Genomic DNA, 114,440 nt, shown 5'->3' with positions numbered 1-114,440 from the left:
GATATAAGGGCTCTCTAGGGACTTTTTTGCCCAATTGCGTATAGTTTATATAGTGTTTTTTGCGTGTTTGCAAAATTAAAGTGGGCCGGTCTGTATGAAGTCCAGGGCCAAATTTTTGTCCCAGTCCAGCCCTAATATCATACATAAATCGAACGACTTATGATCACCATATAGGTACTTTTAAAATACTTCTGACTTGCACAAACTTCAAATCTTTTCCACCATGTGTTGGGATGGACTTTGAACAGTTTCAATAGATGTTTATAGATGGATTGGCTATTCACACAGTTCCTAATTCTAACACAATGGGTTATGTTAGCCAAGGTGTTAGCTGTATGATAACAATCCGAATAACCTTTTTGTCTCTATGACTGTGTTTGTCGTTTGTGTTTATCCACTAAAACCAGGTAAATATCTCCTTGTTTTGTGGCGAGATACACTATTGTTCCATCGAGTTTCTGTCTCAATGCATGCTCGTAAAACTTTAAAAGATGGTTGATGCATTAAGCTTTGTAAAGCGTATGAGTTCAACTATTTTGCATTAAAAGGTTCCAAGAGGTGAACAGTTCAACTATTACAAACCACAGTTCATCTACTTTTTGAGCCCTAAGCAACTCTCACATCTCTGCCAGTAAATATTAAATGTATTATTATTATTTTTTTCTTAATGAATTCACAATAAACTCAAGGACAGAGATCTCACTTACAGAATGAAATACAATAAACCATAGTTTTTTTACTCAGCATCTACCAACCGTTGAAATATCAATTTTAGTTGGGCTGAGGCATTAGTAGATGCCCCAGTTTGGTGAGGATGGCACGAGTTCTCCAGACAGTAATATAGGTCACTTTTGTGTTCAGTAGACAATCCAGCTCAACCATTGGGGGGGGGGGGGGGAACAAGGTGATTCCCATCTGCAACTATGGAACGGCTTATACCTTGAACAGGAAATAATTATCTTTTATCAGACAGTGGCTTATTTCACGTAAAGGAGCACCTGTGGCCATTTTGTGGCTGGAGCCAGTTAGAAGCCTGTGAGCCGATGATTCCACAAAATTCTGTCTTTCTATAAAGCAAAAGCAAAAGTTATTTGGATAAAGAGGAACTAAGCTTAGCACGAAAAAAAAAAAATAGCAGGTGGAGTTTAATGGTAGAAGAGACTTTTGTCTGTCTCTCTCTTCTGCCAAAAACACTTACCCTTCAAGCTTTCCTGTACATTACATAGTTACATAGTAGGTAAGGTTGAATAAAGACAATAGTCCATCCAGTTCAACCTGTGTAGGTACACATGTGTCAGTATCTATAGTTATTTCGTATGTTGTGTTCTTTAAGATGCACATCCAAGAGTCTTTTAGAAAATATCCCTTCTCCCCACTGACACCACCAATTGTGGAAGAGAGTTCCACATTCTTATTGCCCTGACAGTGAAAGAATCCCTGCACAGTTTAAAGGGGTGTTTTTCCGGCCGCTATTCTTTTTTTTTAAAAGTCAGCAGCTACAAACACTGTAGCTGCTGACTTTTAATAAGCATACTTACCTGTCCAACGATCCCGCGATGTCATCCGCCCCGAGGCCGATCCTTCCATCGGATCGGCTGCTGGCGCCTCCATCCTAACCAAGGGAAACAGGCATTGGAGCCTTGCGCCTTCACTGTCTGTTTCCTACTGCATATACACGAGTCACGCAGCACTTTGTGAATGGCCCCATTGTTTTCTGGGACACACACATGTCCCAGAAGGCAACGAGGTCGCTCACTGAAGAGGAGGAAGCGCCGTGGAATAGGAAGAGGCAGTTTAGGAAGACTGCCTAGCAACAGCGTTTCAGGTAAGTAAATATATATATATATATATATATATATATATATATATATATATATATATATATATATATATATATACAGTGCCTTGCGAAAGTATTCGGCCCCCTTGAACTTTTCAACCTTTTGCCACATTTCAGGCTTCAAACATAAAGATATAACATTTTTATTTTTTGTGAAGAATCACCAACAAGTGGGACACGATTGTGAAGTGGAACGAAATCTATTGGATTTTTGAAACTTTTTTAACTAATAAAAAAATGAAAAGTGGGGCGTGCAAAATTATTCGGCCCCCTTGCGTTAATACTTTGTAGAGCCACCTTTTGCTGCGATTACAGCTGCAAGTCGCTTGGGGTATGTCTCTATCAGTTTTGCACATGAGAGACTGAAATTCTTGCCCATTCTTCCTTGCAAAACAGCTCGAGCTCAGTGAGGTTGGATGGAGAGCGTTTGTGAACAGCAGTTTTCAGCTCTTTCCACAGATTCTCCATTGGATTCAGGTCTAGACTTTGACTTGGCCATTCTAACACCTGGATACGTTTATTTGTGAACCATTCCTTTGTAGATTTTGCTGTATGTTTGGGATCATTGTCTTGTTGGAAGATAAATCTCCGTCCCAGTTTCAGGTCTTTTGCAGACTCCAACAGGTTTTCATCCAGAATGGTCCTGTATTTGGCTGCATCCATCTTCCCCTCAATTTTAACCATCTTCCCTGTCCCTGCTGAAGAAAAGCAGGCCCAAACCATGATGCTGCCACCACCATGTTTGACAGTGGGGATGGTGTGTTGAGGGTGATGAGCTGTGTTGCTTTTACGCCAAACATATCCTTTTGCGTTGTGGGCAAAAAGTTTGATTTTGGTTTCATCTGACCAGAGCACCTTCTTCCACATGTTTGGTGTGTCTCCCAGGTGGCTTGTGGCAAACTTTAGACAAGACTTTTTATGGATATCTTTGAGAAATGGCTTTCTTCTTGCCACTCTTCCATAAAGGCCAGATTTGTGCAGTGTACAACTGATTGTTGTCCTATGGACAGACTCTCCCACCTCAGCTGTAGTTCTCTGCAGTTCATCCAGAGTGATCATGGGCCTCTTGGCTGCATCTCTGATCAGTCTTCTCCTTGTCTGAGCTGAAAGTTTAAAGGGACGGCCAGGTCTTGGTAGATTTGCAGTGGTCTGATACTCCTTCCATTTCAAAATGATCGCTTGCACAGTGCTCCTTGGGATGTTTAAAGCTTGGGAAATCTTTTTGTATCCAAATCCGGCTTTAAACTTCTCCACAACAGTATTACGGACCTGCCTGGTGTGTTCCTTGGTCTTCATGATGCTCTCTGCACTTTCAACAGAACCCTGAGACTATCACAGAGCAGGTGCATTTATACAGAGACTTGATTACACACAGGTGGATTCTATTTATCACCATCAGTCATTTAGGACAACATTGGATCATTCAGAGATCCTCGCTGAACTTCTGGAGTGAGTTTGCTGCACTGAAAGTAAAGGGGCCGAATAATTTTGCACGCACCACTTTTCAGTTTTTTATTTGCTAAAAAAGTTTAAATTATCCAATAGATTTCGTTCCACTTCACAATTGTGTCCCACTTGTTGGTGATTCTTCACAAAAAAATAAAATTTTATATCTTTATGTTTGAAGCCTGAAATGTGGCAAAAGGTTGAAAAGTTCAAGGGGGCCGAATACTTTCGCAAGGCACTGTGTATATATATATATATATATTTTTTTTTTTTTTTTTTTACTTTTATTAATGCATTTTTTTGGGTGGCCCTCCACTTTTTTTACACTGTTTACACTGTTTAAACTGCTTCTCCTCTAATCTCATTGTGTGGCCCCATGTTCTCTTACACTCTTTGAGACCGAATCGTTTTTTTCCTATGCTGACATCACCATTGACGTATTTGTATATCGCTATCATATCTCCTCTCAAGTGTTGTTTCTCCAGCAAGAATAAATTTAGTGCTTGCAGGCGTTCCTCATATTTGATGTCCTCCAGTCCCCTCTTAGTTTTGTTCCCCTTCCTTGGACTCTCTCCAGTTCCAGCACATCCCTTCTGAGGACTGGTGACCAGAACTCAACAGAGTACTCCAGATGTGGTCTCGCACGACAGGCTTGCAGATGGCGGGTGTAAGAGTCGGCTGCTGGGATGATGCTACTCTCGTGTGCATGAGCAGGAGTTACATCAGCGATGACCAATAGCTGAAAGTAGAAAGTTTCCAGACCTGAAACAAGACCAGACCAAGATGGCAATGATGGTAATGAGGGGTCCTGGGTGATTCCGAAACGTTGCACCTTTCTTGTGTTCTGATAATACAATAAACTACCCATTTGTACGCCACTTTTTGACGATCCTTGGTGTGCTGGCAAATATCTACGTTGTTCCAAGGGTGCACAAGACACCAATTCTAGGTATGAAGGCAACGTCTCTTTTAAACTTGCAAAGGGCAGTAAAGAATCGGGAGTTATACAATGGCTGGAGGTCCCCTTTAATGCTGCGTACACACGACCGGACTTTTTGACAGCAAAGGTCCGTCGGACAATTCGATCGTGTGTGGGCTCCATCGGACCTTTGCTTGCCAAAAATCTGGCGGAAATAGAACATGTTTTAAATTTTCCCACCAGAACTCCGCCGCACCGAGAAATCTGTTGGTGTGTATGCTAGTCCGGCTGACAAAAAACGACACTAGGGCAGCTATTGGCTACTGGCTATGAACTTCCTTATTCTAGTTCGGTCGTACTTCATCACATTCGACTCCGTCGGACTTTGGTGTGATTGTGTGTGTGGCCAAGTCGGTTCATTTGGAAAATCCGTCGGAAATCCGCCGAAAGTCCGTCGGAAAGACCGTCGGACCTAGTCCCTCGAAAATTCCAGTCCAGTGTGTACGCGGCATAAGAGTTCAATCAGAGTAGGGATAAATGACTTTTAGCAGAAAGTAGCCCAAAAAGGGTTAACTACTCTGGCCTCCTCCCATCCTGCCTGTCCTATCTTCTGGGCTCTCGGTAAGCCGGTTATTTGTGCGTATGTAGACAGAGATTAAACACCATCAGGAGCAGGCTGATATTGATGCAGGGAGAAAGGGGGGCTTGGGTGAGCTTGTACTGGCATGTGACATAAACATACACAGAAATATAGGAAAATATGAACGGCGTATAAACTGATATTATAACACACTCCACTTTTTTGGCTGATGTGCTTTTTCATTTATTTTTTATTTTTTGTTAATAATACATACCTTTTTAAACTAAAACAATAGCATAAAAATGTTGTCTTTAGTATAAAATATTGCATTTAATCTTTGGTCATGGGTTGGACCTGAGTTACCAAAGATGTTGTTTGTATATAGATACAGAGGATACCACCATAAACAAGAAGGTGCCCATCCAGTATATGTAGATAAGAAGTCCAAAGTTTTATGATGGTGGGTAGAGGAAAGATAAGTTCATGACTGTAGTGTACCAGCTATACCCCCCTCAGTGGGATCTCAGTGGGTACTGTGATCCAGAGGAGGATTCTTGTTCAAAGGCTGTATACTGTATATGCATGTTGATTTCCTAGGCAAGGATCCGTACCTGTGTCGGATAGCCAGAATACGTACAGTGCCTGGAAAAAATATACCCCTTGACCTTTTCCACATCTTGTCATGTTACAACCAAAAACGCAAATGTAATTTATTGGGATTTTATGTGATAGACCAACACAAAGAGACATGTAATTGTGAAGTGGAAGGAAAATGATAAATGGTTTTCAAGTTTTTTTTTATCAATAAATATCTGAAAAGTATGGCGTGCATTTGTATTCAGCCCGCTTTATGTAGATAAAGAAAGGTCCAAGGGGGTACCACATCCATATAAAATTGCTAGTGAGAAAAAGGGAACGTTGGAGCAGACTTTATAGGTACCAGAAAAGGAATACAAAATATTATTTGAAAAATAATTTATTAAACATAAATATAAAAAAATGACACTATAACATCAAAAACGGATAGTATTGGCTTCCAATAGAATAAGCCACATATGGTATGTATATTGATCCCTGTTACTGCTTGAATATGGCAGGTTGACATTTCGCTTTCACTTCCTTAGAACCTATGTGCCTGACAACAAGTAAGCGGATTCTGCGTAAGAAAGGGGGAATAATCATATTTCAAATATGGACAGTGGGCACAGATATACATATCAAAGTTGAAATGTCTCTAGGCAGACATATGTAGGTGATGCATAGAGGAAACCACTCACATAGAACAGCAAAGCTCTCATATTAATGACATACCCCACGCCATCCCAGGGTGCCTGGATCACACCAAGAATCACAAAGATACCCAGAAGGATCAATGAAAAAATGTACATATATAAAAAATATGCATACTGTAGATTAGGGATGAGCCGAACACCCCCGGGGTTCCGTTCACGGCAGAACATACGAACAGACAAAAGATTTGTGCGAACACCGCTAAAGTCTATGGGACTCGAACGTGAAAAATCAAAAGTGCTAGTTTTAAAGGCTAATATGAAAGTTATTGTCATAAAACGTGTTTGGAGACTCGGGCCCTGCCCCAGGGGACATGTATCAATGCAAAAAAAACTGCCGTTTTTTTTCCCAGGAGCAGTGATTTTAAGAATGCTTAAGTGAAACAATAAAAGTGTAAAATTCCTTTAAATAGTGTGCTTGGGGGGTGTCTATAGTGGCGCATTTTTCCCGTGTTTAGAACAGTCCCTGCACAAAATGACATTTCTAAAGAAAAAAAAGTAATTTAAAACTGCTTGCGGCTGTAATGTAATGTTGCCCCTCCAAACCCAGCCCATTACCTTTGGGTCTGGTATGGATATTAAGAGGAACCCCGCACCTAAATAAAAAAAAAAGCGTGGGGCCCCCAGGCCCTATATACTCTGAACAGCATTATACAGGCGGTCCCCGGGTTACAAACCAGATAGGGACTGTAGGTTTGTTGTTAAGTTGAATCTGTTTGTAATTTGGAACAGGTACATCTTTTAAGTGCCTGGCAGAAGTATATTAGAAAAAGTACACCAGGAAGAACGGCCTGCAGTCAGATATATATATATTAAATACACTGCAGCTAACTGAATACCCTGCCTGCATGCTCAATCTAAATTACACTCTCTCTCCATCCACACCAGCAACACACTACACGGGGCCGACGTGCAGGCAGCCTTATATAGTGTGGGGCCTGCCTTTCACCAATTATAGCTGAGGGTGCTGGGATTGGCCAAAGCATGCAGGTCATGGTGCATGCTTTGGCCAAACATCATACAGCAATGCACTGTGCTCCCACAGTGCATTATGGGCCATTACGTGCCACTCAAATTTTGGGGCGAACGGCCCATAATGTTTGGTTTTCGACGAATGGCGAACAGCCAATGTTTGAGTCTAACTCATGTTCGAGTCAAACTCATGTTCAATCCGAACAGAAAGCTCCCTACTATAGATAATCCAAAAACCTTGGCATGGAATTAAGCGAAAAAATATATATTAACCCTAAATTCAGCATACACTCACTTGGCTATAGAGATGTAAAGTTTCAATATCAAGCCTAGTGGGTGTCAGTATAACAGACTGGTGGACTCTAGATGGAAGGACAATGACTGTGGACTAGAATAAAGCAAAAAAGGCAGTCAAGCATGTAGACAGCTACAAAACCACTATAGGGTCTATCAACAAATAATGAACAGAGGTTACCTCAAAAGAGAGTGATGAGGCCTCAGAACATCTGCAGGAAAAATATCTCCATAGGGCACAATAGGTGACCATCTAAGGAACAATATGACACAATATTGAAAAGGAGAAAAGCAAAATATATTAATAAGAGTATGCCTAGATACAAACCCACCAAAGGTCTACTGATCACAGCTAGGCCGCACTAACACCAGCATCACCGCAATGAAAAGAGGGGATAAGAAGTGCAAACTCCCTCCAGAGGTAAATGGCCCAAGGCCGATGGAACGGACTATGGCGCTCGCACATGCGCAGTATATCCTCAGTGTCTGGGCTGAATTGAGGAAGTGTGCACCTGCGTACTAGCATATAATACACTTAGAAGGATAATCGTTTACTACATAGCCAGCCAATAGGAGACTAACTTACAGGAATGCACAGTAAAGATGATGAATGCACGTATTAGCCATTATAATGAGGATATCAGAAATATAGATAGGGACATTATTGAATTTAAGAGACAGAATTTGGCCCTATTTGCCCATCCTACATTCCAAGAAAAAGATAAATCCCTGAAAGAACATATTAAAAAATGTAATAAAGATCTAATATACAAAAAAGATATTACATTTATTAGGGACAAGATGGCATTCTATGGTAAATTTGCGTATAGATGGCCCCAGCAGGGAGGGAAAAAGAGTAGAAGCAATCAGAAAAGAGGCTCATACAAAAGTGAGATTGACACCATAGCGTGTACTGACTCCGATTCATCTCATGTCTCTAAAATGTCATATTTATCTTGGTTTTCGCAGCCATCAGGAAAAGGAAGAGGCAGATCCCGTGGATCCAGAAAAAGGCACAAAACTGGTGATGGTTATATTGGTGACGGTAAGGGAAAGAAAACGAAAGACCATGCTCATGATAAATATTCTGATTCAGATGTGGATTTTGAGACTAAAGCTGGTGATGGGTCACGTGGTGATACGCAGGCAACAGAAAGAGGGACCAGTGGGTCAGATGTTCTGACAGGTTCAAATTGTACCATTATGTCCCCCCAAACCTCTCTGCAGGCACATGCCTGGACACCTGGGAAATACAGGAACGATCTCAAAAATCATGAAAGATAAAGATTTTCAATTATTTCCTCTGGTGCAGGACCAACCCAACAAACAGCTGGCCCCGCACAGTCTGGACCGGTATGCATACAGAGGCAAATAGATATTGAACAGCTACAGATCATAAATCTATCTACTAAGATACTCTCCCAGGCTGTGACACGTGCCCTTGCTTTGGGGTTGAGTTTTTGATCATCTTCACGTGCAGACTATTTTGAACTGGTTAAAGATATGAATTTTTCTTAAAAAAACCTCTTCAATATCACTATACCTGCAGATAGTATACTTGTAGCCATTGATGTGGAGGCACTGTATTGTAGTATCCCTCATACCAGTGGAATTTCTGTAGTGAAAGAATTTCTTGACAATATGGATGGGGTGACACAACCTCACAATATCTTTATACTACAACTATTACAACACATACTTACCAGAAATGTCTTCACTTTTGATGGGTCCCACTACCTCCAGGTGCAGGGGGTTGCAATGGGGACTTGCTCCATGAAATGCCAATCTGTACCTGGGGGGGGGGGGGTGGAAGCGTACTCTGCTGATTGTTCTTTGTCTGTATATCTGTCCAGCATTCTATGCCGGTACAGATATATAGATGACATTTTCTTGATATGGAACTCTAGTAAAACTCACCTGGTGTTTTTGGACAAACTGTCAAAAATAACTACAACTTGAAGTTCAGTATGAATAGTGATCCTGTGTCAATATCTTTCCTTGATATTAATATTTTCAAACAAGAGAATGGATATCTAGGTACCTCACTTCACAGAAAACCTGTGGCGGGAAACACAATCCTCCATGCCTCCAGTGCCCATCCTCAATCTCTAATTAGGAGTATACCATACTCTCAATATTTGTGTATCAGACGGAACTGTTCAAACGAATATGACTTCTCCAGAGAAGCAAAGACACTGAGAATAAGATTATTGGATAGGGGATATTTGAAAACTACCCTAAAAAATCCTTTAATGAAGCCTGCCAGCTAAGCCAACAGGAATTATTATTTGGCACCAAAAGAAATAAACAGGAAGATAGAGTAAGAATAGTCACCATATTTTTTTATATTATGTAGATTTTTGATTGATCATTCTTGGTATCTTTGTGATTCTTGGTGCAATCCAGGCACCCTGGGATGGCGTGGGGCATGTCATACGTATGAGAGCTTTGCTGTTCTATGTGAGAGGTTTCCTCTATACATCACCTACATATGTCTGCCTAGCAGACATTTCACCTTTGATATGCTTATCTGTGCCTACTGTCAATATTTGAAATATGATTATTTCCCCTTTCTTACACAGGATCCCTTTGCTTGTTGTCAGGTCCATAGGTTCTGAGTAGGGATGAGCTTCGTGTTCGAGTCGAACGTACGTTCGACTCGAACATTGGCTGTTCGTCCGTTCGGCGAAATCCGAACACTTGGTCCGTTCGCGTCAAAATTCGCGTGGCGCTCACGGCCCACAATGCACTGCGATGGCGCAGTGCATTGCTGGCTCATGATTGGCCAAGCATGCACTGTGACCCCGCATGCTTGGCCAATTGCAGTGCCAGCAGCGAGGAGAGCCATGATTGGCCACAGGCAGGATGCCTGTGGCCAATCATAGCTCAGGCTGTGTAGTGCACGCCCCACACTATATAAGGCCGCCATTGCGGCGGCCTCGTGTAGTGTGTTGGTGTCTGAAGCAGTGGGTGTTCTGTGTACCTTCAACACAGTACACACCGATCGTTTTCGGCTGATTTTCTATCTTGCTGTTGTGTAGTGGTTATTGTCTGCGTGCCCTGACCGCAGTATACACCACTATATTCACCTCACCTATATAGCTAGTGATCTATCTTTAATAATAGAGCTTGCAGTCAGTAGTGTTAGGAGATAGTGCGTGTTGTCTGCGTGCTCTGTACCCAGTACATACCGCTATATCCACCTACATAGCTGTTCTCTATTTGAGCCCAATTGCCATCTGCAGGAGTTATTGGAAGTTGTGTGTGCCTCCAGCACAGCACAGTATACATCTGTATATACCCCTTTATCTCTGCTGTTTTCTGGTTATTGTCTGCGTGCCCTGACCGCAGTATACACCGCAATATTCACCTTGCCTATATAGCTAGTGATCTATCTTTAATAATAGAGCTTGCAGTCAGTAGAGTTAGGAGATAGTGCGTGCTGTCTGCGTGCTCTGTACCCAGTACATACCGCTATATCCACCTACATAGCTGTTCTCTATTTGAGCCCATCTGCAGGAGTTATTGGAAGTTGTGTGTGCCTCCAGCACAGCACAGTATACATCTGTATATACCCCTTTATCTCTGGTGTTCTATAAAAAAGGCATCTGCAGGAGTTAGTGGGTGTTGTGTGCCTCCAGCACAATATAAACTACCCAACTGCTGTTTTACCCAACTCCCTTCAGGCCATTACCATGTCTGGAAGGCCAGCAAGGAGAGGCAGACAGGCGCGAGCCGATAAAAGAGGGCAAGCAGGCTCTGTGTCTAGAGACAACAGTGCTGGTCGTGGACGCGGTGCATTGTCATCAGCACGTGGCCATGGGACATGCTTGTCCTTCTTTTCGGCAGCTGGACATGTTGAACCGCAACATGCCAACGACTTGGTAGAGTGGATGACCGAGCCCTCTTCATCCTCCTCATCCTCTCTCACCCAGTCTCAGGGTAGTAGCAAAGCAGCTGCCAACGCATCGTCTTCCCTCCTCTCAATGTCATCATCAGTGACTCCTTCCCTAGACCCACCACGTCCTCCTGAGGAGTCTCCTGAACTCTTTGAGCACAGTGTTGGGTACATGCTCCAGGAGGATGCCCAGTGTTTTGTGGGCTCTGATGATGACACTCAGCTAGAGGAAGGCAGTAGCGTGAGCGCAGAGAGAGGGGATGCTCAAGAAGGACAGCAATCTGGCAGTCATGTTCTACAAGCTGCAGCATACTGCCAGGTTTGCTACAGCGATGAAGAGGGAGGGGATGATGAGGGCACTGACTCCACGTGGGTGCCTGGAAGGAGGGAGGAGGAGGAGGAGGCACATGTCCAACAAGGCAGGATGCCCTCCGGGGGCCAGCTTAGGGGCAGCACACCGACTGAATCACACCGCAGAGCTCCGCCTGTGCAGAGCGCTGCCTCTGCGTATTATTCTAAAAGTTCTTTGGTGTGGGCCTTTTTTGAGACGAGTGCATCAGATCGCACCGCTGCTATTTGCAACATATGTCTCAAGCGTATCTCGCGTGGCCAAAACATCAGCCGCTTGGGCACCACATGCTTGACCAGACATATGTTGAACTGCCATGCAGCTTGTTGGCAAGTGTACCTCAAAGACCCACACCAAAGAACAAAGCGGACCTCTCCTTGCTCCTCATCAGCTGGCATCTCCAACCCCACTAGACCTTCAGTCCTCTCTGAAACCTGCTCTGAGAGGAATGAAGGTGTAGAATTAGGTGTGTCACAGCCAAGTGCTTCCGGGCACTCTGCTAGCAGTACACCCACGTCCGATTGTAGCAGGCAAATGTCCCTGCCCCAGCTGCTGGACTGGCGAAAGAAGTTCACTCCCAGCCATCCACATGCCCAGCGGTTGAATGCTAGCTTGGCTAAATTGCTAGCACTTCAACTGCTGCCTTTTCAGTTGGTAGACTCGGCCCTCTTCCGTGAGTTTGTGCAATGTGCGGTTCCTCAGTGGCAGGTCCCCAAACGCCACTTTTTCTCACAGAAGGTGATTTCGGCTCTCTACCGGCATGTGAAAGGCAAAGTCCTTGCCTCGCTGGACAGGGCAGTCAGCGGTAAGGTGCATATTACTGCTGACTCATGGTCCAGCAGGCATGGACAGGAACGTTACCTGTCTTTACGTTCAATAGTTTTTATTAAAAGTTGTAGTAGTACAAGAAACAAAGGAACAAAAGAAAAGATAAGCGAGATATCAATAGTACAGTCAGTAGTAAAGTAATACACCGTGTGTCCAGAAACTGTACAAAATAATACAGGGTTGTTTGTAATGTACAATTATGACAAAAAGGAGAATGAATATCAATACTCAGGGAATATCCTCCCACCAGACACCCCAAATGGGATCTTGCTGTGTACCGGAGCAAGGATCAGCTTCAGAGCATCTTAATAATGAAAACGCAATATGAAGGTTTTCCCCGAGAATGCAGACAAGCATTATGGGTCAAATGTGACCAACTTTAAAGAAAAAGACAAACAAAAACAAAAACATGTATAATGCTCAACTTAGTTGGGATGCAGCAAATGCAAGAGCAAACAATAGTTATCATATGAATACCTGGAACCGGGTAAGTGGTGGGCGTATTAGAGTATGAGTATGGTAGCAGGTGAGAAGTCCTAAAGCAGAAACAAAAACAAAAACAATTTGGGGGGGGAGAGGGGGGGAGAGGGTGGATGGAAAGGAGGAAGGGTTTGGGGAGGTGAAAGATGAAGTAGTAAGAGAGCAATTAAGTGAGCCCATACTGGAGTAGGAGTATTAGATGAGTAGGGGATGGGATTTGTCAAACCATTGTAACCAAGCTTCCCACCGTTTTATGGTTTTGGGCAGGTGGCCCTCAGCAGTGGCGTACATGCGTTCAACGTTACCTGTCTTTCACGGCCCATTGGGTCACTCTTCTGGCTGCTGGGAAGGATGCAGGACAAGGTGCAGTAGTGTTGGAGGTTGTTCTGCCACCACGCCTCCAAAATGCTACTATTGGTTGTGACACACCTCTCTCCTCCACCCCCTCCTCTTCTTCTTCCTCCATGGCCTCTTCCAGTGCTCTGTCCTCAGAACCAGCGGTGCTCCGTAGGCGTTCCAGGGGCTACGCAAGTACGCAGGCAAAACGATGCCATGCCGTGCTTGCGCTGGTTTGTTTGGGGGACAGGAGCCACACTGGGGCGGATGTTTTGTCAGCTCTGCAGGGGCAGGCCGAGAGGTGGTTGATGCCACGCCAGCTTAAGCCAGGAATGGTGGTTTGCGACAATGGCACCAACCTCCTCTCCGCCCTCCGACAGGGACAACTGACCCATGTGCCCTGTGTAGCTCACGTCCTTAACCTGGTGGTGCAGCGATTCTTGGGCAGGTACCCCGGCTTACAGGATGTCCTGAAGCAGGCCAGGAAAGTCTGTGTGCATTTCCGCCAATCATTTAATGCCTGTGCTCGGCTGGCTGAGCTCCAAAAGGAGTTGAACCTGCCCAAGAACCGCCTTATATGTGACATGCCCACCAGATGGAACTCAACATTGGCCATGCTGCAGCGGCTGCACACGCAGCAGAGGGCCATCAATGAGTACCTGTGCGACTACGGCACCAGGACAGGGTCAGGGGAGCTCGGTTTTTACTCACCACGCCAGTGGGGCATGATCAGGGATGCATGCACTGTCCTGTCACCGTTTGAGGAGGCCACAAGGATGGTGAGCAGTGACAGTGCATGCATCAGTGACACTGTACCTCTTGTCCACCTATTGGAGCATACGCTGCGTGGAATAATGGACAGGGCACTTGAGGCAGAACAGAGGCAGGAAGAGGAGGACTTCCTTGCCTCTCAAGGCCCCCTTTATCCAGACAGTGTTCCTGCTGTGCCACCCATCACACAGGAAGAGGATGAGGAGGAGGAAGAGGAGGAGGAGGAGGATGATTGTGTCAGCATGGAGGTGGAGGCTGGCACTCAGCATCAGCAGCAGCAGCAGTCTTGTAGGGATGATTTACAGTCCCAAGAAACACGTGGACTTGTACGTGGCTGGGAGGAGGTAGCTGCGGATCATGTTGTCCTTAGTGACCCAGAGGACTCCGGACCGAATGCCTCAGCTAACCTACGCTGCATGGCCTCCCTGATCCTGCAAAGCCTGCGGAAGGATCCTCGTATTCTTCGGATCAAGGAGAGGGACCATTACTGGCTGGCCACTCTCCTAGATCCACGGTACAAGGGTAAGGTTGCCGACTTTATCTTGCCATCGCAGAGGGAGCAGAGGATGAGACATCTCCGGGAGGCCTTGCAGAAAGGTCTGTGCAACGCGTTCCCAGAGACTGGGAGGTTACAAACTCCTGGTCCTGGACAACGTGTTGCTGAGGCATCAGTCAGAAGGAGCGGTGGAGAAGGTGGCCGTCTGACTGATGCTTTCAGACAATTTTTTAGTCCACAGCCCCAAGGTATGATCGGTTCCAGCACCCATCGCCAGCGTCTGATTTACATGGTGCAGGAATACCTAGGGGCAAAGTCAGACTTGGACACCTTTCTCACCGAAAATCCTCTGGCTTACTGGGTCTTGAGGATGGATCACTGGCCAGAGCTTGCACAGTATGCAATTGAGCTACTGGCCTGTCCTGCATCCAGCGTTCTTTCGGAACGCACCTTCAGTGCTGCTGGTGGCTTTGTTACCGATCACAGGGTGCGCCTGTCCACCGAATCAGTTGATCGACTGACCTTCATCAAGATGAATCAGTCTTGGATCACCCACAGCTACCAAGCACCTGAAGCTGATGTAACCGAATATTTTTTTTTGAAATACCACATCCCTTCAAGACTGCCTATGCTGATGCTGAGTGACTGTCCTGTTATGTTGATTGTCTATCCTCTTTCTCCTCCGCTGATATGTTGGAAGAACATTTCTGGTTCTGGTTGATGCCATCAGCCCAATTTTTCTGCCCCTGTTTAACAGGGGCGTTTAAGTACAATTTTTGATGCAATGCTTTGCAGCAGGGCTAATTCCTGCATTAAAACTAGAGTATATGGCAGAGGTTGCAGTGTGGTGGCACCAGCACCAGTGCCTAAGGCCCAATTTTTCTGCCCCTGTTTAACAGGGGCGTTTAAGTACAATTTTTGATGCAATGCTTTGCAGCAGGGCTAATTCCTGCATTAAAACTAGAGTATATGGCAGAGGTTGCAGTGTGGTGGCACCAGCACCAGTGCCTAAGGCCCAATTTTTCTGCCCCTGTTTAACAGGGGCGTTTAAGTACAATTTTTCATGCAATGCTTTGCAGCAGGGCTAATTCCTGCAATAAAACTAGAGTATATGGCAGAGGTTGCAGTGTGGTGGCACCAGCACCAGTGCCTAAGGCCCAATTTTTCTGCCCCTGTTTAACAGGGTCGTATAAGTACAATTTTTGATGCAATGCTTTGCAGCAGGGCTAATTCCTGCAATAAAACTAGAGTATATGGAAGAGGTTGCAGTGTGGTGGCACCAGCACCAGTGCCTAAGACCCAATTTTTCTGCCCCTGTTTAACAGGGACATGTAATTACAATTCTTGATATAATATTTCACAGGAGGGCCCCTTCCTGTGCCCACCCAGAGTAACGGTGAGGACTTATAGTGTTGTGGCACCAGCACCACAACCACCAAAGGTCAATTTTTCTACCACTGTTCAACAATGGCATGTAATTACAATTCTTGATATAATCATTCACAGCAGGGCGCTCCAGCGCCCACCAAGAGTCACTTTGAGGGCTTACAATGTTGTGGCAAAACCAACACCTTGTTCCGCCCTTTCTGCAAAGCATATAGGGCAGGCCCCTACTTTCAAACATCCAATTTACAAACATCTCCTACTTGCAAACGGAAGGAGACAACAGCAAGTGAGATGAAAAAAGATGGACGACAAAACAAATTATACAGGGGTGATAACCCTTCCCTATGTTTTCCAAAAAGCTTAAAAATAGTTTTTTTGACTGGAGCTACACTTTAAAAATGTACCAGTTGAAAATTACAAACAGATTCAACTTAAAGAGGAGCTGCACCTAAAAAAAATATATTAAAAGCCAGCAGCTACTAATATTGCAGCTGCTGACTTTTAATAATATCACACTTACCTGTCCCAGGTTCCAGTGATGTCGGCGGCAGATGACGAGCGATCGCTCGTCTCGCTGCAGCCACCGCCGCCATCCTCTGTCAGGGAATCGGGAAGTGAAGCATGAGGGCTTCACTGCCCGGTTCCCTACTGCGCATGCGCGAGTTGCGCTGCGCTTCTCTTATGGTCCCCCGCTGTGTCTCTGGGAACTGTGTGTTTCCCAGAACACAACGGGGGGGGGGGGGGGGGGGGGCGAAGCGATGCGGGGGTCTGCGGCGGTCTGGCCGGAAGTGGGTGCAGTTACCTGGATTATCCAGGTAACTGCACCCCCCTCCCCCCCCGAAAGGTGCCGATTGTGGCACCGGAGGGGGGGAGGGATAATACTAGCGGAACTTCCCCTTTAGGGTGAAGAACCGCTTTAACACAACAAACCTACACAGTCCCTGTCTTGTTTGCACCGCCTGTATACTGCTGTTCTGAGTATATAGAGCCTGGGGGCCACACGCATTTCCTTTTTTTAATATGGGTACGGGGTTCCCCTTAATATGCGTACAAGACCTAAAGGGGCTGGTAATGGGCAGGAAGGGCTACCCATGCCATTTTTCTCAATGATTTTCAACCATATTGCAGGAACCAGATATAACATTAAAACCGCAAGCAGTTTTAAATGGTGTTTTTTCCGTTTAATGTCATTTTGTGCAGGGACGGTTCTAAACACGGGAAACACGTGGCACTTCACAGGCATACTACAGACACCCCCCAGGCACCATATTTAAAGGAATATTTCACTTTTTTTTTTTCACTTTAATCGTCATTAAAATCAGTGCTCCCGCCAAAACGGCCGTTTTTAAAACTTTTTTTTGCATTGACCCATGTCCCCTGGGGCAGGAGTCAGGTCCCCAAACACTTTTTAGGACAGTATCTTGCATATTAGCCGTTAAAATTAGCACTTTTCATTTCGAACGTTCGAGTCCCATAGACTTCAATGGGGTTCTAACGTTCGTTCGAATTTGCGGTCCGTTCGAAAGTTCTGGTGCGAACCGAACCGGGGGGTGTTCGGCTCATCCCTAGTTCTGAGGAAGTGAAAGCGAAACGTCGACCTGCCATATTCAAGCAGTAGCGGGGATCAATACACATACCATGTGTGGCTTATTCTATTGGAAGCCAATACTATCTGTTTTTAATGTTATATTGTAAATTTTTTATATTTATGTTTAATAAATAATTTTTCTAATAATATTTTGTATTACTTTTCTGGTACCTATAATGTCCGCTCCAACGTTCCCTTTTTCTCACTAGCATTTTTATATGGATGTGGTACACCCTTGGCCCTTTGTTTAAATATCTACATAAAGCGGGCTGAATACAAATGCGCACCATACTTTTCAGATGTTTATTGGTAAAAAAACTTGAAAACTATTTAACATTTTCCTTCCACTTCACAATTACATGTCACTTGGTGTTGGTCTATGACATAAAATCCCAATAAAATACATTTACGTTATTAGTCTTAAAATTTGGAAAATTCCAAGAGGTATGAATACTTTTATTAAGGCACTGTATATAAACACTTTAAAGTGGTTGTAAACCCCCCTGAGACATTTTTACATATAGGTAAGCCTATAATAAGGCTTACCTATATGTACTGAAAATATCTACTAAACGTGCGTCGGTTAGGGGATATTTACCTTGTGGTGCGCTGATGATGTCATTGGCGCATGCGCAGTGATGAAATGGCCCTCTATGTGCTGTTTCTTCCCCAGTTCACAGTAGATCATCAGACCATAAAGGTCGTACACACGATAATAAGATCTGAAGTAAAATTTTACCTGACGAACGATCTGCCTGATTTTTGGATCGTTAGTATGGTACTTTCGACAGCCGACTATGAACAAAAACTGTATGTGCAAGCTATAAAAATGCTATTGTACGTGAACACAATGTCGGATTTTAAATTAATTAGCACAGTTTTCCTCTGGAAAAAAATTGTAAGAGCAAGACTACGCATGCTCAGAAACGAAAAAAATACATACAAAACAATTCAACACATGATGTTACTTCTGAAATTTTCATATGAAAGTAACCTCTTCACTCTCGACATGAGACTAGCATGCAACAAAAAAACGGACAATAATTTGTCCGATAATCTGATCATTTGTAGGAGGCTTTAGAGTGAAGAGGTGCACAATGGAAAGGTCTGACCAGTTTCAGCACACACAGGCCGGCTGCTTCAAAGGCAATTTTTGTGCTGATTTCCCCCTATTCAACCCCCCCCATATCCCTATATTTAAATATGATAAAATAAAATGTATGCATACACCAGTTAGGCCTATTTTCCCTAAATAAAACACCCTCCAACCTTATTTCCTCATTGTTTTAGTAAATTAGGGGCTATCCTTGCAATTTGAAGTTGTTCTTCTGCAGATCAGTTTTACATTGCAGTGTCATCAGCAGTCTCTTATATCTTGTAGTAAAACACCAGCCTGTACTCTTTTTCGCTAATACATTTTGGCAAGTTCTCCCTCATTACAAATATATCATATTTTACACTGCTGTAATATCTGTTCAGTGTTGCACTTGAAGCCTCATCAAAAGACCCTCTCCCCAATGTATAGTATCTACCATTTCCCCATGACAGTGCCAGCTTGTTATGCCTTTGGTAGACAGTACAGTAGTTTGCCCTTTAAACCCCATACACACTATCAGATTTTCTGCAGATTTTTTCCTTCAGATTTACCAAAGCCATATAATATGAGGTCAAACCTTAGAAGTTTCAATGTGTATGCAATCAGGCAGGCCTATGCACTACATGGTTTTGGTAAATCTGAAGAAAAAATCAGGAGAAAATCTGAAATCTGTATGGGGCTTAAGACTTAAAAATGGCCAGACTTTAACTAAATTCACGCTCTTTTAGACTTTAATGAGGTTTTCACCAAAGTTCAGGCTCGCCAAATTTTGTACATTTCCTGAACCCTCTGCAAATCGAACCTTGGCAGATTCACTCATCACTAGCTCTGGGTATACTCTGTTTTCATATTAGTAAAAATGATTTGACTCATGAGCTATGGCATGTTATTGCCATCATCCCGAAAATGATACATATAATTGGATAACACCTCAAATTTATTGGGATTTTTAAGGCAATATAAAAAAAAAAGAGAAAATATATACTAAAATATATATGAAAAAATATATACATTTCTATTACAACTATCAAAAGATATTACAAAACCACAATGATCCATAAAATAACAGTGTTGTGCTAACATATGTGTATGGCATAGAATGTTACTACATGCGTAGACTCTATCCAGCAAAACAGGCAGCTCTTTTCCTACGCGTTTCGAAAAATGTGCATTAACAGTTTCTTCTTCAGGGAAGCCACTGTCTGCAAGCACACAACAAGCAATGAATATTACAGAAATTACGTATGTACAAATGACATGATACATTAAAACCCAATACTTGAATACTCACATGCTATTTCTGTACCAAAAGTAGGCACTATCTCCTCTTTAGGCGACCGTTCCAGAAACGGAAAGACAGGCCAAGAGAGGAGGGGATTGAGCCACAAACGTGGAGATGGTAAGGATAGTATGGATCTGTTGCAAGGTCACCGCATTCAAAGCCCTGGAGTCCAAATGAACTCAACAAAGGATGGGAATAAAAGATTCCTTTGCACAAATGTCCAATGGCCCATCAAATAGGAAGATGTTATGTTGTATAAACCTCAATCTTGTCTAAAAGACCTACAACAAAAAGAACCAAGAAACATTTTAGTCTACTCCATAGCCTTACATCCAAACTAGGACAGGGATTCCCAAAGTGTAGCTTATCGCCATAACGAGGTTCAATCGTTTCCTAGTTCTATACGAATATCACCGAATCTGGGGCATCCAAAGGACATAGGAGAGATTCCCACCTACTTAGAGCTTCTGGCGTCTGCCTTAAATAGCCCTTATTGAGTGGATTGGCGCCAAAAACTTCCTCCAATCAACACAGAGGCTCCTCCCATCTCTCTAACCACTTCATTCTGATTGGAGGTTCTCCGAAGAGCTCCTCCTCTTTTCAACAATAACTTTTTTTCATTGAAGATCACCCAGGTGATTGCTCCAGGTATATAGATTCTTATTGGTCAAAATAGCGGCGTTTTTGTCGCCATTTACATCACTTCCGGTATGACCACTACCGCCGGAACCGGAAGTGACGTCACTTCCGCCCGGAACCGGAAATGACGTCATTTCCCGGAACCGGAAGTGGGGGGGGACTTTTTTGTACTTCCTGGAGAAAACATCTTACTGGGCAATGACTGTAAGCAATGACTGCATGTAATTATAAGAATGCATGGGAGGAAATAAACATTACACAATGAATCGCTAAATCTATTGCAATCCATTTGAAAGGGGGCTCATCCTAATAAACTCAAATTAATGGGCATGTGGAAATTAATTCACAAAAGTGACCATAACTATTACAGATACACCAATTAGATTTGTCACCTGCAATGTGTCACTAAGGCTAGAACTAAAACCACCGACACAGGAATAAACTGGATAAACCTCCAGATGCCACACACAGTGGCTATCGGGAACGAAAACCAATGCCCAAATTAGTGGCAAAGAAAAGGGGAGCGAAGAAAGGGGTAAGAATAACCCCAACCACAGCGCCCTCCCAACAGAACCACCCCGATGGGCTTACCTGTGCTGGGAACGCGTGACCACAGATCCCACCAAACCTATTATAAATCACTTAAAAACATGTTAAAGACATCAAGTATTGTTCATGGTTTGTATTGTTAATAAGAGAGAAAAAAAAAAAAGGGAACAGAATCACATCTGGGTAAGGAGCCCAATTGTCCACCAACCAGCTAATCATTCAGTTTTACCTGAGACATAGCCCTCCAGGAATGGCCTAAAGCTCTCTGTTTCATTAAGCCCTGGATAAATTGTAGCTTCCAAGAATTTAATCCAACGCATTTCACGTTGCAAGAGTGTCTTGTTCCAATCTCCCCCTCTGATAGGTATATGTACCCGGTCTATCACAGTAAAGTTTACAACCGGCATCCTATATGCATGAGCATCCGCAATATGTCTCCCCAAAGGGAGATAGAGGTTGCAGATCCTCATGGCAGAGGGTCCTGTGTCCTGTTCCTGTTGTGAATACATAAAACAACGGACTACTTTCAAGTTACCTAACGGTGAGAGTTTTCGATTAAAACACTTCGCTAATTGCAAAACTAAAGGCGTTGTTTACCTGTTTCAATGTGAGTGCGGGGCTTTCTACATTGGAAAGACCAAACAAGAATTAGGCCAACGTATTAGCAAACACTTGTCTGCCATGAGGATCTGCAACCTCTATCTCCCTTTGGGGAGACATATTGCGGACGCTCATGCATATAGGATGCCAGTTGTAAACTTTACTGTGATAGACCGGGTACATATACCTATCAGAGGGGGGGATTGGAACAAGACACTCTTGCAACGTGAAATGCGTTGGATTAAATTCTTGGAAGCTACAATTTATCCAGGGCTTAATGAAACAGAGAGCTTTAGGCCATTCCTGGAGGGCTATGTCTCAGGTAAAACTGAATGATTAGCTGGTTGGTGGACAATTGGGCTCCTTACCCAGATGTGATTCTGTTCCCTTTTTTTTTTTCTCTTATTAACAATACAAAAATAAAAATCAATATATTTGTATCTTTATACACAATTTTCTTTATGTGAACAATACTTGATGTCTTTAACATGTTTTTAAGTGATTTATAATAGGTTTGGTGGGATCTGTGGTCACCGCGTTCCCGGCACAGGTAAGCCCATCGGGGTGGTTCTGTTGGGAGGGCGCTGTGGTTGGGGTTATTCTTACCCCTTTCTTCGCTCCCCTTTTCTTTGCCACTAATTTGGGCATTGGTTTTCGTTCCCGATAGCCACTGTGTGTGGCATCTGGAGGTTTATCCAGTTTATTCCTGTGTCGGTGGTTTTAGTTCTAGCCTTAGTGACACATTGCAGGTGACAAATCTAATTGGTGTATCTGTAATAGTTATGGTCACTTTTGTGAATTAATTTCCACATGCCCATTAATTTGAGTTTATTAGGATGAGCCCCCTTTCAAATGGATTGCAATAGATTTAGCGATTCATTGTGTAATGTTTATTTCCTCCCATGCATTCTTATAATTACATGCAGTCATTGCTTACAGTCATTGCCCAGTAAGATGTTTTCTCCAGGAAGTACAAAAAAGTTCTCCCCCACCACGTCCGGTTCTGGGAAATGACGTCATTTCCGGTTCCGGGTGGAAGTGACGTCACTTCCGGTTCCGGCGGAAGTGGTCATACCGGAAGTGATGTAAATGGCGCCAAAAACGCCGCTATTTTGACCAATAAGAATCTATATACCTGGAGCAATCACCTGGGTGATCTCCAATGAAAAAAAGTTATTGTTGAAAAGAGGAGGAGCTCTTCGGAGAACCTCCAATCAGAATGAAGTGGTTAGAGAGATGGGAGGAGCCTCTGTGTTGATTGGAGGAAGTTTTTGGCGCCAATCCACTCAATAAGGGCTATTTAAGGCAGACGCCAGAAGCTCTAAGTAGATGGGAATCTCTCCTATGTCCTTTGGATGCCCCAGATTCGGTGATATTCGTATAGAACTAGGAAACGATTGAACCTCGTTATGGCGGTAAGCTACACTTTGGGAATCCCTGTCCTATGTTGGATGTAAGGCTAGGGAGTAGACAAAAATGTTTCTTGGTTATTTTTGTTGTAGGTCTTTTAGACAAGATTGAGGTTTATACAACATAACATCTTCCTATTTGATGGGCCATTGGACATTTGTGCAAAGGAATCTTTTATTCCCATCCTTTGTTGAGTTCATTTGGACTCCAGGGCTTTGAATGCGGTGACCTTGCAACAGATCCATACTATCCTTACCATCTCCACGTTTGTGGCCCAATCCCCTCCTCTCTTAGCCTGTCTTTCCGTTTCTGGAACGGTCGCCTGAAGAGGAGATAGTGCCTACTTTTGGTACAGAAATAGCATGTGAGTATTCAAGTATTGGGTTTTAATGTATCATGTCATTTGTACATACGTAATTTCTGTAATATTCATTGCTTGTTGTGTGCTTGCAGACAGTGGCTTCCCTGAAGAAGAAATTGTTAATGCACATTTTTCGAAACGCGTAGGAAAAGAGCTGCCTGTTTTGCTGGATAGAGTCTACGCATGTAGTAACATTCTATGCCATACACAACTGTTAGCACAACACTGTTATTTTATGGATCATTGTGGTTTTGTAATATCTTTTGATAGTTGTAATAAACATTTATATATTTTTTCATATATATTTTAGTATATATTTTCTCTTTTTTTTTTATATTGCCTTAAAAATCCCAATAAATTTGAGGTGTTATCCAATTATATGTACTCTGTTTTCATAAGGAGCTTCATGCTGCTTCCTCAGGACATCAAGTTAGATCTTGAGGAATAGAACAAGAGCACAGTGAAGGGCTGTATGAATAGGGGTGAGGCATTTTGGACCTGAACATGTTAATATGTGGTGAATTACAGTAGGGATGGATGAGGCTGTACTTGACTCTTCTCAGTTTAGAGGAGCCTCGGGGGAATGTTTGGTGTGACTCGGGGGGCTTCGTGGGCCTAAGCAGAAAGCTTGGTGAGTCTCAGGTGAAGGCATTATGAGCCTTAGGGTAGGGCTAGATAGGCCTCATCAAAGTCTTGGCAAACATTAGGGAAACTGTGTTTAGCCTCAGGGGAAGTATTTGGTGAGCTTCAGGGCAAGACTTGGTGAGCCTCAGGCTAGAGGTAGTGAAGCCTCCTGACATGTAACTTGTGCAGGAGGGGAGTTTGACTTTTGACTTTAGTGCTAATCAATTGATATTTCTGCTTAAAAAAATAATAATTTATTTCCTGGGGCTCAAAACTATTTTTAGGCCTAAGCACTGTGCCATCAGGTGCCTAATGAAAAACACAGCTCTGAACATGCTTATAATATTTTAAACTCAAAGGGCTTTAAAGTTAATTCTCACAATGTGTGTGAATAATGGATTTCATGTAGGGTTCCTTAAAGTGGAAGTAAACTCCCCTATCGTTTTCAGCCAAGGAAGCTGCCATCTCTGCCTCTGTTTAATCTTCAACTGCTATGGTGCTGCACATGTGATTCGTTATGACACCAGCCATTGGATGGTTTGATAGTTTGGCTGAGAGCACAGCCAATGTGCAGTTAGCATTCCCGCATGCCTTTTTTTTTTTTTTAACTGTTTAAATCCATGGGTTTACTTCCACTTTAAGGTCTATCATAAAACTAAAATTTTAGTCATGCATCCTGCAAGCTGCAATACGATACCTTAGAATATGATGTTGCAATAATTTGGTCACAGTTGTTTATTCATTTCCTCCTGTTTTCTCACATGTACCATCTCAGTAATTTATCCGATGTTCATCTGTGTGGGCGTTTTAATCATTTTGAATCATTTATTTTTTCTACAAAACTCAATAATAAAATTCTTTGGTAATAAAAAGGTGAGCTGTTACCCAACCAAGACCCAGCATTAAACAAATGCATGCCAATTTCCTTAGATCGCATGTCAACGGGCTTTGGTCTTGTGTCAAATTCATTGACAGGAGTGATTAACCTGCCGTTGACCTTCTTCTGACCATTATTTTATCTTACTTTAAGCAGGTTTTGTACTCATATAGACTTGTATAGAAATCCTGAGCCCTCCTGATACCAAATTCCTTTACTCAGAGTAACCAAAGCAACCCTTCATTTTAAAAATGACATTATATTTATTATTAATTGTAATATTTTAATTCTACCCTAATTATAAAAAATGGTTGCGCTACCAAATGATATTCAAAAAATATAAGCACCTTTATTAAATCAATAATATATACATAGTCGAGGAGCAATTACACAAACAAAAAGTGCAAAATAAAATTAATTAAATTCAGAATCCATTCCTATCCACCAGCAAAGATAAGCCTAGTAAACCAGTATCTCTGCACTCCATTAAAGTCCTGTGCTGGTGTGAATGCATCTAAAGAGACTAGTAAGCGGCTTAATGTTTAATGAGAAAAGGAATGAACAGTAGTAAAATACAATTATGTCTCTAATCCCTAAAGTCTCAACAATACCCAGTATATAAAACAGATGGTGCTCCGATTCCCATATATGAATGAAGCTATATGGTAGGATTGGGGAAGTGAAACGCCACACATTTCACGCGGGCCTACCAAATCTATCTATCTATCTATCTATCTATCTATCTATCTATCTATCTATCTATCTATCTTGATAAAAAAAAAAGAATTATTATATGCTTTACTAATGTTCAATGCATGTAATGTTTTAGGTGCTTATATGCTAATGTTAGGTTCGTAATATAACAGGTGTGCTTGCTGGGATGATTTTGCAGACAAGTTACTAGAACAGTGACCTTGGAATGTGTTATTGTGCAACCTGCAGACTGATAGTTAAAGTGGTGTTGCCACCAAAAAAAAAAAAAAAAAATAGTTTAAAATTCTTAAAAAAGAAATAAATAAATAATTGGAAAAAAAATGTTTTTTACTCACCTCTAAATGCCTGTTGCTAGGGGGTCCCTCGTAGTCTGCCTTCTTCATTGCCCGGGCTGAGGACATCACTTCCCCTCACGGTGCACAGTCGTTTGGGACCTGTCACGTGTCCCAGATGACTGTGCAGTGTATCACGGCGCTCTGCACCACTCGCGCATGCGCAGTGGGTGTCCGGCTGTGAAGCCACAGCTGGGTGCCCACAGTAAGAATGACGGCGCCGTGAGCGGAGCGGGGAACGAGGGGGGAGGCTTCGTTCCCCCGCATCACTGGACCCTGGGACAGGTAAGTGTCCGATTATTAAAAATCAGCAGCTGCAGTATTTGTAGCTGCTGACTTTTAATTTTTTTTTTTTTTTAGGGGGCACCGCACTTTAAGGTGGCCACCCACTAGTAGCACATGTTCGTACAAATATTTTTGTGAGCAGGCGTGTGAAAATTCTCCGTACATGAAATGACTTGATGCAGTGGCGGAATTATAGGGGTCACTGAGATCGCCATGTTGACCGGGCCCCTTGCTGCAGGGGGCCATTGAGGGCCCCTGTACTCTGCGATAGGAGGAGCGGCAGGGGCGGCTGAAATGTGATTGTCTATGAAAAACAAATGTGAACAAAAAATCTTAAACAAAAGTTTTAAATGTGATTGTCCAGGAAAAACAAATGTGAACAAAAAAACGTGATTGTCCATAGACAGGTGACGTAAATCTTCCACCAAGATTCAATGTGCATATATAAAGCACGCCACACCCACGTGCGCTCAATCTGCTTACCAGGATGAAAAGAAAACAGGCGTATAATCATACGATGCAGGCGGTAAATAATAAACTTGGATGGCACACTCCAAACTTAATAGATGGATCACAGGGTTAACCAGGTACATCAGTATCGGAGGGAACATCAGAACTCACACCAGGGTATGGATTTAAACAATCATCGCCAGAACGAAAGAAAAGGAGCAACAATAGTGAAGCCCGTAAGGGTAAAACACTTTAAAAATGTATTGTAGTCTATTTACAGGACAACAGCAACATCAGAACATATAAAGATCCGCGGTATATAACGCGCTTGCATCAGCCAGCCTGACATGTTTCATCCCATGTGGATATCATCACACCTCTGAAAAGGTCTGCAGTTTTTTATAAGACTCTATCTACTGTATGTGTGTTTATATGTGTGTGCATGTATGTGTGTGTGTTTGTGTGTGCATATGTATGTATGTGAGTGTGCATGTATGTCTATGTGCATGTGTTTATCAGTGACGGTGCGTCCATAAGGGCGCATGGGCATCGCCCCTCTCTCTCCAGCCACCCCCTCTATGACCAATGGATATCCATGGCCACCGCTGCCACCCCCATATTTAGGTGTCCGGCCCCCTTTTCGGGCGCCTGAATTACAGCGGCGGGGGGTGTTTTTGAAGCACCTGATTAGAGCCATAGGCTCTAATAGGCTTCAAAATAGGTGAACTGCACGTGCCATGCTTGACGCTCACAGTCCACCCAGGTGTGTTAGAAAAGCAAATTAATATTCACTTTATTCACAATATTCTCCCCCAATCAGGTGTGCGTGTCTTTTACCCATCAACTGATTGGCTGAAACAATAGGCGCAGCTATTGGATGTCTATCAGGAGGAGAGGACGAGAGATGAGGACGGCAGATGCATGGAGGGCCCCGCTCGTGGACGTCACTCGCTGCCCCACTGAGACAAGTAAGTGCCGGGCAGTACAAGGGGGAGGGAAGACGGCAAACGGGCGGGGGATTTTACAGTGGCGGCATTCGATGGCACAGTTTCAGCATTTGATGCCCCACCGGCAGCATTTAATGGGCACACACCGGTTTATGGGCAAAGTGGTGGCATTTGATGGCACAATGGTGGCATTTGATGGCACAGTGGCAGAGTTTGATGGGCACAGTGGCAGTATTTGATGGGCACAGTGGCGGCATTAGATGGCACAGTGGTGGCATTTGATGACACAGTGGCAGACTTCCAAAGGGGCACAGTGGCAATGTTTGATGGGCACAGTGGCAGCGTTTGATGGGCACAGTGGCAGCATTTAATGGGCACACTGGCAGCATTTGATTACACAGTGGTGGCATTTAATGGGCACAGTGGCGGTATTTGATGGCACAGTGGTGGAATTTGATGGCACAGTGGTGGCACTTGATGGTCACAGTGGTGGCGTGCCATTTGATGGCACAGTGTCGGCTTTTGATTGGCACAGTGGTAGCGTTTGATGGGCATGGTGGCTGCAATTGATGGGCACAGTGGCTGCAAATTATGTTTTTTTTCAGAATTTTGCAGTTTGCTTTTGCCCCCCTAAAAATTTTGAGCACCAGCTGCCACCGGTTTATATGTGCATTTACATATATGTGTGTGTGTGTATGTATATATGCAGTATATGTGTATGTAGTATGTGTGTGTGTGTTTACATGTATGTATGCACATTTTATATACGCGCTTTTAATTCTGACCCCCTATATCTGTACAATCAGAACCTATTTTTTTTTTTTTTTTACTTGTTCATAGTACCAGCAAAAAAATGCTGTTCCTCTGAAAAGTGATCCATGCTCAGATCGCTTTTCAGAGGCATATGACAGCCGGTAAAGATATGTTGCCTCCTGACCGCCTGTTTTAACCTCCTAAATGCATCATCACTATGCTGCAACTGCATGCAATGCACACAGTTGCAGAGTGGTTGCAGTGCAGCCCCATTCACCTAGGGGTATATTTGAAGGGTGCCCTGACTGGAAAAAGTTTGAGAAACACCGACATAGAGGAACCCATCTCTCCATTTTCCTCCTGCAGCCGCTGAACGCCTGTGGGAGGGAGAGGAGGAGAAGCGGGGAGAAATCGATTCCTTTATATGCAGCCACCCACTTGCGACCGGGCCCTGTTGTTCCGCCACCGGGCTCAGAGAAAAGAGCCCTGTCTGGGGGTCAGGGGGCCCTTCATGGTTTTTTGCATCGGGGCCCTGAAGGTTCTAGTTAGCCTCTGACTTGATGAATGTTGTTCCAAAGCACTTAAAAATGTAATTTGCTTTCAATATTTAATTTTGGAATGAATGAACTGTCCTCAAACAAAAGCCACATACACTATTAGAAATTCATTTGTTCATCTTGCTCCTTCCAATTTTCTCAAAACTGCAGTCCAAAATGATTGTCGATTTAACCCCCTAATGATTAGAAAATCAAAACCTTCTTAAAACCTAAAATTTAAAATTAAATTCTACTACAGTATGAGCAGCTTAAGTGTCCTAATATTCTACAGAAAAGCATTTCAGAGTCTAGGTCATGGTAAAGCTGATAAGGTGTTCCAAAATATAAGAAATGAATGTCTATTATAATGGTGTTAAAATGTAAAATGATACATTTTGGTAGGTTGTAAGTGACTGAAGAATAGAATCCTTCGTTTTTGGCAAAGACGATAAGTCTTGAAACATTAAAGTGGTTGTAAACCCTTACAGACCACTTTGACCTACAGGTAAGCCTGGATTAAGGCTTACCTGTATGTCCAAGAAATATCTCCTAAACCTATACGGTTTTGGAGATATTTGCAAAAAGACAGGCACCGCTGTCTACGGTGCATGCGCCGCAGACAGCAGCACGCAGGGGCACTGAGCATGCCGCTGCTAACGGTGACATGCCGTTAGTGGCGGCTCCCGTGTGCATGCGCGGGAGTGACGTCATCGCGGCTCCAGCCAATCACAGCGCCGGAGCCACGATACCCGGAAAGAAGATGGACGCTCTGTGGAAGAGGGGACAGCGGTGACTTCGCTGGCTCCTGTGTCAGGTAAGTGACACATAATGGGCTACTATGTGATGCACAGTAGTCCATTATGCTTTACCTTTGCAGGGAAACAAAGAGGAAGTAAAACCCATCAGGGTTTACTTCCTCTTTAACTATATTTGACCTCTACATGCGTCCTAATCTCTCTACTTTCTAATCGTCACTTTACTTTGCGTTCTTTTCTTTTAAATAAACCTTCCATACCATCCAAAGTGAACAGAAAGTTGTTCTCTATATCAGAATATATATATATATATATATATATATATATATGCACACTATATTATCATATTATCAAAAGTGTTGGGACGCCTGCCTTGCTTTGCGTACTGGTGTGCAGTCATGTTGGAACAGGAAGGGCCATCCTGAAACTGCCTTAGGAGTTCGATTCACTGGAACTAAGGGGCCAAGCCCAACCCCTGAAAAACAACCCAACACCATAATCCTCCCTCCACCAAATTATTTGGACCAGTGCACAAAGCAATGTCCATCACAACACGGATGAACAAGTTTGGGGTGGAAGAACTTGACCGTCCTGACCTCAACCCTATAGAACACCTTTGGGATAAATGGAGACTGTGAGCCAGGCCTTCTCCTCCAACATCAGTGCCTGACCTCACAGATGCGCTTCTGGAAGAATGGTCAAACATTCTCATACCCCACAATCCCAGACACACTCCTAAACCTTGTGGACAGCCTTACCAGAAGAGTTGAAGATGTTATAGGTGCAAATGGTGGACCAACTCAATATTGAACCCTACGGACTAAGACTGGGATGCCATTAATGTTCATGTGCGTGTAAAGGCAGGCATCCCAATACTTTTGGTAATATAGTGTATATATAGATATACCTATTTATACATATTAAAATAATCCACATACAGGCAAAAATCTACAAAAATCAACTTTATTGATACACAAAAGCTCTTCGATATCTATGAATGGATGTCATAGACGAGGGGGTGAATATTATATATAACACATTTACATGGGTTCCTATTTTGGCCTAGATCATGAGATGAGATGACTTGAGTTGAGACATTCTGTGTAACGTCCACCTTCTCAAGGACAGTCGGCAACATCGGTCACAGGCGGCATTCATATCAGGCATAAAAAGGTGAAAGGTCAACGTGACATCATCCGGACAAACTCTGTGAAGGCAAAGAACAGAGTCAAAAGGAGGCTGGAGAAGGTGTCGGGGGTTAGAGTCCCGGACAAAGAGATTACCTTCAAAGTCCACCGTGCCATCCCCGTTCAGATCAGCTTCTCTCACTACGTCAGCAATTTCATTATTGGTCAGCTTCTCTCCTAGAAGTCTTTGCATGGCTTGCTGTAGCTCCTCCAAGGTGATCTCTCCATCTCCATTAGCATCAAACTGGGAAGAGACAAGAAAATTTATTTATTCTATTTATTCTGACGAAAGCTGATCATACACGCTACAATCTGATTGTACAATCTCTGCAGCAACTATGTAATGAAAGGTTCTTTATATAAGGCATTAGGTCTTCAAGGACTTACAGTGTATATAAACCTTTAACAATAAATAGATACAGTAGGGGATTATTAAACCTCGTTAAGTATTTTTTCACTGAGTGTGACCATTGAGAAGATTGCCCTTTACTTCCTGTTCTGGAGACACAGCAGGAAGTGAGTGGGAATCTCTTCAAAGTGAGGGGAAATCCTCTAATGTACAGTTGCCACCAGAACAGGTATCCCCATCAGTGACAGCTTTAGGATTTTGGATTTTCAATAATTTTTTGAATCTTTTTGACAATGGTCACCAGGACAGATAGTCGGGGGAGACACATAGGAATAAAAACCTGAAGTAAATCTGAAATGTAAATGCCACTTCGTGATATTCAAGCCCAAATATGTTTATTTATTATTACTTGTTTAAATGTATTATTACTTTGATTTTTATTATTACTACTATTTTTTTAAATACAATAATGAAATTAATAATATCTGTTTTTAATTTAATTAAATTACATGTAATAAATTAAGTAAAAAAAAAAAACATTACAATAATTAAATGAATTAATAATTAACATAAAAAAAAAAATACGGCCTCACAGATGATCGGTGCGGTGGTGGGGGTTACAAGCACCGATCTCTCTGTGTGGCTTTCAATAAAGCAGCTGACAGCCGCTCCTCCTCTTCTCCCTCCCGCTGCTGTCAGCTGTTTTATTGAAAGTCACACAGAGAGATCGGTGCTTGTAACCCCCCCTGCACCGCCGCACCGATCATCCCCTGTGTACTCTTCCGGCTCCCCTCCATGTGCTTCTCGCTCTCTCCAGGTCCTCCTCTGGTCCCCCTTGTCCTGGCTCTGTCAGGATGTAGAGTGGAGGAAGGAGCCGGTAAATATGTAATTTACCGGCTCCTTCATTTTCTGAATGCACAGTCAGTGATTACTGACTCTGTCCATTCATAGCTGAGCATCGTAATCTGTGTTTCCGATGCTTCAGTTTATGAATGGAGAGGAGCCGCTGTCTCCTCTCCATTCATCTTCAGTGCAGCTGAGGACTGGGGAATCTGTGTGCTCAGTCCCTTTCCCTGTCTCAAAAGGGAGATGTCAGGGGTCTGTTTAGAACCCTGATATCTCACCAAAGCCACCACCCCAACAGGGCTGATAAAAAATAAAAATAAAGAATTGTAATAAATACATACAGTCTGCTCACATAATCTGTAATAAAAACATCTTTGCCTTTCTGAAGCTTCCCTCCAACCACTTTGCATATTATTTTATATACAATATACTGTGATTCAGTACTTGCCAAATATGCTGCAGAAATCTCCCTCCACTGAGTCTGGCTGTGTCCATTTTAACTGTGGGCAGTTGAAGCTGCTGCCTTTTCCACTTCCTGGATTTAAAGAGACACACAGAGGCACACCTCCAGCCCTGCAGCTCTCATTGGCTCTCTTATGACTTATCCCCCCTCCCTTCCTGGAAAACTCTCATGAGAGTGAGAGTAAAAGAGAGAGCCGTGCATGATGTCATAATAAGCCTAGACTAATGACCAGACAAGAAGCAGGAAGTGGGCTATATAAGGTATTTACTGGCAGAAAAAAATGTTTTACTATCCAAAGTTAAAACAACAACAAAGGCAGAAGAGACTAACCACTTTAAAGGTTAAATTGTAAAAATAATAAGAAATAAAATAAAACAAACACTGACACCGTCCACTCCCCCCCCCCAAAAAAAAGCATTGCAAAATTGCAAAAAAATAATAACAAAAAATATATAAATTGTAAAAAATAGTTAAAAAATTATTGTAAAAAAAAAATTGTAAAAAAAACAAAAAAAAATTGTAAAACCCCCCCACCAAAAAAAACGACTGACATTGTCCACACCTCATCGGTGCCCACCACTCGCAAACTCTCCCATTGAAGTCAATGGGGCCGCACAGCAACCGTGCGTACACACGATCGGAATTTCCGACAACAAATGTTTGATGTGAGCTTGTTGTCGTAAATTCCGATCGTGTGTACACAAGTCCGGCGCACAAAAGTCCACGCATGCTCGGAATCAAGCAGAAGAGCCGCACTGCCTATTGAACTTCATTTTTCTCGGCTCGTCGCACGTGTTGTTGACGTTCGGATTTTCTGACAACATTTGTGTAACCGTGTGTATGCAAGACAAGTTGGAGCCAACGTCCGTTGGAAAACAAATCCACGGTTTTTGTTGTCGGAAAATCTGATTGTGTGTACGCAGCAATATACTTCAAATATTAATATTTCTGCTGCCCTGTAAAAAGCATTCCACTACAGACCGCTTTTCAGAGGGCAGTCGAAAGTACCACCTGTGTGGAAAAGGCCCAACAAACCCAATAAATATGCAAATATTTTAATCACTTGAACCCATCTGGGCAGTAAACTAGCGATGTGTTCATATCAATAAAAAAAAAAAATACAAAAGTCTGCATTATTAGTCAGTATTTGCTGTACATATGGATCAAAACCTGCCTAAACCACACCCGTTTCAATTGTGAGAGCCAGAAGAAACATTCTGAAATGATTACACACATATATTCATAGGGATGCTTACACATGTAAACGTATGTGCCATGCAAACCATGCGTTTTTTTTTCTAACTTTCATATATCAGTGCCTTGTACAGAACCCTCTCATAGGTGCTCAACCTGTGGTCCTCCAGCTTCTCCAGAAATACGAAACCCATGAGGCATTGCAAGGCTGACAGTTACAAGCATGACTCCCAAAGGTAGAGGCATGATGGGACTTGTAGTTTTGCAACAGCTGGAGGGCCACAGCTTGAGCACCCATGCGGAAATCGCTCACACATTCATTTCTAAATGTTCCTTCTTACATCCACAACATACAGTATCTGCATTAGATGTTTCCGTACATTCCATGCCGGTTCATAAAACCTTCTCACCTCTTTGAAGGCATCTCTGAGTTCCTTCACGCCAATCATCCCTGCCGTCTCCTCCAGCAGCTTTGGAGTCATCAAATCCACAAAGTCTTGGAAGTCCACCCGACCACCAACTATGGAAGAAGAAGGTCACCATAAAGAAACAGGCAGAAACTTGCTCTCTGCGATCCTCAGGGGTGGGGCCTGTGCTCCCTGTCACATCATCTAACCACCAGCTCTCAATCCACAGGTGAAGAATGACCCTATGAGAATTTGAGAAAGACTTCACATGATCAACTTCTAACCCAAAAAATGGGATTAGTCCATCAATTAAAGTTTTAACATTTTACTGTGGCTTTTTTTACATTTATAGAATGGGGGGCGTGGTTATCGGTGATGTCCGCTTTTAGGATATTGCTGAAGATATTTTAAATCTGGTGAGATGACTTTGACGAGTGAGTATTGTTATTCTGTAACAAGCTTGGTCACAGTAGAGATGTAATAACTGAATGGGCTACTTTTATGTTTTTGTATTGAAATGACCCTGGCCGACTGATCAGAAATAAAGCTCAGCAATTTTGGCATTTGTTTAAAAAATAAAATAAAATAAAAACTATCACATTGAGCTAAAAACCTACAGCATATAAGCCCTTAGTGGGAAATCATGGGCCCATTTATCAACATTTTTACTCAAGATTCACACAGTTTATACCCACTTCAATACCGGGCACTTTCACCCCCTTCCTGCCCAGGCCAATTTTCAGCTTTCAGCGCTGTCACACTTTGAATGACAATTGAGCGGTCATGCACCGCTGTACCCAAATTAACTTTTTTTCACACAAATAGAGCTTTATTTTGGTATTTAATCACAACAGTTTTTTTTTCTAAACAAACAAAAACATTTTTTAGTAGGTAAGCATAATATTTTATAAATAGTTAATTTTTTACTGATAGGTTCCACTAATGGGCACTGATAGGCTGCACTGAAGGGTACTGATGAGGTGGCACTGATGGGCACTAATATGCGGCACTGACGGGCACTAATAGGCAGCATTAATGGGCACTGATAGGCCGCACTGATGGGCACTGATCAGGAGCAAGAACAAGTCTGTCTTTTTCTTTGATGTGGGTCTTTCAAGTGCTGTTGCCAAGGGACTGCATGGCAGGTCATCATATGTCTGGTCAAGCATGTGGTGCCCAAGCGGCTGCTGTTCTGGACACGCTTGATCCGCTTCAGACATAGGTTGCAAACAGCAATGGTGCGATCTGCTGCACAAGTATCGAAAAAGGCCCACACCAAGGAACTTTTAAAAGTGAGTGGGGAGTCAGCACCGCTCCGAAACCTGTGGAGCTCTGCAGTGTAATGCAATAGGGTGGCTGCCCTTAAGCTGCCCCCTAGAGGACATCCTGCCTCATTGGAGTTGTGCCTCCTCCTCTCAGGCACCCAAGTACAGTCAGTGACCTCATCATCCCCTCCCTCCTCGTCACTGGAGCAAACTTGACAGTATGCTGAAGCTGGGGGAACATGACTGCCCGATGCAATAAGCCGCTTTGGCAGCTGCGTTGGAAGACAAACTACTCTGAGCCTGGGTGACAGAGGATAATGAGGATGAGGACGGCTTTGTCATCCACTCCACCAACTCTTCTGCATGTTCAATAACACAGCCAGCAGCAGAAAAAAAGGACAAGTGTGCTCCAAGGCCCCTGCAGAGGATGCACCATGTCCACGACCATCACTGTTGACTGTAGACACAAAGGCTGCTTGCCCTCTTTTAGTGGCCTGTGAGCATCTGCATCTCCTTGGTGGCCTTGTGGACATGATGAATATTTTGTTTTGTAACACCACACTACACTGTATTAGACACTGTGTACACTGCCTGCACTGTATTAGAAACTGTACAATGGCTGCACTGTAGAAATAGAAATAGTACACCACGGAATGCACTGTAGATATAGTCTACACTGGATGTATATATATATATATATATATATATATATATATATATATATATATATATATATATATATATATATATATATATATATATATATATACAGTATATATATATACGTATATATTAGACTGACTGTATATATATATATATATATATATATATATATATATATATATATATATATATATCAAATACACTGCCACTAACTGAATAACCTGCCTGCTTAATCTAAATCAAGCTATCGCTCTGTCCACACCAACAACACTACACACGGCCGCCGTGTAAACAGCCTTATATAGTGTGGGGTGTGGACTCAGTCCCCATGAGCATTGATTGGCCAAAGGCACCCTGCCTTTGGCCAATTATGGTTCTCTTAGCAGAGGGCGCTGTGATTAGCCAAAGCATGCAGGTCAGGTGCATGCTTTGGCCAATCATCATACAGCAATGCACTGCAATCTCGCAGTGCATTATGGGGTGTTCCGCAGTGCTCTAATTTGCCACAAACGCCCCATAATGTTCACGCTTCGGCAAATGGGCGAACATCAAGCTCATCCCTAACGGGCACTGATGGGCAGTACTGATGAATGGCACTGATGGACACAAATAGGCGGTACTGATAGGGACTGATAAGCAGTACTGATGGGCACTGATGGGCATCATTGATAATCAGGGCACCGATGCCCGGAATATGCCCCCTGTCACACTTGCCGGTTACTGCCTCTCCTCTCCTCACACTGTGACAACGCGGCAAGTGTGTTTACATGTGATCAGCTGTGATTGGACATAGCTGATCACATGATAAAGGGCCGATTTGATTGGCCCTTTACCCCCCTTTCTGATGAGCTGTGTCCAGGCACACCGTGATCACAGATCCTTCCCAACAGAGGCGGCTCTCTAATTAGGCAAATTAGGCAACCGCCTCAGGCCTCGCAAATCCTAGGGGCCCCATAGCTGCCTAATTTACCTATACCTCACCCTTTCCAGCATGCGTGCGGGCTATTTTTGTTCCCGCACGCTGCCCGCAAGCTCTACTTTTTACCGCAAAGAGAGCTGAGTCAGCGGACATCTCTCCCCCAGTCCCCAGCTGCCTGACACACACAGAGTCCATGGAGTGAACTGAACCCGCCCCTCCTTTTCCTGCTGTGTGATGTTTCCTGTGTACACAGAGGAGGAGGGAGAGGCCACACTGCCAAGACAAAGCTGCTCGTCTGAGCCTGCTTGAACTAATGCAAGTGAGTTTCCAGAGGAGGGGGGGGCAAGCCTACAGTTCACTTTGAATGATTTGGGGGGAGAGGATCTATTTTAGGGGGCACTTTAGGACTTATGCTACAAGGAGGCTTGGATATGAAATCCACCCCCCTTAGCACATATCCTCTCCCCCCCTCAATCAAAGAGATAATGTCTGCCACCGAGGGGGCCCTTGGCACCCCACAAGTCATGTGCACAATTGCTCCAGGTGCCCAAACACAGGAACATGCTGTGCGTTCTGTGCAATGCACATGTGACCCCCGTGCAATTTCAGCCCAATTATGTCTGCACACTCTCTGACCATCTCCTGTATCATGTCTGCAGTCTCTGATCATCTCCTGTATCACATCTGCAGTCTCTGACCATCTCTTGTTTCATGTCTGCAGTCTCTGACCATCTCCCATATCATATCTGCAGTCTCTGACCATCTCCTGTATCATGTCCGCACACTCTCTGACCATCTCTTGTATCATGTATGCAGTCTCTAACCATCTCTTGTATCATGTATGCAGTCTCTGACCATTTCCTGTAGTATATCTGCAGTCTCTGACCATCTATTGTATCATGTATGCAGTCTCTGACCATTTCTTGTATCATTTCTGCAGTCTCTGACCATCTCTTGTATCATGTTTGCAGTCTCTGGCTGTCTACTCTAGTATCTCTGCATCTGACTGAGCCCTGCACGGTGCACCTGAGTGGTGGTCAGTAACAGTGTAGCAAGGCCAGTCTCAGGGGTAATTGCTGATATAGGGGGCAGTGAATACAGTAAGGTAAGGGGGTACTGATATAAAGGTTCCCCGTTATATATCAGTAAGCCCCCCCCTTTACCTTGTGCATTCACTCAGCGGATGGTGCTCTATGGTGACCAGAGTTCTCCCCACATTAGAGTTTCCATTTTAAATGCAAGTTGGAACTCTGTGGACAATGACATAAAGGGGAACTCTGATATAAGGTGATCTCGTCACCAGAGCCCCTCCTTACATCAGAGGTCCCCCTTACACCAAAGTCTGCAACATTCCCCCTTACATCAAATTTCCCCCTTGCACTGTAAGGGGGAAACTCTGATGTAAGGGGGAACTCTGTGTTGGGTTATATTAACCTGGCCTTCATGTAAAAGGAGAAATATGGTTTTGACTCTTGTTATACCTTAAACATATTGCTAGTAGCAGCTGCACAAATGTTATCTATATTTGTGTGCGTGTAATATATATATATATTTGTAATATAATATATATGCAGTGTATATATATATTTGATTAAAAAATAATTGGTTAGAGAAAGTTCTAGAAACTGTAAATTCATAATTCATAGGATTTAATGCTCTTAATATATGCAAGTTATACCGTTAATTTTTATCGCTTGAATTATTTTTCCCATTATGGGAGTTAGTGGGGCCTCATGTCTAAGGTTTGCCTAAGGCGGTGATGGCGAACCTTGGCGCCCCAGATGTTTTGGAACTACATTTCCCATGATGCTCCTGCACTCTGCAGTGTAGTTGAGCATCATGGGAAATGTAGTTCTAAAACATCTGGAGTGCCAAGGTTCGCCATCACTGGCCGAATGCCTCACAAAACCTAGAGCTGCCCACCAGGGGGCACACAGGAAGCTCATTCTCGGGAGGACGTCAGTAGATGCCCTCTTGGAATTGTGCGACTGCGCTGTAGCCATCATTTTCAGCTATAGCGCGGTGGGAAAGAGGATACTGGAAAAATCGGTGAATCCTGGGTGAACATTGAGTGAATATTGGGTGAAAATATTTATAAAATATATTTAGAAATAATATCATGATATTTCGAAATACATAATTTTGCAGTGCATTTTATGTTGGGCATAAGGCTTGATTCACACCTACAGGTGCAAGCAAGCTCAAATGTGTTTTTGTTTTTTTTTGCGCATTGAAAATGCAGAAAATATGTCTCTGACTCTAAAAACGTATGAACCACATGGCGCTGTAGGTGCATTGTAGATGCATGGGGGTGCACTTAAAATTTTTAATGAGTGGCCACGTGTCTTGTTAAATTCCCTTCTGCAAAAAAGTTTTATCCCTATGGTGGGGTCACCAGTATGGTATTTGTCAATTTAAATCATATCCCCTCTCTTCTCTTCTCTTCTCTTCTCTTCTCTTCTCCAGGGAGAGTAAGTTCAGTGGTTGCAACCTTTCCCCATAACTAATATCCTCCAGACCCTTTATCAGCTTTGTTGCCCTTCTTTGTGGTCGCTCCATTTCCAGTACATCCTTCCTGAGGACTGGTGCCCAGAACTGGACAGCATACTCCAGGTGCGGCCGGACCAGAGTCTTGTAGAGCGGGAGAATTATAATTTTATCTCTGGAGTTGATCCCCTTTTTAATGCCAATATTCTGTTTGCTTTGTTAGCAGCAGCTTGGTGAGCCTATCATCTACTAGGACCCCCAGGTCCTTTTCTATCCTAGATTCCCCCAGAGGTTCTCCCCCCAGTGTATAAATTGCATTTATAGTTTTGCCACCCAAATGCATTATTTTACATTTTTCTACATTAAACCTCATTTGCCATGTAGTTGCCCAACCCATTCATTTGTTCAGATCTTTTTGCAAGGTTTCCACATCCTGCAGAGAAGTTATTGCCCTGCTTAGCTTAGTATCATCCGCAAATACAGAGATTGAACTATTTACCCCATCCCCATCCTCCAGGTCGTTTATGAACAAATTAAATAGGATTAGTCCCAGCACAGAACCCTGAGGGACCCCACTACCCACCCCTGACCATTCCGAGTACTCCCCATTTATCACCACCCTCTGAACTCACCCTTGCAGCCAGTTTTCAATCCATGTACTTACCCTATGGTCCATGCCAATGGACCTTTCTTTGTACAGTAAACATTTATGGGGAACTGTGCCAAACGCTCTTGCAAAATCCAGATACACCACGTCTACGGGCCTTCCTTTATCCAGATGGCAACTCACTTCCTCATAGAAGGTTAATAGATTGGTTTGGCAAGAATGATTCTTCATGAATCCATGCTGATTACTGCTAATGATACCGTTCTCATTACTAAAATCTTGTATATAGTCCCTTATCATCCCGTCTAAGAGCTTGCATACTATTGATGTTAGGCAAACTGGTCTGTAATTCCCAGGGATATATTTTGGGCCCTTTTAAATATTGGTGCTACATTGGCTTTTCTCCAATCCCCTGGTACCATTCCAGTCAGTATACTGTCAGTAAAAATTAGGAACAATAGTCTGGCAATTACTTGACTGAGTTCCCTAAGTACCCTCGGGTGCAAGCCATCCGGTCCGGTGATTTATTAATGTTAAGTTTCCCAAGTCTATTCATAATTCTATCCTCTGTTAGCCATGAGTGTGCTTCCTGTGGTGTGTCATGAGGATAAGCACTGCAGTTTTCGTTAATAAAGCCCCGTAGATTCTCTTGTGAAGACTGAAGAGAAGAATAAATTCAATACCTTCGTCATCTCCCCATCCTTTGTAACCAGATATCCTTCCTCAATCTTTATGGGGCCAATATGGTCTGTCCTTCCCACTGTTTACATACTTTTTTTTTGCTCTCATCGGCTGTGTGTCTTACATGTTCTATCTTAGTCACCCTAATTGCACCCTTACATATCTTATTGCAATCTTTATAAAGTCTGAATGCTGATGATGATTCCTGAACCTTGTATTTTTGAAGGTCTTCTCCTTTGCTTTTATATGCATTTTTACATTGAAGTTAAGCCATCCTGGACTTTTGTTTGCTCTTTTAAATTTATTACCCAATGGGATGCATTGGCTAATGCCCTTATTTAATATGCTCTTAAAGCAAACCATCTCTCCTCCATGTTCTTTGTTCCTAAGATTTTAATCTCAATTTATGCCTTTTAACAAGGTTCGTAGTTTAGGGAAGTTGGCTCTTTTGAAATTTGGTGTCTTTGTATTCCGCTTACGTTTCCTATTGTGTGATTTTTACTGAAGCCAATTGACCTGTGATCGCTGTTTCCTAAATTGCCCTGTATTTCCACATCCGTGATAAGGTCTGTATTGTTGGTAATCAATAGATCTAGTAATGCTTTATTTCTAGTTGGGGCATTTACCATCTGACCCATGAAATTGTCCTGCAAGACATTTAGGAACTGGTGAGCCTTAGACAAACGTGTGGTTCCCTCTGCCCTGTCTATGTCTGAATAATTAAAATCCCCCATTATGATGACACGTCCTATCCTTGCTGCTAATCTAAATTGTGATAGGAGGTCCACCTCCGCCTCCTCCCTCAGGTTAGGTGGCCTATAGCATACTCCCAGTATTATTTTCCCCTTAGCTTCATCCCATTGGAGCTCTACCTCTACCTACCTCTACCTCCACCTCCTCCCTAGCTCCCTTAGTGATGTCATCTCTTACATTCACTTGTACATGTAACGTGCTTGGTTTTAAGGAAGCCTACTTAAAAAAATAGGCTGTCGAAGCACCACAACATCCAACAAAATGGATACACAGCATTTTTGACAACACATCACCAATGAAGAAGCACAACTCTTCTCAATGACACCAAGGGTGGGGCACAATTCCTCCCATTGCCAACAATTATAGGGCCCAATGACATTAATGATGGGGCACAATTCCTCCCAATGCCACCAATAATGGGGCACAATTCCTCCCAATGATAGCAACAATGGGGCATAGTTCCCCCCACTGACACTAATGAAGATGTACAATTCCTCCCAATGACACCAACTATGGGGCACAATTTCTCCCAATGATGGGGCACAATTCCTCCCAATGACACCAATGATGGGTCATTCGTTTTTTCCCACTGGCGTCAGGACCTTTTCTACTCAAAGAGGCCACAGTCTGGCCCCTCTAAAGTCTGAAGGACAGTAAACTGGCCCTTCATTTGGAAAGTTTGAATATCCCTGAGCTAGTCCTTGTCCCGGCTCTTTCATTCATAGGATTCCAGTTCTTTCAATCATGGAGGCTCACATGCTGGTGTTACCTAGGGTGATCTGCAGCCCACTTCTCCAGACTAACATCCACCGATGAAAGCATTTGATATTTGCATTACTGCTCCCAAGAGACAGCCCGCTGTTTGTATCAGGTCTGAGGGTTCTTGAGAGGAGTACTGAGGCCGGGTGCTGTGATGTTCTCAGAAAGCTCTGTACGGACCCCTGCCAGCCCCTCTCACCTACCAAGATCTGCATTGCAGAAGCAGAGAGACCCAGTAATGATATAACTGGGTCTATAATAAGATATGTAATGAAAACAGAATAGTTTTATGTAAAACCTTCCCCACCACATTTTAGCCAAAAGATGGCTACAGTGCTGTCATCCAATTCTGGGATGTTCTCCATGAACCCCTCCTCCTGTGCACCCCCTGGAGCAGCATGCTGTGTGACTGCTCTGTGACCCTATACCATGTGATGATCTGTGTCCAATCACAGCTGATCACATGCAACACAGACTAGCCGGTTATCAGAAGTCCTTCCTGCCATGCTGTGTCTGTGGGAGGAAAGGAGAATCTTTAACCGGCAAGCCTGGAAGAACATTGTTTACACTGATAATTAGGTCAGCCCTATCAGTGTCAATCAGTGCCGCCTATCAGTGCCATCAATGTAGCCTCATCAGTTGCCATCAGTGCAGTCTATCAGTGCTCATCAGTACCGCCTATCAGTGCCCATCAATGCAGTCTTATCAGTGCCCATCAGTGCAACCTATAAGTGCCCATCAGTGCCACCTATCAGTGCCCACCAGTGCAGCATATCAGTGCCCATCAATGCAGCCTTATCAATACCCATCAGTGCAGCCCATCGTGCCGCCTTATCAGTGCCCATCAGTGCAGCCTATCAGTGCCCACCAGTGCCGCCTATTAGTCCCCACCAGTGCTGCCTATTAGTGCCCACCAGTGTCGCCTATCAGTGCCCAACAGTGCCGCCTGTCAGTGCTCATCAATGCAGCCTTATCAATGTCCATCAGTGCAGCCTATCAGTGCCCATCAATGCAGCCTATCAGTGCCAATCAGTGCCGCCTATCATTGCCTGTCAGTGCAGCTTCATCAGCGCACATTAGTGAAGAAGAAAAATTACTTATGTAGCGCCTACCCCGATTTTCCAGGAGTCTGATGGTGACTACCGGGGGTAGGGATGGCTGACATACATTCTCAGGTTGCAGGTTTGTGGGCATGGTGGGTGATGAACAAGAAAGAAAGTTGGGTGGCAGTCACTTTTATGCTTTATACAAGAGAGCAGGTTTATTTCTCAAACAGGAAAAATGTGGAAGAGAGGGGATAGGGCACAGGACACCCTTAGTAACAATCAGCAACAGACAAATTGGCAGATTCCTTAGACAAAAATAGGTGAGATAAGACAGACAACAGTACAGGAAAAAAGAGTCTTTAGGCTGAACCAGCACAACTGTACTTTGTAGGACAGGCTGTCTCCTATAGTAACTGAACTTTACTCACAGCTTCATACTCAGATTTCCTTGGATGAATTCTCTCTGAATTCCTCCTAGCCAGTTCATAGCCTCCAGCTCATGAATGAGTCCCTTCTCGTGCTTCCTTAGAACTCCATTCCTCTCAGAATCATTTCCGGATCTTTGGCAGGCTTTTCTCTGCATAAACTTTAACACCCGCCCATGGACAGGCCTAGCAGCCAGCAGCCACCTGGATAGGCCTCAGTCTTCAGGCCTAGCAGCCAGGAACTGTACACACATCCACCCAGGCCGCAGCCCTGGGTGGGAACACTGACAATCACCTGACTTCTTTCCATTAAGTCGTTTTTTCCCAGCATTAATAGCAGCAACAATGATTGGCTGAGAATGTATGCTTATCCATAACTTGGGTATACTGTAGCTCATCATACTAATGTCAAAGGCAACAGTGCCACCTACTGACAAAAGGGAGAAGCCACAACTTAATAGAATTAGAACAGAAGTCATTTGACCACTAAAGACTACAAATTAGCCAAGCTAGCTACCACCCAGCATAACCAAAGTTACCTGCAGCCTTACTCTAGGACAAGGGTGCTACACTTACTTACAAAATTTTATAACAGAAACGAAGAAAACCTTTTTTTTTCCAAATTTGCGGTCTTTTTTCATTATTCATTGATAACTACCACCAAAAGAAAGCTCTGTCTGTCTCAAAAAAAATCATTAAAATGTAATGTGCAACAGCACTGAAAGCTAAAAATGGGCCTGGGCAAGAAGGGGGTGAAAGTGCCCAGTATTGAAGTGGTTAAAAATGTCATTATGATATTGATGAGGGGGAGGGGTAAAACCAGGGAAGGCAAAATAGAAGCAAACTAAACTACACCTTTAAAGCATGACCCCGGGTAGGTGTCTGTACATTGCGTGTCCCCCCACCAGCACTCACGGTTCATGTTGATCTGCTGCGATAACTCGATCAGCTCCATCTCTGTTGGCATGTATCCCATAATCCTCATCAGGTTGCCGAGGTCCTTGCAGGTGATGAAGCCATCTTTGTCTTTGTCAAACTCTACAAAGGCATCGCGGAGCTCTGCGGAGAGGAAGAGAGAGAGAGATGGTGTGCTTTGTGTATTCCTTACAGATCTGTGCAGGAGCTTCCTGCAATAAAGATCGCTCACTGCTGCTCTCTCTCCTTGTGCCGGGTGACTGGTCTTGTCTCCGCCCCCCTCCTGTAGTTCTCTCCAGGCAGCCTTTAGTGGGTGGAGCCTGCTGAGTCCCTCCCACAGCTCTGCTCTGGGGATAATATCACTGCTACTTTTTACAAGGTAATATCTGTTTTTTGCAAAAGGCATTTGGTGCACACAAAAGTTAATATGTATCCTTTGCGGATATTGAGTAATATATTTAAAGTTCAGCTTTACAGGAAAAAGGCAAGATCGGGTTGAAGTGGTTCTAAAGGCTGAAGGTTCAAGGCTGTCAATCAATGACAGCCAATGAGCCAATGAGGAGAGAGTGTGGGTTGGCCAAGTCATGGGAAATCATGAGAAGCAGGTCAGGAGCGAGCACACAGCGGTGCTCCTAGCCCCCCTTACACCAGGGCCCCTATTAGGGTGCCCCTTACATCAAGTGTCCCCATCAGAGTGCCCCTTACATCAAGGTCCTCATCAGAGTCCTCTCCTAAATTAGGGTCCCCATCAGTTCCATATTGCACCAAGGTCTCCATCAGAGTCCCCCTTACATCAACTGTCCCCATCAGAGTGCCTCCTACATCAGGTATCCCCATCAGAGTGCCTCCTACATCAGGTGTCCCCATCAGAGTGCCCCCTACATCAAGTGTCTCCATCAGAGTGCCCCCTACATCAGGTTTCCCCATCAGAGTGTCCCCTTACATCAGGTGTCCCCATCAGAGTGCCCCCTACATCAGGTTTCCTCATCAGAGTGCCCCTTTACATCAGATGTCCCAGTCAGAGTGCTCCCTACATCAGGTGTCCTCATTAGAGTGCCCCCTTACATCAGATGTCCCCATCAGAGTGCCCCCTACATCAGATGTCCCCATCAGAGTGCCCCCTACATCAGGTGTTCCCATCAGAGTGCCACCTACATCAGGTGTGCTCACCTGAGTGCCCCCTACATAAGGTGTCCTCATTAGAGTGCCCCCCTTACATCAGATGTCCTCATTAGAGTCCCACCCTTACATCAGATGTCCTAATTAGAGTACCCCCTTATATCAGATGTCCCCATCAGAGTACCCCCTTACCTCAGGTGTCCCCATCAGAGTGCCCTCTTACATCAGGTGTCCCCATCAGAGTGCCACCTACATCAGATGTCCCCATCAGAGTGCCCCCTACATCAGGTGTGCACATCAGAGTGCCACCTACATCAGGTGTTCCCATCAGAGTGCCCCCTTACATCAGGTGTTCCCATCAGAGTGCCCCCTACATCAGGTTTCCCCATCAGAGTGCCCCCTTACATCAGGTGTTCCCATCAGAGTGCCCCCTACATCAGGTGTCCCCATCAGAGTGCCCCCTACATCAGGTTTCCCCATCAGAGTGCCCCCTTACATCAGGTGTTCCCATCAGAGTGCCCCCTACATCAGGTTTCCCCATCAGAGTGCCCCTTTACATCAGATGGCCCAGTCAGAGTGCCCCCTACATCAGGTGTCCTCATCAGAGTGCCCCCTACATCAGGTGTCCTCATTAGAGTACCCCCTTACATCAGGTGTGCCCATCAGAGTGCCACCTACATCAGGTGTGCTCACCTGAGTGCCCCCTACATCAGGTGTCCTCATCTGAGTGCCCCCCTTACATCAGATGTCCTCATTAGAGTCCCACCCCTACATCAGGTTTCCCCATCAGAGTGCCCCCTTACATCAGGTGTTCCCATCAGAGTGCCCCCTACATCAAGTGTCTCCCTCAGAGTGCCCCCTACATCAGATGTCCCCATCAGAGTACCCCCTTACCTCAGGTGTCCCCATCAGAGTGCCCCCTTACATCAGGTGTCCCCATCAGAGTGCCCCCTACATTAGGTGTCCCCATCAGAGCGCTCCCTACATCAGGTGTCCCCATCACAGCGCTCTCTTACATCAATTGCCCCCATAAGCTTGGCTCATGGATCAGTGGATGCACCCTCTCAGAGACCCAGCACCCCCCTAGATCTGAGCCTCGTGTGATCGGATCCTAAAGGTAAACTTGGATTAGGATTTTTATTTTTCCTCAGTTGGAATTTATCAGGCTGGAGACACTTTAAAGGAGTAGTCAATAAGGGGCACAATGGGCAAGCTGCCATTCACCCACTACAGCCAATCAGAACCATTTTTTTATTGACCCAACAACGAGCTGCCATAGCTCACATTGTATCACGTGTGGCCTTGGCACATGCCAACCTATGGAGTACAGTATATGTGTGTGTTGCCAATTGCATAGCATGGCAACCCAATGCATACATTATACAGTAGATTTTAATGCATCTGCGCTAGAGCACGCCACAGTGCACGCTCCATGCCTTGCATTGCTAAGAATAGTGTGATGTTTCATACATTGAAGCATGTGGACGGCGCCCACATTGGCCTTTTGTAACGCAACACACCTTGAAAATGTAAGGGGAACATAAGCAGCAGAAATGATTTTTACCTTCAATCTCATCTGTTCCCAACTCCCGATACTGTGAAAAAAAAGAGAAGACTGTGAGAAAAGGAAAGCAGATCGCCACACACAGACATTCATCAATCTCAGAACCGGTTCACACTGGGACGACGTGTCAGGCGACTTATCCCCCTGACTAGTCGCGCCCCGTTCTGTACAATGGAACCATTCTAATAGGACTGACTCAAGTCTTAGAAAAGGTTCCTGTACTAATTTGGGGGCGACTTGAGGCGACTTGCATTGACTTCTATACAGAAGTCGTTTTGCAAGTCGCCGCTGATTGTGTACAGGTCGCCTGAGGCAGTCGCGCTGCAAGTCGTGCTGCTTCAGTGTGAACCGACCCTTAGGATATGAAGATTGCTACAAAGTTTACAGCTCCTCCCACCAGCCATGATTTGCCTGCATTGCACCGAGAAGCACAGAGACCCGGTGATGACATCACTGTGTATATAATAAGGTGTATAATGAAAACAGAAAGGTTTACATAAACATTGCATTAGCATGTTAATGTCAGGTTCTAGACATCTGCACCACCGGAAAATGTGTTTCATTTAGTTTTCATCTCATTCGTTTTTTTTTTTTTCTCTTTTATGGGATTATTCATTATGATCGGCATTCATAACTTTGCATATTTCTTAACTTTGGATGCATTCGTATTCGTTACCTTCACTAACAGTTACTTTAGCCAAATTGGAAAGGAAATTCCAATAAAAATGTAAATCTGATCTATTGCAAATTAGCTGCCATGGTGCAGAGACCTGAATAGAAGAATTACTGACTTTAGCTATTTTATCTAGAATTTAATCATTTATAATCATAAATAATAAATATTAATAATAATAAAAACAATAATAATAGTTAATAATTTAATTATAATAGAAAATCCGAAAAACTAAATTATCGGAAAATAATCAATTCGTTAAAATTGTAGGTTAAATCATTTATCGTTCATTTGGATTTTCGTTTTTTCGGGTTTTCGTTCATTCGGTTTTCATTTATTTGGATTTTCGTTCTTTTGGGTTTTCTTTCATTCGGGTATTTATTCATTCGGATTTTTGTTCTTTCAGGTTTTCATTCTTGCAGGTTTTTATTCATTTGCATTTTCTTTCTTTCGGGTTTTTATTCTTTCAGGTTTTCATTCTTTTGTGTTTTCGTTCTTTCAGGTTTTTATTCGGATTTTCGTTCCTTCGGGTTTTCTTTCATTCAGGTTTTCGTTCATTCAGGTTTTCACTCATTTGGGTATTCATTCATTCGGATTTTTGTTCTTTCGGGTTTTTATTCATTTGGATTTTTGTTCTTTCAGGTTTTTATTCTTTCAGGTTTTCGTTCTTTTGTGTTTTCAATCTTTCCGGTTTTTATTCATTCGGATTTTCGTTCTTTCAGTTTTTATTCATTCGGATTTTCGTTCTTTATGGTTTTCGTTCATTCAGTTTTCATTCATTTGGATTTTCGTTAATTTGGGTTTTTGTTCACGGATTTTCATTCTCTCGGGTTTTCGTTCATTTGGTTTTCATTCATTTGGATTTGCGTTCTTTCGGGTTTTCTTTCATTTGGGTTTTCGCTAATTCGGGTATTTGTTCATTCGGATTTTTGTTCTTTCAGGTTTTCATTCTTTCTGCTTTTTATTCATTTGGGTTTTCGTTCATAGATTTTCGTTCTTTTGGGTTTTCATTCATTCGGTTTTCAGTCATTTGGATTTTCATTATTTCGGGTTTTCTTTCATTCGGGTTTTCACTCATTTGGGTATTCATTCAATCAGATTTTTGTTCTTTTAGGTTTTCATTCTTGCGGGTTTTTATTAATTTGGATTTTTGTTCTTTTAGGTTTTCATTCTTTCCGGTTTTTATTCTTTCAGGTTTTCGTTCTTTTGTGTTTTTGTTCTTTCGGTTTTTATTCATTCGGATTTTCGTTCTTTGGGGTTTTCATTCATTTTGTTTTTCGTTCTTTTGGATTTTCGTTCATTCGGTTTTCATTTATTTGGATTTTCGTTCTTTCGGGTTTTCTTTAATTTGGGTTTTTGTTCTTTTTTGGATTTTCCTTCTTTCGGGTTTTCGTTCTTTCTGCCAATTTGTATGCATTTGTCAAAAGAGTCTTTTGTTCATTCAGATGCTTCCAATTAAACGAATGTGCCGAATTTCATCTGAAAACAACTGTGGGTCACAAATGCGTTTTGGTGCAGTGCGATTTTGTAAAAGGGTCAGGGACTTCTTTTCTGCGTTTCTTGCACATTGAAATGAATGGGCTGTCTTACATGGGAACTAACTGAAACGCACATGTGCTCCGGCTGACGCAGAGGTGTGAACCAAAGCTAAAACATTCTTCTTATTGGATATAGCCGATCTTGCTTTTAAAATGAGCATTTATTCCTTACATCTTCCTTCCCCTCTTTCCTTTAGACTGTAAGCTCTTGTGGCAAAAGCCCTGTACATGTATATTTTATCTTTCTTGCAGCTTGTGAACCACAACCACCGCGCACAACATGTCGTGTGTTACAGAAATAAAGTGTAAAATAAGAGTATAACAAAATCATATAAAAAGATAAATTAGAATGAATAAATAAGGATTGCAATCCCCAGCATGACCTTCCAGTTTAGTGCTGACTGGGCATTCTGGGAGTTGTAGTTCCTCAACAGCAGTACACCAGAGGCTGCAGTCACTGAGTACATATATAGGCCTCTACTATAGGGAGGCCAAAAAAATGTTTTTTTGAATCTAAATTAGCAATAACATTCATGACTGACAGTCTTTAAAAACATCACAGGCTGATATAATGCAGTAATTATTTGCTTTACATTTAAGCTTTCAGTGCCAAGTAATCAGCAGTGGAAAAGTGGCAAAAAGTGGCAAAAGTGGCAAATAATCAGCAGTGGATACTCACCCCTCCACGGTCCCTCACACTCAGCTCCTCCGCAGTTTCCTCAGCTTCTCCTCCTGGGCCAACCCGATCAACCTCCTGTCCTCACTGGCTGGGAGGAGAAGCCAGAAAAGAATAGTGAATATTGATTTGGTAGTGTCACAAAGGGACGAATTTGGGGCACAGTGCTCTGTGCCCCGAGCCCAACCCTTTTCCAGCCAATTAGAGCCTCAGGCTCTAATCATGTGGCTTGAAAAAAAATAAAAACTGATAGAAACCTATGAGTCCGGTGCCCCAAATGCAAACTAGGGGGGCGGCACCCCTTTTGAACCGGCCGCTCATGCTGTTTAAACTAATAGTAAACCTTTCGAAATTCAGAGGGGAGGACAACTGATGGACAAATTAGTGATTGCAGGCAACACAGACAGTTCCTCTTTCAGACACTTCTGAAAAAGTCTAGTGACCCTTACATCTTATTCCACCAATCAAATCCAAAGCCAACAGCTGACAGTTATAAGAGGCAGTTTTTCATTTCAGACCCCGTACAGGTAATATTGGCAGATACTCACCCCCTGCTTCTCCGCAATGCCCTTACGTAGGAAGATACAAGCTGGGCCAAATCCCTGCATGCCAGTGCCAAGGGTCAGGACTGGTAATGCCAACTCGGGGTCTGTAATAGCAATCTTCCGGCGAAACCTCGACACCGCTCCTACCGCCTAGGAGAGAAGAGTGGAGGAGTCAAGAAAAAATGTAAAATAATCCAATGTAATTGTGAGAGATCTGCTGGGAGTTCTGTTAAATAAATGTAAATGTAGATAGATAGATAGATAGATAGATAGATAGATAGATAGATAGATAGATAGATAGATAGATAGAGTGCTGCACAAACTATTGGGACTATATACTGTAAATCCTGTATTATAATAATAGATAATATATAGATAGATAATGGAAAGATTATAGGCATATACTGTATATAAAGAGACAGATAGATAGAAAGATAGATAGATAGATAGATAGATAGGTAGATAGATAGATAGATAGATAGAGTGCTGCACAAACTTTTCCAACTTTATAAACACTATTATAATTATAATAAGAATAATATATAGAGATAGATAGATCGATAGATAGATAGATCGATAGATAGATAGATAGATAGATAGATAGATAGATAGATAGATAGATAGATAGATAGATAGATAGAAAAATGTAAAATAATCCAATGTGATTGTGAGAGATCTGCTGGAAGTTATGTTAAATAAATGTAAATGTAGATAGATAGATAGATAGATAGATAGATAGATAGATAGATAGATAGATCACATATCCATCTCTCACACATGAATGTACCCGGCACTGATATATTATTGTATCTATTATTTGGATTTTGTTGTATACTTTTAACAATGAATTTGGTGGTAACAGCTGGCAATATCTCCTCTATTCAAGAACATTCCTGAATGTATCTACCTCTAAACATACGATGTCCTTCATGTCTTAACCTATGAAAATCTCCTGAATGATATGTTTATTGAATATATTGAATATACGCATTATGTGCGGAGTGCCACCTTTATACCATCTATAGTAGAAGGACGAGATATATATTATATCTATTATATTAGAATTCTATTTATAAGGTTACTAGTTAGCTACATTATCATTTTAGTTATAGTTTTGTTCATGCTGTATATTCTGATACATAAGATGCCATTTTGTTATCTATAAAAGTAATTAAATAAAACATTTTAAGAGCTTGTTTATAATAATAAACACGAGAGGTAGGAAAACCGGGGTCTCAGTGACCAAACAGATCCTTTAATTTTCACAAAGAGCACCAGATAAACCTCACTGGTCAACATGGTAAACAACACATTTTCATTCAAATTTATTTTCCTGTGTTTTTTATAAACAGCCTGCATAGCACCCAAAACAACTCAACGAGATTGTCACCCACCTTTTTCCCGAAACGTGAACCCTTCTTCCCTACACGGGTATCGACCAACAAGGATCAAAAGACAGAAAACAGAATGTAGACAGCTCGGCGAGCAATGGAGCTACAAGGGTAGAGCAGTGTTGGTTGATGAAGGTCACTCAGGAGTCAACAATTTTTTGGAAGAACATCGAAAAAGACACAACGAAGGGCAAGGGTACGGACGAGCATGAGACCGGGTAGTCTAAACAATAAGATCGGCTGATTAAAAAAGGCTACGAAAGAGGTAGATGTTGACATGGAAATGAGAGCGTAGACGATGGATGCCACAGGAGCTATGGGAGTGGATTGGTTTTAGAGATCACCAGAAAGAGGATAAGACAGATTATATAACATGCCTCCTCTCGGACTCTAAACATCTGCTGAATTAAGAGCCCCCCCCTCGGCCGGGACATCTGGCGAATCAGTTTGGGATACGGAAACAGCAGCTGGGCTCCAGGAATATTAGCCGCCTGCGCTTAAATGTATGGGCTAGTCCGTTCATTTCATGTCTTCTTATACAAGTTGGATGTCCTTGTCTTGATTGTCATCGGGTTCTTCAAGGTTCTAAGGCCAACCAGAGGAGGCTTCTAGAGATATCAGACTTCTATTATCCAGCTTTTACGTCTTTGTTCACGTCAAGGTTTGTATCACCATTCACAATGTGAGCTTTGATGGTCCTAGTGGTCACCTTCAACTGTATGAACACTACTGGTCAAGAGGTGAAGGAAATAACTTTTTGGCATCTACTACACAGACTTTTGTAATGGCCCCCCCCCCCCCCCCCCCCGATTTAACAGCCACTCCTACTATTATCCACGACACCTGGTCTTCATGCCACACATGGTCATAGTCATGATATGGTCATTATGCCACACCCCCATATGCCCCTTATTTAACGTTGGTGGTGAAAGGTTTTACAAATGCAAAGCCTGAATGATACATACAACAAAAAGGCTGATATACCGTCCATCATAATTTTGTATATAAACGTCAACGTTTGCTGATGCCAATGAGTGTTAAAGGGTAATCAAGTCAAGAACAGTTGGGACAACCCGAGTATTGAGACACTTTTATTTCTGCAGAAATTAAGTTCCACGGGGGCCTCCTGTTGGCCAAACTATTAAATATAATTGCAAGGTAAAATAAAGTTGTCTTATGACCCATAAACGAAACTTCCTCAAAGTTAAGTTCTGTATTTTAAAACCACAAAAGTAGATATTTGCATCTGGGAATATCGAAACACTAAACTTGAACAATTTCCTTTTCCTCTTCACGTATCTTGTATTACTTGAGGAATATATTTTCAGCTTGACTGATTTTACCCAAAGCATAGGTGTGTATGCGCATTTATATATTTTTGCTATATTAAAAAAAAACATTTTTAAATCCTACACTTTTTTTTTAATAACTTTTTATTTCTTTTTAATTCAGTCAGTTTATCAGCATAGCCTGGGATTATCTGAACAAGCATCTTAGGACCCGATTAATATTGATGTCAACATGTCACGGCAATGCCTAAAAATTCCAATCCTGTTTAATTTCACTGACCTTTAGTAAAATTTCAACCCATTAGGTTAGGTTTTGAAAAGTCATAAAAGAAAAAAAAACAATAAAAAGTTAGATAGATAGATAGATAGATAGATGTAGGAGGGCCCCTGAGCTATCTATCTATCTATCTATCTATCTATCTATCTATCTATCTATCTATCTATCTATCTATCTATCTATCTATCTATCTAACTTTTTATTGTTTTTTTTTCTTTTATGACTTTTCAAAACCTAACCTAATGGGTTGAAATTTTACGAAAATAGATTTTGTTTTGATCACCAGCAGTGCCATTTCAAATTGAATTGTATCACCATGAAGCACCTACGATGGACAAACACAGATTTGACAAGGCAGCTAGTTCCCTTAAAATGTATAATATATCTCGAAACATTGACTGGCAGCAGAAAAAGAGCTGTGTACAACAGTTCGAGGCAACTTATGCACTTTAGAGCATGTTCAGAGATGTTTGCAACCCCTGGAGACACCTGACCATCAGAGATGTTGTGGGACTACAAACACCAGGAGGGCATTATCAGCATGGTTCTCTTTGGGTCCATAGAGTGCACCCTAGAAAGTTGATAATTCTTTTTATCATAGACTAGACCTTCCTGACCTGTAGGCACAGCAAGAAGTAAAAGGAACTCTCTCCAAAGTAAGGAAGACAGTTCCCCTGGGAACGAGTCTCCCAATTGGAAGATGTCCTCTCTTTTCGTGAATCTGTGGCAACTCAAAATGTAAAATGTTTCCCCTTACTTTCCATTCCAGAGACAATGGTCACCAAGACAAATAATTAATAATGAATTAATTAAATAATTAAATAAAATAATAAAATAATACAATTAAATTAAATCATTTAATTAATTAATTAATAATTAGGGTTAATGGGTTAGGGACATAGACATCAATAAAAACCATGCAAAGCTTCTAACTCTTTACCATTCTACCCCAAACTAAAAAAAAAAAAAACAATCTTGCATTTGAATACATTTTAAGCCAAATTAAATATAAAGATCGAAGTAATAATTCACGAAGAATATAACATAACATATAACATTTGAATCATCCATGCCTTCAAATATCCTATGAAGTATATAGAGTCTTTATTCTTAAAGATATATAGTCCCTACCAAGATAAGCTAATAGGACTTTAAAAGTGCCACACCAAAATTAAAAATTTGTACAAAAAGCTTAAAAAAGTTTAAAACAAGAAGACGACCTGACAATATGGGTTGTACAAAGAAAATGAACAATTTTTTAATTTTGCTGTGGTACCTTTAAAGCCCTATTAGTTTGTATTGGTAGCGACTATATATCTTTTAGTGTCACTTATTGGGGGAACGTGGTACAAGTAACTATGGGTTGCAGTCTGTAGTCCCCTTCCCAGTTTATTCTATAGCGTATGCATCTTTAGTCTTAAAGCAAAAGGATGGACAGGTGAAGAATGGAAACCAAAATGCCGGTCAAGTTTCCTGTCTATCCAGGTCATGGTTGAGCCAGTAGTAGAAGTCACTTTCAACTGGATTTTTTGGCAGTGTCAAAGAAATGGTTTGGATAAGCTCCAAAACGTCATCAATATTACAGAACAAGTCCGGTTGAAGGTGAACAACTCCTTTTAGCTAATGGAAACCAAAGTAGATCACTTTAAAAGGAAACAACATTGCAAGAAAGCTTTGCAATATAAATTCATGGCATAGTAAACAATATTCTGAACATAGAAACAAATGAAAAGCCCAACATAATACTATTTTACAATGAAGTTCACCACTAGGCTTTCATACTTACTTTCGGAATGACCTCTATGTGTAGGCTTTGGCCATGATTGCCCACATTACCCATCCTGCCAGTCACTCTTCACCCCAGTAGAGAGCTTCCATAAAACAAGGCATAGTGATTGGTCTCTAAACTACGCTCATTGCATTCTTGAGCATCTACCACATTCTATAGCTCCAGGTTCTAACATGTGGTGTGGTCGGCACTCTACAGCACAAATGGAGGTCGATGTGGACATCATTGATGAAAAGCCTTGTGCATCTGGTGGGGTCTGCTGGATGACTCTATGACAATTATATTCTGGAAGTGAGTGGAACTCATGCACATGAAAGTGACAAGTAAATTGGGACAGAGAGAACCGTGGAGGGGGAGAGTGACAGTGACAGATGGGAACCCAGATCTACGCCTTCCAGGAGTTAAAGCTTGCAACGTTGGGATTAGCAGATGACTATTCGCAGTCCAATATAATAACTTAACTTGACGAAGGAGATTACCGTGTTTGTCCCATGCATTGAATCCTGAAGGAAGCAGCTTGTAACCTTGCGCTAGTTAATTTGGCTCAATTCATGGTGTTTAAAGCTGGGGATTATTTTATTTTTTTAATGCCTGGGCAGACGTGAGAATTAATGATGTCTTGGAAAGGAAATCAGCTAGTGGGTCACTACGGTGTGGTAGGCCAGTTTATCAGCATGGCCTGGGATTATCTGAACAAAATCTTGTGACCTGATTAATATTGATGTCAACATGTCACGGCAATGCCTAAAAATTCCAATCCTGTTTCATCTCACTGACCTTTTAGAAAACATTTATGGTCTGTATGAGGTTGTAGGAGGACCTCTGAGCATCCGGGTTGTTACGGGACCTACAGAGGGTCGACTACAATCTCTTGATGGTCCTCATTATAGGCCTGGATAGGAGCGCTACACACTTTCTTGCTGAGGTCTCATATACTAAAGTGGTCCGACCTTTTAGAAAACATTTGTGGTCTGTATGAGGTTGTATGAGGACCTCTGAGCGTTCGGGTAGTTACCGGACCTACAAAGGGTCCACTACAATTTCTTGATGGTCCTCATTACAGGCCTGTATAGAAGCGCTACACACTTTCTTGCTGAGGCCTCATACTAAAGTGGTCCGACCTTTTAGAAAACATTTGTGGTCTGTATGAGGTTGTATGAGGACCTCTGAGCGTCCGGGTAGTTACCGAACCTACAAAGGGTCCACTACAATCACTTGATGGTCCTCATTACAGGCCTGGATAGGAGAGCTACACACTTTCTTGCTGAGGCCTCATATACTAAAGTGGCCCAGAAAGAAATAACACTGACTTCTACAGCTGGGACCAGCATGACATGGGTGCCCTGGCATTTTTGCTGGTGCACTTGGGAACCCTACCCATTCTCTGCAGGTAGTCACATGTGTAGGCAGGTGCAGGTTAACCTCCCTATATGAGTGGCGCTGTACGTTCACCTTGCAGGGAAAGTGGAGGGCAACAGAAATATTTAATTTTTATTCCTCTTAGCGCTCAGCACGGTCATCTGATGCGCTTCTGTCTGATTAGACACTGCCACCAAGGTGACCTTGCAGCCATCTTTGGTGAGGGCAGAGCTTACAGAAAGGCCTGAGCCATTGCTGTTGGCATGCATTCTTCATGTGGTGAGGTTAGAAACGGGAACCCGCCTGCCAGGGAGAGTGAACCTAGCTCATAAGGTTCCAGAGAAAGGTCAGTATAGGGATTAGTGCAATCTTCTTGGGGAACTTTTCCACATTGTGCTACTGCATCTGCCTGCTAACCTCCTCTGTGACAGTTGCCTTTGGCCTCGGTTTACCACTCTTCTGCGGTGAGTTTAGTCTCCTGCTGTGAGTAATGCTGATTGGTTATCACTGTTTTATAATGCATGGCAAAACACATTGGGGTGCACTGAAAGGTGGGTGCATTCTGTTGGGGAGTTGGCACTTCACCACAGTACATGGGTTGCAGTAACATGCGTTAGAATGAGTGTTTTACTGCACCATATAGTAATGCAATGTTGTAATGGACTCGAAATGAAATAAACCTAAAAAAAAAAAAAAGAATCAAAATTCCTTCTTATGACCTACTATTATTAAAATATACTAATATTTGTATGTAAGAACAGTTACACAAAAGAGTTTTTTGGTCTCAGTTCATCATCAGTTTTCAACTTACACCCTCTAGTGGCAGAATAGGGAATTGCCATGTGAATTGACAGTCTACATTGTAGCCTTCTGTCCCCATTATTACCACATGGATCCCAACTGATTTCGAGGGACTGTCCCTGATTAGGAGCAATGTCCCTCTGTCCAGCTTTCCTCCTCATTTGTCCCTCATTTTGGCCTGATCTATGTAGTTGTGTATAAAATGCACTTACAAATTAGTAAACTTCTAAACCAGGTGTAAAGGAATAGTAGTGGTAAAAAACAAAACAAAAAACAAAACAAAAAAACACTTGTATGTTTAACTAATCTTTTTAGTTTTTTTGTATAATTCTCCTTTAACCACTTCAATACTGAGAGCAAAATCACCCCCTTCCTGTCCAGGCCAATTTTCAGCTTTCATCGCTGTCACACTTTGAATGACAATTGCGCGGTCATGCTACACTGTACTCATATGAGATTTTTATCATTTTTTTCACACCAATAGAGCTTTTTTTATGTGATATTTAATCACTGCTGGGTTTTTTTTTTTTTGCTAAACAAATTGAAAAATACAGAAAAAGTTTTTTTTTTACGTTTCTGTCAGAAAATTTTGTAATTTTTTTCCTTCACTGATGTGCGCTGATGAGGCAAAACTTATGGGCACTGATGAAATGGCACTGTAGGGCACTGATGAGGAGGCACTAATATGCCACACTGATGGGCACTGATAGGTGGCACTGATATGCCGCACTGATGAGCACTGATAGGCGGCACTGATGGGCACTGATAGTTGATATTGATGGGCACTGATAGGTGGCACTGATGGGCGGTACTGATGGGTGGCAGCGGTGGGAAATGTTGGGTGGCACTGATGAGCAGACACTGATGGGCACTGAAAGGCAGCACTGACTGGCATCACTGATGTGCGCTGTTGAGGCAAAACTTATGGGCACTGATGAAATGGCACTGTAGGGCCTTGTGGATTGCAGAGCTCTAGATGTGACTTGGTGGGTGTCAGGCTGCTGCGGAGAGGCCGCTGCTCTCGCACAGAAAGAAGCAGTCCTCTCCGCTGCATGCTGGGAAAATTAGAGAGCCACTCACTTCGATGATAATGTACAGAATGCTCTTCTATTTCCCATACAGCAAGGAAGTAATGCCCTGTACACACGACTAGTTTTGCCATCAGAATAAACTCTGAATGTTTTTCCGACGTAATTCCGATGGAATTCCGCTCAAGCTGTCTTGCATACACGAGGTCACACCAAATTCCGACCATCTGGAACGCGGTGACGTACAACACGTACGATGGGACTACAAAAAGGAAGTTCATTACCAAGTGTGCCACCCTTTGGGCTCCTTCTGTTAATCTCGTGTCTGTAGAAGTTTGGTGAGAGACGATTCGCGCTTTTCAGATAATTTTCTTTTCCAAAGACTTGATGTGTGCCTTGGGGTCCAAAACGCGTCGCGAATTCCAAAATTTTCTCCAGCGCTGCCTCCCTCTTTATTTTTTTACCCAGAATAAATGGATATTTTATTTTCTGAAAATACTCGCCTATGTGTTTTTCTACCAATAGGACAGTTGGTTTGTGAGTAGGCAGGTACATTTCAAAAACACAATGTCAAATTAACAAGGGACACCAACCTCCTTGAGGTTAAAAAATACAAGATAACAATGTTGTTGTGGTAACTCGACACACCAAAAAAATAATTAGATATGGAGATCACTCGAAAATAATTTTTCAATAATCAAAAAAAAAAAAAAAAACGAGATCTTGATGAAATTAAAAAAAAAAAAAAAAAGATGACTATAAAAAATAATTCTAAACATTATTATGGAGATCTGGCTTTAAAAAAAAAAATAGAAGATTATTCAGGAGATCACGAGAAATAATAAAGAAATACATTTGTCAGAACTCTGTGAATATCAGCAGCAAAACAACTTCAAGCATTATAAAGAAGAAGAGAATGCGCTGCATTAAACTATTTAAAAAATGTCAGCGTGAAGAATGTGCCATCTCCATTACAAACGTTAGTTTTACCAGACCGAGCGCATCCGCCTCGTACTTGCTTCAGAGCATCTGAACAGCATACAGACGAGCATTTTTTTCCACTAGAAATTTTTTCCGGGGGAATAATTTAGAACATGTTCTCTATCTAATGCTCCGTACACACGGTCGGATTTTCCGATGGAAAATCTGCGTTTCGAATCGTGTTGTTGGAAAAGCCGATCGTGTGTGGGCTCCATCAGACTTTTTTCATCGTATTTTCCCGACTCGCAAAGTTTGAGAGCAGGATCCGACAAAATCCGATCGCATAAATTCCCATCGTGTGTAGACAATTCCCGACAGACAAAGTGCCACGCATGCTCAGAGTAAACGAAGAGACGAAAGCTATTGGCTACTGGCCCATTTATAGTCCCGACGTACATGTTTGAAGTCACCTCATTCAGAGCGATTGGATTTTCTGACAACTTTGTGCGACCGTCAGTATGCTAAACAAGTTTCGGTCAAAATCTGTCGGAAAAAAAATCTGACGGATTTTGTGGTCGGAATGTCCGACCGTGTGTATGGGGCATTAGTCCATCTGATTTTTTGATGGAAAAAGTTAGATGGGGCATACACACGGTCGGAATATACGATGAAAAGCTCCCATCGGACTTTTTCTGTCGAAATGTCCGACCATTCGTACGTGGCATAACACTTTAACCACTTGCCGACCAGCGCACGACGATGTACGTCGACAGAATGGCACGGGCAGGCAAATGGGCGTACATGTACGTCCCTTTAAATTTGCCGCCCTGCCATCGGGAGCGCGCCGGCGGCGGCGCGCTCCCACGCTGGTCGGGACCCCCGTGAGTCCGGTCGCGGGACCCGCGGACTCGATCGCTGCGGGCATCCCCACGATCGTCTCACAGAGCGGCCGAATGGAGAAGTGCCGTTGTAAACAACATTTCTCCATTCTGCCTAGCAACTAGTGACGCTGATCTCTGCTCCATGTGATTGGAGCAGAGATCAGTGTTCACTAAATGAAAGCCCAACCCCCCCACAGTTAGTAACACATCCCTAGGAACACTTAACCCCTACACTGCCATCCACTGGTTAACCCCTTCACTGCCAGTGTCATTTACACAGGAATCAATGCATTTATATAGCAGTGATTACTGTATAAATGACAATGGTCCCAAAAATGTGTCAAAAATGTCCGATGTGTCCGCCATAATGTCGCAGTCACAATAAAAATCACTGATCACCGCCATTACTAGTAAAAAAAAAAATAATAAAAAATTATTAATAAAAATGCTATAAAACTATCCCTATTTTGTAAACGCTATAACTTTTGCGCAAACCAATCAATAATCGCTTATTGCGATTTTTTTTACCAAAAATATGTAGAAGAATACGTATCGGCCTAAACTGAGGAAAAAAAATGTTTTTTTATATATTTTTGGGGGATATTTATTATAACAAAAAGTAAAAAATAATGCGTTTTTTTCAAAATCATCGCTCTATTTTTGTTTATAGCGCAAAAAATAAAAACCGCAGGGGTGATCAAATACCACCAAAAGAAAGCTCTATTTGTGGGAAAAAAAGGACGTCAATTTTGTTTGGGAGCCACGTCGCACGACCGCGCAATTGTCAGTTAAAACGACGCAGTGCCGAATCGCAAAAAGTGGTCTGGTCTTTGACCAGCAAAATGGTCCGGTCTGAAAGTGGTTAAAGTGGTTGTAAACCCTTACAACACACTTTGACCTACAGCGGCGCGCAGGTGCACTGAGCGCGCCACCGTCAAAGGTGATATGCCGCGTGTGACGGCTCCCGTGCGCATGCGTGGGAGTGAGGTCATCGCGGCTTCGCCAAATGACAGCGGCGGAGCAGCGAGACCCACAGAGAAGATGGATGCGCCAGACTACAGGGGACAGCAATGCATAGTAGTCCATTATGCTTTGCCTTTGCAGGGAATGAAAGAGGAAGTAAACTCATCAGGGTTACTTCCTCTTTAATACGTTGACAGTTTGTGGTAGTTTTTAATAATGTTGAATTACAGGGTGGCTTATGTATCAATTATAGAGAATTTATAAGTAAATTAATAAAAAAGACAGACAGTGAAAAAATAGAAACACTAACTTTTATTCAGAACAAAAAGACACATCAGAGGTGATTTCATCGAAATATTTACATATAACATTTAAGGCCGGTATTAGGCCAAATTCCACCAGGAACAAAGAAAATACCCGGTACTTCTGGGCTGGTTGGAGCATGACACTCTAGTGTGAGCTTACAAAGGGCCACCCCCCCCTCCCACGTGACAGCATCGGGCCAATCACCAAGCAGTGCTGTCACATGGGGTGGGAAGGGGGTCCTCAGCCCTGTGTAGGCTCAGACTAGAGCGACTACAAGCTAACCCAGGGGTTCCGTACCTTGCTGCTGAGTGGGGCGCTAGGGAAGTGAAGAAAAGCAGAGCTCAGACTGGGGGAGGGAGAAGCAGCACAATTAGCCAAATAGGTTGTCCTGTGCTCATGTGCTAACAAAAAACATGCCCATAGGAGCAGAAAGCAGAGTGAGCGGGGTATAAGCTCATCAGTCTGCTCCTTCTCTTTTCACTGTCCATTCACAGGATATGGACAGGAGCCAAAACTGGTTGCATTTCTCAACTGCAGCCGAGAAAAATTAGGTTGTCTGTCCTGCCAGACAGAATTGTGCTCAGTGGCAGAGCTTTATAAATCTCAAGACTGGATGGGCTAAAATGCTAATTTCTTGGCCGGTAAATCAGCTTCCTTACATGCATTTAATTTGTGTATTTAGCTGTTTGCCTGGGGTTTGACTTTAAAGATGAATTCCAGGTAACGCATTTTTTTTATTGTTACGTTGGTCCAGCTTGGATCAATGTACATAATTACATAGTTACAAAGTAGGTGAGGTTGAAAAAAGACACAAGTCCATCAAGTCCAACCTATGTATGTGATAATATGTCAGTATTACATTGTATATCCCTGTATGTTGCGGTCATTCAGGTGCTTATTTAATAGTTTCTTGAAACCATCGATGCCCCCCGCTGAGACCACCGCCTGTGGAAGGGAATTCCACATCCTTGCCGTTCTTACAGTAAAGAACCCTCTACGTAGTTTAATGTTAAACCTCTTTTCTTCTAATTTAAATGAGTGGTCTCTTCTGCCAAAAAGTTTTATCTCTATTGTGGGGTCACCAGTACAGTATTTGTATATTGGAATCATATCCCCTCTAAAGCGTCTCTTCTCCAGAGAGAATAAGTTCAGTGCTCACAACCTTTCCTCATAACTAATATCCTCCAGACCCTTTATTAGCTTTGTTGCCCTTCTTTGTACTCGCTCCATTTCCAGTACATCCTTCCTGAGGACTGGTGCCCAGAACTGGACAGCATACTCCAGGTGCGGCCGGACCAGAGTCTTGTAGAGTGGGAGAATTATTGTTTTATCTCTGGAGTTGATCCCCTTTTTAATGCCAATATTCTGTTTGCTTTGTTAGCAGTAGCTTGGCATTGCATGCCATTGCTGAGCCTGTCATCTACTAGGACCCCCAGGTCCTTTTCCATCCTAGATCCCCCCAGAGGTTCTCCCCCCAGTGTATAGATTGCATTCATACTTTTTGCCACCCAAATACATTATTTTACATTTTTCTACACTGAACCTCATTTGCCATGTAGTTGCCCAACCTATTAATTTGTTCAGATCTTCTTGCAAGGTTTCCACATCCTGCGGAGAAGTTATTGCCCTGCTTAGCTTAGTAACGTCCGCAAATACAGAGATTGAACTGTTTACCCCATCCTCATCCTCCAGGTCATTTATGAACAAGTTAAATAGGATTGGTCCCAGCACAGAACCCGGGGGGATCGCACTACCCACCCCTGACCATTCCGAGTACTCCTCATTTATCACCACCCTCTGAACTCGCCCCTGTAGCCAGTTTTCAATCCATGTACTCACCCTATGGTCCAGGCCAACTGACCTTATTTGGTACAGTAAACGTTTATGGGGAACTGTGTCAAATGCTTTTGCAAAATCCAGATGTATGTATGTGCCATACCAAAGAATATGAATAAGCTATTGCGCTGACAAGACTCTGGGCACATAAGAGGGCCGGGAGAGTGGTAGGGAACCACAGGTGAAGTGGATGCAGCTCATCTCTAATTGGTTCTTGAGAGCCTAATGCACATAAAACAAACAAACACAGGAGGGCCCCTCCATCAAGGTGTAACAATTCATTAACCACTTGCTGACCCCCCTATAGCAGTTTTTGTTGATTTTTTACCTTAATTTTATTTGGGTATGTTTGATAGCAGAATGTAAAAAATATTGATTTCTTTTTTATTTTTTCAAAATTGTTCATAGCACACAAAAAAAAAAGCAGAGGTGATAAAATACCACCAAAAGAAAGCTCTATCTGTGGGGAAAAAAGGACATCAATTTTATTTGGGTACAGCGTCGCACGACCGTTCAATTGTCAGTTAAAATAACACAGTGCTGTATTGCAAAAAATTACCTGGTCATGAAGGGGGGGGGGGGGGGTAAAACTTCTGGAGCAGAAGCAGTTAAAAATAATAAAAGCCCAAAAAAAAATCACTTGTTTTTTTATTCTTTTAATAAATTGCTACACCCAGATGGAGGCGCCCACTTGTGTTTGTTTTATGTATGTGCCATACCTGTGGGATCACAGCGGAAGCTGGAAACTGGTGTAGTAGGCACCACTCTTACAGTGATTTCCTCTAGTTTCCTGCTCTTTTGCTAAATGCGCCCTACTGCATTGTAAACACAGGAGGTTGCTCACTTGACATGACCACCATTCAAGGAACACTTTCCATTTTCTCACTGATTCTCTGATTGGACTAGGGGGAGAGGCGGGGTGGTGTAGTCATGATATCTATCTCGTCCAATCAGAGAACACTTTGCATTTATTAAAAAAATGTGAAGTGTTCCCGTGCCCAGTGGCTGACCTTCTGTGTTCATTAAGCGGCAGGGCAACCACTTGGCACAGGACCCAGAGGCTTGAAAGGGGTGTGATGTAAGTAACCGACACACCCAGTTCACTGAATGGGGTCTTAAGCACATTGTTGTATGAAGACATTGGTGTGGAGAGGAGTAGTGTGAAGACACTAGTGGTTACCTAGGGTAACGGAGGGTTAACAAGCAGTCTATTAATAGCATCTACCTGTTATAGGTGGAACAACCTCTAGCAGCAGGGGAGATGTTGTCAGCCCTCCTTCCACTAATGGTCTATCTCCCATAGCTACGGCAGCGGAATGCACGACAGAGGTTCCCATCCTGTACAGAGGTAGGGAAGTTTGAGAGTTGAGTAAGTGCATGTGTGGAGCCCGCACAGAGGGCATGAGGGGACCCACTCCACTACTGGGGAGTAGCAGTGGAAAATGCCTAAGTGTCTAACATAGCCCAGAAGAACCCACATGGTTTAGGCCTCTCATGTTACTCAGTGCTTGGCCTGGAGTTAATGGAAAAACATGGAGGACATGACAAACAAGTCATCTACCCCTTGTAGGCCTGCCTACAAGCTAGTGGAGATCACTGGAGTAGGGGTGCCTACTACATTGGTTTCCAGCTTCCACTGGGCTCCCATAGGTATGGCACACACATACTTACATTGATCCAAGCTGTAAAAATTGCCTTATCTGCAATTCAGCTTTGGCTCCAAACAGAAGAATGCTATTAAATGTTTTCTTCAACTGTTATATTGACTTTATTATTTTCTAAAATATTAGGGGACAATCCAATAATAAGTTGTGTAAGCCCTTGTACACACGGTCAGAGATTCCGACAACCAAATCCGTTGGATTTTGTCCGAAACTGTTGCATACACACGGTCGGACAAAGTTGTCGGAAAATCCGTCGTGATGACGTTATTTCGTTACAACGGGACTACGTTCAGGCTAGTAGCCAATAGCTTTGGTGTAGGAATTTGATCTGAGCATGCGTGGCACTTTGTCCGATCGGAATTCTCTACACATGATCGGAGTATGTCCGATCGGAGCATTTTGCTGGAAAATTTTACCGGCAAGTTGGAAAAGTTGGTCCATCGGATACTCTGACGGAAACAGTCCGATGCAGACCACACACAGTCGGAATATCCGACAAAACGCTCCGATCCTAAACATTCCGTTGGAATCTCCAACCGTGTGTACAAGGGCTAATACAAGTATAGACCAACTGGTACTTGTTTATCTCCCTTCGGTCCAGTTACATATACTATATATGCTCTGGTCTTGGTAGATTTTGATTAACCAAAAATTGTTTATGTTATGTTAAAAGTTTCTTGAAGGCTTCTCAAGGCCCCCTCCTGCGTTATATTTTGCCACTCTTCAGGTATGTCTGCTGGCTTGCTCCCGTACCAATCTGCAAATTGCTCATTAAACTCCTTTAGTACATATTTCCAATAATTGGAGGCGTTCACACTCCGGTCAGGCTGTATGGACCAATTAGGGTAGGCCCTGCGGTATTGACTGTAAGGGACAAACTGGTTATCTGTTGTCTTATCTCTGAATTCACGGATTCCTAATACATCAGTGGTGCACACAACATTGTCAAGCTTTCTTGTTTGATGGTCCTTGCATCCTCCTAAACCTTGGGGGCAATGAATGGAGGCAAAGTGCTCTTGGTGATCCAGTCCTCCTGCCTCACAGGGAACGCGGCAAAATGGACACTGCTTCCCGCATCCAAATACTTTTTTGAACAATTCCTCCTCTGGTTTCACGGTCATTTTTGAATGGACCACTTTGAAGCTCAAAGAGTTGAACTCCTGCTTTATTTCTTCTTCTATCCTTGGGAGGAAAGCCTTAATGTTGGAGGAAAACTCCTCAACAGACATCTGATTCTGGTATAATATGGCTTTCACCATGCTACGAGGAAAAACTAACTCTTTTATCAACATTTCAGAAACTTTATCTATAAATAATGAAATATGTGAACTTTCCAGGACTTCTGGATCACTAAGGACATTCATTACCTTTTTAGTAATTAAAGAGAGGACTTCAGCATGCAGTTCTTTCAAAGCCATGCCTTCTTTGTATGTGTTGCAAATATATTTTGAAATCCATCGATGCACAAATTTTTTATAGTTGTGGATATATTCGGTGTATTGTGCAAACTTTCTGTCCAACAAAAGCTTTTTAAGCAAATCAAACTGAAAAAATGTTCGGCTGCTGTATTTTCTGGAATCTTTGCTCAGCAAAATATCATCCACCATCTCTTTTCCGAGGTGTTTGTAGATGTGCTCGGTTATTGCTGGTTTAAGGCATGTGTCACAAAAATTTTTGGCTGTGTTTTGGCACACATCTTTGGTTTGGAAAATATTTAGAAATTTCGAGAAGTATTGAGGTTTTAGTCTCTCTAAGCACAGCTTAGGGTCATTTTCTTGAATGAAGTACTCATGCATTGTCTGAAACATGGGAGCAGCCCTACCTAAAATTAGGAGCTTCACGTCTAGCTCAAACAAATCTGAAGTGTGGAGCTCCTGAAGGTTTTCCTGATTAAGTTCTTTATTGACCATGTCTAAGAGATCCTGGCAGTAAGTCTCTTGATAATCCCCTCCTAGGTTGACTTTGGCTTTTACGTAACCTAAACATTTCTTAAGCAACCAGGTTACGAAGCTTTTTAGCTTCAGATGAAGATTTACACAATCATCTTCTCCACCCCAAGGCTTAGCGATATAATCTTTGTCTACTGTAAAGTCCACATGCTCATATTCATCTAAATTTTGTATTTTAAAAAGTTTTGCAGTCACTAACCCAGATTTGTTTCCCAAGTCTCTCTGGAGATGTCTAAAGATTTCTTGATTGATGTTATGTGTTTTTAAGCTCACCAACTGGAATCCTGAAAAGGCTTCTTCCCACATTTTGGTAAATTCCACATCTATCATCTGGCTATTTGGAGTAATGTTTGTTTCCCTGTAGTGTTCCAAGAGGGCATTGACTTTGTCTTCAATAATTCGGTGGCATTGATCTTGTTTGACTTGGAGCTCATTTTTTTGTTTTTGAATTTTGATGGCTTCTTCAAGTCTGCTGCGTAGCTGAGACTCGCATTGACTTCTTAGCACTTTCACACTCCGAAAGAACTCTTCTTTGTATCTTTCAATAAGGCTGCCATTGTTAGAAGCACTTTCAAAATACTTCTCCAAAGATTCTTTTGTGCTTGTCTCTCTCTTCTGTAGAAGATCCCAAAGTTCAGCGTTTAATTTTTCTAATACGTCCATTTGAAGCGTTCCAGACTGGTTCTTGATTACATTCTCAGACTCGGTCAACCAATGGTAGGTCGCTTTTCTAAACTTCCATTGAAGTTCTGAATATTTCACGTTCAGTTGGTCATAAGCTGAAGCCACTAGGCTGTTTCTGAAGCTAAAAATAAAGGTTTCGTGTCTGACACTGTCCCATAGATGTCTTAACCACTGCGAAAAACCATGGATTGTTTGAGAGGTCTTGGACAGCTGTTTAATAAATGTAAGCAGGTTCCTTTTAAGTTCATAAATGTTTTCGCTGTAGCCAAAATTGACTGAAGCCATTGGTGGGTCACCACACCAGAGGCCAGGAACGTACACACTGTGATTTTCTAGGTCATGGTCAAGGACATTAGCAAATTCTTTCACTTCCCTTCTTTTTTCCATTTGTGCAGCAAATCTGGTCATCTCATCTAACTGTTCTTTAAATTTTTTTCTCCCTCTTAGGTTATTCCAACGGGCTGCAATATCTGACACGTTCTGATGAACAAATCTGCAGTTGGGTTTCCTTCCAAATAATCTCATCCTTAGAAACGCATGGACTATGATCTGCAAAATGTCATTCATCTCCACCACATTCTCCATAGACAGATTAATGATAGTGATGTCGCTTAACCCAACTACCAGTGTTGCAAGCTCATTGTCATGGTCATAACTGCCTTCCAGAGACATACGCTCAGGCGATTTCAATCCTTCGGTGTCAATTACAAGAATGAAGTGACAGCCCAGCTCTTCCTGGAAGTCTTCTTTTACTTTAATGAGCGTCATGAAGGCTCCTCGAGTGCATCGTCCACTGGCCACCGGGAAATGCAAGCCAAACATGGTGTTGAGGAGGGTAGACTTCCCTGTACTTTGCACGCCCAGGACAGTTACTACTTTCAGCTTGCACTGTCCAGCTGTTTTTTCATCCAGCTCAGTCAGAACATCAGTTATCCACTGCAATGCGATATTGGAAGCATCTCCGTCAATCAGCTCCAGAGGGAACCCATCGAGCAGGAGGTCAGCTGCTACTCCTGGGAGATGATGAAATTTTCTCTCACTTTTTTTTACTTTTTTCTCCTGAACCAAGAAAGATTCAACTTCATAAAACTGAGCCAATTCTCGAATGAAATGTTCAAGGCCTAAGGAACCCACTGGCTTTTTTTGACTCCCAAGACCTTTCATATCTAGACTAAGCGATTTATCAATGCTTTCATTTGATTTTGGATCTTGTAATTCTGACAGATGGGACATTGAAATGGAGTCAAGGAGAATCTTCATCCATTTCAGAAAATAACATCTTTCCAAGGGGCTCAACTGAGTGAGCGACTTGATAAACTTTTCAATGTCAGGTGGTAGACTGTGCTTACTCTGTTGTACAAGTAAGTCAAATTTCTCCTTTGTGAGTTGCATGTTGTATTTTTCTAAGCATTCATCGCCTTGCTTTTTCTTCCTGTATAATTCCTTATCTGTTTCTGCCAGTTTTTTACATAGCTCTCCCTGAAGTATCATTGTGTTTTCTTTATATTTTTCCACGTCCTGGACCTTCTCAGTAATTTCCAGTGCACAGCGTTTAGCAGTCTGACACTCTTTTGAATTCTCATCCACAATGATTCCAAATTTACAGGCTTTGTTCACTAAGTCCTCTAATTTAGGAACTTTGGGAAAAGTGTTTATCACATCTCCAATTATAATCTGTAACTTTTTCACCAACATGGGATGGGTAACATTTCTCTTTATTAAAAGCACCCGGCCTTCCTGTATTCGAAGAATTGGAGAAAGTTTTTTTAGGTAGTCCCGAGTAACAGCAATTGGTCCGGAAGCATTCAATATGACAATGTAATATTCGGTGTGAGCATCTCCCATCTTCGATAATACCTGGTATTCATCCTCACTTATATTGTCTACAAATATGAAAACAGCTGTAGAAATCTCCCTTAGAAAGGCAAACTGTGTTGAGTTTGTTGATACATCTCCTCGTAGGTTCATAACCATAAAGGGCTCAGGAAAACCATCTGAGCTCCCTTGACCAGAAGGGAAGTACCAGTAGGTTTCCACTAAGCCGTCTGAGATTTTTCGAGGGATGTCCCCACCTTCCAAGTTCCTATGGATGAAAAAGGGAAACAGCCTCTGGGCGGAGGAGATAATATGATTTAGAATGGCTGATTTGGACAAACTGCAGTCCCCGAGTCTCACAAAGGAGAAGATGGGCATGGAGATGTTGACTAAATGTGCTTCCTTGAATCCTTTCCTATCTACCAGAGACTGGGGTCTCCATTTTTTCACAATGTCTCTCATTGCCCACAAAAGGAAAGTACAGTTTGGGCTATCACAAGCAGGGAGCAGCAGGGGGATAGCGAACTGACACATGGACATTTTGGAAACAATCTCCTGTTGTAAGAACCCGTCAGAACATTGCAAAACCGTACATAGGACGTCAAGTGGATGGACACTGCCTAAATGGTCAGTTTCATTCATTTCTTGATCAGAGCTCTCGCACAGGTTTGATTGTATAGGCTTAGTATTGCGTGCCTTCACATTTAGAGACATGAGCATCCTTAGGAAAAACCACGGAGTGTCCTTCACTGTCTGGAAAGTAATTGGCTCTAAATTCTCTTGTCCAATGGTCAATAATTCACGAAGAGTTATTGCATGACTTTCATAGTTCTCCATTCCGAGCTGAGACAGTATTTCCCTGAAGGATCTCCTTTTTGCTGAGAAAATGAAAGATATGTGAGTATTATTTATATGGAAACATTTTAAACAAATATTTATTTTATCAAAGTAAAAAATAATCAACAAATCGGGGGGGGGGGGGGGGGACAAAGATTTTTTTAAAGCCCGACTCCACCCAAATTTTATTTTTTTCCCACCGCTCTCTCCCAGCCCTCTCTAACCTATCTTGCCTTTTAGGTGTTCTTATCTTGTGAAATCAGTTATACTCATCGGAATCCCCTTATCCAGGTCCCTTGCTAACACAGTTTCTACCTGCAGGGACTGCTGAACCAGTGCCACACTATCTCCGTTCTTATTGGATAGATTGTCAATCAAATCCAGTGACACGAAAGGGGGCGGGGGGCAGGGCAGTGTGTGTCAATGGATGCAGCAGCGGAACTCATGATCGCACCAGCACGGGTGCCCCCAAGGAAAGTGGCTCTCTCCGTGGGGGCACCCCAGAAGAAGAGGATTGGGATGCTTTGTGCAAAACCCTTGCACAGAGAAGGTAAGTATAACATTTTGTTGTTTAAAAAAACAAACAAAAAAAAGCTCTATAATCACTTTAACCCTTGCTGGCTGGTCCCCTTTACTTCCCTCGGTTTGACATCAGTCCTCTTTTGGACCTAAGAGGACCCCTCCACTGGCCAACCTTGGGAAAGACCTGGTGCTGGATGATCACATGACCACTGCATAGGGTAAGTGAAAAAGGGGGTTTGAATCGGTTATTTTCTTAACCCAGTGATCAGATAGAGGGGGGAGGGAAGGGTGGGAAAGGGCTCACTTATGTCCTAGAGTTAGGGTATAAACACAAGGACCAATGACCTATCAACATGGAAAAACATATGAGCACATTTTACATTGGCTTCTCCAGAAGTTTTTAATTCCATTGGTTTGTAACAACAGGGCAGAAATTGAAACACAATGCAGTTATTTTATTTGACTAGCTGTTCTCAATGTTACAGTTTCTCTTCTTAAAGTGATTGTAAAGTCTATTTTTTTTCTATAATATACTTATCTGCTCTCTATAGTGGATTTGCACAGAGCAGCCCAGATCCTCCTCTTCTTGCATCCCTCTTCTGTGCTCCTGGCCCATCCTATCTCTGCTTGCTTTGGGGGCACTCAACAAGTGCCCCCAAAGCAAGCAGCTTGCTCTGGGGGCACCCGAGCCGAGTCACAGCCCCATGTGTCCATTCAGACACAGGGCTGCGGTTCGGCCCTGCCCCCCCTCTCCTGATTGGCTAGCTGACTTTGATTGACAGCAGCGGGAGCCAATGGCACCGCTGCTGTGTCTCAGCCAATCAGGAGGGACAGTCTTCGATGACTGAGACATTCGTGGATATTATTGGACAGAGAGGGGGCTCAGGTAAGTATTGAGGGGCCGAGGTGGGTTGCTGCACACAGAAGGTTTTTTATCTTAATGCATTCTATGCAAAAAACCTTCTGACTTTACAACTCCTATAACTACATTTGTGCAATTTATGAAAAAAAAAAAATCTAATAGGATGTGAAACCTTTAATGAAGATTGCTTGGCCATCAACCTCCTGGCACTGTGCTTACTCATCTCACCATAACACACATCTAGGAGCAGCTTCTTCAGTGTTTAAATACTTCTAAGAACAGTACTTGGAGGCTGTAGGATGCATTGTTTGAACCATCACTTTCTTGGGCAATGATAACATATCCCTTTGACCTTTTTTTTTTTAAATGGTGCAGGAACAAGTGGAGATATGTGAACCCGATTGAAGATAGATACAGTGGTCACTAATTTTCCAATTATCACAGATTCCCTTTTCTACCTTTGTGCAATGACTAGTGCCAAAAAACAACTAAGAAAGAAACATTATAAATTAAATGTAGACTGAGATTGCAATTGGAGTCAAATCTTAGAAATAAGATAAATAGAACAAATAACTAGACAAATCAATCAATTCTGGCTGTTTGCTAGGCCAGAGATCCCCAAACTATAGCCCAAGGACCATATCCGACCCGATACAACATTTTATCTAACCCACAAAAAAATGTTTGTAGAGTCACCCCCAAATTCCATACCAGATATAGTTTTTATAAGCGAGCCTCATGCAAAAATCAAGAAAAAAAGTGCCCCAAAAATACATACCAGACCCTTATCCTTGATGAGGGTCTGGTATGGATGTCAAGGGGATCTTATGCAAAAAAAAAAAAAGATACGACATATCCCCAAAAATTCCATACCAGCCCCTTTGGCTGGAAATAAGATTTAATGTAGTTAGATCAATCTGAAATGTATTTAGCTTAACTTTTGCCTTCATTGGTTCCTCCTCCCCCCCCCCCAATCAACATGCTAATGCAAGTTTAAGACCCCTTTCACACCAGGGCGTTTTGCAGGCGCTATAGCGTTAGAAATAGCGCCTGCAATCCGCCCTAAAGCAGCTGCACCATTGTATGTAGTGTGAAAGCGCTGGCAGGACGTCAGAAAAAAGTCCTGCCAGCAGCTTCTTTGGAGCGGTGAAGGAGCGGTGTGTTTACCGCTCCTCCACCGTTGCTCCCCATTGAAATCAATGGGGCAGCGCTGTAATAGCGCCGGCAAAACGCCGCTATTGCGGCGTATTGCCGGCGTTTTTAACCCTTTTGTGGCCGCTAGCGGGGGGTAAAAGCACCCCGCTAGCGCCCGAAATGCACCGCAAATCCAAATCCGCTAAAAATAGCGGCGTTTTACCGCCGATACAATGGGCGGTGTGGTATGAAAGGGGCCTAAGTAAAACCTTTTCCATTTCAGTCCAGGAGAGGAGCCGGTACAACTGTGCAGGACTGAAGAGAAGAGAAGGCATGTTGAGGATTTATTTATAGATATTAGCGCGTTTTATGAAATGTCACATTGTTTCTTTATATTGTGACGAGTCAGGAAATTATTCCTGTAGGCCTAATACAGTTACTGAAACGTTTAAAATGTTCTGATTCTTGCCTAAGCCTGGCTGTGATTGGTTGAAAGAGGACAGGTAATTCTATATATGGGGATTGTAAGTAATTGTACGTCATCTATAAATCTCACCATTGGAGAGGTCAGACAAGGCTGGGAATAGAAGGATTATATCCTCAAGTTGGAAAAGGAATCTCCGGCAGACGGACTCTCCTTGCTGTAGGATGGTGTTGAGGATCTTCTCGATTTCATCTCTCGTGCTCCATACAGCAGAGCCGGGATGGACATCTTGGGGTTTATGGAAGTCCAGCAAGTTCAGCTTATTACTGAGGTGGCCCAAATCATCCTCTGAAATCTCACTGAGCTTTCTTCTTAACCGGTCAATGGTCTTTGATGCCTCTTCACAATAAGCCATGGTCTATTGGGCAAGAGAGTCCAAAAGATGGGTAAAGTATTAGCATATACATGCACAATTATTACATATTAGACCCTTTTATATTTTACCAATCCATTGTCAGACTTCGCATTAAAGTGACTGTCTAGACAAAATAAAAAATGACATATGAAGTATTATTTGCAAAGCTATTACTTACGTGAAACTGCATGCATATCTAGTATTATTTATACAGCAGGGAAATTCTGCATTATGGTCACTAGATAGAGCTGAAGATCATAGGAAATCATTAGCTCCCTCTATGGGCCATAATGTGTTTGTTTCTTGATTCACTATTCTGTATGAAGACGAACATTTTTACCTGAAGCAAATCATATCCCCCATTCACACAAACCCAATGTACATGTAGCTCCATAGGAGTGAATGTTATTTATACTTAAACCCCACAGACATTTTCCCAAGTTTTGTCGCTTTAAAAATGCAACAAGTACAGAAAAGTTCTTGGCAGAGATCCATTGAGCTTCTACATTTCTGCAGTAAGCTGTAAATGCCAATTCTGCCCGACTTCTCCACTAATAGACTACAGCAGCAGTCCCCAACCCTTTTGGCACTAGGGACCACTTGTGGTGTAGGCAGTATCTCAGGGACCCGGGGGGTAGCAGATGGGGGAGGCGGTTCATAGAGTCTCACCCCCCACCTGCACTACAAAGGAGCACGTGATATAAAAAGGACTGCACTGTAATGAATACAGTCCACCTTTACAGTGCAGTCCCCTTTATATCACAGTCCTCCCTGCAGTCATGGCCCCCATCATAGTCCTTACTGCAGTCATGGCCTCCCACCACATTCCGCCTGCAGTCACGGCCCCCCATCACAGTCCTTACTGCAGTCATACCCCTCATCACAGTCCTCCTTGCAGTAATGACCCCCCACCACAGTCCTTACTACAGTCATGGCCCCCCACCACAGTCCTTACTACAGTCATGGCCCCCCACCACAGTCCTTACTACAGTCATGGCCCCCCACCACAGTCCTTACTGCAGTCATGGCCCCCCACCACAGTCCTTACTACAGTCATGGCCCCCCACCACAGTCCTTACTGCAGTCATGACCCCCCACCACAGTCCTTACTACAGTCATGGCCCCCCACCACAGTCCTTACTACAGTCATGGCCCCCCACCACAGTCCTTACTACAGTCATGGCCCCCCACCACAGTCCTTACTGCAGTCATGGCCCCCCACCACAGTCCTTACTACAGTCATGGCCCCCCACCACAGTCCTTACTGCAGTCATGACCCCCCACCACAGTCCTTACTACAGTCATGGCCCCCCACCACAGTCCTTACTGCAGTCATGGCCCCCCACCACAGTCCTTACTGCAGTCATGTTCCCCCACCACAGTCCTTACTACAGTCATGGCCCCCCACCACAGTCCTTACTGCAGTCATGTTCCCCCACCACAGTCCTTACTGCAGTCATGGCCCCCCACCACAGTCCTTACTACAGTCATGGCCCCCCACCACAGTCCTTACTACAGTCATGGCCCCCCACCACAGTCCTTACTACAGTCATGGCCCCCCACCACAGTCCTTACTACAGTCATGGCCCCCCATCACAGTCCTTACTGCAGTCATGGCCTCCCACCACATTCCGCCTGCAGTCACGGCCCCCCATCACAGTACTTCCTGCAGTCATGCCCCCATCACAGTCCTTACTGCAGTCATACCCCTCATCACAGTCCTCCTTGCAGTAATGACCCCCCACCACAGTCCTTACTACAGTCATGGCCCCCCACCACAGTCCTTACTACAGTCATGGCCCCCCACCACAGTCCTTACTGCAGTCATGGCCCCCCACCACAGTCCTTACTGCAGTCATGACCCCCCACCACAGTCCTTACTACAGTCATGGCCCCCCACCACAGTCCTTACTACAGTCATGGCCCCCCACCCCAGTCCTTACTGCAGTCATGACCCCCCACCACAGTCCTTACTACAGTCATGGCCCCCCACCACAGTCCTTACTACAGTCATGGCCCCCCACCACAGTCCTTACTGCAGTCATGACCCCCCACCACAGTCCTTACTACAGTCATGGCCCCCCACCACAGTCCTTACTACAGTCATGGCCCCCCACCCCAGTCCTTACTGCAGTCATGACCCCCCACCACAGTCCTTACTACAGTCATGGCCCCCCACCCTAGTCCTTACTGCAGTCATGTTCCCCCATCACAGTCCTTACTGCAGTCATGTTCCCCCATCACAGTCCTTACTGCAGTCATGTTCCCCCATCACAGTCCTTACTGCAGTCATGTTCCCCCATCACAGTCCTTACTGCAGTCATGGCCCCCCACCACAGTCCTTACTACAGTCATGGCCCCCCACCATAGTCCTTACTACAGTCATGGCCCCCCACCACAGTCCTTACTGCAGTCATGGCCCCCCACCACAGTCCTTACTGCAGTCATGTTCCCCCATCACAGTCCTTACTGCAGTCATGGCCCCCCACCACAGTCCTTACTACAGTCATGGCCCCCCACCACAGTCCTTACTGCAGTCATGGCCCCCCACCACAGTCCTTACTACAGTCATGGCCCCCCACCACAGTCCTTACTGCAGTCATGGCCCCCCACCACAGTCCTTACTACAGTCATGGCCCCCCACCACAGTCCTTACTACAGTCATGGCCCCCCACCACAGTCCTTACTGCAGTCATGTTCCCCCACCACAGTCCTTACTGCAGTCATGGCCCCCCACCACAGTCCTTACTACAGTCATGGCCCCCCACCACAGTCCTTACTACAGTCATGGCCCCCCACCACAGTCCTTACTACAGTCATGGCCCCCCACCACAGTCCTTACTACAGTCATGGCCCCCCATCACAGTCCTTACTGCAGTCATGGCCCCCCACCACAGTCCTTACTGCAGTCATGGCCCCCCACCACAGTCCTTACTACAGTCATGGCCCCCCACCACAGTCCTTACTGCAGTCATGTTCCCCCACCACAGTCCTTACTGCAGTCATGGCCCCCCACCACAGTCCTTACTACAGTCATGGCCCCCCACCACAGTCCTTACTACAGTCATGGCCCCCCATCACAGTCCTTACTGCAGTCATGGCCCCCCACCACAGTCCTTACTGCAGTCATGGCCCCCCACCACAGTCCTTACTACAGTCATGGCCCCCCATCACAGTCCTTACTGCAGTCATGTTCCCCCATCACAGTCCTTACTGCAGTCATGTTCCCCCATCACAGTCCTTACTGCAGTCATGCCCCCTCCCCCCCCCAAATCACAGTCCTCCCTGCACAATGCCCATTTTAATCTCTGCCTTCCCTGCAGTGTCTTAGCTTTGGCAGAGGCAGTAAGCAGCCTGTGTGTCGTCTCTCATGTCCCCCGACCGGCCACCAATGTCAGCCTATTCCTAGGACGGGGGGGGGAGCAGCTGGAGATGGAGACAGAGAGTGGGAGCTGCCAAACATCTACAAGCCAGTGATGATCACCTGCCTGTTATGTAGGGTTGCTACCTGTCCAGGATTCACCCGGACAGTTCGGGTTTGGAATCATGTGTCCGGGTTTCAGACAGCCTGAAACCCGGACACATTATTTAGACTGGACTATGGCCTCCAAGCAGGGTTGCTGGCTGCAGTTGTCTAAGCTGAGAGTGTCTGTTACACATTTTCACTATACCCAAAGCCAACACTAACAATCCCCCCCAAACACACACACAGAAGGGAGAGGAGAGAGGGCTAGATCTGCACCTCTTTCCCCCACCCCTCTGTGTCTGCCCACACTCCAATCCCTGGCGCTGTGCCTCAGAAAGTTGGGGCCGGAAATTTGAAGTCCAGCAGCCTCAAATACATCTGGATTGAGAAGAGCTGACTGCCAAGGGATGAGTGAGCTCACCATCCATCCCTGTCTGTAACTGAAGTCTTCCCCCCCCCCCCCCCCTTCTCTCTCCTGCCTCTAAGTGAGTACACTAAGGTAAATCAGAGTTCTCAGTGTTCCCCCTTACATCAGAGTCCTCCCCGTACATCAGAGTTCTCAGTGTTCCCCCTTAGATCAGGGTTCCAAGAGCATCCTTTATGTTAGAGGCCCCAGAGTTCTCCCTTACATCAGAGTCTGCAGAGTCTCCCCTTACAGTGAAAGGGAACTCTGCAAGTTCAAATGTAAAAGGGGAACTCTGTGGACCCTGATGTAAAGGGGGACTCTTGTTATTAACGTCATATGATTATGATTCAATAGCAAAATATATGTATCGTTTATACTATAAAAAAAATTGCCGTGTGCCGCTAAAGTGTTCGGGTTGATTTGAACAAAAGGTGGCAACCCTACTGTTATGAGACGTCTCCCTTTGTTTTTTATGTACACAGAGTCTCGCTTAACATCCATACCAGACCCCAAGGGTCTTCTATGGGTTCTCTGAGGAGCGCAAACATTTATTCTGTTAGTGAGGTACCCCCTTAGAAGCCATACCAGGATCAAAGGGTCTAATATGCATTTTGGGTGGGACTTTTTTTTTTTTTTTTGCTGTAACATGTGCAACAGAAAAATATGAGATTTACAAAAAAACTAATTCTAAATTGCTGGCAAATTAAATTCATAGCCAGCTTCTTTAAAAAACAAAAAAACAGCCCTCAAGCATTATGCCCCCCCCCCCCTCCAAAAAAACATTGAGCACTAACCTGCATGCTTACTCCCCAAGCGTAAATTCCCCCTCCTCCCTGGAAAAATCCACCCCCTGCTGAAATCATCCCATCACATTCTCCCCCCCCCAAAAAAAATCACTTCTCCTAGCACAAATCCTCGTCTCCTTAAATTTCTCCCCGAATACACATCCCCCCCCCCAAAAAAAATCACTTCTCCTAGCACAAATCCTCGTCTCCTCAAATTTCTCCCAAATACACCCCCCCCCCCAAAAAATCACTTCTCCTAGCACAAATCATCGTCTCCTCAAATTTCTCCCCGAGTACACATCCCCCCCCCCCAAATCACTTCTCCTAGCACAAATCCTCATCTCCTCAAATTTCTCCCGAATACACATACCCCCCCAAAAAATCACTTCTCCTAGCACAAATCCTCGTCTCCTCAAATTTCTCCCGAATACACCCCCCCCCCCCAAAAATCCCTTCTCCTAGCACAAATCATCGTCTCCTCAAATTTCTCCCCGAATACACATCCCCCCCCCAAAAAAAATCACTTCTCCTAGCACAAATCCTCATCTCCTCAAATTTCTCCCGAATACACATACCCCCCAAAAAAATCACTTCTCCTAGCACAAATCCTTGTCTCCTCAAATTTCTCCCCAAGTACACATCCCCCCCCAAAAAAAATCACTTCTCCTAGCACAAATCCTTGTCTCCTCAAATTTCTCCCCAAGTACACATCCCCCCCCAAAAAAAATCACTTCTCCTAGCACAAATCCTCGTCTCCTCAAATTTCTCCCCAAGTACACATCCTCCCCCCCAAAAAAATCACTTCTCCTAGCACAAATCCTTGTCTCCTCAAACTTCTCCCGAATACATCCCCCCCAAAAATCACTTCTCCTAGCACAAATCCTCATCTCCTCAAATTTCTCCCAAATACACCTCCCCAAAAAAAATCACTTCTCCTAGCACAAATCCTTGTCTCCTCAAATTTCTCCCGAATACACCCCCCCCCCCAAAAATCCCTTCTCCTAGCACAAATCATCGTCTCCTCAAATTTCTCCCCGAGTACACATCCCCCCCCCCAAAAAAAATCACTTCTTCTAGCACAAATCCTCATCTCCTCAAATTTCTCCCCGAGTACACATCCCCCCCAAAAAAAATCACTTCTCCTAGCACAAATCCTTGTCTCCTCAAATTTCTCCCCAAGTACACATACCCCCCCCCCCAAAAAAAATCACTTCTGCTAGCACAAATCCTCATCTCCTCAAATTTCTCCCCAAGTACACATACCCCCCCCCCCCAAAAAAAAATCACTTCTCCTAGCACAAATCCTCAACTCCTCAAATTTCTCCCAAATACACCCCCCCCCCCAAAAAAATCACTTCTCCTAGCACAAATCCTCATCTCCTCAAATTCCTCCCCAAGTACACATCCCCCCCAAAAAAAAACTTCTCCTAGCACAAATCCTCATCTCCTCAAATTCCTCCCCAAGTACACATCCCCCCCAAAAAAAAACTTCTCCTAGCACAAATCCTCATCTCCTCAAATTTCTCCCCGAGGTACACATCCTCCCCCCCCAAAAAAATCACTTCTCCTAGCACAAATCCCTGTATCCTCAAATTTCTCCCCGAATACACATCCCCCGCAAAAAAAATCACTTCTCCTAGCACAAATCCTCATCTCCTCAAATTTCTCCCAAATACATCCCCCCCAAAAAAAATCACTTCTCCTAGCACAAATCCTTGTCTCCTCAAATTTCTCCCGAATACACCCCCCCCCCCCAAAAATCCCTTCTCCTAGCACAAATAATCGTCTCCTCAAATTTCTCCCCGAGTACACATCCCCCCCCAAAAAAAATCACTTCTCCTAGCACAAATCCTCATCTCCTCAAATTTCTCCCCAAGTACACATCCCCCCCCAAAAAAAATCACTTCTCCTAGCACAAATCCTCGTCTCCTCAAATTTCTCCCCAAGTACACATCCTCCCCCCCAAAAAAATCACTTCTCCTAGCACAAATCCTTGTCTCCTCAAACTTCTCCCGAATACATCCCCCCCAAAAATCACTTCTCCTAGCACAAATCCTCATCTCCTCAAATTTCTCCCAAATACACCTCCCCAAAAAAAATCACTTCTCCTAGCACAAATCCTTGTCTCCTCAAATTTCTCCCGAATACACCCCCCCCCCCAAAAATCCCTTCTCCTAGCACAAATCATCGTCTCCTCAAATTTCTCCCCGAGTACACATCCCCCCCCCCAAAAAAAATCACTTCTTCTAGCACAAATCCTCATCTCCTCAAATTTCTCCCCGAGTACACATCCCCCCCAAAAAAAATCACTTCTCCTAGCACAAATCCTTGTCTCCTCAAATTTCTCCCCAAGTACACATACCCCCCCCCCCCAAAAAAAATCACTTCTGCTAGCACAAATCCTCATCTCCTCAAATTTCTCCCCAAGTACACATACCCCCCCCCCCCCAAAAAAAAATCACTTCTCCTAGCACAAATCCTCAACTCCTCAAATTTCTCCCAAATACACCCCCCCCCCCAAAAAAATCACTTCTCCTAGCACAAATCCTCATCTCCTCAAATTCCTCCCCAAGTACACATCCCCCCCAAAAAAAAACTTCTCCTAGCACAAATCCTCATCTCCTCAAATTCCTCCCCAAGTACACATCCCCCCCAAAAAAAAACTTCTCCTAGCACAAATCCTCATCTCCTCAAATTTCTCCCCGAGGTACACATCCTCCCCCCCAAAAAAAATCACTTCTCCTAGCACAAATCCCTGTATCCTCAAATTTCTCCCCGAATACACATCCCCCGCAAAAAAAATCACTTCTCCTAGCACAAATCCTCATCTCCTCAAATTTCTCCCAAATACACCCCCCCAAAAAAAATCACTTCTCCTAGCACAAATCCTTGTCTCCTCAAATTTCTCCCGAATACACCCCCCCCCCCAAAAATCCCTTCTCCTAGCACAAATAATCGTCTCCTCAAATTTCTCCCCGAGTACACATCCCCCCCCAAAAAAAATCACTTCTCCTAGCACAAATCCTCATCTCCTCAAATTTCTCCCGAGTACACATCCCCCCCAAAAAAATCACTTCTCCTAGCACAAATCCTCGTCTCCTCAAATTTCTCCCCAAGTACACATCCTCCCCCCCAAAAAAATCACTTCTCCTAGCACAAATCCTTGTCTCCTCAAACTTCTCCCGAATACATCCCCCCCAAAAATCACTTCTCCTAGCACAAATCCTCATCTCCTCAAATTTCTCCCAAATACACCTCCCCAAAAAAAATCACTTCTCCTAGCACAAATCCTTGTCTCCTCAAATTTCTCCCGAATACACCCCCCCCCCCCAAAAATCCCTTCTCCTAGCACAAATCATCGTCTCCTCAAATTTCTCCCCGAGTACACATCCCCCCCCCCCAAAAAAAATCACTTCTTCTAGCACAAATCCTCATCTCCTCAAATTTCTCCCCGAGTACACATCCCCCCCAAAAAAAATCACTTCTCCTAGCACAAATCCTTGTCTCCTCAAATTTCTCCCCAAGTACACATACTCCCCCCAAAAAAATCACTTCTGCTAGCACAAATCCTCATCTCCTCAAATTTCTCCCCGAGTACACATACCCCCCCCCAAAAAAAAATCACTTCTGCTAGCACAAATCCTCATCTCCTCAAATTTCTCCCCAAGTACACATACCCCCCCCCCCAAAAAAATCACTTCTCCTAGCACAAATCCTCAACTCCTCAAATTTCTCCCAAATACACCCCCCCCCCAAAAAAATCACTTCTCCTAGCACAAATCCTCATCTCCTCAAATTCCTCCCCAAGTACACATCCCCCCCAAAAAAAAACTTCTCCTAGCACAAATCCTCATCTCCTCAAATTCCTCCCCAAGTACACATCCCCCCCAAAAAAAAACTTCTCCTAGCACAAATCCTCATCTCCTCAAATTTCTCCCCGAGGTACACATCCTCCCCCCCAAAAAAAATCACTTCTCCTAGCACAAATCCCTGTATCCTCAAATTTCTCCCCGAATACACATCCCCCGCAAAAAAAATCACTTCTCCTAGCACAAATCCTCATCTCCTCAAATTTCTCCCAAATACACCCCCCCAAAAAAAATCACTTCTCCTAGCACAAATCCTTGTCTCCTCAAATTTCTCCCGAATACACCCCCCCCCCCCCAAAAAATCCCTTCTCCTAGCACAAATAATCGTCTCCTCAAATTTCTCCCCGAGTACACATCCCCCCCCAAAAAAAATCACTTCTCCTAGCACAAATCCTCATCTCCTCAAATTTCTCCCGAGTACACATCCCCCCCAAAAAAATCACTTCTCCTAGCACAAATCCTTGTCTCCTCAAATTTCTCCCCAAGTACACATACCCCCCCCCAAAAAATCACTTCTGCTAGCACAAATCCTCATCTCCTCAAATTTCTCCCCAAGTACACATACCCCCCCAAAAAAATCACTTCTCCTATTACAAATCCCCGTCTCCTCAAATTTCTCCCGAATACACATCCCCCCAAAAAAAATCACTTCTGCTAGCACAAATCCTCAACTCCTCAAATTTCTCCCAAATACACCCCCCCCCCAAAAAAAATCACTTCTCCTAGCACAAATCCTCATCTCCTCAAATTCCTCCCCAAGTACACATCCCCCCCAAAAAAAACTTCTCCTAGCACAAATCCTCATCTCCTCAAATTTCTCCCCGAGGTACACATCCTCCCCCCCCCAAAAAAATCACTTCTCCTAGCACAAATCCCTGTATCCTCAAATTTCTCCCCGAGTACACCCCCCCCCCAAAAAAGAATCACTTCTCCTAGCACAAATCCTCATCTCCTCAAATTTCTCCCCGAGGTACACATCCCCCCCCCCCAAAAAATCACTTCTCCTAGCACAAATCCCTGTATCCTCAAATTTCTCCCCGAATACACATCCTCCGCAAAAAAAATCACTTCTCCTAGCACAAATCCTCATCTCCTCAAATTTCTCCCAAATACACCCCCCCAAAAAAAATCACTTCTCCTAGCACAAATCCTTGTCTCCTCAAATTTCTCCCGAATACACCCCCCCCCCCAAAAATCCCTTCTCCTAGCACAAATAATCGTCTCCTCAAATTTCTCCCCGAGTACACATCCCCCCCCCAAAAAAATCACTTCTCCTAGCACAAATCCTCATCTCCTCAAATTTCTCCCGAGTACACATCCCCCCCAAAAAAATCACTTCTCCTAGCACAAATCCTTGTCTCCTCAAATTTCTCCCCAAGTACACATACCCCCCCCCCAAAAAATCACTTCTGCTAGCACAAATCCTCATCTCCTCAAATTTCTCCCCAAGTACACATACCCCCCCAAAAAAAATCACTTCTCCTATTACAAATCCCGTCTCCTCAAATTTCTCCCGAATACACATCCCCCCAAAAAAAAATCTGCTAGCACAAATCCTCAACTCCTCAAATTTCTCCCAAATACACCCCCCCCCCCAAAAAAAATCACTTCTCCTAGCACAAATCCTCATCTCCTCAAATTCCTCCCCAAGTACACATCCCCCCCCAAAAAAAACTTCTCCTAGCACAAATCCTCATCTCCTCAAATTTCTCCCCGAGGTACACATCCTCCCCCCCCAAAAAAATCACTTCTCCTAGCACAAATCCCTGTATCCTCAAATTTCTCCCCGAGTACACACCCCCCCCCCCCCCCAAAAAGAATCACTTCTCCTAGCACAAATCCTCATCTCCTCAAATTTCTCCCCGAGGTACACATCCTCCCCCCCCAAAAAAATCACTTCTCCTAGCACAAATCCCTGTATCCTCAAATTTCTCCCCGAGTACACATCCCCCCCCAAAAAGAATCACTTCTCCTAGCACAAATCCTCATCTCCTCAAATTTCTCCCCGAGTAAACATCCCCCCAGGCTGGCAGCTATTTGTACAGGTTGATCGGTTCCATACATGCAGGATAATAATTACCTGGATCGGTCCGAGTGTCAATGCCTTCCTCTATATCATGGGGATCATCCTTTCCCTCTATGGGGGGGGACGGCTGCGGAGAGCCTTCTCACAAGCTGCACCAAACAAAATATCAGCGATCACCCCGACCCCGTCACCTCCTCACTCAGCACTGGATTACCTGTAATAGGAGGACGAGGCGGTACTTTCCCCCGAACAGAGGAAACCAGTCCAACCACTTCTTACTGGAAGAGGTGAAATGCAGGAGAACCACCCGATCCGCCGGGTCACTCCGACAGCTGAGCCCCAGACAAATGTCCTACAAACACCAAATCCTAACATGAGGACTGGATGTATTTTATTTATTTATTTCAATATTTTATTCAACTAGATTTATTTATTTATTGCAGCTTATTATTGGCCTGGGCACTTTTACCCCCTTCCTGCCCAGGCCAATTTTCAGCTTTCAGTGCTGTCATACTACACTGTACCTATATGAAATTGTAATCATTTCTTCGGTGGTATTTAATCACCGCTGGTCCACTGTGCGTGGACCCTTAAGCCCCATACACTATCAGATTGTACACACTACCAGATTATACACACTATCAGATTATACACACTATCAGATTATACACTATCAGATTATACACTATCAGATTATACACACTATCAGATTATACACTATCAGATTATACACTATCAGATTATACACACTATCAGATTATACACACTATCAGATTATACACACTATCAGATTATACACACTATCAGATTATACACTATCAGATTATACACACTATCAGATTATACACTATCAGATTATACACTATCAGATTATACACACTATCAGATTATACACTATCAGATTATACACTATCAGATTATACACTATCAGATTATACACTATCAGATTATACACACTATCAGATTATACACTATCAGATTATACACTATCAGATTATACACTATCAGATTATACACTATCAGATTATACACACTATCAGATTATACACACTATCAGATTATACACTATCAGATTATACACTATCAGATTATACACACTATCAGATTATACACACTATCAGATTATACACACTATCAGATTATACACACTATCAGATTATACACTATCAGATTATACACTATCAGATTATACACTATCAGATTATACACTATCAGATTATACACTATCAGATTATACACTATCAGATTATACACACTATCAGATTATACACACTATCAGATTATACACTATCAGATTATACACACTATCAGATTATACACTATCAGATTATACACTATCAGATTATACACACTATCAGATTATACACTATCAGATTATACACTATCAGATTATACACACTATCAGATTATACACTATCAGATTATACACTATCAGATTATACACACTATCAGATTATACACTATCAGATTATACACTATCAGATTATACACTATCAGATTATACACACTATCAGATTATACACACTATCAGATTATACACTATCAGATTATACACTATCAGATTATACACACTATCAGATTATACACACTATCAGATTATACACTATCAGATTATACACTATCAGATTATACACTATCAGATTATACACACTATCAGATTATACACACTATCAGATTATACACACTATCAGATTAGCTATCAGATTTTCCTTCGGATTTACCAAAACCATATAATAATACGAGGTCAAACCTTAGGAGTTTAAATTTGTATACAATCAGGCCGCCCCTTGCACTGCATGGTTTTGGTAAATCTGAAGACAAAAATCAGCAGAAAATCTGATAGTGTGTATGGGGCTTTAAACCCGCATTGCCGGAGAAAAATCCCAACTATGACCACCAGATGTCACTATGTGTATAGTAATGTACTGTATTTGTGCACTATATTGCCAAAAGTATTGGGACACCTGCCTTTACACGCACATGAACTTTATTAGCACCCCAGTCTTAGCCCGTAGGGTTCAATATTGAGTCGGCCCGCCCTTTGCAGCTATAACAGCTTCAACTCTTCTGGGAAGGCCGTCCACGAGGTTTAGGAGTGTGTCTATGGGAATGTTTGACCATTCTTCCAGAAGCGCATTTGTGAAGTCAGGCACTGATGTTGGACGAGAAGGTCTGGATCGCAGTCTCCGCTCTAATTCATCCCAAAGGTTTTCTATCGGGTTGAGGTCAGGATTCTGTGCAGGCCAGTCAAGTTCCTCCACCCCAAACGCTCTCATCCATGTCTTTATGGACCTTGCTTTGTGCACTGGTCCAAATCATTTGGTGGAGAGGGATTATGGTGTGGGGTTGTTTTTCAGGGTTTGGACTTGGCCCCCCAGTTCACCTGGTTGGAGATTCCGACGGAATGTGTGCGATCTGACCATTTTGTCGGATAATCCGACTGTGTGTGGTCTCCATAGGACTGTTTCCGTCTGAATATCCGACGGACCAAGTTTTCCAGCTTGGCTATAAAATTTTCCAACAACATGATCCGATCAGACTTTGTCCGATCATGTGTAGAGAATTCCGATCGGACAAAGTGCCACGCATGCTCAGATCAAATTCCTACACCAAAGCTATTGGCTACTAGCCTGAACGTAGTCCCGTCGTAACGAAATAACGTCATCACGTTATGTACGATCAGATTTTCCGACAACTTTGTCCGACCGTGTGTATGCAACAGTTTCGGACAAAATCCGTAGTAAAAAATCAGACGGATTTGGTTGTCGGAATGTCCGACCGTGTGTACAAGGGCTTAAGGCGTCAGCATACCAAGACATTTTGGACAATTTCATTCTCCCAAGCTTGTGGGAACACTTTGGGGACGATCCCTTCCTGTTCATACATGACTGCGCACCAGTGCACAAAGCAAGGCCCATATAGACATGGATGACGGAATTTGGGGTGGAGGAACTTGACTGGCCTGCACAGAGTCCTGACCTCAACCTGATAATTTGGGATTTTCCTTCACTTTCTCAGTGATAACGGAAAACAGGACAAGAAGAGAGGATGAATATTCCTAACTGGGGCACAGACAGCAATAAAAACCTAACAAGTGTTCTAATCTCTCTCCACTCCATTCAAAGCTAAAAATAGGCTCAATCTTCTAACTCCCACTTACGATGGACAGCTTGGTCTGTTGAAAAATGCTAGGAAGCAGGAGGGACTTCTCGTGGTCATGTGATCTCTGTGATTGGCCGTCAAAGCGGCCACATGATCGAGAGCCTGTGCTTTTTGCTTCCAATCATAAACATAGAACGGGAGCTTTCTTTGACAGCTCAGTCACTGTGCTGGGGCCCACCCGTAGTGCTGCCATGTTCTTGGCCAGAGGTTAATGTCTTGGCAGAGGTAATGTCCTGCATGTAGGATGGGGGTTTAGTGTTTGGCTAATTTTGACAAGCAAGCATAAGAATCTAACCCCCCTGTTAGAACACGAGCCCGTCTGCTGAGGTTGACTCCTCCGCCACTTTGTGCCCTGCTCCTTTTCCGTAGGCCTCCTCATGACATTTCCGGCACAGACCTCTATATCCATAGAAGGAATGTCCACACAATAAATAACTTCAATGAAATTTACTGGTTTTGTTCAGGAAATGGCAAAACAGCCACATCACAAGTTTATACATTCCAGAGTCACTTGACATACACAGTCAATGACATAAAGTGGACGGCCCGCAGTAGTCACATGTAAAAGCACGTGCAGCACCTCACAGCCATCTCCCTACAGTCTCTCCTCTTCCCAGGGTTATCAGTATTCACAGCACTGTGTTTGTTCTCTGTAGACTGTACACCTCCTCGCTGGGTACACCACTCCTGGAAAGTGGCCTCATACAGCGATCTCCAGCCTGGCCTGGAAGGCTTTTTGCAGTCCGCCTTAGTAGTACCACCTCTTCAAGGGACAGCCTGCTCCTCCTGCATACAGGTCCACACCACCCAGCCTCCTGCCCTGTCCAAGGCCCATACATGCTCACAGGTGACTGTGGTGGGTCCCATGCCTCAAGACTCTCTGTGTCCCTTCCCTGCCTAGCTTATATATGGATTCTGACTCGCCCCTGAAACCAATGTGGGGGGGCTGTACATAAACAGGGCCTAACACCTAGTGACACTACCTGCTGTACCAGACACTGTTCTGATACAGAGCCACCTAGAGGCAAAGTGGCTAACTGCACCTGCTATATGCACACTGATAGCGTAGGGAGGACTTTAGTTGGAAGCCCTCCCCAGGGTTCAGAGGAATAGGACCTTGTCTGTGGGTAGAGCACAACAGGGTCAGGTATATAAGGTAAAGTTGGTTTTCGCACTAGGAGTTAGCTGCTGAGTTGGTTGTTGGATTGTCCCTTGAGAAGAGACATTATTCTTTGAGGTAAGGAGTTTTTCTTTTTTTGGGAAGATGTAGTCAGCTGGTTATTGCAAAAGGACCTGCAGGCATGAAAGCACATGGACTTTTCCTGATGGGAATAGGGACTGTAGAATCCCTCTGCAGGGAAAAATGCAGGGACTAGGTTGCATAATAGCTTACATAATAGGTGAGGTTGAAAAAAGACACAAGTCCATCAGGTCCAACAAATCAGGTCCAACCTATGTGTGTGATTATATGTCACATTGTATATCCCTGTATGTAGAGGTCGTTCAGGTGCTTATCTAATAGTTTCTTGAAACTATCAATGCCCCTTGCTGAAACCACCGCCTGTGGAAGGGAATTCCACATCCTTGCCGCTCTTACAGTAAAGAACCCTCTACGTAGTTTAAGGTTAAACCATTTTTTTTTTACATTTTAATGAGTGGCCACGAGTCTCCTTTTTGCGAAAAAGTTTTCTCCCTATTGTGGGGTCACCAGTGGGGTCACTCATGCCTTGGCCCTGCCCTCTTTACTACTCTCATCCTGAGAGATTGCTGCATTTAGAGACTTTCATAACTTTACTCAAGCTGTGTCACCATATTTACTATGGTCATCTGTATTCTTTTTAGTTTGACAGTAAAGAGGAAAAACCTTTATTATCTGTGTGGACTCGAGTTAATCTGCTTCACTGGGGGACTACTCCTTGGCGTGGATTTTTGCAGGGAACATTGGGGCAGGCACCAGGGGCAGGTACGGGCCAGAGATGGAACTGTACTGTACCTCTAGGGTCCACTAAGGGGTATAGTCTGTTTTTCCATTTCTCCGTCTATGGTGAACACCTTGGGTGAGTCCCACGCTACCAAGGACTAAATCCTCGTGTACACGATCGGATTGTTGGCCAACAAAACCGTGGAATTTTGTCCAAAGGGTGTTGGCCCCAAACTTGTCTTGCAGAGACACGGCCACACAATTGTTGGCCGACGATTACGAACGTAGTGACGCACTACGCTGTTTTTCATCTCTATAGCACCACCCTTTGGGCTCCTTCTGCTAATTTCATGTTAGTAGAAGTTTGGTGAGTGTTGATTCGCGCTTTTCATTTCACGTTTTACATTTGGCGCTTTTCAGTTAGTCTCTGAACGGCCGTTTGTCAATCAGACATGTTGTGGAATCGGAGGAGATAACACGTTATTTTTTATTGGCCTTGGAGTTATTGCTTTGACATAATTTTTTTGGTTGAATAATGATTTGATTTGGTATATTTTCTATAATTTTTGGAGGCATAGAATGCACTTTTTGGTTAAGTTCTATTGGCAGATAGCATGTCTAATTTTATTTGTTTTCTTTTTTTAATGCACAATAAAAAAAAAATAGTGGAGAATAATACTTGGCGATGTGTTTTATTTCAAATACAGTTTGGGAGTAGGCAGTTATATTTAAAAAAAAAATACAAAATGTAAAATTGACAAGGGACACCAACATTTGTATCTTTAAAGCGGGGTTCCAAAAGATAGGGGAGGATATTTACGCCCCTTTCCGCAGGTCCCCCGCTGTCTACTGGGAAATCCCAGAGACAGCGGGGACCATCCTTATTGCGCAACGCGACTCAGTAGGGAACCGGGAAATGAAGCCGCAAGGCTCCACTTCCTGATTCCCATACCCAAGATGGCGGCGGCATCACCCGAGAGACGATCGAGAGATCGGCTTCGGGTGCCGACATCACGGGCGCACTGGGCGGGTAAGTGTCACTATTTTAAAAGTCAGCAGCTGCAGTATTTGTAGCTGCTGGCTTTTAAAAAAAAAAAAACGGCGGAACTCCCGCTTTAATCATTATTATATTGCAGCACCGCTCTCCCAGCTGTTCCATCTAGACAAAGCTGATGGTGCTCGCTTCATGAACTTGATTTGCCCTGAATGGGCTCAACGAACGGGTGATCCACTATATGCTATCACTATGGGCATAAGCTGCAGGGGCTCGGGCGATGAAATTGCAGCTATTCTACATCAATACAGACGTATTTGGGATATAGCCTCTAGTAGATTGGGAATCCAGACTTACAACGATTATACACCATTGTGGAACAATAATCATATGAAGGAATTTGCTAACATACAAGGGCAGGAATTGTGGAGCAAATGTGGGGTGTACTATCTGCGCCACTTAATCTCTGGGGGCGCTCCCAAGCCCTTTAATCAACTGCAGGAAGAGTTTGCAATACCACACAACATGCACTTTCAATACATGCAGGTTATGCCGCGTACACACGATCAAACAATCCGGTGGAAAAGCCCGGCAAACTGAAGTCCGCCAAACAATCCCCCCGTGTGTAGCCTCCGGCATACTTTTTTGACCCGAAAGTACGGCGGACATTTTATCTGTGGCTAAGAGCGAGGATCCCAAGGGCCTTATTTCATCATATTATGATATGCTATCGGCCCCAATTGCCTCCAAGATCGCATATGCCCCCCCGAAGATGCGGTGGGAAAGGGACCTAGATCAAATGGAAGATGGAGAATGGGAAGGGGCACTTGAGACGTGCAGGGAGGTGTCCCCCAAATTATCAGATAGGATGTCCCAAATTTCTATACTGCATAGAGCCTACCTCACCCCGATTAGAGTAGCGAAATATAAAACTGAGTTTTCCCCTAGCTGTCCAATGTGCAAGGTGACCACGGGTACCTTTTTCCACCTTATATGGGCATGCCCTTTGTTACAAGGGTTCTGGATACAGGTGGTGAACTTTCTACATGACAATATGGGCACACCTGTTGGCCTAGACCCCAAACAATGCCTCTTGGGTGTATACCCCGGAGTACCCGACAGGCATACTAAGTTATTTCTGCAGGAAACTCTGTTCGCTGCGGGAAAGCTTATCGCCAGGAAATGGATGAGATCTACACCCCCGACATTAGCAGAGTGGAAAGCGGACATTAACTTGACTCTGCCATACAAAAAGTGTATTTACATTAATAGGGGGTGCCCACTTAAATATAATAAAGTGTGGGACCGCTGGCTGAGCGACTCTGACACCTGCGCATTGTTGCTGTTCGGTCCCACCGCTTCCAATTGCATAATTCTGATGTTGGTTTGATATCTATGGTGTTAATTGCTAAGAGGGCTATAACGATTAGTATACTAGCCAATGATATATGCTGACTGTACTATAGGATGCAATACTTGTGTACTCTGCTTTAGACTCCTTCACTGTGTGTCTATTACTGCAAGCTATGTTTTCGATACCTGTGCTTTACTTCAATAAAACGTTGTTAATTAAAAAAAAAAAAAGCGGGGTTCCACCCTAAAGTGGAACTTCCGCTCATCGGAACTCTCCCCCCTCCGGTGTCACATTTGGCACCTTTCAGGGGGGAGGGGGGTGCAGATACCTGTCTAAGCCCTTGTACACACGATCGGAGATTCCGACAACCAAATCTGTCAGATTTTGTCCGACGGATTGTGTCCAAAACTGTTGTATACACACGGTCGGACGAAGTTGTCGGAAAATCCGATCGTTCAGAACGTGATGAGGTTACTTCGTTACGACGGGACTACGTTCAGGCTAGTAGCCAATAGCTTTGGTGTAGGAATTTGATCTGAGCATGCGTGGCACTTTGTCCGATCGGAATTCTCTACACATGATCGGAGTATGTCCGATCGGAGCATTTTGTCAGAAAATATTTCCGGCAAGTTGGAAAATTTGGTCCGACGGATATTCCGACGGAAACAGTCCGATGCAGACCATACACAGTCAGAATATCCGACAAAACGCTCCGATCGGACACATTCCGTCGGAATCTTCGACCGTGTCTACAAGGGCTTAGACAGGTATTTGCACCCACTTCCGGGCATAGACTCCCATGGGAGTCTATGCCGTTTCCTGTCCCGCTGCGCTGTCTGCTGGGACACACACGGACCATTCCTATTGCGCTGCACGACTCGCGTATGCGCAGTAGGGAACCGGGAAGTGAAGCCGCAACACTTCACTTCCTGATTCCCTCACCTAGAATGGCGGCGGCAGCAGCTGAGACCCGAGCGATCGCCGAACCCTGGGACAGGTGAGTGTCTATTTATTAAAAGTAAGCAGCTGTAGTATTTACTGTGCCTTGCGAAAGTATTCGGCCCCCTTGAACTTTTCAACCTTTTGCCACATTTCAGGCTTTAAACATAAAGATATAAAATTTTAATTTTTTTGGAAGAATCACCAACAAGTGGGACACAATTGTGAAGTGGAACAAAATCTATTGGATAATTTAAACTTTTTTAGCAAATAAAAAACTGAAAAGTGGTGCGTGCAAAATTATCCAGCCCTTTTACTTTCAGTGCAGCAAACTCACTCCAGAAGTTCAGCGAGGATCTCTGAATGATCCAATGTTGTCCTAAATGACTGATGGTGATAAATAGAATCCACCTGTGTGTAATCAAGTCTCTGTATAAATGCACCTGCTCTGTGATAGTCTCAGGGTTCTGTTGAAAGCGCAGAGAGCATCATGAAGACCAAGGAACACACCAGGCAGGCCCGTAATACTGTTGTGGAGAAGTTTAAAGCCGGATTTGGATACAAAAAGATTTCCCAAGCTTTAAACATCCCAAGGAGCACTGTGCAAGCGATCATTTTGAAATGGAAGGAGTATCAGACCACTGCAAATCTACCAAGACCTGGCCGTTCCTCTAAACTTTCAGCTCAGACAAGGAGAAGACTGATCAGAGATGCAGCCAAGAGGCCCATGATCACTCTGGATGAACTGCAGAGAACTACAGCTGAGGTGGGAGAGTCTGTCCATAGGACCACAATCAGTCGTACACTGCACAAATCTGGCCTTTATGGAAGAGTGGCAAGAAGAAAGCCATTTCTCAAAGATATCCATAAAAAGTCTCGTCTAAAGTTTGCCACAAGCCACCTGGGAGACACACCAAACATGTGGAAGAAGGTGCTCTGGTCAGATGAAACCAAAATCAAACTTTTTGCCCACAATGCAAAACGATATGTTTGGCGTAAAAGCAACACAGCTCATCACCCTCAACACACCATCCCCGCTGTCAAACATGGTGGTGGCAGCATCATGGTTTGGGCCTGCTTTTCTTCAGCAGGGACAGGGAAGATGGTTAAAATTGAGGGGAAGATGGATGCAGCCAAATACAGGACCATTCTGGATGAAAACCTGTTGGAGTCTGCAAAAGACCTGAAACTTTATCTTCCAACAAGACAATGATCCCAAACATACAGCAAAATCTACAAAGGAATGGTTCACAAATAAACGTATCCAGGTGTTAGAATGGCCAAGTCAAAGTCCAGACCTGAATCCAATCGAGAATCTGTGGAAAGAGCTGAAAACTGCTGTTCACAAACGCTCTCTATCCAACCTCACTGAGCTCGAGCTGTTTTGCAAGGAAGAATGGGCAAGAATTTCAGTCTCTCGATGTGCAAAACTGATAGAGACATACCCCAAGGGACTTGCAGCTGTAATCGCAGCAAAAGGTGGCTCTACAAAGTATTAACGCAAGGGGGCCGAATAATTTTGCACGCCCCACTTTTCATTTTTTTAAAAGTTAAAAAAGTTTAAAATATCGAATAGATTTCGTTCCACTTCACAATTGTGTCCCACTTGTTGGTGATTCTTCACAAAAAAATTAAATGTTATATCTTTATGTTTTAAGCCTGAAATGTGGCAAAAGGTTGAAAAGTTCAAGGGGGCCGAATACTTTCGCAAGGCACTGTATAGCTGCTGGCTTTTAATATTTTTTTTTGCAGGTGGAATCCCTCTTTAATCTCAAAAACTACAGGATGATGGTGTTGTGGTAAGTTGCCCAAATAAAAAAAAAAAAAAGCATAATAATATTATTCTTAATATCACTAGAAAAAAAAAACCTTTGAAAATTAATTTGCAATAACTCCATCAGTATCACCAGCAAAGCAGCTTCATTATTATCCCATTAAAGAAGAAGAGAATTGTGCGCTGCATTTCGAGATTTCATAATTTAAGGCGTCATGAATGTTAATTCTTCATTGCGAACACTAGTTTACAAGACCGACCGCTTCTGGCTCGTCCTCGCTTCCGAGCATGCGTGTTTGTACTTTGGACTTTTGTCCGACGGACTTGTGTACACACGCTTGGAAAATCCGACAACAGACATTTGTCCTCGGAAAAAACTTGAAAACCTGCTAGCCAACATTTGTTGGCTGAAAGTCTGACAACAATTGTCTGATGGAGCGTACACACGGTCGGATTTACCGCAGGCTGTCATTGAACATTTCCCCATCGGAAAGTCCAATCGTGTGTACGGGGCTTTAAAGTTACTACAGGTTGACCCTCAAAGGTAAAGAAAGGATCATTGCTTCTTCCCATGTGCCCCACTATACTACAATCTTAACCACTTCAGCCCTGGCCTATAGACATATGACGCCCACAGATGGGATCTCCCATCCTGGGCGGGCGTCATATGACGTCCTCTGATTTCCAGCCGCCTAGGGGGCACGCACCCGCGGCATCACTCGGGACTCGGTGCGTGTGCCCGGGGCCGCAATGTCCGCCGTGCACCCGCAATTGCCCGGGAAGACAGTAGGACCGTGGATCTGTGTATGTAAACACACAGATCCACGTGCTGTCACTGGAACACCGATCGGTCTCCTCCCCTTGTGAGTCCCCTCCCCCCACAGTTAAAATCACTCCCATAGGGAACATATTAACCCCTGCAGCGCCCCCTGGTGTTAACCCCTTCCCTGCCAGTCACATTTACACAGTAATCAGTGTAATTTTATAGCACCAATCGCTGTGTAAATGTGAATGGTCCCAAAAATGTGTCAAAAGTGTCCGATGTGTCTGCCATAATGTTGCAGTCATGAAAAAAATCGCAGATACTAGTACTAGTAAAAAAAAAAAAATGCCATAAATCTATCCCCTATTTTGTAGACGCAATAACTTTTGCACAAACCAATCAATAATCGCTAACTGCGATTTTTTTTTACCAAAAATATGTAGAAGAATACGTATCGGCCTAAATTTTTTTTTTTTTTTTTTTAATGGGATATTTATTATAGCAAAAAGTAAAAAATATTGTGTTTTTTTTTTCAAAATTGTTGCTCTTTTTTTGTTTATAGCGCAAAAAATAAAAACCGCAGAGGTGATCAAATACCAGCAAAAGAAAGCTCTATTTGTGGGGAAAAAAAAGGACGTCAATTTTGTTTGGGTGCAACGTCGCACGACCGCGCAATTGTCAGTTAAAGCGACGCAGTGCCTTATGACAAAACGTGCTCTGGTAAGAAAGGGGGTAAAATCCCACGGGGCTGAAGTGGTTAAGTTAGACTTCTACCCAAAACGTGTTTTCTATCTTTTGGACTGAATGAGAAACTCGTGTCTGTATCCCTGTTGAGGACATCCACCCTCACTATCTGTCCGTTGTCACCAGAACAGGAAATGAAAGAATCCAAATTTTAAAGATGTCACTGAAGCAAGAGTAGAGCAGAAGAACTTCGTTTACATTGTGTTGGACGACCGGGACAGGAAGTGAGGGTAACGCTCAGTGTTGGCTTTAATTCTACCTTAAGTGTGCGAGCCATATGAGGAGTTTACCTTCATAGTGTGCCACGGACAGACGTCAATCAAAAAACACACACATACTATACACTGCAAGCAAGCCGAATAAAAAATAAAAAAAATAAAAAAATAAAAAAAATAAAAAAATAAAAAAAAAGATTTATTACATTTCTATTCTGTTTGCCAATTTATTGAAAATATAGATTTAGAGCATGAATTAATCAGAAAAGTTCACTTCCTTAGCTTAAAATATTATTATACAGGATTTCAAAGAAATTATACTGAATACTGTATACCCATTGTTCATTACAAACAGTTTCATTCAGTCTCCTAAAATAAATGTCTAAATACAGTTGCCTTTCATTACTTAAAGTGGTATTAATCCCCACAGCAAAAATCGAATATATCGTAGCTTATCGGTCCCTAAATATGGTGGTTGCGTTGTTTTTCTTTCTTCTGCATTCTTGGCTTCTTATCCTTTATTTTTACTTGGTGATCCGCACACCTCCCAACATTTTGAGATGGGAATGAGGGACACCTACCAGCAAACATATTTAGGCATAGGACACGCCTCCTGCCACTCCCCCTTAAAGGAGAATTAACCAAAAAAAAAAGGTTACTTAAATCCACAAGGGCTTTTTTTTACCAATACTATTCCTTTATACTGACTCTTAAAATGAAAAAATGTAATACTTTTGAATTTGGGTAAAAGGTTTAGCACTGGGAACTAATTTTTGAAAGATAAAAAGTGCATTTTATATATATTACTATATAGATCAGACCAAAATGAGGGACAAATGAGGGGGAAAGAGGGACCGAGAGACATTGCTCCAAAGCAGGGACAGTCCCTCGAAATCAGGGACAGTTGGGAGCTCTGGATCCGGCCTCTCGGCCAGTAGCACACTTCCTGTCTCACGGTGTCCCCACTCTGGATAGAAGAGCAACAGGAACACCTTTGGACAGCAGCATTGGCTGCTGTCAATCACAGCCAGTGAGCCAATGAGGAGAGAGCGGAAGCAGGTCTGAGCCATGCTCTGTGAGTGAATATACAATGCCCATTCAGGGAGCACGGCCTCATTCTCTATGGAAATCCCCCAATGGAAATGTACACACTAAGGCCCCATTCGCACCTGAGCGTTTTGTAGCTTGAAGCTGTGGGCTGTGAAAAAAAACACATCAAAGCCTTCATGGCCTGTGGGAAAATGCGTAGATTTTTCTACCAAACAGTTGGAGAACGTCTTTGAAATCTTGCCATCTTCCATATTCTGGTGAATGAAGAAGTCTGAGCCCTTGTACACACAGTCAGAGAATCCATCGGAATGTGTCCTATCGGACCGTGTCGTCGGATAATCCGACTGTGTGTGGTATGCATCGGACTGATTCCGTCGGACCCAATTTTCCAACATGTTGGAAATATTTCCCGACCAACTGGGCCGGTCGGACATACTCCGATCATGTGTAGAGAATTTTGATCGGACCAAGTGCCACGCATGCTCAGATGAAATTCCTACATCAAAGCTATTGGCTACTAGCCTGAACGTAGTCCCATCGTAACGAAATTACGTCATCACGTTCTGAAAGATCGGATTTTTTCGCCAACTTTGTCCGACCGTGTGTATGCAACAGTTTCAGACAAGATCCGACTGACAAAATCCGACGGGCAAAATCCGACGGATTTGGTTGTGGAAATCTCCGACCGTGTGTACAGGGGCTGAGAGCCTCTGAGGTGGGGAGATAATTTCATTTAGGATGGCTGACTAAAGCCGGCCATAGATGGATTGAATCACTTTAGCAGGGATCTGCCGAGATTCCGTCCTTCTATGGGCAGGTTGGTTGTATCCAAGTCGATACAGTGATTGACTTGGGTTCAACCAACCTGTTGGATTTTGTACATGTGATTCCTGCTGGTGGCTGTAGCCACTAGCAGTAATTAGTGTGTTCTGCCAGCAGGGACGGATCCTTGCTGGCAGAACACAATAGCGCTGCAGGAGGGATTCCCCCATCAACAAAGACTATTTTGGTGGGAGAATGGAGCAATTTTCTTTCCATCCACCACAGGTGGAAAATGAAATCATCTATGGCTTGCTTTAGACAAGCTGCAATTGTTGGCTCTCACAAAGGAAAAGATAGACATTGAAATACTCACCACGATAGCCTCTCTAAATACATTTTTATCATCTAGAAGTTTAGTTCTCTACATTTTTACAATGTCCCTCGTCGCCCACGGTATGAAGGTGTGGTCAAGGACTATCACAAGCTAGAAGAATATGTGGTCAGCGACTATCTCAAGCTGGAAGTATGAAGATGTGGTCAGGACTATCACAAGCTGGAAGAATGTGTGGTAGGCAACTATCTCAAGCTGGAAGTATGAAGATGTGGTCAGGACTATCACAAGCTGGAAGAATATGTGGTCAGCGACTATCTCAAGCTGGAAGTATGAAGATGTGGTCAGGACTATCACAAGCTGGAAGAATGTGTGGTAGGCAACTATCTCAAGCTGGAAGTATGAAGATGTGGTCAGGACTATCACAAGCTGGAAGAATATGTGGTCAGCGACTATCTCAAGCTGGAAGTATGAAGATGTGGTCAGGACTATCACAAGCTGGAAGAATGTGTGGTAGGCAACTATCTCAAGCTGGAAGTATGAAGATGTGGTCAGGACTATCACAAGCTAGAAGAATATGTGGTCAGCGACTATCTCAAGCTGGAAGTATGAAGATGTGGTCAGGACTATCACAAGCTAGAAGAATATGTGGTCAGCGACTATCTCAAGCTGGAAGTATGAAGATGTGGTCAGGACTATCACAAGCTGGAAGAAGCAATACCATAGCAATCTGTCACATGGACATTTTGAACACAAATTCCTGTTGTAAGAAAATGTCAGATACGTTTAAGAGAACACATAGGACGTTCAGTAGATGGGTTTCCTTGAAATGTCCATTGTTGATCATTTCCATATGGTCACTATTTATACACAGACTAGACTAAGATCTGATAGGTTGTGTCTTCCTCACATTCACATTCAACAACATCAAATTATTTGAAGAAATACAAAGGTCTTTCTCTAACTGAAGGAAATGTTTCGAAGGCTTTCAGGACCTTCTAAAACGACTTTACTCTTCGTAAACTTGGAGATTCTGTATTGGTCCATTTGTGTTTGTGATAGTATCACTTCTAGAATTCCGAATTTCTCTGTAAAAAAAAAAAGACATAATATAACCTCTATCATATAAAGAATAAAATATTCACTAATTATTGTAAATAAATAAGCAGTTTTCTCATGAGGATACAAAGTTTACTCCATTACTTATCCTACAAAGTAAGTATCATTTCGGACTGAGAAACACATTTTTCAAATTCATGTTTCTAATAGCTATACACATGTTCAAATAAAATATGATCTGTTTTGGTCTAGCTCAGGGGTCTACAAACCTTTTAAACAAAAAGACAGTTTTGAAGAGAAATTGTGACCTGACCCAATCCTGGTAGAATATTGACTTGCCTCCATCTCGAAAATTAGGTAAAACATGTGTAGAAAATCGGACTTGGACTTTAAATGAGGCAAGTCAATCATTAATCAGCTATTTCTAATGCCTCAATAATAAGGTCATATTGTAACATATTCCACGGCATCACAACTATACAAATAATTTAATAATACATATAATAATACTGTAATCACAAGATTTCCATAGTAATATTCGTATAAAATATTTAATATAATTGATCATTGGACATGATGATACAATCAATAAAAATAATCATACAGAAGACAATTGTTGTAGTTAATACAGCCATATATATATATAAAGCAGGGATATGCAATTAGCGGACCTCCAGCTGTTTCAGAACTACAAGTCCCATGAGGCATAGCAAGACTCTGACAGCCACAAGCATGACACCCAGAGGCAGAGGCATGATGGTAATTGTAGTTTTGCAACAGCTGGAGGTCCATTAATTGCATATCCCTGATATAAAGAATCAACAGAACAATAGATTTAGTAATTATAAAAGAAAATTAAGGCATCTATTAGATGTTAACTCTACGCGTTTCATGGTTGTATACCAATCTTTAGGAGTCAGATGCATATAAATATGGACTGGAGAGAGAGAGAGAGAAAATAAATAAATAAATAAATAAATAAATAATTAGATAACATAGGGAATCCTCTATTTGGGTAGAGGGTAGGTCTAAAGAGATATATAGTTTCCAGAATACTCACTAAATGCCAAAAGAAGTAATCAAAACTCCTAGGGTGAAATTTAATGGTGGTCTGGGCTACATTAGGCCTCAACCGGGGTTGAGGCAAAGAACATCCCCCAAATGGGTGAACTCCGAACCAGGGAAAACCAGCCGACATAATCACCGGAACACCACACTGCATCATCGCTTGGGAATGTACAAACAGTACAGACAGTTTTATGTCCTTTTGGGAGGCCAGTTTTATATCATTATTGGTATCAGTAGGATGAATATTGCCTCAAGGGCCCAATAAAGGCAAGTAAAGGGTCGCATCTGGCCCTGGACCACAGTTTGGAGACCACTGCTCCAACTCATTGCTCATTTCTCAGCTACTCTATATGTCATGATATGGCAAAAGCAGATATGGGCTTCTATTCTATGACTCTCCTTGACTCCCAATGGCCTTCATAGGACCCCATCCACCTACTAATGCCTACAGTACCTTCCCCATGCTCCATAGCCACCTAGTTTGTCTGTTAGAGCCCCAAGTCCGATTCCACAGTTTACATGGAGCTAATGACCTGCCCTTTCACTTCCAACACGATAGTGTGGTTGAGCATCTGACCCCCTGCCTCTTCTTCCCAGGATGTATTGCTTAGGCCTTATAAGCCATTCACCACTCTTTAAGATGAATCTGTTTCCCGTGTCTCCCCATAGCATAATATGGTTCCACCCACTGACTCTTACATCACTAGTTTGGCCCTCTAAAAAAGTTTCATTAAAAAGTGGCAAATGACAGGAGACAACGCTCCATATTGTAGCATTAAATGTTACAGAAATCTCCTGAAAATGAATCTCAAATCTGAGGGAAAAGTTAAAGGAGCACCTAAAATATATATATATATTATCCAAGCTCCACTAGTAACTTACTAGGCAGTGGACTGAACCATAGCATGCAATGTGGGACATGGGTTTCCAACACACCCATAAGCTTTAGATGCCGAAGATTCTACTGGTGCTTCTAGCCCTTCTAGAGCAAATATTGGCTGTGATGCAGTTGGCATTGAAGAAATATTTATGTACTTCCTCCATCATTATGTACATGTTTGTATCTAATGAGAGTGACCCTGATTTACTGAAGGAACAGAGTCAAGACATTTGAGTGCCATGCACCACTGTGAGCCCAGCTTACAAACGACATGCAACCAGCGGGCTGCGCTCACACAGGAAATAGGCAGAATGACATCAGGAGCAGGGGGAGTTGAAAATAATTAAAATTAATTGTAGTTCCACTTTAATCTGAAAGTAACTAGAGCACTGGAGTTAGTTGAAAAATGATCTGTGGCTGAAATAAAAAAAAAAGAAGAAAACTGACTTTGACCTTCTTCCAATACGAACCTCAAACAATTTACCAACATCTACAAACTGTCACATTTCCATGTACTGAAAGTGGGATCATGGATGCCCACATGCAATATATTACTATGTTCAACCCATCTGTTACCTATTTTATGGCAATATTGATGACTCTTCCACTTGAGTATGAGCAGTTGGCATTATGCACCGTGGGTGTGTCAGCGTTGTTTCCAGGGATTCTGATGATGAGTCAAATGACAACCTTGCTTGTGATGAATCCAGTGGTTGTTTGGGCAGTTCCTTTGTCTCTTCTTGCCCCAATATCGTTTCTGGGTGCTTCATTGATACTTTTGACATAAAACGATGTTCTACCACTATTATCAACGGTGGCGACTGGGGCTTTTCTAATGATACAAAATTCTGCTGTTCTTCCACCATTACTATCAGTGGCATCTTGGGCTTCTTTGGAGACAGCTGTCCTACCAAAGCTGGTTCTGTCTTCCTTTCTGGTGGTGGAGGCAATGAAGGCGGCAGAGGTGATAGTGGTGGAGGTGATGAAGGTAGTGGAGGTGTTGGAGGCAATGAAGGTGATGAAGGTGGTGGAGGTGATAGAGGGGATGGAGGTGATGGCAGTGTGGGAGGTGATGAAAGTGGTGGAAGTAATGAAGGTGGTGTAGGTGATGAAAGTGATGGGAGCTGTGTCCTTTCTAACAGTGGAGAAAATGACTCAGTTGGTGGCTTTTTTTGTTCATTTGATGGTCCCGAACTTCTTTCTGTTTCTGATGATGGTTTGTGAAAGATGAAGTCTCCGTTGTCCCGATGTTCTGGTGAAGACTGTTGGGACAAGGAAGGCAAAATAGGCAACTCCAGCTGACTGCTCTTGACCCCTACCAGTAACTCTGATGGGTACAGTGACTCCATCTGTGGATGTGGCATATCTGACTTTGATAACAGAGGTGGTGGCAAGGGATTCCGTTGGTATCCCTAATGCAGTCTGTGAAACAAATGACTGGGTCAGAATTTCCAATGGAGGGGCAGGTAATTTGGTAAAAGAGATGTCACTGATGTATTGAATAGTCTGCAAGAGGCTTGAAGATGGCTCCAATTGGATGGCAGTTACTTCTTGGGATGCATATACCGAATCTGTAATATAGAAGCTTTAAGATATTACAATGCTTAAGCTAAATATGTTGCCTGACTATTCGACATAACAAGAAATGAGCAAACATTTCCCCACTGCCTGTTTGACAGCTGTTAGGCAGGAATCCAACAACTGGAAAAACACATTCTAGTTGGGAACAAAGAGAAGAAGGGAAGGTTTAAGAGCTTTATTGCTGTTGGGCCTCCATGTGGGAGATATCCCCTCAATTCCTATCTAGGTAAAGAGTGACAACATAGGAAGAGAAGTGAAATTTCCTCTAAAGGCAGCTTTCAAAACCCGACAGAAGTTTTGACCCTTCCACACTCTAGCCAAAAAAAAAAAAGGTTTTGGTTTGAAAAATGCTTTAAGTTATTTCAGACAACTCAGGGTGTCCAGTTGGGACATCTTGATAAAACAAGCTAATAATATAAAAAAAAAAAAAAAATGCAGAATAAATTTCAGTAGCAGACCCATGTTAGAAGATTTGGAATAATAATCTGTTAATACATAATAATTATCTCCCCCATGCTCAACCGTTAAGGCCGCGTACACACGCGGGGACTGTTCGCTCAACTTTGTTCGTCAAACAGTTTGAGCGGACAGTCCGCTCAAAATTAGCATGGACGGACTTGGCCACACACGACGAACGAACAGTCCGCTGAAACCGTGCGCGATGACGTGAACGGCACGTACGACGGGACTAGAAAACGACGTCCTATACACTGCAATGCAACCTTCGGCGTATAAATTCTTTCTGAGCATGCGCGGAACTTAGTTTGACGAACAAGCCTACACACGTGGGGACTGTCCGCTCAAACCAAGTTTCAGCGGACAGTTTTTCGGGATTTCCGAAAAACTTTGTTCGTCAAACTGTCCGCTGAAACTGTCCGCTGAAGCCCACACACGAGCGGACTGTCCGCTGAAACACTGTTCAGCGGAGAAAGTTGAGCGAACAGTCCCCGCGTGTGTACGCGGCCTTATAATCTAAATTTGCCCTAGTATGTGTATACATGAATGTGAGTTAGAGACCTTAGAGGGCAGGGACTGATGGGAACGTACAAGATATATACAGTATATGTAAAGAGCTGTGTAATTTGACTGCGTTATATAAGTACCTGTAATAAATAAATAAAATAATACATGCTTTGTCCAAAAACAAACAAACAATCAAACCAATAAATAACAAACAAAATTGAAACAGTAATAAAAAGCAGTAAAAATAATAATACTATGCTGCTTCTACTACTGTTCCTAGTAATAATAATAATAATTGCATAAAATTATTAGGTATTATTATATTTTTCATTATTATTATGACTACTACTACTAGTAATAAACATAATAGTAACAACAAAACAACAACAATAATAATAATATTTATAATAGTTATTATTTACAAATTTTTGTGTATTATTATTATTATTTTTTGATTATTATTAGTACTTCTACTGCTACTAATAATAATAACAATATTAATAATAATAATAACAGCAACATCAACAACATAACAACAATAATATTAATAATTATAATATGTTATGTATTATTATTATTATTGTTATTAGTGGTAGCAGTAGTAGTAGTAATACTAATAATAAAATAGGAAATTTGGGATGACATTGATATGTCCTTCCACATAAAAACTGTAGCTTTTGTTTGGTGTAAATACATGCATCTAAAGCCCCATACACACTATCAGATTTTCTGCAGATTTTTGTCTTCAGATTTACCAAAACCATGTAGTGCAAGGGCCGGCCTGATTGCATACACATTGAAACTCCTAAGGTTTGACCTCATATTATATGGTTGTGGTAAATCTGAAGGAAAAAATCTGCAGAAAATCTGATAGTGTGTATTGGGCTTTAGTCATTTTTCACATTTTTTTAAGCATTCCAAAGAAGGGTGGCAAAAATCTGAATGCAATCTATAGACTGGGGGGAGAATCTCTGGGGGAATTTGAGATGGAAATGGACATGGGGGTCCTAGTAGATGATAGGCTCAGCAACGGCATGCAATGCCAAGCTGCTGCTAACAAAGCAAACAGAATATTGGCATTAAAAAGGGGATCAACTCCAGAGATAAAACAATAATTCCCCCGCTCTACAAGACTCTGGTCCGGCCGCACCTGGAGTATACTGTCCAGTTCTGGACGCCAGTCCTCAGGAAGGATGTACTGGAAATGGAGCAAGTACAAAGAAGGGCAACAAAGCTAATAAAGGGTCTGGAGGACATTAGTTATGGGGAAAGGTTGTGAGCACCGAACTTATTCTCTCTGGAGAAGAGATGCTTGAGAGGGGATATGATTTAAATTTATAAATACCGTACTGGTGACCCCACAATAGGGATAAAAGTTTTTTGCGGAAGGGAGTTTAATAAGACACGTAGCCACTCAAAATTAGAAGAAAAGAGGTTTAACCTTAAACTACGTAGAGGGTTCTTTACTGTAATTGTGGCAAGAATGTGGAATTCACTTCCACAGGCGGTGGTCTCAGCGGGGGGCATGTGAACGACCACAACATACAGGGATATACAATGTAATACTGACATATAATCACACACATAGGTTAAACTTGGATGGGCTTGTGTCTTTTTTCAACCTCACCTACTATGTAACTATATGAAGACTTAGAAAGGGGGAGGGGCCTAGTAGATTCCTACAATTCAGATGGGGAAATCCAGCTTTGGGTAAGTCCGTTACAATGGTTTCTCATGTTGTTATCTTTATAATAGACATAGGTTGCCCAAAGTCACAGAACACAACTTTTATTCCGATATTTATTTTTTATTTAACAACCAAGGAGGGGAAGGCTCTTCAACTTTCCATTGCCAAAGCCGACCACATCAATTAGACCCTTGTAGGACCTCTGCTCCCCTGACAGGCACCTATTCAGTACATAATGGGTGACTTCATTTACTGTTTCGGCGGCACAGAGTTATCTCTACCCATCTATGTTTTATCAGTAACATTCCCATCTTCCATTTGCTAGTGGTGCAGTGGCCAGGTTGTCGCCCAGTTGGAGAAATGCCATTTTTGTATTATTTAATATCTTCGAAAATATATTACTGGCTTATAATAAGTAAGCCTTTATTTAGCTACCAGAACAGATTTTTGCAATCCTTCTCTGATACTTTATTGTAAATCTCAGATATTGAGAACAATACTATAAGGGTTGTACCATCAAGACCTCCAAAGCCTTGGCTGCTATTTCCTGTACCCTCTGCTTTCTACCTCGTCTCTTGCTTTAAAGACCAGTTATAGGTGGGGGCAGTGGCCACATATTTTTACCTTGCCTACCAACAAGTTTTTGCTGAATTTAACTTCTTCAAAAATTCTTCAAACGCAAATACTACAGAGCAATGGGGTATATTTTTAGAGGGGGGGGGGGGAAAAAAAGCTGACCGCATCCAAAAAGCTCTAAAAAATCTAAAATTATCCTAAATGTACAATACCTTTAAAAGTCCTAGGTGGCTCTTCTACGACATCCCACAGTTTGGCTCAAGGCAACTTTGAGTCCGTCTCTTCTACTGCATGTGGATGTTCAGCCTTTTGTAGAGGAAGCTGTGGTGCCCAGATCGGGGTAGGGGAAGATTTCTCCAGTAATACAGGATTGTTTGCTATTCACTGTTTATTCTTCCGTGTTGAATTCTACTAAAGAAGGGCGCATGAAAAACAATGTGGGTGAAAAAGTGAAAAAAAATGCTTTTGTGATTGCACTTTTGATGAACTCAAAGTCAACCTTGACCTATGGTTAGGTTAACCTGCTTATATTTTTTCCTTCCTGGTTCCTTCTTCCCCCTTTATCAACATGCTAAAAAACATTTTTGAATTAAAACTTTTCTCTATTTAATACATATTTTATTTTAGATCCAGTGATGTCATCTCTGGGTCCCTGTGCTTCTTTGAGCAATGCAGGCAGATCGTGGATGGTGGGAGTGGGCGGCAGGATGTTGGACATAGTTTCCTGAAAACATCACAGCAGCCTGCCCATAGGCGTGTGCACACCCTGATCACCCCATGTGGCACAGATTCCCCCTGCTTAGACCCCTGAAATTTCACCAAAGCCCCTTAATGGGGGTCCTAAATTGTCCACTGCCCTGCTGACACAGTCCACTGCTCTACTGACACCATCCACTGCCCTACTGACACAGTCCACTGCTCTACTGACACAGTCCACTGCTCTACTGACACCATCCACTGCTCTACTGACACCATCCACTGCCCTACTGACACCATCCACTGCCCTACTGACACAGTCCACTGCTCTACTGACAAAGTCCACTGCTCTACTGAAACCATCCACTGCCCTACTGACACAGTCCACTGCTCTACTGACAAAGTCCACTGCTCTACTGACACCGTCCTTTGCTCTACTGACACAGTCCACTGCTCTACTGACACCATCCACTGCCCTACTGACACAGTCCACTGCTCTACTGACAAAGTCCACTGCTCTACTGACACCGTCCTTTGCTCTACTGACACCATCCACTGCCCTACTGACACCATCCACTGCTCTACTGACACCATCCACTGCCCTACTGACACCATCCACTGCTCTACTGACACCATCCACTGCCCTACTGACACCATCCACTGCCCTACTGACACCATCCACTGCTCTACTGACACCATCCAATGCCCTATTGACACCGTCCACTGCTCTACTGACACCATCCACTGCCCTACTGACACCATCCACTGCTCTACTGACACCATCCACTGCCCTACTGACACCGTTCCCTGCTCTACTGACACCATCCACTGCTCTACTGACACCATCCAATGCTCTACTTATACCGTCGACTGCTCTACTGACACCATCCACTGTCCTACTGACACCGTCCACTACTCTACTGACACCGTCCACTGCCCTACTTACACTTTCCACTGCCCTACTGATACTGTCCACTGCCCTACTGACACTAACCCCTGCCCTATTGACACCGTCCACTGCCCTACTGACACCATCCACTGCCCTACTGACACCTTCCACTGCCCAACTGACATCGTCCACTGCCCTACTGACACCATCCACTGCCCTACTGACACCATCCACTGCTCTACTAACACCATCCACTGCCCTACTGACACCGTCCACTGCTCTACTGACACCATCCACTGCCCTACTGACACCATCCACTGCTCTACTGACACCATCCACTGCCCTACTGACACCGTCCACTGCTCTACTGACACCATCCACTGCCCTACTGACACCATCCACTGCCCTACTGACACCATTTACTGCTCTACTGACACCATCCACTGCCCTACTGACACCGTCCACTGCTCTACTGACACCATCCACTGCCCTACTGACACCATCCACTGCTCTACTGACACCATCCACTGCCCTACTGACACCGTTCCCTGCTCTACTGACACCATCCACTGCTCTACTGACACCATCCAATGCTCTACTTATACCGTCGACTGCTCTACTGACACCATCCACTGTCCTACTGACACCGTCCACTACTCTACTGACACCGTCCACTGCCCTACTTACACTTTCCACTGCCCTACTGATACTGTCCACTGCCCTACTGACACTATCCCCTGCCCTATTGACACTGTCCACTGCCCTACTGACACCATCCACTGCCCTACTGACACCTTCCACTGCCCAACTGACATCGTCCACTGCCCTACTGACACCATCCACTGCCCTGCTGGCACCGTCCACTGCTCTACTGACACCATCCACTGCCCTACTGACACCATCCACTGCTCTACTGAAAACATCCACTGCCCTACTGACACCATCCACTGCTCTACTGACACCGTCCACTGCCCTACTGACACCATCCACTGCTCTACTGACACCATCCACTGCCCTACTGACACCGTCCACTGCTCTACTGACACCATCCACTGCCCTACTGACACCATCCACTGCCCTACTGACACCATCCACTGCTCTACTGACACCATCCACTGCCCTACTGACACCGTCCACTGCTCTACTGACACCATCCACTGCCCTACTGACACCATCCACTGCTCTACTGACACCATCCACTGCCCTACTGACACCGTTCCCTGCTCTACTGACACCATCCACTGCTCTACTGACACCATCCAATGCTCTACTTATACCGTCGACTGCTCTACTGACACCATCCACTGTCCTACTGACACCGTCCACTACTCTACTGACACCGTCCACTGCCCTACTTACACTTTCCACTGCCCTACTGATACTGTCCACTGCCCTACTGACACTATCCCCTGCCCTATTGACACTGTCCACTGCCCTACTGACACCATCCACTGCCCTACTGACACCTTCCACTGCCCAACTGACATCGTCCACTGCCCTACTGACACCATCCACTGCCCTGCTGGCACCGTCCACTGCTCTACTGACACCATCCACTGCCCTACTGACACCATCCACTGCTCTACTGAAAACATCCACTGCCCTACTGACACCATCCACTGCTCTACCGACACCGTCCACTGCCCTACTGACACCATCCACTGCTCTACTGACACCATCCACTGCTCTAATGACACCGTCCACTGCCCTACAGACACCATCCACTGCTCTACTGACACCATCCACTGCCCTACTGACACCGTCCACTGCTCTACTGACACCATCCACTGCCCTACTGACACCATCCACTGCTCTACTGACATCATACACTGCCCTGCTGGAACCGTCTACTGCTCTAATGACACTGTCCAATGCCCTACTCACACCATCCACTGCTCTAGTGACACTGTCCACTGCTCTACTGACACCATCCACTGCTCTACTGACACCATCCAATGCTCTACTTATACCGTCCACTGCTCTACTGACACCATCCACTGTCCTACTGACACTGTCCACTGCCCTACTGACACCATCCACTGCCCTACTGACACCGTCCACTGCTCTACTGACACCATCCACTGCTCTACTGACACCATCCAATGCTCTACTTATACCGTCCACTACTCTACTGACACCGTCCACTACCCTACTTACACTTTCCACTGCCCTACTGATACTGTCCACTGCCCTACTGACACTATCCACTGCCCTATTGACACCGTCCACTGCCCTACTGACACCGTCCACTGCCCTGCTGACACCTTCCACTGCTCTACTGACATCATCCATTGCTCTACTGGCATTGTCAGTATACTGTATTTACACGCATATGTGTTTGAGCTTTGGGGTGCACTCTGTGGCGTAACTAGAACCTTCAGGGCCCCGATGCAAGAAACCATGAAGGGCCCCCCTGAACCCCAGCCAGGGCCCTTCCCTCCGAGTCCGGCGGTGGAACTCCAGAGCGTGGTCACAGGTATGACCTTTGTGAGCCCTGTAGTTCCACCACTGGTATCAGTAGTTTTTTATTTTATTTATTTTTTTACATTTTTAGGTGCCCCATTGGGGGACTGTCCCTAGGCAGGATGGAGTCCCTGTCCCCAGAAGAGATGAGGTCCCTTTCTCCAGGGCAGATGAAGTTACTGCCCCCAGATGAGAATGGGTGGTGGGGGTCCCTGTCCCCACGTGAGAAGGGGTCCCTGTCCCCAGGGGGAGATGGAGGGTGTATGTAATGGTGTGTGGGGGATGGGGTCCTCTCACTCACCAAGACCAAGCTGTAGGCCGCGCACTCATCCATGTTGGCCTGGGCTCCATCCAGTGTGCTGGACGGGCGATCAACATATCTCCCAGAAAGACCTTTCATCATCTGTGTATGACGGGGAGGAGGGGGGCTGGCAGACAAGCCTGCAGTGTCCTCCGGGGGGCTCTCATAGGGCTGCACTGCTTAAAGTTTGTTTACCTGGGAGAAGTATGCAGTGCAGTGTGGGCCGGACTCGGGGGGGGCGGGACTCGGCTGGGCTGGATGGCTAGGGAGAACAGACATCGGACTGAGCGGCAATGCATGGAGCGGGAGAGGGGTACTCTGGGGAGCCGGCCGAGGACACAGGTCATGCGGGGAATGCACAACTAAAGAGCAGCCAGTGCGATAGTCCAGCGATAGTCCACTGCCCTACTGACACCATCCACTGTTCTACTGACACCATCCACTGCTCTAATGACACCGTCCACTGCCCTACAGACACCATCCACTGCTCTACTGACACCATCCACTGCCCTACTGACACCGTCCACTGCTCTACTGACACCATCCACTGCCCTACTGACACCATCCACTGCTCTACTGACATCATACACTGCCCTGCTGGAACCGTCTACTGCTCTAATGACACTGTCCAATGCCCTACTCACACCATCCACTGCTCTAGTGACACTGTCCACTGCTCTACTGACACCATCCACTGCTCTACTGACACCATCCAATGCTCTACTTATACCGTCCACTGCTCTACTGACACCATCCACTGTCCTACTGACACTGTCCACTGCCCTACTGACACCATCCACTGCCCTACTGACACCGTCCACTGCTCTACTGACACCATCCACTGCTCTACTGACACCATCCAATGCTCTACTTATACCGTCCACTACTCTACTGACACCGTCCACTACCCTACTTACACTTTCCACTGCCCTACTGATACTGTCCACTGCCCTACTGACACTATCCACTGCCCTATTGACACCGTCCACTGCCCTACTGACACCGTCCACTGCCCTGCTGACACCTTCCACTGCTCTACTGACATCATCCATTGCTCTACTGGCATTGTCAGTATACTGTATTTACACGCATATGTGTTTGAGCTTTGGGGTGCACTCTGTGGCGTAACTAGAACCTTCAGGGCCCCGATGCAAGAAACCATGAAGGGCCCCCCTGAACCCCAGCCAGGGCCCTTCCCTCCGAGTCCGGCGGTGGAACTCCAGAGCGTGGTCACAGGTATGACCTTTGTGAGCCCTGTAGTTCCACCACTGGTATCAGTAGTTTTTTATTTTATTTATTTTTTTACATTTTTAGGTGCCCCATTGGGGGACTGTCCCTAGGCAGGATGGAGTCCCTGTCCCCAGAAGAGATGAGGTCCCTTTCTCCAGGGCAGATGAAGTTACTGCCCCCAGATGAGAATGGGTGGTGGGGGTCCCTGTCCCCACGTGAGAAGGGGTCCCTGTCCCCAGGGGGAGATGGAGGGTGTATGTAATGGTGTGTGGGGGATGGGGTCCTCTCACTCACCAAGACCAAGCTGTAGGCCGCGCACTCATCCATGTTGGCCTGGGCTCCATCCAGTGTGCTGGACGGGCGATCAACATATCTCCCAGAAAGACCTTTCATCATCTGTGTATGACGGGGAGGAGGGGGGCTGGCAGACAAGCCTGCAGTGTCCTCCGGGGGGCTCTCATAGGGCTGCACTGCTTAAAGTTTGTTTACCTGGGAGAAGTATGCAGTGCAGTGTGGGCCGGACTCGGGGGGGCGGGACTCGGCTGGGCTGGATGGCTAGGGAGAACAGACATCGGACTGAGCGGCAATGCATGGAGCGGGAGAGGGGTACTCTGGGGAGCCGGCCGAGGACACAGGTCATGCGGGGAATGCACAACTAAAGAGCAGCCAGTGCGATAGTCCAGCATGGAGCTCTGCTAGTCACCTTCCACCTCCAGCCACCCGTGTGCATGGTGCACTGGTACCCCTAGCTGCCTATGCTGCTGCCGGCCATATGTAGAGGGGGCTGCCTGGGCCCCCTGCATCACAGGGCCCAGTTGAGGTTGCGACTGCTGCACCCCCTATAGTTAAGCCCCTGGGTGCACACCCTAATGCCATAGGCTGTGTACACCTATGACCTTGTCTCAGCACTCCTCCCGATATCACCTAGCCCTGATGCAAGCAGTGGGCTGTCTCTCGCGAGGAGTTATGCAAATATCAAAATGTCTGGATGGGCGGAGGTCAGTCTGGAGGAGTGATTATTCGTAGACAGGGCTGTATTTGCATGCAGATCACCTATGTGATGTTGATCCTCCACAAGTGAAAGAAATCCAGTAAATGAAAGGGGCAGGCTGGGGGCAGTTAGGCTGGGGTGGAACAAGATAATGCTGGACATGCTCCAGCCAGGAAATGAGGTGGGCTTTATCTGGCTTGCTGCAGATAGCATTAGTCAAAGCTTCTTTATTTTTGTTGTGCAAGGAGTGGAGAAGGGATAGAACCTTTCTGTTTTCTGTTTGGTGTCTGTATCCCCATTGGAGAGATAGGACATGATAGGAACTATCTCTGGCGAAAACACAGACTACAACAAAACATGTTGTGCAGTAAAATTGGGAAGGGTTAGAACAGGAAATGTCCAACCAATGGTAAAAGTCTAAATACAGTATATTTATTTATAAATTAGAATATCCAGACACAATCCAACTCAAATCCCCTTCATCTGGGCTTAAAACCTTACAGCTAAAATGTACGTAAAGCCAAAAATATTGGTAAGTTTTGGATGAACTAAGAAACGATTAGAACCCCTGTCGGGTTTTCATTGCTCAGAGGAATGGAGAGTTAGAATTTCCATATTGGTGTTATTATCCAATGGCGTTGCAGTGGTGTTTGAACTGGGTGTCTGCACTCTGGGCGCCTTATACACACCAAAGAATCTCCAGTTTCCTTGGTTCTGGATTAAACTAAATGGATCATAGATTGAAGATCACCATGAGTTAGAAGTCAAGATACAAATGTATTCCAATGCAAGATGAAGTGTAAGACCACATAAAAGGGCCTACACGTAGTCCTGATAAGCAAGGGAGTTTTTACCCCCAAAATGCATTGAACCTTTCATAATGGTCTTCTACATCAGTGTTTCTCAACTCCAGTCCTCAAGTCCTCAAGGCGCCACAACAGGTCATGTTTTCAGGCTTCAGCCATCTCATCAGAGGGAAATCCTGAAAACATGACCTGTTGGGGTGAACATTGGGAAGAATCACCCTCTCCTAGAGACTTTTGTCACTAGGAATGATGGTAAATCCAACATTTTACAGTTATAACTGAAGAAGAATAGTGGGGAAAAGATTAAGAAAATCTAAAATTTTCAGATGTCACCAGAACAGCTATATAGGAGAAATCTTCCAATATGGACACTTGTCCTAGTGACAACTGTGTAAGACAGAGGTCCTCAACCATGATTCAATGGAACACTAGGGTTCCCCCAGAGGTTGCTAGGGGTTCCTTGAGCAATGAGCAGTTTCTGTTCCCACTGACACCACTGATCTTTTTGGCTGAAAGAGGGTATTTCTTCCCAATGACCACAAGTGTAAGGAGTATTCTTCACACTGACCATAACACTAATGTATCATGAGTTGTAGATATAGTCATTTTAAGCAGTAGTTCACTGAGGCCAGTGCATTATTTTAAGGGTTTCTCTGTCTTGAAAAGGTTCAGAAAGTCTGCTCTAAGAGGGGATTTCCTTTATTTTATAGAGATTTTTTCTTACTTTCTGTGGGGTCTACAGGACAAGTACGGAAGGTTTCCCACATGGGACACAGATG

At 43.7% G+C, this 114,440-nt stretch overlaps 2 protein-coding genes and 2 long non-coding RNA genes across 6 annotated transcripts; 1 reads left to right on the top strand and 3 right to left on the bottom strand.

Annotated features, from left to right (window-relative positions):
* The first annotated feature begins 26,816 nt into the window (after window positions 1-26,816).
* Window positions 26,817-34,740, top strand: LOC143923655 (uncharacterized). Its single transcript, XR_013261743.1, has 3 exons — window positions 26,817-27,078; window positions 27,512-27,659; window positions 34,142-34,740. It is a non-coding gene; the product is annotated as an uncharacterized LOC143923655 (long non-coding RNA).
* On the bottom strand, window positions 30,630-55,812 carry CABP5 (calcium binding protein 5). Of its 3 annotated transcripts, none has more exons than XM_077447463.1 (7): window positions 55,507-55,812; window positions 50,767-50,913; window positions 47,332-47,362; window positions 44,649-44,792; window positions 34,132-34,241; window positions 30,966-31,113; window positions 30,630-30,889 (listed from the first exon to the last, which is right to left on the bottom strand). In XM_077447463.1, the coding sequence occupies exons 1-7, from the start codon at window positions 55,558-55,560 to the stop codon at window positions 30,864-30,866; spliced, it is 660 nt and encodes a 219-aa protein (XP_077303589.1). In that variant the 5' UTR covers window positions 55,561-55,812; the 3' UTR covers window positions 30,630-30,863. The 3 variants fall into 3 exon arrangements, with proteins under 3 accessions (XP_077303589.1, XP_077303588.1, XP_077303590.1); XM_077447462.1 differs by lacking the exon at window positions 55,507-55,812 and adding an exon at window positions 52,532-52,882; XM_077447464.1 differs by lacking the exon at window positions 55,507-55,812 and adding an exon at window positions 52,158-52,508.
* Window positions 55,813-61,756: 5,944 nt separating this feature from the next.
* On the bottom strand, window positions 61,757-84,665 carry LOC143923652 (up-regulator of cell proliferation-like). Its single transcript, XM_077447461.1, has 3 exons — window positions 84,517-84,665; window positions 73,628-73,913; window positions 61,757-70,594 (listed from the first exon to the last, which is right to left on the bottom strand). The coding sequence occupies exons 2-3, from the start codon at window positions 73,908-73,910 to the stop codon at window positions 65,925-65,927; spliced, it is 4,953 nt and encodes a 1,650-aa protein (XP_077303587.1). The 5' UTR covers window positions 73,911-73,913; window positions 84,517-84,665; the 3' UTR covers window positions 61,757-65,924.
* Window positions 84,666-96,543: 11,878 nt separating this feature from the next.
* Window positions 96,544-106,659, bottom strand: LOC143923651 (uncharacterized). The gene is made up of 3 exons (XR_013261742.1): window positions 106,498-106,659; window positions 102,055-103,049; window positions 96,544-99,559 (listed from the first exon to the last, which is right to left on the bottom strand). It is a non-coding gene; the product is annotated as an uncharacterized LOC143923651 (long non-coding RNA).
* Between the last annotated feature and the right edge of the window lie 7,781 nt (window positions 106,660-114,440).

Source organism: Lithobates pipiens, unplaced genomic scaffold (genome assembly GCF_037356315.1).
Source record: "Lithobates pipiens isolate NorthernLeopardFrog02 unplaced genomic scaffold, aLitPip1_a1.2 Scaffold_22, whole genome shotgun sequence".
Classification (NCBI taxonomy): domain Eukaryota; kingdom Metazoa; phylum Chordata; class Amphibia; order Anura; family Ranidae; genus Lithobates; species Lithobates pipiens.
Note: the sequence above shows the minus strand (reverse complement) of the source record. Positions and strands in the feature narration are given on the sequence as shown.

Bases quoted from the DNA above. Each gene is read 5' to 3' on its own strand.
- CABP5 (XM_077447462.1), bottom strand. From the start codon at position 52,588: ATGTCCCGGCCGAGGGGGGGGCTCTTAATTCAGCAGATGTTTAGAGTC. The intron at 50,914-52,531 runs GCATGTTATATA...CTTCTCTCCTAG, and splicing joins TGTTTAGAGTCCGAGAGGAG to GCGGTAGGAGCGGTGTCGAG. The intron at 47,363-50,766 runs GTGAGTATCTGC...TTTTTTTCACAG, and splicing joins GCATTGCGGAGAAGCAGGGG to TATCGGGAGTTGGGAACAGA.
- LOC143923652 (XM_077447461.1), bottom strand. From the start codon at position 73,910: ATGGCTTATTGTGAAGAGGCATCAAAGACCATTGACCGGTTAAGAAGA. The intron at 70,595-73,627 runs GTGAGATTTATA...TCATTTTCTCAG, and splicing joins CTTGTCTGACCTCTCCAATG to CAAAAAGGAGATCCTTCAGG.